The sequence below is a fragment of the Heterodontus francisci genome, chromosome 13 (genome assembly GCF_036365525.1).
Source record: "Heterodontus francisci isolate sHetFra1 chromosome 13, sHetFra1.hap1, whole genome shotgun sequence".
Taxonomy (NCBI): Eukaryota; Metazoa; Chordata; class Chondrichthyes; order Heterodontiformes; family Heterodontidae; genus Heterodontus; species Heterodontus francisci.
In genome coordinates, this window is record NC_090383.1 from 38,658,783 (window position 1) to 38,797,186 (window position 138,404).

General features: G+C 46.3%; 1 non-coding gene and 1 pseudogene across 1 annotated transcript; one reads left to right on the plus strand and one right to left on the minus strand.

The window, feature by feature from the left end:
- Nucleotides 1-81,202: 81,202 nt before the first annotated feature.
- LOC137376822 (U2 spliceosomal RNA) lies at nucleotides 81,203-81,311 on the plus strand (annotated as a pseudogene).
- Nucleotides 81,312-101,197: 19,886 nt separating this feature from the next.
- On the minus strand, nucleotides 101,198-101,269 carry trnav-cac (transfer RNA valine (anticodon CAC)). Its single transcript has one exon. It is a non-coding gene; the product is annotated as a tRNA-Val (tRNA).
- Nucleotides 101,270-138,404: the final 37,135 nt, after the last annotated feature.

Below are 138,404 nucleotides of genomic sequence, written 5' to 3' on the forward strand. Positions count from 1 at the left end.
TTAGAAAATTAATTTTTAAGCTCTTCAAGGCTTTTATTTTGACCAGAATTTCTCAATCGTCGGCACTATGACTCACCTGATTGATTGCTTTGCATTCAGCTATGCTTCCGTTCTATGGGGCTTCTCTCCACCTTCTAAGGTAAGTAGATTTTTTTTTCTTTTTGCCAGCTACTTATTTTAAGTTGTCTCTTCTGGCTGAAGGATGTTAGTTGTTCACCATATTATATGTTTGGATTCTGTATGCTTGCCACCATATTGACTCTACCAGAGAGGTTCTTAGAGTGTAGATTTAGGTTTAGATTTAGAGATACAGCACTGAAACAGGCCCTTCGGCCCACCGAGTCTGTGCCGACCATTAACCACCCATATTATACTAATCCTACACTAATCCCATATTCCTACCACATCCCCACCTGTCCCTATATTCCCCTACCACCTACCTATACTAGGGGCAATTTATAATGGCCAATTTACCTATCAACCTGCAAGTCTTTTGTCTGTGGGAGGAAACCGGAGCACCCGGAGGAAACCCACGCAGACACAAGGAGAACTTGCAAACTCCACACAGGCAGTACCCAGAATTGAACCCGGGTCGCTGCGGTGCTAACCACTGCGCCACTGTGCCGCCCTGTAGTATTTTATACATTAATATTTATTTCATTACAAATATATACACTCCACACTAGCCTGTGTGTCTCCTTCAAAGGTCACACTGTAACTATTCTTCAGGCTCTGCCACATGATCTCTTACCTCATCGTGGTGGGCGGTAATCTTTACAGTCTCTCAAGATTAACCTTTTGATACCCTTATACTTACAATATGGGCACCTTCTCAGCTTTGTACATACACTTGGTGAGTGTGATAGGAAAGAGGCAACACGTGGAATACTGTGAGGTGAGTCTTTATTGAGTTCCCTTGGAATGGGCATCATGGTGGCAGAAACTGGATCTGTGTGAGATTGTCCCGAGCCTCCCTTGCACGCTTCTCAATGGCCCTTTCCTCTGGTACAAGGGCTTCAGCATCCTGTGCTGTCTGCTTGGCATTCTCCACCACATCCTCCTTCTCGGATGAGAAATGCCGATTTCATGTCCTTTCGATGCAAGGCTTCCCCCTCTCTGCAATGCTAGATTGTGCAGAGCAGAGCAGACCACCAGGATCGGAGAGACCCTTGTTGGGACATACTGCAGCGCTTCACCAGATTGCTCCAGGCACCAGAGTCTCATCTTCAGCAGCTCAATGGCCTGCTCAATGGTCACTTGGATGGACCCGTGTCAGGTGTTGTATCTCTCCTCTGCTGCAGTGCAGGGGTTCCTCACAGGCATCAGTAGCCATGTCTTCAATGGGTAGCCCTTGTCCCTGAGAATCCATTCCTGAAGGCAAGCTGAGGGCTGGAAAAACTGTGGCAACTGGGACTACCGACATGAAGAAAGCACATACCTGCAGGAAATGCTTTCAGTGGTCGCAAACCAGTTGAACGTGAATTGAATGGAAGCCCTTCCTGTCGATGAAGATGGCTAGCTGCTCCATAGGAGCCTTGATGGCCACACCCGTCCACCAGGGGAATCCAGCGATGGTCCCGAACCCGATGGCCCACTCCACCTGACTATCAGGTTGGTCCGGTACTGCACATAGTCGACAGCCCTCTTGAACAAGGCACTGGTCACCTCCTTGATGCAGTGATGGGCTGTTGTCTGGGACACCTCACACATGTCCCCATTGGATCCCTGGAAAGAGCCAGAGGTGTAGAAGTTCAGTGTCACGGTGATCTTCAGGTGCAGGGGCATAGGAAGTCCTCCAAAGCCCATGGGTTGCAGCTCGTCCTGCAGCATGGCGCATAAGTCGCTGACAGACTCCCCGGAGAGCTGCAGTCTTTGCTGACACTGCTGATCAGACATCTCTAGGTAACTGAGGTGAGTCCAGTACACGATCTGTCACGGATATGTCTTCTTGGCACGGCCAGCTGCTTGGATGTCCGAGTCGATCTTCATCAGCTTGCCCAGCTGCCACCTGGCCCTGCTTCCCTCTGAGTCTCTGCTGTGCACCGCAGGGATCTACAGCGGGATTTAATGGAGGCAACAGAGGTCTCAGCTGCTGACTGAAGAGCCAGCACGAGACCCGTGATGCCTCTCTGTGGGAAGGCCCACTGCATTACATGCCAATCAGGCACTTAACTGGATTAAGGACCCCGAGTTCAGAAATCCCACCTGCTGCCAGCCAATCAGAGGCCAACAGTTCTTTTACTCAACAGTGCCACAATGGAGGCGGTGGCTGCTGTCAGTAATGCACACACCCAAGGCCCAAGATCATCGATGGACCCAGGCCATAGGTGAGTGATGTTGCGAGAGGTTTTGCAGGTGAGGGTTCATGGGCAGTGGGGTGTAGACAGGGGGTGGCTCTCAGCAGGTCCCACCTCCCTGATGTCAGGTTCCTCGCCACCATCCAACCCGATTAAATGCCCTCCCCACCTCCAAACTCGCCACGAGAGCATAAACTACCGCCAGGAGTATGTGACCATGCCAGCTGGTCACTCCCCTCCTATGCACTGTGATTGGAGAGATAATCTTGCTTTCCCATTGCCACTCCTCTCAGATCACAGGCTAATTCCCTTCTGTGCTCATTCTTGCCTCAAGTGCTGCACCCCCTCCACACCCACCCTTGCCTCGAGGGCTGCACCGCATTAGGGAAATGGCCGCTTTACCCCCACCTCCCCAGTTCCCCTTCCTGGATTCATCTAACAGTCCCCATAGCTCACCTCAGTGCCACCACCTTTAAAGGGCTGGGGATCTCAAGGCATACAATCCCTGTGTATCGTTCACTAAATAGGAACCCCCCCCCCCCATTAAATCTGAGTCAAGCCAATGCACATTTCAAGCAATTATAATTGCAGTTCCACTGCGTTGTAGCAGCAACGCCACCTTGGACATTTCCTGCTACTGATAAAATCTGGAACTGACGTCACGTGCTTGAGTTTCTGGGCTAGCGCCTCCCCTCCCAATTTTTAAGCCCCTCACGCCTCCACTTGCTGGCCAGATAAAATTCAGCCCCAGATTACTGACCAAGGTGATTCTCTAATTTTTCATAGATATTGTACTTCATGCTTTGATAAGTTGCAAAGACTTCAACCATTGAATTCAATCATGTTTTCCAAATATTGCCTGCAGCTAGTGACTTAACACCGTGTTTGGATGCCAGCATTACCTCACTGACATAGCCATGGACAGTGAGAGTTGGCAGGCTACGGTGACAGTCGAGCCAGATTACAGAATTGTCAAATCCAGAGTCAGGATCAAAATCAGGGAGTACACTTGGAAGGCTAGCTTTGCTCTTTATTGGCAATTCAGACTGGTGCTCTACCAAGGCCATCTGAAGACAACTATTATCTACAGATTGAGATATGCATGCACACATTCTGACAGGGAGTTTTCTTAAACAGCTCTCTTGGATGAACCAACATCAACAGAGAAAGAATTCCAGGAGCTGCTTCTCCTTCTCTGTAGTGGCATTACAAAACTTCTCAGGCGGGACTGAATTTTCCTTTGATTGACAGCCCATGTTGGGGAAGATTAATGGTGCAAAACTGGGTCAAACAGGACAGTATTGGCTACTGCCTCAAGTTTACCCCTGAAGCACAGCACCCAAATTGTCCTCTGAAAAACTTGCCATCTCGCTATTGCAACTACTGATAGCCCATTCTGACCAATTTAAATGGGGTTCATTTGGCATGCCTACTGCGCTGTTCCATTTTTCCAAGCATCGGCCCCAAATTATTACCACCACAATCTATGGCCATTATGAGCTGGCACCTGTTATCTTTCTCAATGGAAGCAATGAAATAAAGAGAGAAATCTGCAGACTGGCAGAGTTCCCACAGGCACAAAAAAAACGACAGAATGCATGTGGTTCTCATTGCCCCACCCCCTCATTTTATGAAGGCTTTCCTTTGATTAATGTGTAGCTAGTATGTGATGCTTATCCTAACATCAGTTGCAGATACCCAGGAAGCTTTCATCATAGGACAAACCACCAGTAGCCCTCATGACTCTGAGCTGTGCTTCTGGATGATTGATTGGTGAAAAACAGTTTTGCTGCAGTCATGACTGATGCCTCCAGTAAGGCATCCCCATACAAATGGTGACAACAGACACAAAACAAGGCCCATGGAACTACAAAAAACGTCACAAATAGATAAGAGCAAGTCTCAAGTACTGTTTTATGGGTCTGGCTAAATCTGATTGGAACCCTTGTAATACAGCCCACCAAGAGTCTCAAAATCTATTGTAGATTTCTGAGTTCCACATAATATCGCGATGAAGAAAGATTTGCTGCTTTCGGGAGTTGACAGCATTGATGATCAAGTTGGAAGTGAAGGATCTTCCCCACTTCTGCACAGAGACATGGAATAGGTCAGCAAGCAATCAGAGAAGGGAAGATGCAATTGATAGCCCACTGCTTTGAATGAATTCAGTTGATACTCCAAATAAAGTCCCTCACACCTGTCTATTCTCGGTTCCACAGCCTCACAAAGTTTCTCCCTGTTCAAGACTTCTGCCTATTTCATTCATACGGCAGAAGTTAACATTTCCCCTGCCATCATTTAAAGGTTTGCAGACATATATGGAAATGAATTGAGAACTTTATATGATCACAGAAGAATATTCACCCAAAGATGCCAAACAACCCATTCTTCTTTTCTACAATGCTACGAAATACACTTCACCCTGTATGCCAGCTCACTTATGTGTTCGAGCACCAGATCTACTATGCCTGAGTGGGTTGAGGATGGTTGGCATGATTTCCCAAGAATCTTAGAGGCCTGAGATGACTCCAAAGATATCATCTTCCTTTTGTAGAAGCCTTTTTTTTGTAAGGGGTCAGGTCCATGCCTGAAACTCCATTATGTGCAGGCATTGCAGAGTTCATTGTCACCTTCCAAAGAGATAGTGACATTGGTGCCCTTCCTTACGGCACTAGTGCAGGGCATAACCTCAGATGTATCATCACAGTCCAAGTAGTGGCAATCAGTTACTAGAAGTCCTGTTGAGCTGCCTGATCTGGGCAATCATTGAAGCAGTGGTAACAGGAAGTCATCACTGTCCTTACAACCTCCTTCCTGACATCTTGTTGCTGCAGAAGACTGTCTCTCAAGGATGTTCAGCCTTTCATGAAGGATCATCCTGTGGCATATTGCAATTTCATGTAGTAGTCTGATCTCACTTCTCCATCATAGGTATGGAAACCATCTTCACTGCCTGCACGTGACAGCGAAGCTCCCTACTCAGTGCTCCTTACAAGACTGGGCTTTGAGATCTGTGGCCTAGAAATTCAGTCATGCTGCACCCATTTTATAGGCATAAAACAAGCATCTAAATGTCCAACATGTTGGGCAATCTGTGCATGCACATTCTGCAACAGACGTGCAGCACCCAACATATTGGATCGGGCTCTTCCATATGAGTTCAGGAATGGCCCCAAAGTATTAAAAGGCCTCATTAAAATATTTAAATAAAGGTGCTACATTTGCTGTATTTTGTGATATTGGGTTGCCCCAGATTCTGACTCACCATGTGATAAACACACTTGTAACCCATGGTGCAAACAATCAGAAAGGACCCTTCAGTGGCTACTTAAAGGGCTTATCCACTACATAGAAGTGAACTTTGGTTTGTCCTTTAAGGCCGCTGGTTATCTCTTCAGTGTTTTCTTTGCCCATTTTCTGCATTCTACAATGGATATCTGAATTTTGCTAACAACATTTTGCTGGTGCCGGACTGATTTTGTTTGGCTTCACAGAAGTTGTATTTCAGTCATGGGTGGTTTGGTAGATCTAGCTTTGGGGCTTGAGTATTAAGGGTGGCACAGTGGCGCAGTGGTTAGCTCCGCAGCCTCACAGCTCCAGCGACCCAGGTTCAATTCTGGGTACTGCCTGTGTGGGGTTTGCAAGTTCTCCCTGTGTCTGCGTGGGTTTTCTCCGGGTGCTCCGGTTTCCTCCCACAAGCCTAAAGACTTGCAGGTTGGTAGGTAAGTTGGCCATTATAAATTGCCCCTGTTATAGGTAGGTGGTAGGGAAATATATAGGGACAGGTGGGGATGTGGTAGGAATATGGGATTAGTGTAGGATTAGTACAAATGGGTGGTTGATGGTCGGCATAGACTCGGTGGGCCGAAGGGCCTGTTTCAGTGCTGTATCTCTAAAACTAAAGCCAAAAAAACTAAAACTATTCTGGGGAACAGTCTACAAGGCAAGAGAAAGCAGGAGAAGAAGCTCAAGGAACAGCACCTCATCTATTGATGAGGCAATTTACAACCTTCCAGACTCAACACCGAGTTCAACAATTTCAGACCATAACTACCACTCCCATTTTTTTTTGTTTTTTTATGAAGGACATCTTTAGTTTTTTTAGTTTTAGAGATACAGCACTGAAACAGGCCCTTTGGCCCACCGAGTCTGTGCCGACCATCAACCACCCATTTATACTAATCCTATACTAATCCCATATTCCTACCACATCCCCACCTGTCCCTATATTTCCCTACCACCTACCTATACTAGGGGCAATTTACCTACCAACCTGCAAGTCTTTTGGCTTGTGGGAGGAAACCGGAGCACCCGGAGAAAACCCACGCAGACACAGGGAGAACTTGCAAACTCCACACAGGCATCTGCATCTATTGGTGATGATTCTGCTTTTCACGTTTACACCTCCTCAGACTCATTTTTTGCTTCTTGTCCCATTGCCATCTCCTTTCGCCTTGCACAATCATTCCTTTTCTGTGTGAACTTGTCCTGTCTTTCACCCTATCACAATGTTCCCCTTTTTTCTTCCCTCCCCTGCTGCCTCTGTACTTGCTTAAAACCTGTTATATCTCTAACTTTTTTCTAGTTCTGATGAAAGGTCATCACCTAAAATGCTAACTCTATTTCTCTCTCCACAAGATGCTGCCAGACCTGATGAATATTTCCAGAATTTTCTGCTTTTATTTCAGATTTCCAGAAGATTTCAGGAAGTCTGCCAATTGGTTTGTCCCATAGCATCAGTATTCTCTCTATATATTTAGGTGAATGGAATAGTCTCAGTGATACAAGGCTTGTGCATACGCGATTAATTCAGGTTCTTACTGTTGGACACCATTTGTACGTTGCATAAGTCCCTTTGAGGGTCACTGACTTCTACAGCAGTATTTATCTCAATCATTTTTTTTTTATCCAGTTCTATATTCTTCCCAATTCCTAAGCTGATGTTCATCAAAATCCCAAGGGTTACCATTGATCAGAAACTTAACTGGACCAGCCATATAAATACTGTGGCTACAAGAGCAGCTCAGAGGATGGGAATTCTGTGGCACTTAACTCACCTCCTGACTCCTCAATGTCTATCCACCATCTACAAGGCACAAGTCAGGAGTATGACGGAATACTCTCCACTGCCTGGATGAGCGCAGCTCCACCAATATTCAAGAAGTTTGATATCATCCAGGATAAAGCAGCCCACTTAATTGTCACCCCATGCACAACCTTCACCATTCATTCCCTTCACAACCGACACACAGTGGCAGCAGTGTGTACCATCTACAAGATGCGCTGCAGCAACTCACAAAGCCTTCTTTGGTTTGGGAGGTGCTGTCAATGACCTCAACCTCCTAGAAGAACAAGGGCAGCAGGCACACCAACAACTGCAAGTACTCCTCCAAGTCACAACTATATCGCCGTCCCTTCACTATCACTAGGTCAAAATCCTGGACTCTCTTCCTAACAGTACTGTGGGTGTATCTACGGTCCAAGGACTGCAGTGGTTCAAGAAGGCAGCTCATCACCACCTTCTCAAGGGCAATTAGGGATGGGGAATAAATGCTGGCCTTGCCAGCAATGCTTATATCCCATGAATGAATTAAAAAAAAAACTCTTACTGCTCTTAAATATTGAATAAGATATTGGAAGTTATAACTTCTTTTTTAGGGATTAAAACATGAGCTGGGGACAGGGAAACTCATGGGTTAGTCCAGCATTGTGTAGGCTGAGGACGCGCTAGCCCTCCTTTCAGCCCTTTTCTTTCCCCTCATGCAGAGACACCCTGTGACGGTAAAAAGCCTCTTGCGTGTTTCAGAAGAGACCATGTTTTTCCTGATTAAACTGGGCGTTTGAGACAGGGAGGGAGCGCCATCAATGGAGAAAGTGGACATGCTATGTGGTCTTGGAAGGGGGAAACTGAGGCAGAAAGAAACAGTCTATCCAAGGCGGTAATAATTGAGATCCGGTGTGGCTCTCTCCTTCAATGTTTTCAGTCTGAGTTAACAAAATAACTGAAGCTCGTACCACAATTTTCCTCGGACCATGTCCACATGCTTCTCTGACAAACAGATAGGCCTATTCAAGATGCTTGTGTTCTTTGAGATATTATCAGCTATTTATGAAGGGGTTGGGGAGGAGGAAAAGTTTTACTTGCTTTCTCAAAAAAAGGAAGCAAGAAAATCTATCAAGAAGGGCGGCACAGTGGTGCAGTGGTTAGCACCGCAGCCTCACAGCTCCAGGGACCTGGGTTCGATTCCGGGTACTGCCTGTGTGGAGTTTGCAAGTTCTCCCTGTGTCTGCGTGGGTTTTCTCCGGGTGCTCCGGTTTCCTCCCACAAGCCAAAAGACTTGCAGGTTGATAGGTAAATTGGCCATTATAAATTGTCACTAGTGTAGGTAGGTGGTAGGGAAATATAGGGACAGGTGGGGATGTTTGGTAGGAATATGGAATTAGTGTAGGATTAGTATAAATGGGTGGTTGATGTTCGGCACAGACTCGGTGGGCCGAAGGGCCTGTTTCAGTGCTGTATCTCTAATCTAATCTTTGTCACTGAAGGAATTACGGTGGGTAAAGTCACTCAGAGCCCTATTTTGTTTCTGTATTTCTCCTATGTGCCATCCGCCTCTGCTGTTAATATGAGTCGATGGCTTTAACTATCGTGATGGGGTTTGGTATTGAAAGAAAGTGGTTGTTCTGTTTTCAACATGGATAGCATGTACCTGGAATTTTAATCCAGTCCGACTCAGTATGCAAAACAAACCTGTAGTTAGCATTTCGCTTGTTTCTCCTATTCATTTCCTGTTAAGCAAATGATTGATGGGACGGAGCAGACCTTGGGCAGAAAATGTGCACTTCATGTAAATTTAGCATTTAATAAATTCTTCCTTACATAAACTGTAATAGAGCTATTTCAGTGGGAATAAGAAAAATAGAAAGAATGGGAAAGATTGTTGGAAACACAATAAATACCAGATATGGATACATTTTTAATGTGAGCATCATTAAGGAAATATGAAGACTCGAATTTCGGTTTTATCTCTTCTGGAAGTGGGGATATACCTCAACCACAGCGTGTAATTTGTTCACAAGTACTGTCTAATGTTTGAAAACTCCAACTTACAGAGACTGTTACGACTGACTGCTCCAGTCAAAGCCCCCAATCAAAATATACGTCCCTGATTGTGGTGGGAGAAACGCACTGTTAACTCAATCTCATCACTCCACAGATCGCCGAACATATGATTTAAAACTTTCCAAATTAAAGAAAGACCCAACCAAATTGTGCCATCTATTAACTCTCAAATGAGGCTAACCAAACCAGGTTTCTTAAATCAACAAATTAGCTCTGTAATTAGAAAAACTAAATTCTTAAACACTATGAAGATATAAACAACAATTAAAATAGAAAAAATTAGAGTCCTTGCAAATTTACAGTCCAATGTTGCTTGAGGTCCTTACAGATGTTGCTTGAAGTACTCACAGTCATCTGATGTGGGAAAAAAGGTTCTTCCACAGTAGAACAGTCCGTAGTCTAACTTCGGAGGTGGAAGGGCGACATGATAGAGGTTGACAAAGTTATGAGCGGCATGGACAGAGTGGATAGTCAGAAGCTTTTTCCCAGGGTGAAAGAGTCAGTTACTAGGGGACATAGGTTTAAGGTGAGAGGGGCAAAGTTTAGAGCGATGTGCGAGGCAAGTTCTTTACACAGAGGGTGATGAGTGCCTAGAACTTGCTGCCAGGGGAGGTGGTGGAAGCAGGTACAATAGCGACGTTTCAGAGACATCTTGACAAATACATGAATAGGAAGGGAATAGAGGGATACGGTCCCCAGAAGTGCAGAAGGTTTTAGTTTAGGCAGTCATCAAGATCGGCGCAGGCTTGGAGGGCCGAATGGCCTGTTCCTGTGCTGTACTGTTCTTTGTTCAGCAGTAAGTGATTCAATAGAATCAATCTGATTTTAGAGGGATAAAAGACTGTCACAGTCTAACTTCTCTTCCTTCAGTTCAAATTACCAGAGATCTCTGTTTTGGCTTGACTTTTTTTTAGAATTTTGAGAGATATAATAAACAGACTAAAATCCTGTTCCTTCAGTTTAAATAATTGAGGGCTCTTTTTCCAGGTGCTGTCACCACAGCTGTCTGTCTGTGTGTTTCTGTGTCTGTTCTGTTAGAACACACTGTCTTCAACTAAAAAGTCAGTTCAAAATTGAACTGTAACAAATATATCACTTGATACTCACTCCCTGTGGCTGTATCTATGGTAACAAGAATGCACCCTTCGAATCACAGTCTCCAAATGGCTGTTTCTAAGGCAACAAAAATGCACCTTCATACAACTCCTGAGGCTTGCTGGTTCTTAAAACAATACTGATCCTTTACAAGCCATAAAGGCAAACCCCATCTTCCCGGAAAAAAAAACTACAGGACCATGACAAGACATTTAATTACCAAGCATGGAATACATAAAGGTCAACAATGTTCATTTTTTTTGAAGTGAAAGCGTAAGGAACTGGTCGGTACAAAAGCAGTAATGAAATCCACAACTAACACTGATTAAAAAGCTTATAGACCCATCTTACTGAGTGGCACAGAACATTGCTAAAGCAAAAATATTGCATGGAGGAGCTGATGTATTGAAATCATAAGGGAAATATTTGGTTGTGGAATGACAAGGAACTGGAACAAATACCATTGTCAAATGACAATGTCAGTCATAGAGAGATACAGCACTGAAACAGGCCCTTTGGCCCATCGAGTCTGTGCTGACCAACAATCACCCATTTATATTAATCCCATATTCTTTACCACATCCCCACCATTCTCCTACCACCTACCTACACTAGGGGAAATCTACAATGGCCAATTTACCTATCAACCAGCAAGTCTTTGGCTGTGGGAGGAAACTGGAGCACCCTGGTAGAAACCCACACAGTCACAGGGAGAACTTGCAAACTCTGCACAGGCTGTACCCAGAATCGAACCCAGGTCACTGGAGCTGTGGTGCTAACCACTGCACCACTGTGCCGTCCCAGATTGACTGAATGCCAGAAGACATAGTTCTGCAGTACATTGATTGGCTACGTGACAGGGACGTTGCTGTCTATCTTGCTGAATCCACAGATATTTCTATCATGTCCCATTTACTCAACTATGTTCAGCATAAGGAAAGAGCTTAAGGCAACAATAAAGACAGATGGTATTTAAGAATTATTGGATTATTTCATGGCTTCAGCAGAAATCAGCTGGACAAATTGCATTGGAGTCCCGTTCTGGTGGTGTTACAGCAATGTCCAAAAAGCATTCTGATGCATTTCAAGAAGCAAAAGCTGCTGCAATTCACAGTATTCGGATACATTGTTTTTTTACACCAACTCTGCTGCTGCTTCAGCTCATCTGCTGCTGAAACCCTCATCCATGCCTTGTTAAGTCTGTACAAAATAATAAAATCTTTTATTTCCTTATTCTACATGTGCCGAACATAGCCAATTAAATGGGGCATTATGGAAATATCTGTGTATTCAGCAAGTTGTATAGCAAAGTCCTTGTCACGTAGCCAATCGACGCAATGCAAAACTATGCCTTCTAGCATTAAATCAATCCATTGTTTGATAGTGTCATTTGTTAATTTTTTTTTCCAGTTCCTTGTTCACTACAAACATTTCCCTTATGATTTCAATGCATCAATCCACAGCAATTGGATGAAAGATTTTTGCTTTAGCAATTTTTTGTACCACTAAATATGAGTCTACAAGCTATCAGCATTAGTTGTGGATTTCATTACTGCTTTCGTACTAACTCCTTAGACTTTCACTGAAAAGAATGAACATTCTCGTCCTTAAATATTCCATGCTTGATATAATTAAGTATCTCATTAAGTTGGGGTTTTCAAAGATTCATTAGGCAATGCTTGTGCACAAATTACACACTGCGGTTAAGGTTTATCTCCACATCCAGCCCAAAAAAAAACAAAATTCAAGTCTTCATATTTCTTTAATTTTGCTGGGTTAATTGCGATTTTATATTATTTCCTCTCACCACACCTCCACAGTGTTCTTCAGCCCTTATGGTTGAACTTCATGAAGGAAGTTCTGTATCCCACTCTGTGGGTGTTGTTGCTTTGAGGCTGATGTTATCTGTAGACTTGATTATTCCAATGCACTCCTGAATGGTTTCCCATGTTCCACCCTTCATAAACTTGAGTTAATCCAAAACTCAGCTGCTCGAGTCCTAACTCGTATCAAGTCCCGTTGAACTATCACCCCTGTGCTCGCTAGCCTACATTGGCTCTTGGTTAAGCAATGTCTCTATTTTAAAATTCTTATCCTTGTTTTCAAATCCTTCCATGCCTACCTGCTGCCTATCTCTGTAATCTCCTCCAGCTCCACAACACTCCAATAAGTCTGCACTCCTCTAATTCTGGCATCCCCAATTTAAATCACCATTCTTAAGCATCCCCAATTTAAATCGCTCCACCATTACTGACTATGCTTTCAGCTGCCAAGGCCCTAAGCTCTGGAATTCCTTCGCTAAACCTTTCCGTCTCTCTGCCTCTCTTTCCTCATTTAAGAAGCTTCTTAAGGCCTACCTCTTTGACCAAGCTTTTGGTCATGTTACGAGCAGATTTGACTACAACAGGTTTATTTCTTTTTGAAGGGGATGTACTTGCCAATTCAGTGAGTGTTTAACTGTTTATGCTCTGTGATCATAAAAAGAACCAATTGGAAAGCTTTTCTTGAGATTTGCAAATAAATTAGCTTTATTGTACTTAAACCCATCTAAGTAAAATAATAAAATACACTCCAGCTTTCACAGACGCAGATACAAATAGATTACAGAATGGGGAAGGATAGATTGGTCGAATTGGAGTCCAGAGAAATAAAAGGGGTATGCAATCTGTGGAGGTTGGTGACTCAGCTGGCTTCTGGCTGAATTCACTGGTTCTTCGGCTTTTGGTTTGAAGATGTGGACAGCTGATTCGTTGGTTCTCTGGGAGGTAGCAATGCAGATGATTTCCTTCAAGGGGGTCTCTGGCTGTTCTTTTTGGAACTTCCTCACCTCACTACGCCATCCTCAGGCTTAAGTAATTAAGTGCAGTGAACATCAATTAGTGAACAGACTAACACAATCAAACACAGAACAATTAAACCATTGACCACTACATTCTGCAGCAGAGGATCTGCCTTAGTGGTCATGGTCAGCAGGCAGAGTTCGAAGCTTTCAAGGTTCAAGTGGTTCGTTTCCACCAGTTTAATATTCAGGTTTCCAGCCAGTGGGTAAAATAAGTCACCATTTGACATAACACGTTTTCGTGAAGACATCCACCCTAATATCTCCTTATGTGGCTCTGTATCAAATGTTGTTTTATAATCTCCTGTGAAGCGCATTGGGATGTTTTATTATGTAAAATGTGCTATATAAATACATTTTGTTATTGTTGGTGAAAGGTGCTTGCTGTGAAAGATATATAACCAGGTCCTCACTGTATTTTTAATTTTATTATGTCCAAAGTAACAAATTCCACAGGGGTAAAATTGGATTACGCACATTAGCAGGCACAGGATCACAATGCAGCGCCAGCGCCTGGTCCCGTTGAGGCAGACAACATGCAAGCTTCATGCTGCATGCTCCTCAATGTGATTGTAGCGCGGAGCCCAGTGCAAAAAACACTGCTGACTGGCTGTACACTCAGCACTGGGGGCCAGCTGCATTTGTGGCTAACACAATATACAGCAAACCTTACTTCTTCAAGGCTGCCTGCTCCCCTTAAAGAAGAGGTGCAGTCAGGCTACTGCAACTGGTGGAACAGTCTCAGAAAGACCTTGCTGGAAAGAAGAAAACTGCTAATGGAGCAACAGGCCAGAAAATGGGCTCTCACGTTTTCTGATGTAGATTTGGTGGCCTTAGCCCAGGAAGCTGAAAGGAAGAGAGTGGCAATGTTTCCACAGAGGGTCAGGAGGCCTTCAAGGCATACCCTGGGAATGGGATGGGGGTAAGTGACCAGTGAGGTCAACTCCTGGTCTGGCCCTGAGGACCTGGCTGCAGTGCCAGAAAAAGTTCAATAACCTCACAAGCATAGTCAAGGTCAGTGAATGCATCATCAAATAACAAATCCTACCCACCACAATACAAACCTCTCACACTACTCAATGCACTACACTCCATCATACACCCATCAGCAATCAGGGCTCATGCCTAACATTCAGATGCTCCACCTCACCCTCACAGACTTACCAATGCTGCCAGTCTCACACCCGCCTATCACAGCTTCCACATGCTTCCAGCTGTTCAGCTATGGTAGGCACATCACCCAAACACACTGCAGCACAATAACTGACATGCGTCCCTCTCTCTTTCAGGACAAAGTCATAAAAAACCACAGAGAGTAGCAGAGAACTGTAAGGAGACAGGCACGTCTGCATCTCCTGAGCCCTTTTAGAGGAGGCGGTGCACCACATTGTGATGCCGGCAGTGACTGAGGCTGTTGCATCTGGCATCACCAAGAACGTTCAGGATGATGATATGTTCCTGCCAAATGCACCTTCTCAAATCTCAACCTCACCTTCATCCTGATATCTGGCATGAGTGCAAGCTGCAGATAGTGTGATCATGGATCTCTTGCTTTCCACCCCATCCCCCTTCCCTCACCACAACCCTTCCCTTCTGCATTTCTGTTTTCAGGATTCCAGGAGTTGATACTTGGCTAGCCAGTGCAGCCTCACCATGAAGGGTGCAAGACCTCTGAAGAAGCAGCGTCGCTTGATCTGACTGTTGCAGCCACCAGCTCAGGTGCTGGCACTGCGAACATTAGAATGTAATGTAGATTCAGGATCAGCCCATGGTGAGTCCCCCGGCATGAGTGGGCTTCAGCCAGAACAGGGGGAAGGGTAGTGCATGTGCAAGCTCAACAGAGGACAATGTCACAGACAGGTTCTGCTGCAGAGAACTCAGGTGAAGAATTCAAATGGGCAGTATACAGGAGAATGTTGATGGTCATGCTCAGAGAGATGCTTGGCGCATTGGTAGGCCTGCCACATAGCCCTTTGTCACTGTTAAGGAGCATGGAGAAGTCCAGTTCCCATTTGGCACAGGTCTTCGCACAGAGTTTGGAGCCCATCCTTTCCAGCATGGAAGTGGTGGCCATCACCATAGCACAACTTGCAGTATCACCTGTGACGCAGTGTCTGGCGGTCAATGTCCCAGTCTCCAATGCAGCACAGGAAGAAGCTGCCCAATGTCTGAATGTTGCAGTGGAAGCTCAGACTGAGGTCATGAGAACCAGCTTGGTGCCATGCAAGCTCAGACTGCTGACATCATGACTGCAGATACCAGTGCTCCAAGAGGCATGTAGGCTCACTCAACAGTCCAGCAATCTGCTCAGGCAGATTATTGAGGCTCCACCTCGGGGGAGTGGCAGTGGCTCTGTGGCGCACAGGACGACAGCATTCATGCTCCCACCACTAGGCCAGTGCCCTTTCTGTTGTCTTTCAGCCCGTCAGCCCATTCTGCTCCTACACTTGCCAGGATGGTGTAGTCTGAAGCTGGGCACACAAGGCCCAGAGCTGCTCGCAGATGTCCTGCCATCTCTGTTCCACTGCGGTGAGCAGCCTGCCACCAGCCATGTTACAGTCACAGGAGTAGCACCGCATCAGAGCACTAGGCCAGGCAATTGCACCCTGTACAACAGAACAGTGTGAAAGAAGATGGAAAGGGAATGAAAGAAAATGAAAAAAATTTACGATCTTCCCCCAGAAAAACATGTAAACATCGCAACCTTCACCTCAATAAAGACTTGCAGCACTTATCCAATGGAATTATTTTTAGTATCTGATCAATCAGTTTAAGAATCAGAGAGCTGAGACGGAGTGCAAATATCAAGCGAGAGACACACTCAAAATGACATTAACACAAGCTGATTTGTGAGTGGCTGGTGAGTGCTTTTTTTTCCAGATCAGATCAAGAACAAGTCTTAAGTTTTCTTCTGGTAAGTTTTGATAGTCTAATAAATAGAAGCAGTTAAAATTTTTCCAGTGTTTACTGTTGTGGTGCTCAGTGCAAGTTAATGTGTGGAAAAAGAAAAACACTACAACAAACTGAAAAGGAGATAGGAATAATAATAATATAGTAGTAAGTTAGCCTATGATATGGCAGAGCAGGTTGTGTGTCTGGACTGCAGCATGTAACATTCGCACCACACAAGTGCCAGGCAAGGACCATCTCCAACAAGAGAGAATCTAACGATCTCCCCGTGACATTCAATGGCATTACCATCGCTGAATCCCCCACTATCAACATCCTAGGGGCTACCATTGACCAGAAACTGAATTGGACTAGCCATATAAATACCGTGGCTACAAGAGCAGGTCAGACGCTAGGAATCCTGTGGTGAGTAACTCACCTCCTGACTCCCCAAAGCCTGTCCACCATCTACAAGGCACAAGTCAGGAGTGTGATGAAATACTCTCCACTTGCCTGAATGTGTGCAGCTCCAACAACACTCAAGAAGCTTGACATCATCCAGGACAATGCAGCCCGCTTGATTGGCACACCATCCACAAACCTTCACTCCCTCCATCACCGACGCACAGTGACAGCAGTGTGTACCATCTACAAGATGCACTGCAGCAATGCACCAAGGCTACTTAGACAGCACCTTCCAAACCCGTGAACTCTACCACCTCGAAGGACATGAGCAGCAGATGCATGGGAACACCACCACCTTCAAGTTCCCATCCAAGCCACACACCACCCTGACTTGGAACTATATCGCCGTTCCTTCACTGTCACTGGGTTAAAATCCTGGAACTCCCTTCCTAACAGCACTGTGGGTGTACCTACCTCACATGGACTGCAGCGGTACAAGAAGGCACCTCAACTCCACCTTCTCAAGGGCAATTAGGGATGGGCAATAAATGCTGGCATAGCCAGCGACGCCCAGATCCCATGAATGAATAAAAAAAATTGTGGGAGTGCACAGGAGAGGGGTGAACAGGAGAAAGGTCCAGAGGAGAGGGATGCACAGCAGAAGGGGTCTATAGGATAGGGGTGCACAGGAGAGAGTTGCACAGGAGAGAGTTGCACAGGAGAGAGTTGCACAGGAGAGGGGTGCACAGGAGAGACGTGCACAGGGGAGGGGTGCACAAGAGAGGGGTGCACAGGACAGGGGTGCACAGGACAGGGGTGCACAGGAGAGGGTTGCAAAAGAAAGAGGTGCACAGGAGGGAGGTGCACAGGAGAGGGGTGCACAGGAGAGAGTTGCACAGGACAGGGGAGCACAGGACAGGGGTGCACAGCAGAGAGGTGCACAGGAAAGGGTTGCAAAAGAAAGAGGTGCACAGGAAGGGGTGCGCAGGAGAGGGGTGAACAGGAGGGAGGTGCACAGGAGGGAGGTGCACAGGAGGGAGGTGCACAGGAGAGGGGTGCACAGGAGAGGGGTGCACAGGAGAGGGGTGCACAGGAGAGAGGTGCACAGGAGAGAAGTGCACAGGAGAGGGTTTCACAGGAGAGAGTTGCACAGGAGAGGGGTGCACAGGAGAGAGTTGCACAGGAGAGAGTTGCACAGGAGAGGGGTGCACAGGAGAGGGGTGCACAGGAGAGGGGTGCACAGGAGAGGGGTGCACAGGAGAGAGGTGCACAGGAGAGAGGTGCACAGGAGAGAGGTGCACAGGAGAGAGGTGCACAGGAGAGAGGTGCACAGGAGAGGGTTGCACAGGAGAGGGTTGCACAGGAGAGGGTTGCACAGCAGAGGTGTGCACAGCAGAGGTGTGCACAGGAGAGAGGTGCACAGGAGAGAGGTGCACAGGAGAGAGGTGCACAGGAGAGGGGTGCACAGGAGAGGGGTGCACAGGAGAGGGGTGCACAGGAGAGGGGTGCACAGGAGAGGGGTGCACAGGAGATGGGCGCACAGGAGAGGGGTTCACAGGAGAGGGGTGCACAGGAGAGGGTTGCAAAAGAAAGAGGTGCACAGGAGGGGGGTGCACAGGAGGGGGGTGCACAGGAGAGGGGTGCACAGGAGAGGGGTGCACAGGAGAGAGGTCCACAGGAGAGAGTTGCACAGGACAGGGGAGCACAGGACAGGGGTGCACAGGAAGGGGTGCGCAGGAAGGGGTGCGCAGGAGAGGGGTGAACAGGAGGGAGGTGCACAGGAGAAGGGTGCACAGGAGAAGGGTGCACAGGAGAGGGGTGCACAGGAGAGGGGTGCACAGGAGAGGGTTGCACAGGAGAGGGTTGCACAGGAGAGAGTTGCACAGGAGAGAAGTGCACAGGAGAGAAGTGCACAGGAGAGAAGTGCACAGGAGAGAAGTGCACAGGAGAGAAGTGCACAGGAGAGAAGTGCACAGGAGAGAAGTGCACAGGAGAGAGGTGCACAGGAGAGAGGTGCACAGGAGAGAGGTGCACAGGAGAGAGGTGCACAGGAGAGAGGTGCACAGGAGAGAGGTGCACAGGAGAGAGGTGCACAGGAGAGGGGTGCACAGGAGAGGGGTGCACAGGAGAGGGGTGCACAGGAGAGGGGTGCACAGGAGAGGGGTGCACAGGAGAGGGGTGCACAGGAGAGGGGTGCACAGGAGAGGGGTGCACAGGAGAGGGGTGCACAGGAGAGGGGTGCACAGGAGAGAAGTGCACAGGAGAGAAGTGCACAGGAGAGAAGTGCACAGGAGAGAAGTGCACAGGAGAGAAGTGCACAGGAGAGGGTTGCACAGGAGAGGGTTGCACAGGAGAGGGTTGCACAGGAGAGGGTTGCACAGGAGAGGGTTGCACAGGAGAGGGGTTCACAGGAGAGGGGTGCACAGGAGATGGGCGCACAGGAGAGGGGTTCACAGGAGAGGGGTGCACAGGAGAGGGTTGCAAAAGAAAGAGGTGCACAGGAGGGGGGTGCACAGGAGAGGGGTGCACAGGAGAGAGGTCCACAGGAGAGAGGTCCACAGGAGAGAGGTCCACAGGAGAGAGGTCCACAGGAGAGAGTTGCACAGGACAGGGGAGCACAGGACAGGGGTGCACAGCAGAGAGGTGCACAGGAGAGGGTTGCACAGGAGAGGGTTGCACAGGAGAGGGGTTCACAGGAGAGGGGTTCACAGGAGAGGGGTGCACAGGAGATGGGCGCACAGGAGAGGGGTTCACAGGAGAGGGGTGCACAGGAGAGGGTTGCAAAAGAAAGAGGTGCACAGGAGGGGGGTGCACAGGAGGGGGGTGCACAGGAGAGGGGTGCACAGGAGAGGGGTGCACAGGAGAGAGGTCCACAGGAGAGAGTTGCACAGGACAGGGGAGCACAGGACAGGGGTGCACAGCAGAGAGGTGCACAGGAAGGGGTGCGCAGGAAGGGGTGCGCAGGAGAGGGGTGAACAGGAGGGAGGTGCACAGGAGAAGGGTGCACAGGAGAAGGGTGCACAGGAGAGGGGTGCACAGGAGAGGGTTGCACAGGAGAGGGTTGCACAGGAGAGAGGTGCACAGGAGAGAAGTGCACAGGAGAGAAGTGCACAGGAGAGAAGTGCACAGGAGAGAAGTGCACAGGAGAGAAGTGCACAGGAGAGAAGTGCACAGGAGAGAAGTGCACAGGAGAGAGGTGCACAGGAGAGAGGTGCACAGGAGAGAGGTGCACAGGAGAGAGGTGCACAGGAGAGAGGTGCACAGGAGAGAGGTGCACAGGAGAGAGGTGCACAGGAGAGAGGTGCACAGGAGAGGGGTGCACAGGAGAGGGGTGCACAGGAGAGGGGTGCACAGGAGAGGGGTGCACAGGAGAGGGGTGCACAGGAGAGAAGTGCACAGGAGAGAAGTGCACAGGAGAGAAGTGCACAGGAGAGAAGTGCACAGGAGAGGGGTGCACAGGAGAGGGGTGCACAGGAGAGGGGTGCACAGGAGAGGGGTGCACAGGAGAGGGGTGCACAGGAGAGGGGTGCACAGGAGAGAGGTGCACAGGAGAGAGGTGCACAGGAGAGGGTTGCACAGGAGAGGTGTGCACAGGAGAAGGGTGCACAGGAGAAGGGTGCACAGGAGAAGGGTGCACAGGAGAGGGGTGCACAGGAGAGGGGTGCACAGGAGAGGGGTGCACAGGAGAGAGAGGAGCACAGGAGAGGGGTGCACAGAAGAGAGAGGTACTGGAGAATGGTGCACAGGAGAGTGGTGCACAGGAGAGGAGTTGCTATGCGGTTGCTATGGCAGACCGTAGCAGACATCTTCAGCCTCCTAGAAGAAGATGTGCTCCTGTTGAACCCAGTGCACAAGTTGGAGATGTGAAACCTGGAAGTCATTGTTTCGCTTCACCTCTTCCTTGCAGGTCTTTCTGCCAGACTTGGAGGCCTATTATCTCTCTCTCCCCTTTCTTCATTTTCTTTTGCTCGTCTCTGCTCTAATTACTTGCTCTGCCTGTTCCCTCTCATCCCTAAACATTTTCCTAAAAGGCAACATTCTTGCATGCTCTTCAATCAGGTAATTACACCATCAACATTTCATGGCAGTGATCTTTCGTCCTGGCTCCCAGGGCACCAATTTGCCAGTTTCCATGCAGAAATGGCTTCAAACAATGTCTTGTGAATTGATGCACTATGAAGTCCTAAAGACTTCTGTTGCAAAGCAGAGGAAGAAAGAAGTGATTGCCTTCAGATAGTACCTTTCACATCTTTAGGATGGCACAAATTAATAGGGAATAATCTAGTATATCTCTCTTACATGTAGGAAGACTTAGGTGATATACATGTGTGTGTAGCACTGAACCGATTTAACAGGAACGCAAGAGAGTTACACATAGTTGTATTGTCTTTGGGTTCAGTGTCAGCCTTGGCTCGCTGCAGCATTCTCACTTCCGAATCAGAAGGTTGTAGGTTTGAGCACAAAATATAGGCTGACAAGCCATTGCAGTATGTGGGAAAGTTACACCGATAGAGATGTCACCTTTTGGATGAGACATTAAAGCAAGGCCCTCTCTCAGGCTGTACTGGTTCTACGGCAGTATTTCGAACGCGAGCAGAGGAGCTCTTCTCTGATTTTTCTCTGAAGTCCAGCAAGCGTGTTTCCAATGCAGCATCAAAACAGCAGTTGCCAGAATCGAATTGAACGTGCTAATATGGCATGTTAGCATATATAACAATATATATAACAGGCGAACGCAACACTGGTGCTTGATAAATAATCTTACCATATGCGCTGAGATATTTGGAAGGCTCACGCCCTGGTCAATATTTATCTCCAACCAACATCAGAGAAAAATATCATCTGTTCATTACCACATTGTTTCTTTGGGAATTTTCTGCAACAAAATGTGTTTCCTGCATAACAGTGACTATACTTCGAAAGTACTTGACCAGCTGTCAATAAGTTTGGGACATCCTGAAGTTGTGAAAGGTGCTATGGAAATTGAAGTATTTCTTCTAAATTTTGGCTTCCTGCACATTCTTATTAGAAAAAAATAAGCTGCATGTTCCTTTTAAGTTGCAGCCATTCTAAACGTATCAAACCTTAAAAAGCGCTCCAAAAGTTAACTCTTTTTCTATATGCTATGTCTGACTGTTGATGTCTGACAATTGATGTCTGTCTCTGAATTCCATTAAGTGTGTTTCCAATGTGAATTTGCAGCATCTAACCAGCAGTTGCCAGAAATGAATTTAACATGTTACTGGGTTAAAAAAAGTAATCTCATCATTTGCACTAAGACATTTGAAAAGAACATACCCTTTGTACAATGCCGAATAAAAGTAGAGTATTTGGAAAATGTTGATACAAAGAACAGTACAGCACAGGAACAGGCCATTCGGCCCTCCAACCCTGCGCCGATCTTGATGCCTGCCGAAACTAAAACCTTCTGCACTTCCGGGATCCGTATCCCTCTATTCCCATCCTATTGATGTATTTGTCAAGATGCCTCTTAAACGTCTCTATGGTACCTGTTTCCACCACCTCCCCCGGCAGCAGGTTCCAGGCACCCACCGCCTTCTGTGTAAATGAACTTGCCTCGCACATCCCCTCTAAACTTTGCCCCGCTCACCTTAAACCCATGTCCCCTAGTAACTGACTCTTCCACTCTGGGAAAAAGCATCTGACTATCCACTCTCTCCATGCCGCTTATAACTTTGTAAACCTCTATCATATCGCCCCTCCACCTCCGTCGTTCCAGTGAAAACAATCCGAGTTTATCCAACCTCTCCTCATAGCTAATGCCCTCCAGACCAGGCAACATCCTGGTAAACCTCTTCTGTACCCTCTCCAAAGCCTCCACGTCCTTCTGGTAGTGTGGCAACCAGAATTGCACACAATATTCGAAGTGTGGCCTAACTAAAGTTCTGTACAGCTGCAGCATGACTTGCCAATTTTTATACTCTATGCCCCGACCGATGAAGGCAAGCATGCCGTATGCCTTCTTGACTACCTTATCCACCTGCGTTGCCACTTTCAGTGACCTGTGGACCTGTACGCCCAGATCTCTCTGCCTGTCAATACTCCTAAGGGTTCTGCCATTTACTGTATACCTTCCACCTGCATTAGACCTTCCAAAATGCATTACCTCACATTTGTCCGGATTAAACTCCATCTGCCATTTCTCCGCCCAAGTCTCCAACCGATCTATATCCTGCTGTATCCTCTGACAATCCTCATCATTATCCGCAACTCCACCAACCTTTGTGTCGTCTGCAAACTTACTAATCAGACCAGCTACATTTTCCTCCAAATCATTTATATATACTACAAACAGCAAAGATCCCAGCACTGATCCCTGCGGAACACCACTGGTCACATCCCTCCATTCAGAAAAACACCCATCCACTGTTACCCTCTGTCTTCTGTGACTGAGCCAGTTCTGTATCCATCTTGCCAGCTCACCTCTGATCCCGTGTGACTTCACCTGTTGTTCCAGTCTGCCATGAGGGACCTTGTCAAAGGCTTTACTGAAGTCCATATAGACAACATCCACTGCCCTTCCTTCATCAATCATCTTCATCACTTCCTCAAAAAAACTCAATCAAATTAGTGCGACACGACCTCCCCTTCACAAAACCATGCTGCCTCTTGCTAATAAGTCCATTTGTTTCCAAATGGGAGTAAATCCTGTCCTGAAGAATCCTCTCTAATAATTTCCCTACCACTGATGTAAGGCTCACCGGCCTATACTTTCCTGGATTATCCTTGCTACCCTTCTTAAACAAAGAAACAACATTGGCTATTCTCCAGTCCTCTGGGACCTCACCTGTAGCCAATGAGGATGCAAAGATTTCTGTCAAGGCCCCAGCAATTTCTTCCCTTGCCTCCCTCAGTATTCTGGGGTAGATCCCATCAGGCCCTGGGGACTTATCTACATTAATGCTTTGCAAGACACCCAACACCTCCTCCTTTTTGATAATGACATGATTGAGACGATCTACACTTCCTTCACTAGGCTCATCATCCACCAAGTCCTTCTCCTTGGTGAATACTGATGCAAAGTACTCATTTAGTACCTCGCCCATTTCCTCTGGCTCCACACATAGATTCCCTCCTCTGTCCTTGAGTGGGCCAACCCTTTACCTGGTTACCCTCTTGCTCTTTATATACGTATAAAAAGCCTTGGGATTTTCCTTAATCCTGTTTGCCAATGACTTCTCATAACCCCTTTTAGCCCTCCTGACTCCTTGCTTAAGTTCCTTCCTACTGTCTTTATATTCCTCAAGGGATTCGTCTGTTCCTCGCCTTCCAGCCCTTACGAATGCTTCCTTTTTCTTTTTGACCAGGCTCACAATATCCCGTGTTATCCAAGGTTCCCGAAACTTGCCAAAGTTATCCTTCTTCCTCACAGGAACATGCCGGTCCTTGATACTAATCAACTGACGTTTGAAAGACTCCCACATGTCAAATGTTGATTTACCCTCAAATAGCCGCCCCCAATCTAAATTCTTCAGTTCCTGCCTAATATTGTTATAATTAGCCTTCCCCCAATTTAGCACCTTCACCCGAGGACTACTCTTATCCTTATCCACAAGTACCTTAAAACTTATGGAATTATGGTAACTGTTCCCGAAATGCTCCCCAATTGAAAGTTCGACCACCTGGCCGGGCTCAATCCCCAGGTCCAGGTCCAACACGGCCCCATCCCTAGTTGGACTATCAACGTATTGTTTCAAGAAGCCCTCCTGGATGCTCCTTACAAATTCTGCCCCATCGAAGCCACTAGCACTAAGTGAGTCCCAGTCAATATAGGAGAAGTTAAAATCACCCACCACTACAACCCTGTTACCTTTACATCTTTCCAAAATCTGTCTACATATCTGCTCCTCTACCTGCCGCTGGCTGTTGGGAGGCCTGCAGTAAACCCCCAACATCGTGACTGCACCTATTCCTGAGCTCCACCCATATTGCCTCGCTGCATGACCCCTCTGAGGTGTCCTCCCGCTGTACAGCTGTGATATTCTCCTTAACCAGTAATGCAACTCCCCCACCCCTTTTACATCCCCCTCTATCCCGCCTGGAGCTTCTAAATCCTGGAACATTTAGCTGCCAATCCTGTCCTTCCCTCAACCAAGTCTCTGTAATAGCAACAATATCATAGTTCCAAGTACTAATCCAAGCTCGAAGTTCATCTGCCTTACCTGTAATACTTCTCGCATTGAAACAAATGCACTTCAGACCACCAGTCCTGCTGTGCTCCACAACATTTCCCTGCCTGCTCTTCGTCTTAGTCTTACTGGCCTTATTTACTAGTTCCCCCTCATTTATTTCACTTGCTGTCCTACTGCTCTGGTTCCCACCGCCCTGCCACACTAGTTTAAACCTTCCCGAGTGACGCTAGCAAACCTCGCAGCCAGGATATTTGTGCCCCTCCAGTTTAGATGCAACCCGTCCTTCTTGTCCAGGTCCCATCTGTCCCTGAAGAGATCCCAATGGTCCAGATATCTGAATAATATATATTATTTATATATATATATATATATATTTATAGTTATCTACTACCTTGAATATTCTAAATAACATAACTTTCGGAGCTAAAATTATGCAAATTAATGCAGTGAGTCAGCCAGCAAGTAAATGATACAAAGTGTTAACGTTATTCTCTAGCCTTTGGCAGTTCCCATAACCAGTTGGCACTCTCCTCTCCAGGATTCATTATCTCAGCTTTGATTGATGAGTCAATTCCATTACTTTATAAGGTTACAGATATTCATTCACATGATGCGGATGCATTTTTTTGCTATTACATCCCCCAAAAATGGATTTGTGTCTGTGTTTAATTTTTAACATACAATACTTTATATTATTAAAAGCATATAACAGCCAACATCACACAAAGGTCATGAAATTTGTTTGCATAGCTGCAGAGCTGAAGCGTAGGAAGTGCTGCTGGCCGCTAGCTGGTTGATGTGAGCTGGCTGGAGTGACGCAAGCAGGTTTGCCCCCTCATCTCCTCAGGCCAGAAAGGAAGATTCTGAGGGTGGAAGTGAGTCCGCAAGGTGGGACAAGGTGGGAGAATGCTGGAAGTTACAAGGTAACCCATTGGACTTATTGGGGTACACAAGGTCAATGCAGAGAAAGGGGCCCTGACCTACAGATCAGAGTGTAGCTCTGACTGTAGCTGTAAGACCAAGTATGAAAACTGCTGTGAGTGTGTGGGACGTGAATATGATACCTGAGAGTTATAGGGAATTCTTGTCAGAAGGAAAAGTAACTCCTTATCCCTCAAGTGAGGCAGGTAAACCTATAGTTATACTTAGGGATACAGGAGTCACCCAAACTTTTTTGCTGGGGAATGCCATTACTTTTCCACCAGAGATTGCATTGAATGTTTTGGTGAATGGTATTGGCGAGGACTATACACCTATACCTTTGTATTGTGTGCACCTGGAGTGTGACCTAACATCTGGAACGGTAACTGTAGGAGTTGTCCATACTTTGCCTGTAGATAGAGTTGACCTACTCCTGGGGAATGACTTGGCCGGAGCGAAGGTAGTAGCTTCTCCAGTAGTCACGGAAAAACCAAGTGAAGTCAAGGAGACAGAACAGTTGCAGAAAAAGGTTCCAGGAATATTTCTTTCATGTGCAGTGACCCCAGTAATTGCCAAACAAGTTCCATTGTCGGAGCTAAAATTGGCACCACAGTCAGATAATCATATATCTGGAACTTTCTTTGGGGATTTGGATAATCCAAAGGCAATGTTCAGTCAGTTTTCTCTGATCAAGACTCAGCAAGCCGATCCAGAGATAAATAAAGTGGCACAATCAGCACTAACAGAAGCTGAGGCAAAGGGAGTTCCAGAAGTTTACAGTATTAACAATGGGATTCTGATGAGGAAGTGTAGACCTCCTCACAGCCCCTCGGACGAAGAATGGACGGTTGTTCATCAGATAGTGGTACCGCCCAAGTATCACCAGGAAATATGAAGGATAGCGCATGAAATTCCCATAGCGGGCATGTGGGGATCCAAAAGACCCAATCGACATTCTTACTGGCTAGGTCTTTCCAAGGATGTGATGCAGTTTTGTAAAACGTGCCATATATGCAGGATTATGGGAAAACCGGCACCTCAATTTCCCATAAGCATTTTTTGGGAAACCATTTAGTAGGGTGTTGGTAGACTGTGTAGGACCAAAAGCAAAAGCAAGGCAACAATATATACTCACTATCATGGATATGGCTACTCATTTCCCAGAGGCCATTCCCTTTTGGGCGGCACAGTGGCGCAGTGGTTAGCACCGCAGCCTCACAGCTCCAGCGACCCGGGTTCAATTCTGGGTACAGCCTGTGTGGAGTTTGCAAGTTCTCCCTGTGTCTGCATGGGTTTCCTCCGGGTGCTCCGGTTTCCTCCCACTTGCCAAAGACTTGCAGGTTGATAGGTTAATTGGCCATTATAAATTGCCCCTAGTATAGGTAGGTGGTAGGGAAATATAGGGACAGGTGGGGATGCGGTAGGAATATGGGATTAGTGTAGGATTAGTATAAATGGGTGGTTGATGGTCGGCACAGACTCGATGGGCCGAAGGGCCTGTTTCAGTGCTGTATCTCTAAACTAAACTAAAAACTAATTTCTGCTAAAGTAGTGAGAAGTTAACTCAGTTCTTCATGAAATATGGAGTACCGATTGAGATTCAGTCGGATCAAGGTTCCAATTTTTAGTTTAAAATATTTCAATAAGTTATGGTTAATTTTGATATATCACAGTTAAACTCTTCAGAATAATACCCACAGACACAAAGGGCTTTAGAAAGGCACCATCAGACCCTCAAAATGAAGAACAGGACATACTGCCATGAATATCCCCATGATTGGGATAAAGGGCTCGAATCTCTTTTGTTTACCACTCGGGATTCACCTAATCAGTCTACCAGTTTTAGTCCTTTTGAATTAGTTCATGGACATGAGATAAGAGGTCCTCAAAAACTAATTAAAGAAAGGTTTCTTTGGGAATTTGGATAATCCAAGGGAATTGTTCAGTAAGTCTTCGCTTTTCGAGCCTCAGTAAGCCAATCCAGAGTCAAGTAAAGTGGCATAATTGACTCAAACCGAAGCAGAGGCAGAGGGAGTTCCGAAATGTTACTATATTAAAAATGGGATTCTGATGAGGAAGTGGAGGTCTCCTTACAGACTTACGGATGAAAAACAGATGGTCGTTCACCAGATAGTGGTACTGCCCAAGTATCGCCAGGAAATATTAAGGATAGCCTGTGAAATTCCTATGGTGTGACATGTAGGGATCTGGAAGACCCAAGCACATATAAATCGACATTTTTACTGGCCAGGTCTTCACAAAGGCATGGTGCAGTTTTGTAAAAATGTGCCAGACTGTGGGACAGCCACAACCTGCAAAAGAAAAATGTCACCTCGAATTCCCAAACCAGCTTTTGGGGAACCATTTAGTAGGGTGTTGGTAGATTGTATGGGACCTTCACCGAAAACAAAACTGGGACACCAATGGTGAGTATATATTATGGAAGTGGCTACTCAGTTCCCAGAGGCCACTCCCTTCAGAACAGTTTATGCTATGGTAGTGGTAGAGAGGTTAACACAGTTCTTCACTCGATGTGGATTACCGATTGAGATCCAGGGTTCCAACATTTTGTGTAAAAGTTTTCAGGCTGTTATGAGTAATTTGGGTATAACACAGTTACAGTCCTCAGCATACCCACCCACAGATACAAGGGGCATTAGGACAGTGCCATCAGACACTCAAAACTCTGATCAGGGCATATTTTCTGAATATCCCCATGATTGGGACAAAGGACTGGAATTTCTTTTATTTGTCACAAGGAATTCACCTAATGAGTTTACTGGTTTTAGTCCTTTTGAATTATTTATGGACATGAGATAAGAGGTCCTCTAAAACTAATCAAGGAAAGATTTAGAATAGAGGGATGAAACTTCTGTGCTAGATTAAGTATCAGTGCTCATGAGAGCCTGCAAAGTGGCTCAGGAATACATTAAAGCTTCCCAAAAAACCATGAAGAAATGGGCAGACAAGCAGTCCAAGACCCAAACATTTCAACCAGGGGATGAGGTGTTCGAATCACTGCCTTTACGGCATGAACTGCTGAAAGCACGGTTCAGTGAACCATACAGAGTAGTCAAAAGGTTTGGTAAAGTAAATGATTTGATTGACACCCCAGATCGCTGGAGAAAAAATTGGCTGTGTCACATCAATTTGTTGAAACAATATCATCACTGGGAGGAGGCTAAGCAAGTACAGATATGTCAGGTAGTAGGGACAGTGAAGTACTAAAGGGAGGATGAGGCAAGAAGGATGCCTACCCAATTCCCAAATTGAACCTCCTACAATGCGGTTAGCTGACACTGTTTTTAGAACATTACAGCGCAGTACAGGCCCTTCGGCCCTCGATGTTGCGCCGACCTGTGAAACCATCTGACCTAAACTATTCCATTTTCATCCATATGTCTATCCAATGACCACTTAAATGCCCTTAAAGTTGGCGAGTCTACTACTGTTGCAGGCAGGGCGTTCCACGCCCCTACTACTCTCTGAGTAAAGAAACTACCTCTAACATCTGTCCTATATCTATCACCCCTCAACTTAAAGCTATGTCCCCTCGTGTTTGCCATCACCATCCGAGGAAAAAGACTCTCACTAACCACCCTATCTAACCCTCTGATTATCTTATATGTCTCTATTAAGTCACCTCTCCTCCTCCTTCTCTCCAACGAAAACAACCTCAAGTCCCTCAGCCTTTCCTCGGAAGACCTTCCCTCCATACCAGGCAACATCCTAGTAAATCTCCTCTGCACCCTTTCCAAAGCTTCCACATCCTTCCTATAATGCGGTGACCAGAACTGCACGCAATACTCCAGGTGCGGCCTCACCAGAGTTTGTACAGCTGCAGCATGACCTCGTGGCTCCGAAACTCGATCCCCCTACTAATAAAAGCTAACACACCACATGCCTTCTTTCTTTCTTCTTTTGGGCCTCCTTATCTCGAGAGACAATGGATACGCGCCTGGAGGTGGTCAGTGGAGTGACCTCTCCATGGCGCATGCCTGGATTCCCCTGGCTCTTTAAATCAGTTCATTTTAGCCCTATCTAAAAGTTAACAGTTAGTTTAGTGTATGTTACCTGGGCCCACTGCCCTCCCCCAGCCACACCTGCTCTTTGTTTTCTCAATGAAATTGATCCGGATGAAACTGACGAGAACAGCTGCCGATACTTTAATCTCCGATCCTGCTGTCTTCACAGTCCAGAGTGTCTGCAGCCACGGCATGCGGTAAGTCCATTGAGGTGAAGAAGGAGCTGCGGGACCCGAGAGAAGTCCTGTGAAAAGGTGCCCCGAACACCCAAAACATCCACGAACGGCCCCCCCGGCCGCAACTTCAAAGCGCCCGCGGGAGATGCCTTCTTAACAGCCCTATTAACCTGGGTAGCAACTTTCAGGGATTTATGTACCTGGACACCAAGATCTCTCTGTTCATCTACACTACCAAGAATCTTCCCATTAGCCCAGTACTCTGCATTCCTGTTGCTCCTTCCAAAGTGAATCACCTCACACTTTTCCGCATTAAACTCCATTTGCCATCTCTCAGCCCAGCTCTGCAGCCTATCTATGTCCCTCTGTACCCTACAACATCCTTCGGCACTATCCACTACTCCACCAACCTTCGTGTCATCCACAAATTTACAAACCCATCCTTCTACACCCTCATCCAGGTCATTTATGAAAATGACAAACAGCAGTGGCCCCAAAACAGATCCTTGCGGTACACCACTAGTAACTAAACTCCAGGATGAACATTTGCCATCAACCACCACCCTCTGTCTTCTTTCAGCTAGCCAATTTCTGATCCAAAGCACTAATTCACCTTCAATCCCATACTTCTGTATTTTCTGCAATAGCCTACCGTGGGGAACCTTATCAAACGCCGTACTGAAATCCATATACACCACATCCACTGCTTTACCCTCATCCACCTGTTTGGTCACCTTCTCGAAAAACTCAATAAGGTTTGTGAGGCACGACCTACCCTTCACAAAACCGTGCTGACTATCGCTAATGAACTTATTCTTTTCAAGATGATTATAAATCCTGTTTCTTATAACCTTTTCCAACATTTTACCCACAACCGAAGTAAGGCTCACAGGTCTATAATTACCAGGGCTGTCTCTACTCCCCTTCTTGAACAAGAGGACAACATTTGCTATCCTCCAGTCTTCCGGCACTATTCCTGTCGACAATGACGACATAAAGATCAAGGACAAAGGCTCTGCAATCTCCTCCCTGGCTTCCCAGAGAATCCTAGGATAAATCCCATCTGGCCCAGGGGACTTATCTATTTTCACACTTTCCAAAATTGCTAACACCTCCTCCTTGTGAACCTCAATCCCATCTAGCCTAGTAGTCTGAATCTCAGTATTCTCCTCGACAACATTTTCTTTCTCTACTGTAAATACGGACGAAAAATATTCATTTAACGCTTCCCCTATCTCCTCTGATTCCACACACAACTTCCCACTACTATCCTTGATTGGCCCTAATCTAACTCTGGTCATTCTTTTATTCCTGATATACCTATAGAAAGCCTTAGGGTTTTCCTTGATCCTATCCGCCAATGACTTCTCGTGTCCTCTCCTTGCTCTTCTTAGCTCTCCCTTTAGATCCTTCCTGGCTAGCTTGTAACTCTCAAGCGCCCTAACTGAGCCTTCACGTCTCATCCTAACATAAGCCTTCTTCTTCCTCTTGACAAGCGCTTCAACTTCTTTAGTAAACCATGGCTCTCTCGCTCGACAACTTCCTCCCTGCCTCACAGGTACATACTTATCAAGGACACGCAGTAGCTGCTCCTTGAATAAGCTCCACATTTCGTTTGTGCCCATCCCCTGCAGTTTCCTTCCCCATCCTACGCATCCTAAATCTTGCCTAATTGCATCATAATTTCCTTTCCCCCAGCTATAATTCTTGCCCTGCTGTATATACCTGTCCCTGCCCATCGCTAAGGTAAACCTAACCGAATTGTGATCACTATCACCAAAGTGCTCACCTACATCTAAATCTAACACCTGGCCGGGTTCATTACCCAGTACCAAATCCAATGTGGCATCGCCTCTGGTTGGCCTGTCTACATACTGTGTCAGAAAACCCTCCTGCACACACTGGACAAAAACTGACCCATCTAAAGTACTCGAACTATAGTATTTCCAGTCAATATTTGGAAAGTTAAAGTCCCCCATAACAACTTCCCTGTTACTCTCGCTCCTGTCGAGAATCATCTTCGCTATCCTTTCCTCTACATCTCTGGAACTATTCGGAGGTCTATAGAAGACTCCCAACAGGGTGACCTCTCCTCTCCTGTTTCTAACCTCGGCCCATACTACCTCAGTAGACGAGTCCTCAAACGTCCTTTCTGCCGCTGTAATACCCTCCTTGATTAACAAAGCCACATCCCCCCCTCTTTTACCATCTTCTCTGTTCTTCCTGAAACATCTAAATCCTGGAACCTGCAACATCCATTCCTGCCCCTGCTCTACCCATGTCTCCGAAATGGCCACAACATCGAGATCCCAGGTACCAACCCATGCTGCAAGCTTACCCACCTTATTCCGGATGCTCCTGGCGTTGAAGTAGACACACTTTAAACTAAGTTCTTGCTTGCCAGTGCCCTCTTGCGTCCTTGTCACCTTATCCCTGACCTCACTACTCTCAACATCCTGTCCACTGGAACTACAATTTAGGTTCCCATTCCCCTGATGAATTAGTTTAAACCCCCCCCCCCCCGAAGAGCACTAGCAAATTTCCCCCCCAGGATATTGGTACCCCTCTGGTTCAGGTGAAGACCATCCTGTTTGTAGAGGTCCCACCTACCCCAGAAAGAGCCCCAATTATCCAGGAAACCAAAACCCTCCCTCCTACACCATCCCTGCAGTCACGTGTTCAACTCCTCTGTCTCCCTATTCCTCGTGTTAGGAAGATTAGACACTATGCTTTCATATTTGGATGCAGAACAACAAGGAGATCTAACAAGGCTACTCATAGCATTTAAAGGAGTCTGTAGGGACAAACCAGGGACAAACCTTAGCCATACATGCTGTGGATGTAGGAAAATCATTTTCTATCAAATAGTATCCTTATTGCTTAGGTCCAGAGAAACAGGTTCAGGTGAAAGCAGAAATCCAGTACATGTTGGAAAACCATCTAAATTGAACTCAGTCAAAGCAACTGAAGTTCCCCAGTCATGTTAAGCCTAAACCTGATGGTTTAGCAAGATTTTGCATCGACTACAGAAAGGTTAATGCAGTAACAAAGGCAGATGCCTACCCAATACCTCACTTGGAAGACTGTATTGACAGAGTTGGCAGTGCCACATTTCTTACCGTAACAGATTTGTTAAAGGGATACTGGCCCGGTCCTTTAACACCATGAGCTAAAGAAATATCAACCTTTATCACTTCAGATGGTCTTTTCCAATTCTGAGTGATGCCATTCAGGCTAAAAATTGTTCCAGCAACTTTCCAAAGCCGAATTAACCAAGTGTTAGCCAATGTTCCTAACTGTGTGGTTTACTTTGATGATGTGCTGGTATACAGTGACACCTGAAAGGATCACTTGGAACAACAGAAAACTCTGTTTAGAAAATTATAGTCAGCTGATTTGGTGATAAACCTCACCAAAAGTAAATTTACAAAAGTGTGGGTAACCTACCAAGGGCATATAGTAGGGCAAGGACAAGTGTTACCAATGTTATGACCAGGTGTGAAAGATGTATAGGGGCCTTTCACTGTCTTCTCATCAATTGTAAAATTGTTTAATTTTAAACACAGAGTTTTGAATCCTTGTTCACCACTTTCTAATTATAAGGCAAAGAAATGAGCATAAACAGGCTTTCTTAGTTTTAAAGAAAAGTGAAATTTATTAAACTTTAAACTTAAACTGTAATTCAGTTAATGCCTACGGGTTCACACTACGCCCCACGCTAGCATACATAAGCAAAACGCACATGCACACAGAGACAGAAAAAAGAAGAAAAGTAAAATGGAGAGGTTTGAGGCAATATCTGAAGAGTTTCTTGTGACTGTGCTTCGAGCTCACTGTAGTCCTTTTGTAAGTAGTCTTGCTTTTTATTGGGGCCCAGTATTCTTCTTAAACCTTGTTCATTGTAGGAGACTTTTCTCTCTTGGGGTTCATATTTCTTCAATGGTTTCTGAAGCTGGTGAGAGTGAGATGAGAGCAGACAGGAGAGGGGGGCTCTCAGTCCAGGAGAAAATGGCTTTCTGAGTTCAAATTCCCTGTTGGAAGTTCAAATTCAAAAAACTACAACAATCAATCAGTCATGAGACCAAACTGGTCCGACCACATCTGTTTGTGTATTCGGCCATCTCAGCAGTTAACCTGGAATGCCTCAACATCTCGTCATCAAAAGTCCATTGTGGATTAAATTGGAGCAGGGATTAGCTCCTTTGTCCTTTGAAGTACTGTCTGTTGATATGGTAATGTTTTCTCCAGCCAAAGTCTCCAATTGTTTTTTTAAAGCAAGTTCTTTCTTCAGCAACAACTATTTAAAATCAATGTTCATGTGCGAAATTAATTTTCCTCATTCTTGGCAGGTGGGGTGCTTGCCTGACACCTTCACACCCAGGGGAATGAAATGTGATTGGAAGAAAAAATGGCACATTACATTACAGGGTTTGAGAGAAATATAAGGTACAGAAAGAAAAACCATGCATTTCTCTCATTCATTTCGATTCATTCACCAATCTTAAAGCTTATAAAAATGGTACCAGGGCTGCTTTAAATTTTTCCTTTTTTTTAATCAGGAGAGTTAGTAGTGGGCAGGCTTATTTCTGAAGTCTTTGAGTCATGCAAAGGCTTCTGACTTCAGAGAATGGGTGGTTCCCTTTTCCTCTGACTGTGGGGGAGGATTGTTTGTTACTCTCCCCTTTGTTCTCTGTGACACTCCTGCCTGCAGGTATTTGTGCAGACTCTACTGCACTCTCCTGCAGCACTTCGAAGAGGTGAGGCATCTTTTCTGCGCCCCCTGCACCCCCCCCCGAGGTCTCTCTTCTTGGATAGGCGGTGGCGTAGTGATATTATCACTGGCCTAGTAACCCAGAGACCCAGGGTATTCTTCTGGGGACATGGGTTCGAATCCCACCACAGCAGAAGATGGAATTTGAACTTAATTAATAAAAAATCTGGAATTAAAACTGGTCTAACGATGGCCATGAAACAATTGTCGATTGTTGTAAAAACCCATCTGGTTCACTAATGTCCTTTAGGGAAGGAAATCTGCTGTCCTTACTGGTCTGGACTACATGTGACTCCAGACCCACAGCAATGTGGTTAACTCTTACATGCCCTCTGAAGTGGCCTAGCAAGCCACTCAGTTGTACCTAACCGCTACAAAGTCTATAAAAAGAGATGAAACAGGACGGACCACCCGGCATCGACCTAGTCACCGGAAACGACAACGGCAAACCTAGCCCTGTCGACCCTGCAAAGTCCTCCTTACTAATATCTGGGGGCTTGTGCCAAAGTTGGGAGAGCTGTCCCACAGACTAGTCAAGTAACAGCCTGACATAGTCATACTCACGGAATCATACCTTACAGACAATGTCCCAGACATTGCCATCACCATCCCCGGGTACGTCCTGTCCCACCGGCAGGACAGCCCCAGCAGAGGTGGTGGCACAGTGGTATACAGTAGGGAGGGAGTTGCCCTGGGAGTCCTCAACATCGACTCCAAACGCCATGAAGTCTCATGGCATCAGGTCAAACATGGGCAAGGTAACCTCCTACTGATTACCACCTACCGTCCTCCCTCAGCTGATGACTCAGTACTCCTCCATGTTGAACACCACTTGGAGGAAGCACTGAGGGTGGCAAGGGTACAAAATGTACTCTGGGTGGGGGACTTTAATGTCCATCACCATGAGTGGCTTGGTAGCACCACTACTGACCGAGCTGGCCGAGTCCGAAAGGACATGGCTGCTAGACTGGGTCTGTGGCAGGTGGTGTGAGAACCAACACAAGGGAAGAACATACCCGACCTCGCCCTCACCAATCTGCCTGCCGCAGATGCATCTGTCCATGACAGTCTTGGTAGGGGTGACCATCGCACAGTGCTTGTGGAGACGAAGTCCTGCCTTCACATTGAGGAGACCATGTTGTGTGGCACTATCACCGTGCTGAATGGGATAGATTTCAAACAAATCTAGCAATGCAAAACTGGGCATCCATGAGGCGCTGTGGGCAATCAGCAGCAGCAGAATTGTACTCAAACACAATCTGTAACCTTATGGCCCGGCATATCCCCCACTCTACCATTACCATCAAGCCAGGAGGCCAACCCTGGTTCAATGAAGAGTGCAGGAGGGCATGCCAGGAGCAGCACCAGGCATACCTCAAAATGAGGTGTCAACCTGGTGAAGCTACAACACAGGACTACTTGCATGCCAAACTGCGTAAGCAGCATGCGATAGACAGAGCTAAGCAATCCCATAACCAATGGATCAGATCTAAGCTCTGCAGTCCTGCCACATCCAGCCGTGAATGGTGGGGGACAATTAAACAACTAACTGGAGGAGGTGGCTCCACAAATATCTCCATCCTCAATGATGGGGGAGCCCAGCACATCAGTGCGAAAGATAAGGCTGAAGCATTTGCAACAATCTTCAGCCAGAAGTGCCGAGTTGATGATCCATCTCGGCCTCCTCCTGAGGTCCCCAGCATCACAGATGCCAGACTTCAGCCAATTCGATTCACTCCGCGTGATATCAAGAAACGACTGAAGGCACTGGATACTGCAAAAGCTATGAGCCCTGACAATATTCCGGCAATAGTACTGAAGACCTGTGCTCCAGAACTTGCCGCGCCCCTCGCCAAGCTGTTCCAGTACAGCTACAACACTGGCATTTGCCCTGCAATGTGGAAAATTGCCCAGGTATATCCTGTCCACAAAAAGCAGGACAATTGCAACCCAGCCAACTACCGCCCTATTAGCCTACTCTCAATCGTCAGTAAAGTGATGGAAGGTGTCATCAACAATGCCATCAAGTGGCACATGCTTCGCAACAACCTGCTCAGTGACGCTCAGTTTGGGTTCCGCCAGGGTTACTCAGCTCCTGACCTCCTAACAGCCTTGGTTCAAACATGGACAAAAGAGCTGAACTCAAGAGGTGAGGTGAGAGTGACTGCCCTTGACATCAAGGCAGCATTTGACCGTGAATGGCATCAAGGAGCCCGAGAAAAACTGAGGTCAATGGGAATCAGGGGGAAAACCCTCCGCTGGCTGGAGTCATACCTAGCGCAAAGGAAGGTGGTTGTGATTGTTGGAGGTCAATCATCTCAGCTCCAGGACATCACTGCAGGAGTTCCTCAGGGTAGTGTCCTAGGCCCAACCATCTTCAGCTGCTTCATCAATGACCTTGCTTCAATCATTAGGTCAGAAGTAGGGATGTTCGCTGATGATTGCACAATGTTCAGCACCATTCGCGACCCCTCAGATACTGAAGCAGTCCGTGTAGAAATACAGCAAGACCTGGACAATATCCAGGCTTGGGCTGATAAGTGGCAAGTAACATTCACGCCACACAAATGCCAGGCAATGACCATCTCCAACAAGAGAGAATCTAACCACCTCCACTTGTTATTCAATGGCATTACCATCACTGAATCCCCCACTATCAACATCCTAGGGGCTACCATTGACCAGAAACTGAACTGGAGTAGCCATATAAATACCGTGGCTACAAGAGCAGGTCAGAGGCTAGGAATCCTGAGGCGAGTAACTCACCTCCTGACTCCCCAAAGCCTGTCCACCATCTACAAGGCACAAGTCAGGAGTGTAATGGAATACTCTCCACTTGCCTGGATGGGTACAGCTCCAACAACACTCAAGAAGCTCGACACCATCCAGGACAAAGCAGTCCGCTTGATTGGCACTCCATCTACAATCATTCACTCCCTCCACCACCGACGCACAGTGGCAGCAGTGTGTACCATCTACAAGATGCACTGCAGCAATGCACCAAGGCTCCTTCGACAGCACCTTCCAAACCCGCGACCTCTACCAACTAGAAGGACAAGGGCAGCAAATGCATGGGAACACCACCACCTGCAAGTTCCCCTCCTAGTCACACACCATCCTGACTTGGAACTATATTGCCGTTCCTTCACTGTCGCTGGGTCAAAATCCTGGAACTCCCTTCCTAACAGCACTGTGGGTGTACCTATTCCACATGGACTGCAGTGGTTCAAGAAGGCAGCTCACCACCACCTTCTCAAGGGCAATTAGGGATGGGCAATAAATGCTGGCCTGGTCAGCGACGCCCACATCCCATGAATGAATAAGTTTGTCTCTGCAGGTTCCTATCAATGCTGTTAGCAACTCTGGTGGGGCGCTTCTGGAGTCTGCATTTAAATAGGAGGATGTGGGGTCTAACTTTTCACACTTTTTGGGATTGGTTGACCGGACAGTAGGGTTTTCATCTCGGATTCCTCCCAGACTTCTTTTAACCTGCCCTCCTAGTCACTCTTTCCCCTTCCCTGTCTAACCTTTTGCCAGCCTTGTGCCTGCCTGTCCCCTTTTATTCTCGGTGGGGGTCCCTTTCCAGTTCACCAGCCTGCTCCTGGAGAGTCCTCCTAACACCAGTACAGGACTTAGAGGTGCAGGTTTCACTGTAGGTTGGGGTTTCCCATCAACCTGGCACATGTGTTAACTCCTGCAGGACTCCACCACATCTTTGTGGCGTTTTGGCCAGTCAAACTGCTGTCTGAAGCGGGCTTTCATCTGTATACCGGCATGTACAGCCACTGTAGTCTCGTGGGCCCTTCTTAATATTTCTCTCCGGTACCTCTGTGGCACCACTAACTGGTGAACTACTGTCCACTCCTTGCTCTCAGGTCTACGAGAAGAACTCCATTTCCTCATCAGTACGTCATTCTTTAAATAGTAGCAATCAGGGACTCCCTTTGCTTCACTTTCAGACTGGGCAACCTTTGTTAACTCTTGCAATACTGGGTCAGATCGCTGAACCTCAGCTGGGGAAAATCCATTTAATTCATTCCCTGGATCTCCTAACTTTCCGAAGAAAGTCTCAGACAGGCAGACCTCATGGTCATTTTCCTGCAGTGCCAATGCAGTCTCCTCTGGGGAGCTGGTTTGATCATGGCCTGATCCACAACACATTCAGCGAAACTGCAGGAGACCATCTCCTGCCATTGCCCTGTCTCTACTGGGGAGGCTACCACCTTCAGCCCAGCCAGATCATTACCTAGGAGGGTACCGAATAGGGGAGGCGGTGGCGTCGTGGTATTGTCACTGGACTAATAACCCAGAAACCCAGGGTATTGCTCTGGGAACATGGGTTCAAATCCCACCACAGCAGAAGGTAGAATTTGAATTCAATTAATAAATCTGGAATTAAAAAAGGGCAGCGCAGTGGTTGGCACCGCAGCCTCACAGCTTATGGGACCCGGGTTCGATTCTGGGTACTGCCTGTGCGGAGTTTGCAAGTTCTCCTTGTGACCGCGTGGGTTTTCGTCGGGTGCTCCGGTTTCCTCCCACAGCCAAAGACTTTCAGGTGATAGGTAAATTGGCCATTGTAAATTGCCCCTAGTGTCGGTAGGTGGTAGTGAATATGGGATTACTGTAGGGTTAGTATAAATGGGTGGTTGTTGGTCGGCACAGATTCAGTGCCGTATCTCTAAATATAAAAATAAATAAAGGAGCAAGTCAACCCCGTCCACAGGCAAACTAGGGGCAATCCCTACAATCACCGGTCCTGAAACTAGGTCACACTCCAGGTGCACCCGGTGTACAGGTATAGACATACACTGCCCTCCAATATCATTCACCACCATTCTGGTGTTCACTGCACTCTCTGGCGGAAAGGTCAAGCCTTTTTCCAGAAAAAGGGATCTAGTGGCTCCAGTGTCCCTGAGAATTACTATGGGCTTGCTTGCCCCACTTGAGGGGTATGGGGTTACTTTCTCTTCAGACACAAAACCCTGATAACCCTCAGCAATCCTATTAACTTTTCCTGGACTTGCAGCCATAAGTTTTCTGGGTCTCACTCTTACTGCAGTTAATGCCAAAGCTTGTTCTGCTGTGCTTTGCATCAAGTTCCCTTCTTCACTGAGCTGGTGTGCCTTGATTAACCCTACCGGTTTTCCCTTTAGTTTCCAGCAGTCAGCTTTTAAATTCCCTGCTTTATTACAATGGAAGCACACAGGTCTCTGCATCTCACTCTTGCTCACAGCACCTTCCTTTTTGGCTGGAGGAGGGCCCCCTGTGTCTCCTGCTTTGCTTTCTCTCCCAGGACTGCCTGGGCATAGATCACCTTCCCACCCTTTGTCCTTTTTGGATTTGTGGGGGTGATTAGGAAAGGTTCTCCCCTGGGAAACCGACTTATAAATTAAAACAAACTCATCGGCCAGAACAGCCGCTTGCCAGGCTCCTGAACCCATTGCACCTCTACATGGATATTTATTGAGTGGGAGAGAGTTTTTAAACTCCTCGAACAGGACTACTTCTCTGAGAGTCTCATCGCTGAGCTGTATTTTAAGAGCCCTCAGCCACTGGTCAAAAGTCAGTTGCTTACTTCTTTCAAACTCCAGATAAGTTTGATTAGCTTGCCTCTTGAGGGTTCTGAACTTTTAGGGGTAAACTTCAGATACCAATTCATATGCCCTGAGGATAGTATTATTGATCATTTCATAATTTGATGAACTCTCATCTGGCAACAAGGAATAAACCTCATGGGCTTTTCCAGTTAGTTTGCTTTGTATTAAAAGGGACCAGGTCTCTGCTGGCCATTTTAGCTGTCTTGCCAATTTTTCAAAAGACACAAAAAATTCTTCCACATCTTCCTCATTCAATTTTGGAATTAATTGAGCAAATTTTAGTAATTTTGTACCCAGCCCTGAATTATGCTCCTCCATATTGGCCATGCTTTCACTGGGGTTACTCTGTTGCCCCCTAGTTAACTTAAGCCGCTTCAGCTCTCTCTCTTAGGATTCTTTCTGGAATATTCTTTCTCTTTCTCTCTCCTCTTTCACTTCCTCTCTCTCCTCTCTCTATTTTTCCTTTTCCTGTCTTTCATTTTCTTCACGTTCCTTCTGGAAGGCTCTCTCTCTTTCTCTTTCCTCAAATTCAAGTTTCCTTTGTTCCATTTGTATCTCTGCTAACAATATCCTGTCGGAGTCTGCTTCTAACTCTGTTTCTGCTTCTTCAGATTCAAGGGAGAAATGGTCGGCAACTAGTCTGAGGAGTTCAGACTTCCTAGCCTTGCCACGTACAGTGATCCCACACTGCTCAGCTATTTTCCTCAACTCCTCCATAGACAGTGCTTTTAACTTATCTCAAATTACTTCAGCCTGGCTTGGAGAGCTACTAGCTTCAGTTGCATACATATTAGTATTTAAGCACACATAAGCACAAGAAATCCTGTATTGAAAACTTGCACTTTGTTTTTCTTTTTGATCGGGAACAATTTGGCTTCCCACGTCCAATTTCTCTTGTTTGTCTGTGGGTCAATTCCGGATGCTAGCACCCAAATTTCTGTTACGACCAGGTAAGAAAGTTTGTTTAGGGCACAATTTCAGCCTTCACCTGGTCTTACTGTAACAGGGTCTAATTTTAAACGCACCGTGTTTTTAGTTCCCCCTTGGTGAATCCTTGTTCACTGCTTTCCAATTATAAGGCAAAGAAACCAGCATAAACAGGTTTTCTCAGGTTTAAAAAAGAAAAGTGAAATTTATTAAATTTAAACTCTAATTCGGTTAACACGACACGCCCATGCTAGCATGCATACGTGATACACACATGCAGATAGGGACAGAAAGAGCAGAAGAAAAATAAAGTGGAAAGGTTTGAGGCACTCTCTGAAGAGGGGTTTTTGTTACTGTGCTTCGAGCTCGCTGTAGAGTCCTTGATTGTAGGTTGATCTTACTTTTCGTTGGGCCCAGTATTGTCCTTAAATCTTGTTCACTGTCAGAGACTTTTCTGTCTTGGGGTTCATGTGTCGTCATTGGGATTTGGAGTTCCATGAGAAAGAGATGGGAGCAGACAGGAAAGGCTGTGGTGAGCCACACAGGAGAGGTTTTTTCAATTCAGGAGCAAACAGCTTTCTGCCAGTTCAAACACTCTCTCTACAATTCAGAAAAATACCCAGACTGCCAAGCAGGTGAGTCATCTGACTAACTGGTTTGACCATGTCTGTTTGTGGATTGTATTAGAGCAGGAGATAGCTCCTTTGTTCTACACTGTCTGTTAATGTGCAAAAATGTCTTTCCAGCCAGGGGCCTGGCAACCCCTTGTCACAGGTCTTTTCTTCTTCCCAGCAACAATTTGATATCTAATGTCCATGTGTCGAAATTAATGTGCCTCATTCTTGGCAGGTGGGGGCCTGTATGACACTTCCCAAACACCAGCTCAGAGAAAGGCACCCTGGCTGGTATTGGTGCTGAGTTAGAGAGATCTGTACCGGATGATGCAATCAACACTCATGAGCAGGAGCAGGTACATGTGGAAAAGACAGGACAGAAAAGGACTAGACAGAAGGCAAGCTTAGGTTCAAACTCTGCTCAAGTCAACAATGATACAGTGCTGGATTTTCATAACAGAATGGGGAACCAGACGCCCGGAACATTTCTGGGTCCTGATCCCGTGCTGCAACACGACGTTATTTTTAAATGGAAATAAGTTAATTGGCCTGGGAGTGAGTCCAGTGCCCAATTAGAGGCTCCGGCAGTGTCCTGGAGGTGGGATCAGTTCATGGAGGACAATTTTAAAAGGCAAGCAGAAGCCATGATTAGGGTTGCCGATGCCTTCAGTGATGCAGCATCAGGGAGATTGGGGGTCTGTGTTGCCATGGGCATCCATTCCCGGGCGGCAGCCTGTTTCTCTGATGCCTCCCTGGAGGCACTCATTGATGCAGTAGTACAGAGGAGAGAGCTGTACTTCGCAGCCTCAGGAAGGAGAAATCTGCCCAGTGAGACCTAGAAGGCTTGGATGGAGGTGGCCATGGTGGGCAGCAGCCACGAGAAGGACCTGGGTCCAATGTAGCAAAAGATTCAATGACCTCTTGTGGTCTCGTAAGGTGAGTGGCCAATGACACCCGGTTCATTGGGCACCAACTCTCTAAGCATCAGAATGCAAGTGAGCTGACCTCACAGAATGTCCATAGTTCTCCCTCACATTGTCAGAGTAATTCAACCGTCGCTGCACTGAGACGCAGCCATCCTCACATATGGGGTGACATTCAGATGGGGACATCACTGAGGGGAACATCAGCCCATGTGTAAGTCATGCTGGAAGAGATGAGGGAGGGCAGCCTACTCATGAATCATTCTCCTCTCATCCCGCAGGAGAAGAGAGCCCATCATGCGCAGGAGATGGCCAGAACGGGAGGTGAAGTGGTCCAGGTCCACACTCTGACAGCAGTGGAGGAGGCAGCACTAGAGATCGCCAGGGTGCCCTCAAGGCATTCTGTGTGGGATGGTGAGATGGGAGGCCGTGAGCAACAGGGTCATTGGATGGCTCTTTCATGTGGTGAAGGGTATGGAGGATTACTCCCTGCCCAATGTGAGCTATGGATCTGAGACTACTGGCATCTGAGGGGTTGGTTATGCTGGGGCACTTGTTCAGTAGGACAAGTTCTCATTACCATTTTCTTGTGTTTCCCACAAGGCCAGTAGCAGTGCGGCTCCACCATTCTCGGCAGGGGGAGATTCCACAGAACCGTCACCGTCACATTCCACCTCGGCACCTTCCACCAGCACAGAGAGACTCACCTTGTTTGGGCCACAAATCAGTGTAGAAAAGGGAGCATTTGGTGATCCTTATAGCACACGCAAGAAGGAGGAGGAAGGTAGGCATTCCTCCTCGGAGGATGGAGACAGACACAACGATGCTTTGCTGGGTGTCACAGATAAGGATGGCCTTCCTTGAGAACCAGAGGCTGATAAGTTCCTGTTCATCGGACTTTCTTGAGTCCTAGGGGAGCCGTGGGCAGGAAATGGAGGAGTCCATGCAGCACATGTGCTCTGTCATGACTCAGGGATTTGATCACATGAGCTCCCCCATTGAGAGTTTGGGCAATTTGTTGGAGAGCCAAATACAGCATCACTCTGAGTGGGTGCAGGAGCAGCGTGCTGTTATGCACCAAAAGAGTGAAACTCTCTGTAGCATTGACCACTCAATGTCGCTGATGGTGCGAAGGTGCTCAGAGTGGATGCCAGCCGCATTCCAGTCGGTGGCCACATCCAGCATCCACGGGTGCCAGGAATGGATTGAGATGGTCCTAGCAGCAAATGAAGGGGCCATCCCTCAGGAGGCACCAGCATCACCCTTGGGCCCCTTTCCCCCTCTAACTCAGGAGCCATCTGTGTGCCAGGGCTCTGTGACAGAGGCTGCCCATGCCATGGTACAGTGACAGCAGCCTGTGGAGGAGCTTCCAAGGGCACCTCCAAGACAAGGACTGAATCCACAGACATCTCAGCTAAAGGCAGAGAGTAGGGAGCAGGCTGCCTCCACCTCATCCTCTGCAACAGGGGGAAGCACCCTGTCAAATTGTGAGAGGATGGTGCCCCAACATTGAAGTCATTCACTGGGTCATCTCGGTGCTATTGTCTACATCTGTCTGTTATTTTGTTTGCATCACAATATAACTTCTTTATGTCATCACTCTGACAAGTGTATTTTTAATCCCTCAACTCAGAAGGGGGATGTAGCATTGTGGGACAGGTGATGGGGATGTGGGGTTCCTGGGAATGCTACATCCTGGGAGAAGACTCGGAGGGCGGAGTTCCGGACTGGTAAGTATAAAAACCTTATCTCGGGGATTCGCAGCCTACATCCAGGGAGAAGACTCAGAGGGCGGAGTTCCGGACCGGTAAGTTACCTCGGGTGGAAAAAAACTGAAAAAAAAAACCTGAAAAAGTGATGTCACAGGAAAGCTGTGAACTGATTGGCTGGTAGAGAATCTGAATTTGAAAATAAAACATTGATTAAAATTGATTAAAACCCTAATTAACTAATTAATTAATAAGTAGAGGAGTAAATAAACCGGAGGGAGGAGATTACTATATTTAACAATTCATATCTATAGCAAAAACGAGCACTAGAGACCTTATAGTTAATTGTAACTTAATTTGGTAAGGATTTAATAAGTATTTAAGTATTTATTTTAAATTAATTTATTAATTAGTGCTAGAAATGTCAGTTAGAGCGTTAAAGTGCTTCACCTGTGAGATGTGGGAGGTCGGTGACGCTTCCAGCGTTCCGGACGACTACATCTGCAGGAAGTGTACCCAGTTGCAACGCCTCACAGACCGCATGGATCAGTTGGAACAGCAATTGGATGCACTTTGGAGCATGCAGGTGGCAGAAAGCGTCACAGACAGGAGTTTTAGAGACGTGGTTACACCCAAGGTGCAGGCAGATAGATGGGTGACCGCTAGAAGGGGCAGGCAGTCAGTGCAGGAATCTCCTGTGACTATCCCCCTCTCTAACAAGTATACTGTTTTGGATACTGTTGGTGGGGTGGGGGGGGTGGGTGGGGGGTGGATTTACCAGAATGGTTCCATGGATGAGGGATTTCAACTGCAAGGTTAGGTTGGAGAAGCTGGGGTTATTCTCCTTGGAGCAAAGGAGATTGAGGGAGATGTGATAGAGGTGTACAAGATTATGACAGGTTTAGATAAGGTAGACAAAGAAAAGCCGCACCCATTAGCTGATTTGACAAGGACTAGGAGATACAGATTGAAGAATTTGGGCAAGAGATGCAGTGGGGATGTGAGGAAGATCTTTTTTATGCAGCGAGTGGGAAAGACCTGGAACTCGCTGCCTACGAGCGTGATGGAAACAGAGACGATGAATGATTTCATAAGGAAGTTGGATGGAAACTTGAGGGCAATAAACTTGCAGGACTATAGGGATAGAGTGGGGAAATGGGGCTGACTGGATTATTGTACAAAGCGCTTGGCATGGACTCGATGGGCCAAATGGCCTCCTTCTGTGCCATAATGACTCTATGACTATGAGATCATGCTAGAACTTTATAAATCACTGGCTAGGCCTCAGCTGGAGTATTGCGGACAGTTCTGGGCACCCCACTTCAAAAAGATGTGAAGGCCTTAGAAAGGGTGCAGAGGAGGTTTACTTGGATGTTACAAGGGATTTGGGGCTTCAGTTATGAGGAGAGGTTGGAAAGGTTATTACTGTTCTCCTTGGAACAGAGAAGATTAAGAGGTGACCTAATAGAGGTTTTCAAGAAGAGGAGAGGTCTTGATAGGGAAAAAATATTCCCTCTCGCAAGTGGGCAATAACTGGAAATCATGGATTAAAAATCATTGAGAAAAGATCTAGAGAGAAGCGAAATGTTTCACTCAGAGTTGTGGGAATCTGTACATGAAAGGATGGTGGAAGCTGATTCCATAAATAATTTTAAAAGAGAACTGGACAGGTACTGGAGGATAAAGTACTTACAGGGTTACGGTGAGTATGTGGGACGAAGCACAACTGCTCTTTCAAACTGCAAGCACAGTCACAGTGAGATGAATGGCCGACGAACATACATATGAACATACGAATTAGGAGCAGAAGTAGGCCATTCGGCCTCTGGAGCCTGCTCCACCATTCAAAATAAGATCATGGCTGATCTGTTTGTGTCTTGAATTCCACACTCCCATCTACCCCTGATAGATTACCATGCCTAGCAATAATCGATCTACAACAAAAACAAAAAGTGCTGAAAATACTCAGCAGGTCGAGCAGCATTTGTGCAGAGAGAAGCAAAGTTAACGTTTCAGGTCTGTGACCTTTCATCAGAACTGGCAAAGGTTAGAAAATAATTAGGTTTTAAGCAAGTGAAGGGGAGGAGGGTGGGGGAGAGAACAAAGGGGAAGGTGTTGGATAGAGCAGATGAAATAACAAAGCGGCCCTGGGAAAAAGGCAAAGTGTGTGTTAATGCTTGTTGTGAAAGACAAAGCATTAGTCCAGAAAGACTGTTAGTAGCGGAAAAATGAGGAGCTCTGATTACATGAAAATCAGGCACATGGTTAAAAAATAAAATATTAAAAAAAGGCATGTCATGCTCTGAAGTTATTGAACTCAATGTTCAGTTCACAAGGCTGTAGAGTGCCTATTTGAAAGATCAGGTGCTGCTCCTCGAGCTTGTGTTGATGTTCACTGAAACACTGGAGCAGGCCAAAGACAGAAATTTTGGCATAAGAGCAGGAGGGTGTGTTGCAATGGCCAGCAACCGGAAGCTCGGAATCATGCTTTCGGACTCAGTGGAGGTGTTCTGCAAAGCGGTCACCCAATATGCGTTTGGTCTCCCCAATGCAGAGGAGACCACATTGTGAGCAGCGAATACAGTATACTAAATTGAAAGGAATACAAGTAAATCACTGCTTTACCTGAAAGGAGCGTTTGGGGCCTTGGATAGTGAGGAGAGAGGAGGTAAAAGGGCAGGTATTACACCTCCTGTGATTGCATGGGAAGGTGCTGTGGGAAGGGGACGAGATGTCGGGGGTAATGGAGGAGTGGACCAGGTGTCGTGGAGGGAATGATCCCTTTGGAATGCTGACAGGGAAGGGGAAGGGAAGATACATTTTGTGGTGGCATCATGCTCGAGGTGGCGGAAATGGCAGAGGATGATTCTTTGGATGTGGAGGCTGTTAAGGTGGAAAGTGAGGACAAGGGGAACCCTGTTGCAGTTCTGGGAGGGAGGGCAAGGGGTGAGGGCAGAAGTGCGGGAAATGGGACGAACACGGTTGAAGGCCCTGTCAACCATAGTTGGGGGTGGGGGGAGCTCCTCGGGTTGAGGAAAAAGGAAGACATATCAGAGGCACTGTTGTGGAAGGTTGCATCATCAGGGCAGATGCATCGGAGATGGAGAAACTGGGAGAATGGAATGGAACCCTTACAGGAGGCAGGGTGTGAAGAAGTGTAGTCGGGGTACCTGTGGAAGTCTTATAATGAATATTATTGGACATTCTTCCCCAGAGATGGAGACAGAGAAGTCAAGAAAGGGAAGGTGGACCATGTAAAGTTGAGAGAAGGGTGGAAAATGGAAGCAAAGTTGATGAAGTTTTCCAGTTCAGGGCGGGAGCAGGAAATGGCATTGATACAGTCATCAATGTACCCAAAAAACAGTAGGGGAAGGGTGCCTCAGTAGGACTGGAACAAGGAATGTTCGACATATCCCACAAAAAGACAGGCATGACTAGGACCCATGTGGGTACCCATAGCAACACCTTTTACTTGAAGGAAGTAAGGGGAATTGAAGGACAAATAGTTCAATGTGAGAACAAGTTCAGCCAGTCAGAGGAGAGTCATAGGGCTATCAAGCACCTAACTATTCTCATCCCATTTTCCAGCACTTGGCCCATAGCCGTGTATGCTGTGGCATTTCACGTGCTCATCTAAAAACGTCTTAAATGTTGTGAGGGTTCCTGCCTCTACCACCTCTTCAGGCAGTGCATTCCAGATTCCAACCACCCTCTGGGTGAAAACATTTTTCCCCAAATCCCCTCTAAACCTCCTGTCCCTTACCTTAAATCTATGCCCCTATTGATCCCTCCACTAAGGGAAAAAGTTTCTTCCTATCTAACCTATCAATGCCCCTCATAATTTTGTATACCTCAAACATCTCCCCCCTCAGCCTTCTCTGCTCTGAGGAAAACAACCCTAGCCTTTTCAGTCTCTCTTCATAGCTGAAATGCTCCAGCCCAGGCAACATCTTGGTGAATCTCCTCTGCACCCTCTCCAGTGTAATCACATCCTTCCTATAGTGTGGTGCACAGAACTGTAGACAGTACTCCAGCTGAGGTCTAACTAGTGTTTTATACAGCTCCATCATAACCTCCCTGCTCTTATATTCTATGTCTCGGCTAATAAAGGCAAGTATCCCATATGCCTTCTGAACCACCTTATCTACCTGTGATGCTGCCTTCAGTGATCTATGGACAAGTATACCAAGGTCCCTCTGACCTTCTGTACTTCCTAGTGTCCTACCATCCATTGTATATTCCCTTGCCTTGTTAGTCTTCCCAAAATGCACCACATCATACTTCTCAGGATTAAATTCCATTTGCCACTGCTCTGCCCATCTTACTAACCCATCTATATCGTCCTGCAATCTAAGGCTTTCCTCCTCAGTATTTACGACACCACCAATTTTCGTGTCATCTGCGAACTTACTTATCATGCCTCCGATATTCATGTGTAAATCATTAATGTACACTACAAACAGCAAGAGTCCCAGTACCAATCCCTGCGGTACATCATTGGTCACAGGCTTCCACTCACAAAAATAACTCTCGACCATCACCCTCTGCCTCCTGCCACTAAGCCAATTTTGGATCCACTTTGCCAAATTGCCCTGGATCCCATGGGCTCGTACCTTGTTAACCAATCTTCCATGCGCGACCTTATCAAAAGCCTTAGAGTCATAGAGAGATACAGCACTGAAACAGGCCCTTCAGCCCACCGTCTGTGCCGACCAACAATCACCCATTTATACTAATCCTACATTAATCCCATATTCCCAACCACAGCCCCACCATTCTCCTACCACCTACCTACACAATGGCCAATTTACCTATCAACTTGCAAGTCTTTGGCTGTGGGAAGAAACCGGAACACCCAGCGGAAACCCACGCGGTCACAGGGAGAACTTGCAAACTCCGCACAAGCAGCACCCAGAAATGAACCCGGGTCTCTGGAGCTTGATGCTAACCACTGCGCCACTGTGCTGCCTGTTACTGAAGTCCATGTAGACTACATCAACTGCTTTACCCTCATCTACACATCTAGTCACCATCTCGAAAAATTCGATCAAGTTAGTTAGACACGATCTCCCGCTGACGAAGCCATGCTGACTATTCCTGATTAATCCCTGCCTCTCCAAGTGGAGATTAATCCTATCCCTCAGAATGTTTTCCAATAGTTTACCTACCACTGATGCTAGACTCACTGGCCTGTAATTACCTGGTTTATCCCTGCTACCATTCTTGAATAATGGTACCACATTTGCTGTCTTCCAGTCCTCTGGTACCTCTCCTGTGGCCAGAGAGGATTTGAAAATTTGTGGCAGAGCCCCTGCTATCTCCTCCCTTGCCTCGCATAACAGCCTGGGATACATCTCATCTGGGCCTGGGGATTTATCCACTTTTAAGCCCGCTAATACCTCCTCCCTTTCAATGCTAATATATTCAAGTATATCACAATCCCCCTCCCTGATCTCTACACCTACATCGTCCTTCTCCATAGTGAACACAGATGCAAAATAATCATTTAAAACGTCACCTATGTCCTCCAGCAAGACACACAGATTGCCACTTTGGTCCATTATGGGCCCCACTCTTTCCCTGGTTATCCTCTTGCCCTTAATATACTTTAAAACGCCTTAGGATTTTCCTTTATCTTGCCCACCAGTGTTTTTTCATGTCCCCTCTTCGCTCTCCTAATTACTTTTTTTAGTACCCCTTTACACTTTCTATACTCCTCTCGTGCCTCCGCTGTTTTCAGCACTCCAAATCTGTCATAAGCCTCCTTTCTTTTCCTGATCCAATCCTCTATATCCCTTGACATCCAGGGTTCCCTGGGCTTATTGGTCCTACCCTTCACCTTAACGGGTACACGTTGGTTCTAAACCCTCACTATTTCCTCTTTGAATGACTCCCACTGGTCTGATGTAGACTTTCCTACAAGTAGCTGCTCCCAGTCCACTTTGGCCAGATCCTGTTTTATCATATTGAAATCAGCCTTCCCCCAATTCAGCACCTTTATTTCCAGCCTATCTTTGTCCTTTTCCATAACTACCTTAAATCTTATAGAGTTATGGTCACTATCCCCGAAATGGTCCCCCACTGACACTTCTACCACTTGTCCAGCTTCATTCCCTAGGATTAGTGTGGTGCTGGATGGGGATTGGTTGGGCCTCTGTTCAAGGAAGAAGCGGAGAGCCCTCAAACCACCCTGGTGGGGGATGGAGGTGTAGAGATATTGGATGTACATCGTGAAGAGGAGGCGGTTAGGGTCAGGAAACTGGAAATTGTCAAAATGATGTAGGGCATCAGAAGAATCACGGATGGAGGTGAGAAGAGACTGGACCAGCGGAGAAAGGATAGAGTCAAGATAGGAAGTTATAATTTCAGTGGGGCAGGAACAGGCTGAAATGATGGGTCTGCCAGGACAGCCCTGTTTGTGGATTTTAGGAAGGAGGTAGAAGCAGGCTGTCCGGGGTTGCGGGACTATGATGTTGGAAGCTGTAGAGGGAAGATGTCCAGAGGAAATGAGGTCAGTGACAGTCCTGTGGACGAGATTGATGTTTGATGGTGAAGTCATGGTCCGGGGGAGGCAGGAAGAAGTGTCTGAGAGTTGGCGCTCAGCCTCTGCAAGGTAGAGGTCGGTTCGCCAGACAACAACAGCACCGCCCTTGTCTGCAGGTTTGATCACAATGTCGGGGTTAGACCTGAGAGAATGGAGTGTAGCAAGTTCAGAGGGAGACAGGTTAGCTTGAGTGAGGGGGGCAGAGAAATTTAGACGGCCGATGTCTAGCTGACAGTTCTCAATGAAAAGATCAAGAGTAGGTAAGAGGCCGGGGGAGGGGTCCAGGTGGAGGGAGAACGCTGGAGGTGGGTGAATGGGTCTGTTGATTGGGGGTAGGACTTCTGGTAAAAGAAGTGAGCTCGGAGGCAGAGGCAACGGAAAAAGAGCTCAATGTCATGCTGAGTGCAAAATTCATTGAGGTGGGGGTGCAAGGGGTTAACTCTGAGTCCTTTGCTGAGTACAGGTCGTTCAGCATCAGACAGCGGAAGATCAGAGGGTATAGTGAATACACGGCAAGGGGTCAGATCAGAAGGGGTGGGGTCAGAGGGAAGTGAAGGGGAAGAAGGATCTGGAGGGACATTAGTCTCCATCAGCTCCTGGAGCTTGCGTTCCTTACCACCTGAAAGGAAGAAAAAAAGCTTTTTGTTAATACGTTGGATAAGGCAAAGGATAAAATGAAACTGCGAAGTGGAACAGCTTTGAGATAAGGTGAGACAGTGCTTCTGGAGAGAGAGGTCGAATGTGTACATATGGCAGCGCATGGCACTGAGTGTGATCTCAGGAGGTGGCGAGGGCAGCAGTCCGAGGAACGTTATATTTCTCGGAGATTCCTGTAAACCTGAGTGGATTCAAAACATGAAGGATGAAACTTCAGTTGGAATCCACATGGACAGTCACTGAGGAAGAAGATGTGGCTATGAAAACGAGTTTTAGTGGACACTTTATCAAACACCAGGAGGGAAATAGAAAGCAATGAAGGTGAACGAGGTAAAAGAGACAAACGAAAATCCTGTCGGAGAGAAGAGCAGAACTTCTTCAAGGTAGGCATTCCTACCTTGGAAGAGAAGTGGCAGTGAATTTAACACTAAAATAAAAGCAAAATACTGCAGATGCTGGAAATCTGAAACAAAAACAAAAAGTGCTCGAAATACTCAGCAGCCTCTGGATGTGGAGGCTGGTGGTGTGCAAAGTGAGGACAAGGGGAACCCTGTCACGGTTCTGGGAGGGAGGGAAAGGCATGAGGGCAGAAGTGCGGGAAATGGGCCGGACAAGAATCTATCTACCTGTCCCTTAAAAATATTCAATGACCCCGCCTACACCACCTTCTGAGAGAGCGAGTTCCAAAGTCGCACAACCATCTTGAGAGAAAAAGGTTCTCCTCATTTCTGTCCTGAGAGGGCGACCCCTACTTTTAAAACACAGCCCATAGTTCTGGACATGCCCACAAGAGGAAACATCCTTTCCACATTCACCTTGTCAAGACTGTTCAGGATCATATATGCTTCAATCAAGTCTCCCCTCACTCTTCTAAACTCCAGTGAAAACAAGCCCAGTCTGTCCAATCTTTCCTCATAAGACAACCCACTCATTCCAGGTATCAATCTAGTAAACCTTCCCTGAACCGCCTTCAACACATTTACATCCTTCTTTAAATAAAGAGACCAAAACTGCACACTGTATTTGAGATGTGGTCTCACCAATGCCATGTATAACTGAAGCATAATGTCGTTACTTTTATTTTGAATTCTTCTCGTAATAAAGGATAGCATTCCATTAGCTTTCTTTATTACCTGCTGTACCTGCATACCAACTTTTTATGACTCATGCACTAGAACACCTTGACCCCTCTGCACCTTGGAATTCTGCAGCCATTCTCCATTTAAGTAATACTCTGCTTTTTATTCTTCCTGCCAAAGTGAACAACTTCACATTTTCCCACATTATACTCCATCTGCCAGATTTTTGCCCATTCATTCAACCTATCTATATCAGTCTGCAACCTCCTTATGTCCTCTTCACAACATACTTTCCTACCTGTCTTTGTGTCATCTGCAAATTTAGTTACTATGCCATCGCTCCCCTCATCTAAGTCATTGATATAAATTGTAAAATGTTGAGGCCCCAGCACAGACCCCTGCGGAACTCCACTCATCACATCCTGCCAATCAGAAAAGGACCCATTTGTGCACGCTGTCTGTTTTCTGCCAGCCAGCCAATCTTCTATCCATGCTAATATGTTACCCCCTACACCACGAGCTCCTACTTTGCAGAATAACCTTTTATGTGGCACCTTGTCAAATGCCTTCTGGAAATACAAGTACAGTACATTAAAGGGCTTCCCTTTATCCACAGTGCATGTAATTCCTTCAAAGAACTCCAACAAATTGGTTAAACATGATTTCCCTTTCACAAAACCATGCTGACTATTCCCAATTACCTTGAGTTTTTCTAAGTGCCCAGCTATAACCTCCTTAATGATCAATTCTAACATCTTCCCCACGACAGATGTCAAGCTAACTGGCCTATAGTTACCTGTTTTCTGCCTTCCGCTCCCCTTCTTGAATAGAGAAGTTTACTTTCCAGTCTGATGGAACCTTTCCAGAATCTAGTGAATTTTGAAAAATTAACACCAATGCATATACTACCTCATTAGGCACTTCTTTTAAGACTCTAGGATGAAGTCCTTTAGACTTATCAGCCTGCAGGTTCATCGGTTTGCTCAGTACCGCTTCCCTGGTGATTGTAATTTCATCAAGTTCCTCTCTTCCTTCCACATCCTGATTTACAGCTATTACTGGAATTTTTTGTATCCTCTATAGTGAAGACAGAAGCAAAATATTTGTTCATTTCATCTGCCATTTCCTTATTATCGACTATTAGCTCCCCCATTCTCATTCTCTAGTGGACCAACACTCACTTTACTTCTCTTTTCCTTGTTAAATACCTGTAGAAACTCTTGGTATCGGTTTTTACATTTCTAGCTAGCTTCCTCTCATACTCTAATTTCTTTCTCCTGATTAACCTTTTAGTAATTCTCTGCCATTTGTGATATTCTGACCAATCATCTGACCTGCCACTCATCTTTGTGCAATTATATGTTTTTTCGTTAAGTTTGATGTTTTCTTTAACTTCTTTATTTAACCATGGATGTTGGGTCCTCCCCTTAGAATTATTTTTTAGAGTAGGAATATACTTATTCTGAGTATTCTGAAATATCCCCTTAAATGTCTGCCACTGCTTCTCTATTGATCTATCTCCTAGCCTAGTAACCCAGTTCACTTCAGTTAGCCTAGCTTTCATGCCCACATAGTTTAAAATAATTTAATTTTAAAATAATAGTCTTAGACCCACTCCTCTCTTTCAAACTGGAAGTAAAATTCAATCATATTGTGTTCGCTGCTATCTAGGCTCTACCTTTACTACCTTTATTCTGAGGTCATTAATTATTCCAATCACATTACACAATACCAAGTCTAATATAAGCTGTTCTTTGGTTGGTTCTGCTCTGAGAAACTATTCCAAAACCACTTTATGATCTCCTCATCCATGCCACTATTGTCAATTTGATTTTTCTAGTTTTTATGTAGATTAAAATCACACTTTATCACAAGCACTCAATATTTCTTCTTGTATACTTCATCCTACATTGTGGTTACTGTTCGGGGGCCTGTAGACCACGCTCACTGGAGACTTCTTTTCCCTACTATTCCTCATCTCCACCCAATCCGATTCTACATCCTGATTTCCTGAACCAAGGTCATCGCTAACTACTGCACCAATGCCATCCTTGATTAACAGTGCTACCCCTCCACCTTTACCTAGCTTCCTATTCTTCTTGAATATCATATACCCCTCAATATTCAGGACCCAATCCTTGTTATCCTGCAGCCACGTCTCCGTAATGGCAGCAGATTATAATTATTTACTTCAATGTGCACTATCAATTCGTCTACTTTGTTATGAATGCTACGTGCATACAGATACAGAGCCTTTAGTTTTGTCTTTTTGTTATCTTTGTAACATCTAGTCTCGACTGTTGGTGTATTCTTAGGTTTTTTTCTCTCTGTCCCTTCCTGCCACTCTCTGACCTTCATTTCCCATATTACTATTCTGCTGTCCTGCCTTGACTCTACCCCTTGACTTGCTACATCTACTCAAGCTTGATCCCTCACCACCAACCCCCCCCCCCACCCCCACCCCTCATTTAGTTTAAAGCCCTCTCTACTTTCCCTAGTTATACGGTTTGCTAGAACACTGGTCCCAGCAGAGTTCAGGTGCAGACCGTCCCAACGGTACAGCTCCCACTTTCCCCAGTACTGGTGCCAGTACCCCACAAACCGAAATCCACTTCACCCACACCATGTATTTATTTCACTAATCTTATGTGCCGTCTGCCAATTGGCACGTGGTTCAGGTAATAATCCAGAGATTATTACTCTTGAGGTTCTGCTCTTAAATTTAGTGCCTAGCTCCTCATACTGTCGAAGCAGAACCTCTTTCCTCATCCTACCTATGTTGTTGGTACCTATATGGACCATGACAACTGGATCCTCCCCCTCCCACTCCAAGTTCCTGTCCAGCCCTGAGCAGACGTCCCGAACCCTGGCACTGCAGGCAACACAGCCTTCTGGACTCACACTCTCGGCTATACAGAACAGTGTCAATTTTCCTCACTATACTATCCCCTACTACCACTACATTTCTTTTTGCTCCCCCAACTTGAATGGCTTCCTGTACCACGGTGCCATGGCCAGTCTAGTCATCCACCTTGCAGACCTTGCCTTCATCCCCACAGGTTGAGAGCACCTCAAACCTTTTTGACAATTGCAAAGTCTGAGGCTCCTCCCCTACTGTCTGCTCGGTCCCTTTACCTGCCTCACTCACGGTCACATCCTCCTGTCCCTCACTGCTGACCACTGCCTCCTTCTGTGTTGCTAGTTTCTATGATTCTGATGATGATATCTATAATTCTGCAATTAAGTATATCCCTGCCATATCCACCCATTCGCACTCTGATCACTCTGTTCTGGTAAAGCTCAACAGACGCTCAAAGAACAGCACCTCATCTTCTGATTAGACACTTTACAACCTTCCAGATGCAACATCGACTTCAACAATTTCAGATCATATTCACTGCTCCCATTTTTTCAGACAGCAGGTACTCTAAATAGTTCTGTAGCCATTTAGACCTCCTTTGAACCCATCTTTTGTTTCTTTACTTGTCCCATTCCCATCCCTTTTGCCTTGCATCATCATCCTTCCAGCCTATCACAGGCCTTTACTTTAGTTTTTTCTACACCTCCCCTCCCTTTCCTGTCTCTGCACTTGTTTACAAACTGTTACTACTCCAATTTTAACAGTTCCGATGAAAGGTCATTGATGTGAAACGTTGGGCTGGATTTTCCAGTGTCTGTCAGGTCTATATGAGGGTCCCGAGCCCACCCATATCATCAGCACACCACCAGCACAACCTTCTGGTGGCGGCCTCCTAATTGGCTGTCTCTGAACGCGCCGTCAGTGGGCTCCCAAGGATGCACGCCCAATCAGTGGGCCCACAGCAATGTCAGGCAGGTAACCCACTGGGAGAGTATCTTGAGTGATCACCAGATGCCTTCAACTTCCCAGTCCTCCAGCCCACTGCAAGCAGACCTCAGCACTTTCCCCACTGAAACATTGGGGGAATTTTCCCAGGTAGTCTGAGTCTGTCCCTGCACAGGCATAGCTGGAGCAGTCTTTGGCAGGGCCATCACAGGCTCCAAAATCTACAGAACATCCACCATAGGCATAGGGAGGCAGGCTTCAGTGCGTGCGGGAAGTTAACTCCCCTGAAATTGTCATTAGGTTGGGATACTGACATCATCCTGCCCTCTTCCAGCTTTCCCCAGGGCAGGTTCTGAGGCCAATGGGGAACCTCCTTAACTAGCAGGAAGGTAATTGAGCCAAATAAATAAGCAATTAAGAGACTTCTTAAATCTAGATTTCTTCTTTCCCACCCAGCACATGGGTTCCACTCTGTGTCTGCACCTTGTCAGGTTGGCAAAGACGAGTGCAAGAGGGAACACAGGAGAGGTATAACAGGAGCCATGTCAGCATCAGAGCAACAATACCATTGGCTTGCTCAAGATGGGGATCCAGTGCTTTGACAGATCTAGAGGTGCCCTTCAATATGCCCCAGCAAGAGTCTCCAGGGTTGTTGTGGTCTGCTGTGCACTTCACAACATGTACTGCAGCGAGAGGACTAGAACTGCGCAAGAGAAAGGTGGAAGACATCCAGCATCCTCAGAGGATGAGAATGAGGGGGAGTCTTATGTTATGTTGGTACTTGCAGGTGCAGACCTGGCTGCCAGAGAAGCCCATGATGCCCTCATGTAAGCACGTTTCACTTGAAAAGTGTACTTGCAGCATTCTATGCTTTCTATCAAGACCCCTGCGTAACCCCCACCACCCCACCCTCAATGATCCTCCTTCCTATAGTCACCCAGACAACCATTACAGTCACATCCCTTCCTCCTCTTCAAGGCTGCTAATTCCATTCACTGGACTGACCAGGGTCAATGGGAGATGCAACAAAGTAGAGGCCACACCAATAAGGAGTTTACTTAAATTCATGTTTTCATTCAAATTAAGAGCATTAATGAAACAGTAACACTGTTATAAGTGATTCCCTTTGTGCAACTAACAGTGGCGTAGTGGTTAGCACCACAGCCTCACAGCTCCAGGGACCCGGGTTCGATTCCGGGTACTGCCTGTGTGGAGTTTGCAAGTTCTCCCTGTGTCTGTGTGGGTTTTCTCCGGGTGCTCCGGTTTCCTCCCACAAGCCAAAAGACTTGCAGGTTGATAGGTAAATTGGCCATTATAAATTGTCACTAGTATAGGTAGGTGGTAGGGAAATATAGGGACAGGTGGGGATGTTTGGTAGGAATATGGGATTAGTGTAGGATTAGTATAAATGGGTGGTTGATGTTCGGCACAGACTCGGTGGGCCGAAGGGCCTGTTTCAGTGCTGTATCTCTAATCTAAAATCCTCATACGTTTTCTATTACCTATATGTGGTGCTACCCCTGTGGCTTCTGCTAAGGTAGAGGCAGGCAGATCATTGCCCTGCTCTGAGACATGAGATGCCCATGGTGGATGTCGTCTGGATTGTGGAGCCTGTGACGGCCCTGCCAAAGACTGCCCCAGGTGTGCCTGTGCAGGGACAGACTCAGACACCATGGCAGGTGGCAGCATGTGCAGCTCTATATGACGAGGGGAAGAGCAAGGATGGAGATGCCCTGAGAAGAGCTCCCACTGCACTGAGCCTTTTCTCCACCTCCCCTCTCATGGCCCACCAGCACTTTCCTGCTCCAGTGAGCAGGAGAGCACTTGGTTGCAAGCCAGTGTGGCATTCTGACACCAAGGCGTTGTTTTGCTCGATCCTGTGTAAACTGGCAGCCAAAGTGCAGGCCATTGGTGTTGGCCAGCATACAATCAGTGGCCTGCCACCTTTGATTCTCCATGAGGTTGGCCACTCTCTCATTGGAGATGGTCTTCAGCACAAATGCCTGAGGCATCACAACAATCATGCTTAAGATGGACTCCTCCATTTTCTAAGGGTGTGCACTGCCTCTGGAAATGCTGACAGCAGCACACACATTTCCCCTTGCAGTCCCACAAGTTCCCTTTTCATGGACGACCCCTCAGGATCATCGTCTGTGTTCAGCTGAGCAGAGCTTGGAGTGTCTGGCGTACTCTGACAGGGACTCTTCATGCTGTCCCTGTCTCCAGCTCCAGCTCGCATATAGAAACATAGAAACATTGAAAATCGGAGCAGGAGTAGGCCATTCATTATGGTCATGGCTGATCATCCAACTCAGTAACCTGTTCCCACTTTCCCCCCATATCCTTTGATCCTTTTCGACCCAAGAGCTATATCTAACTCCTTCTTGAAAACATACAATGTTTTGGCCTCAACTGTTTTCTGTGGTAGCCAATTCCATAGGTTCACCACTCTCTGGGTGAAGAAATTTCTCCTCATCTCAGTCCTGAAAGGTTTACCCCGTATCCTTAAACTATGGCCCCTGGTTCTGGACTCCCCACCATCAGGAACATCCTTCCTGCATCTACCCTGTTATGTCCTGTTAGAATTTTATAGGTTTCTATGAGATCCCCCTTCACTCTTCTGAACTCCAATGAATATAATTCTAACCAACTCAATCTCTCCTCACATGTCAGTCCCGCCATCCCAGGAATCAGTCTGGTAAACCTTGGCTGCACTCCCTCTATAGCAAGAACATCCTTCCTCAGATAAGGGGACCAAAACTGCGCACATTATTCCAGGTGTGGCCTCACCAAGACCTTGTATAATTGCAGCAAGACATCCCTGCTCCTGTACTCGAATCCTCGCGCTATGAAGGCCAACATACCATTTGCCTTTTTTACCGCCTGTTGCACCTGCATGCTTACCTTCAGCGACTGGTGTACGAGAATACCAAGGTCTCGTTGCATATTCCCCTCTCTCAGTTCAGATAATAATCTGCCTCCCTATTTTTGCTACCAAAGTGGATAACCTCACATTTATCCACATTATATTGCATCTGTCATGCATTTGCCCATTCACTCAACTTGTACAAATCACCCTGAAGCCTCTCTGCATCCTCCTCACAACTCACCCTCCAACCCAGTTTTGTGTCATCTGCAAACTTGGAGATATTACATTTAGTTCCCTCATCTAAATCATTAGTATATATTGTGAATAGTTGGGGTCCTAGCACCGATCCCTGTGGTACCCCACGAGTCACTGCCTGCCATTCAGAAAAAGACCCGTTTATTGCTATGATTTATTTATATGAAGTGCTTCTCACCATGCGCCACCCTATCTATCTGTCAAGCTGGTCCCACTGAGGTGTGCATATTTTCATTGGTGGAGAGTGCGCAGGAGTCATGCGATGGTGCATTCTCAGAATGCTTGTCCTCCTCTGGGGACTCTTCAGGCTCCTCCCTCATCTCCTGCACTGCCACTGGCAATACACCTGTGGGAAATGAAAGATGTGAATTAGTGCTGAAAGTAGGTGAAATTGGGTTGCAAGTTAGCATAGTGCAGATAATGACATTTAATGTATTGGTGACATGGATTCAATATGAGTGACAGTTAAGTGCCAAGTGGCAGTGCTTCATCTAATGCTGTTACCAGGTCTCTGGGTCACCCCCATATCTCCATCGCCAACAGCCAGTACTGGTGTAACCCTGCTGATCCCAAAGGCTTCCTCTTCCATCGTGATCAGCATGGCCATGGCAACAGATCCATCCCCAGTTCTCTGCCTCTCCCTGGAGTTGTGGAATCTCTTCTCCTGCAATGTGAAAAGGCAGAGAGTTATGAGTGTGAGAGTGCTGAGGATGAATAGTGAACGTTTGAGGAGGGTGACTGTGAGGAATGGCTGCGAGAGGGCAATAGGATAATGTTGAGTGTAATTATTGTCTGTTGAGATGGAGGTTTGAGGAGGAGACTGGAGAGAAAGGAATGTGTGTGACTGTAAGGTGTGTTAGTCAGACGAGTGCTATGCAGGAGATCCTACTCTCTGTCCCCCCACCCCCCTGCCCCCAACCCCCGCCATATGCTTCGAAGACAAGCACTGGAGAAGTACCACCAGAGGTGCTTCCACAAGATCCTCCAAATCTGGTGACAAGAAAGGCGGTCCTACAGCAGCGCCCTCTCCTAAGCCAACCTACCCAGTATTGGGGCGCTAATCACCCAAAACCAGCTCTGCTGGGTGGGACATGTTCACATGCCTGACACTAGACTGCTGAAGCAGCTGTTCTATTCAGAGTTTGATCGTGGCAGCAGACTCGCAGGAGGTCAGCGGAAACGCTTTAGGGATGTCCTCAAAGCATCCCTGAAGAGATCAAACATCCCCATCAACTTGTGGGAGATCCTGGCTCTTGACCATCCTAGGTGGAGAAAGCTCATTAGGGAAGGCATCGTACACCTCGAGGGTCTTCTCTGGGAACATGTGGAGGCAAACCCAAGGCATTGGAGGGAGTGCTCAAACCTCCAAGCTACGCATCTACCTGTCCCTTCAAACACCACCTGCCCCTTATGTGACAGAGTCTGCAGGTCATGCATTGGACTTATCAGCCATCTCAGAACACATCAAACCAGGGTGGAAGCCAGCCATCCTCGATCCCGGGGGATTGCCTAAGAAGTGCAGGAGAATGCTAAGGAGGTCACCTTGCCAGGCCTCATGCAGCCATTAAATCTTTTCTGGCACTGGATCCAGGTCCTTAGCACCACACTTCAGCTGTTGACAGCCTCTGCGAATTGCAGCCACATCTGCTCAGTGAGACTGGCTGACTTCCTCCTGCTGTCCTCAGGGAAGAGAACTTCTCTTCACGCTGTCACTGCATCAATCAACACCTCCAGGGATGAGTCGGTGAACCAGGCAGCAGTCTTTCCATGTATTCCATCCATTCTGCAGGCCTTTGCTCCTTCCCACTGGATTGTCTGCTGCAATCACTTTTGCCATTGTGAGTCCTGCCGCTGTCCCTTTGACTTGAGATCCTTCATTGCTTGTTTCGGCATGTCATACCACCCGCCCTCCCTGATTGGTTAAGGAACCGAAGCGGGATGATAATCATGTTGTTCTGGGAAAGAACAATGGCAAGCTGCACAAATTAGCTAATCGGGTTCCTGAACTGAAAATCGTCTCACCGTTCCAGCAGGACTAGGTTCACAAGATTCCTTTCGTTCTTTTAAGAATGGTAAGAGAGGGAATTGGGTCATTTGCCTAACCCTTTCCTCCATGTTATTATTTGCATGAGGAGATGACAGGCAGGTGAGGTGGGCTGGGGGGAAGGTGGTGGTGACGGTGGTGGATGTGGGCAAAGGAGTTCACTCCCACCAGAGAAAAAGGAAAATTCCGCAGGTTGCTTTTTGGTGTGGGATTTGGCAGTAGGCCGCACTGCTTCCTTCCCTCCAGTTAGCCATTCACCATTGCTCTCTGCGTCCTTTTCCTTAGGCAATTTCATACCCAAGGTACCATGTGCTTCTATTTTCTGGATAAGTCTGTTATGTAGTACTTTATCAAATGCCTTTTGAAAGTCCATCTAGTGCACTACCTTCATCAACCCTCTCTGTACTTCATCAAAGAATTCAATCACATTAGGCACAATTTGCCCATGCTTCTCCAAGTGAGAATTAATTTTGTCCTTAACCCACAGTCTCTAGTAGTATTCCCACATTTGACGTTCGGCTGACTGACTTGTAGTTACCAGGTTTATGCCTCTACCTTTGGGTGTAACGTTTGCAATCCTCAAGTCCTCTGGTTGTCTAAGGTTACAACAGGATATAGATCAACTGGGAAATTGGGCAAGGGAGTGGCAAATGGAATTTAACGCAGACAAGTGTGAAGTGATGCAGTGAAGTGATGCATTTCGGGAAGTTAAACCAGGGCAGGACATATACAGTGAATGGCAGGGCCTTGGGGAGTGTTGTTGAGCAGAGAGACCTTGGGGTGCAAATACATAGTTCCCTGAAAGTGACAACACAGGTAGACAGGGTGGTGAAGAAGGCATTCGGCATGCTTGCCTTCATCGGCCGAGGCATTGAGTACAAGAGTTGGGATGTCATGTTACAGTTGTACATAACGTTGGTTAGGCCGCATTTGGAGTACTGTGTGCAGTTCTGGTCGCCGCACTACAGGAAAGATGTGATTAAGCTAGAGAGGGTGCAGAAAAGATTCACAAGGATGTTGCCAGGTTTGCAGGGCTTGAGTTATAAAGAGAGATTGGATAGGCTGGGTCTGTTTTCCCTGGAGCGAAGGAGGCTGAGAGGGGACATGTTAGAGGTATATAACATTATGAGAGGCATAGATAGGGTAGAAAGCCAGAGTCTGTTTCCCATGGTAGGGGTGACTAAAACTAGAGGGCATAGATTTATGGTGAGAGGGAGGAGGTTTAAAGGGGATTAAAGGGGTAAATTTTTAATACGAAGAATAGTGGGTATCTGGAATGAGCTGCCAGAGGAGGTGGTGGAGGCAGGAACAGTAGCGACATTTAAGAGGCATCTGGACAGGTACTTGAATGAGCAAGGCATAGAGGGATATGGAATTAATGCAGGTAGGTGGGATTAGTATAGATAGGCATTATGGTCGGCATGGACGCGGTAGGCCAAAGGGCCTGTTTCTATGCTGCACAACTCTATGACTCTATGATTCCTGACTTGTGCCTTGTAGATGGTGGACAGGCATTAGGAAGACAGGAGCTGGGTTTTCTACGAACATACGAACTAGGAGCAGGAGTAAGCCACTCGGCCCCTATATCCTGTTCTGCCATTGAACAACATCATGGCTGATCTGATTGTAACCTTGATTCCACATTTCTGCCTACCCCCGATAACCTTTCACACCCTTGCTTATCAAGAATCTATCTACCTCTGCCTTAAAAATATTTCAAGACTCTGCTTCCACTGCCTTTTGAGGAAGAACATTCCAAAGACTCACCGAGAGAAAAAGTTTCTCCTCATCTCTATCTTAAATGGGCGACCCCTTATTTTTAAATAGTCACCCCTAGTTCTAGATTCTCCCACAAAGGAGAACATCCCTTCCACATCCACCCTGTCAAGACCTCTCAGGATCTTATATGTTTCAATCTTCTGAATTTCAGTGGATACAAACCTAGTCTGTCCAACTTATCCTCATATGACAACCCGCCCATTCCAGGTATTAGTCTAGTAAACCTTCTCTGAACTGCTTCCGATGTATTTACATCCTTCCTTAAATAAGGAGACCAGTACTGTACACAGTACTCCAGATGTGGTCTCACCAATGCCCTGTATAACTGAAGCATAACCTACCAACTTTTGCATTCAATTTCCCTTGCAATAAAAAATAACATTCTATTAGCTTTCCTAATTACTTGCTGAACTTGCAAAATAACCTTTTGCCATTCATGCACTCGGACACCCAGATCCCTCTGCATCTCAGAGCTCTGCAATCTCTCACCATTTAGATAATATGCTTCTTTTTTATTCTTCCTAACAAAATGGACAAAATCACATTTTCCCACATGATACTCCATTTGCCATATCTTTGCCCACACACTTAACCTATCTATATCCCTTTGTAGCCTTGTTATATCCTCTTCACAACTTACTTTCCTACCTACCTTTGTATCATCAGCAAATTTACCAACCATACCTTCGGTCCCTTCATCCAAATCATTTATATAAATTGTAAAAAGTTGAGGCCCCATCCATGCTGCCTGCAGGACACCACTTGTTACATCTTGCCAACCAGAAAATGAACCATTTATGCCTACTCTATGTTTCCTGTTGGCTAGCCAATCTTCCATCCATGCCAATATGTTACCCGCTACACCATGAGCTTTTATTTTCTGCAATAACCTTTGGTGTGGCACCTCATCAAATGCCTTCTGGAAATCTAAGTACAGTACATCCACCGTTCCCCTTTATCCACAGCACATGTTACCTTTTCAAAATATTTCAATAAATTGGTTAAACATGATTTCCTTTTCACAAAACTGTGTTGACTCTTGTTGATACTTTGAATTTTTCTAAGTGCCCTGCTATAACATTTTTAATAATAGCTTCTAACATCTTCCCTAGGAGAAATGTAAACTAACTGGCCTGTAGTTTCATAGAAACATAGAAAATAGGTGCAGGAGTAGGCCATTCAGCCCTTCGAGCCTGCTCTGCCATTCATTATGATCATGGCTGATCATCCAACTCAGTAACCTGTTCCCGCTTTCGCCCCATACCTTTTGATCCCTTTAGACCCAAGAGCTATATCTAACTCCTTCTTGAAAACATACAATGTTTTGGCCTCAACTGCTTTCTGTGGTAGCGAATTCCACAGGCTCACCACTCTCTGGGTGAAGAAATTTCTCCTCATCTCAGTCCTGAAAGGTTTACCCCATATCCTTAGACTATGACCCCTGGTTCTGGACTCCCCCAGCATCGGGAACATCCTTCCTGCATCTACCCTGTCAAGTCCTGTTAGAATTTTATCGGTTTCTATGAGATCCCCCCTCACTCTTCTGAACTCCAGCCAATATAATCCTAACCAACTCAATCTCTCCTAACACATCAGTCAATCTCTCCTCATACGTCTCCCTCCCTTTTTGAATAAAGGAGTTACATTTGCTATTTTCCAATCTAATGCAACCTACCTGAATCCAGGGAATTTTGGAAAATTAAAACCAACGCATCAATTATCTCACTAGCCACTTCCTTTAGGATCCGAGGATGAAGTCCATCAGGACTTGTCAGGATTTGTCAGCCCACAGCTCCAATTTGCTCAGTACCACTTCCCTGGTGATTGTAATTTCCATGGCAATGCCTCTACCAATCAGAGTCCACTTGCCAACTAATCAGCACTTTCTTCTCGTACAGTAAAAATTTGGTGCTTCCCTTACATTGGTATTCTTGCGAATTGTCATGATGAGTGAAAGACAAAAAACTTCAACAAAATGTCTCTGTTTTTAGCAATACTCAAGTTCTGTACTACCAAACAACTGATTGTAATTTTCTTGAGCTCCCTCCTCCCTTCCATTTCCTGACTTACGGCTGTTTCAGGGATGTTACTTGTATCCTCTATGGGTGGCACAGTGGCGCAGTGGTTAGCACCGCAGCCTCACAGCTCCAGGGACCTGGGTTCAATTCTGGGTACTGCCTGTGCGCAGTTTGCAAGTTTTCCTTGTGACCACGTGGGTTTTCGTCGAGTGCTCCGGTTTCCTCCCACTGCCAAAGACTTGCAGGTGATAGGTAAATTGGCCATTGTAAATTGCCCCTAGTGTAGGTAGGTGGTAGGGAATATGGGATCACTGTAGGGTGAGTATAAATGGGTGGTTCTTGGTCGGCACAGACTCGGTGGGCCGAAGGGCCTGTTTCAGTATTGTATCTCTAAATAAATAAATAAAAATAAAGACCCATGCAAAATACCTGTTCAATTCCTCTGCCATTCCTTATTAATTCCCCAGACTCGCTTTCCATAGGACCAATGCTCACTTTGTTAACTCTTTTTTAAGTATCTATAGAAACTCTTACTATCTGTTTTTATATTTCTAGCTAGCTTTCTCTCATACACTAATTTTTCCCTCCTTATTAATCCTTTAGTTGCTCTTTGCTGTTTTTTTATATTCTGTCCAATTTTCTGAACTGCCACCTATCTTTGCACAATGATATGCTTTTTCCTTAAGTTTAATACTATCTTTAACCATTTTAATTAACCACGGATTGTGGGTCATCCCCTTGGAATTTTTCTTTCTCGTCGGAATGTATCTATTCTGTGTATACTGAAATATCCCCTTAAATGTCTGCCAATGCATCTCCATTAACCTATCCCTGAACCCAATTTGCCAGTTCATTTTAGCTAGCTCTGTTTTCATGCCCTCATAATTATCCTTATTTAAATTTAAAATACTAGTCATGGATCATTCTTCTCTCCCTCAAACTGAATGTAAAATTCAATCATATTATGATTGCTGCTACCTTGGGGTGCCTTCACTATGAGGTCCTCAATTAATCCTATACCATTGCATAATACCAGGTCTAATATAGCCTGCTTTTCGGTTGGCTCCAGAACATGCTGTTCTAAGAAACTATCGCAAAAACATTCTGTGAACTCTTCATGTAGGCTACCTTTGAACATCTGATTTTTCCAGTCTATATGTAGATTAAAATCCCCCATGATTATCGCCATACCTTTCAGACAAGCTCCCATTATTTCTTCCTTTATTCTCTGTCCTACCATGTGGTTACTGTTAGGGAGCTTGCACACCATTTCCACAAATGACTTCTTGCCTTTATTATTTCTCATCTCGACCCAAACTGCTTCCACATCCTGGTTTCCTGAACTTAGGTCATCCCTCTCTATTGCGCTAATACCATCATTTATTAACAGAGCCACCCCTCCACCTTTTTCTCACTTCCTGTCCTTCCTAAATGTCATGTATCCTTCAATATTCAGGTCCCAAACTATGTCATCCTGCAGCCATGTCTCTGTAATGGTGATCAGATTGTACTTATTTATTTCTATTTGTGCTATCAGTTCATCTGTTTTGTTTCAAATGCTACATGCATTCGGATACAGAGCCCTTAGTTTTGTCCTTTTATTATTTTTGTAAAATCTAGCCTGGACTGCTGATTTACTCTTAGATTTGTGCTCTCTGTCTCTTCCTGTCACGGTCTGTTTATATTTTCCCATATTAATACCTTTCTCTCTTGCCTTGTCGCTACTCTTTGATTTATCACATCTTCCCAAATTTGATCCCTTGCCCCTACTATTTAGTTTAAAATCCTCTCTACTTCTCTAGTTATGCGGCTCGTTCGAACACCAGCCCCAGCATAGTTCAGGTGTAGACCATCCCAACGGTACAGCCTCCACTTTTCCCAGTACTGGTGCCACTGCCCCATGAACCGGAACCCACTTCTACCACACCAGTCTTTGAGCCACGCATTAATTTCTCTAATCTTATTTTCCCTATGCCAATTTTCACATGAAGTTCTGCTTCTTAATTTGGTGCTTTGCTCCTCATACTGGCTATGCAGAACCTCCTTCCTTCCTGGTATCTACATGGACCACAACAATTGGATCCTCCCCTTCTCACTGTAAGTTCCTCTCCAGGCCTGAGCAGATGTCCCGAACCCTGGCACTGGACAGGTAACACAGCCTTCTGGACTCTTGCTCTTTGCTGCAGAGAACAGTGTCAATCCCCTCACTGTACTGTCCCCTACTACCACGACATTCCTTTTTCCTCACCCCACTTAAATAGCTTGCTTTACCATGGTGCCATGGTCAGTTTGCACATCCACACTGCAGCCCCAACTCTCATCTAAGCACGCTGAAAGAACCTCAGACCTCTGGAACAATTGCAAAGTTCTGAGGCTCTTGCACTCCAGGCCTCTGGGTCCGCTTACCTGCCTCAGCTGCAGCCACACTCTCCTGTCCCTGACCACTGGCCAAATCAGAAGACCCTATTCTATTGGGGTGTGGCTGCCTTCTGGAACAAAGCGTCCAGATAACTTCCCTCCGCCCTCCACCTGATGCATCGCAGTGTCTGTAGCTTGGCCTCCAGCTCACTGAGTCTGAGCTGAAGTTCCTCGAACTGCAGACACTTACTGCAGACGTGTTTGCACTGGATCACAGTAGTTTCCACGAGCTCCCACATACTGCAGCTGCAACACATTACCTGCCCTGCCATCTTTACAGTTTTTAAAATTTTTAATTATTTATTTATTTAATTAATAGGAAATAATCAGCCATCTATTAAGCTATACTATTAGTAAATAGAATCTAACTACTACAATTGCCTGAGTTTTTGAAAGATAAATGAGAAAAACTCTCACCAACCAATCAACTACCTGTTTTCCTGTGACCTGTTACAGAATTCCTAGCCTCTGACCTGCTCTTGCAGCCACAGCATCTTTGTGGTTGGTCCAGTTCGTTTTCTGGTCAATGGTAACACCCAGGATGTTATTAGTCGGGGATTCAGCGATGGTAATAGAACATAGAACATTACAGCGCAGTACAGGCCCTTCAGCCCTCGATGTTGCGCCAACCTGTGAAACCATCTGACCTACACTATAGAACATAGAACATTACAGCGCAGTACAGGTCCTTCAGCCCTCGAAATGTCATTGAACATCACGGGGAGATGGTTAGATTCTCTTTTGTTTGAGAGGGTCATTGCCTGGCACTTGTGTGGCACGAATGTTACTTGCCACTTATCAGCCCAAGGCTGGATGCTGTCCAGGTCTTGCTGCATCTGAACACAGGCTGCTTCAGTATCTAAGGGATCGTGACTGGTGTTGAATATTGTGCAATGATCAGCAAACATCCCCACTGCTGACCTTATGATGGAGGGGAGGTCATTGATAAAGCAGCTGAAGATGGTTGGGCCTAAGACACTACTCTGAGGAACTCCTGCAGTGAGGTCCTGGGACAGTATACTAAGTTGAAAGAAGTACACATAAATCGCTGTTTCACCTGAAAGAAGTGTTTGGGGCTTTGATGGTGAGGAGAGACTAAGTAAAAGCACAGGTATTGCACCTCCGGCGATTGCATGGGAAAGTGCAGTGAGAAGGGGATGAGTTTTAGGGGATGATGGAGGCATGGACTAAGGTGTCGTAGAGGTCCCTTCAGAATGTTGACAGGGGAGAAGAGGGGAAGATGTGTTGGGTGGTAGCATCATGCTGGAGGTGGTGGAAATGGTGGAGGATGATCTTTTGGATGTGGAGTCTGGTGGCATGGAAAGTGAGGAAGAGTGGAACCCGGTCGCAGTTCTGGAAGGGAGGGGAAGGGGTGAGGGAAGAAGTGTGGGAAATGGGTCAAACACAGTTGAGGGCCCTGTCAATCACATGGGGGGCATCCTTGGTTGAGGAAAAAGGAAGACATATCAGAAGTTCTGTTGTGAAAAGTTGCATCATCAGAACAGATGTGACGGATCCAGAGAAACTAGGTGAATGGTATGGAATCCTTCAAGGAGACAGGGTGTGAGGAAGTGTAGTCGAGGTAGCTGTCGGAGTTGGTGGGATTATAATTAATATTAGTGGATAGCCTATTCCCAGAAATGGAGACAAGAGAAGTCGAGAAAGGGAAGAGAAATGTCAAAGAGGGACCATATGAAGGTGAGGGTCGTAAATCAATTCAGGGAAAGGAGGATGTGACTGTGAGTCTAACAGGTGTGGGGATCCACGGTGTAGTGATGGAGGAGCTTCCGCCCTTGATCAACAGGTATCAGGTACTTGCTACCTGTATGGATGAGAACAAGGATTGCAGTTTGGATGGGCAAACTGACCATGGCACCATGGTGCAGGAATCCATTCAAGTGGGAGGAGTGAAAAGGAATGTGGTAGCGATAGGGGACAGTATATTCAAGGGGATAGATACCATTCTCTGCAGCTCCAGCCAGAAGTTCCAAATGTTGTGTTGCCTGCCTGTTGCCAGAATTAAAGAGATTTGCTAGCAGCTAGAGATTTACTTGAAGTGGGAGCGGAAGGATTCAGTTGGTATAGTCCAAATAGAAACCAAGGACATGGATAGAATGAGGAATGATGTTCTGTTAAGAGATTTTGAGGAGTTAGAATCCAAATTAAAATGCAGGACCTCAAAGGTAATAATCTCTGAATTGTTAACTGAGCTACATGCTAATTGCGATTGGGCTAAGCAGATTTAAGTATTAAATATGTGGCTCAAAGAATAATGTGGAAAGAAGGGGTTTCAATTCATGCGGCACCGGTATCAGTACTGGGGTAAGAAGGTACTGATCCATTGGGATGGACTCCACCAGAACCGAGCTGGAATCAGCTTCCTGGGTCATCGTATCTCTAGGACTGTGGATAAGGCTTTAAACTAAAAGAGTGGTGGGAGGGGTCTGGTGAAGGGAGATTTAGAAATCTATAGCAAAAACTTGAGGCAATACAGCAGTGTAGTGAAATAAAAGCAAAATACTGCGGATGCTGGAAATCTGAAATAAAAACAAGAAATGCTGGAACCACTCAGCTGGTCATTGACCCGAAATGTTAACTCTGCTTTTCTTTTCACAGATGCTGCCAGAACTGTTGAGTGGTTCCAGCATTTCTTGTTTTTATTACAGCAGTGTAGTGGTTTGGGTAAAAGAGAAGTAGAGTAGGAAAGAAAGGGACAGAGAGTTTAACGGTGATAGTGCATCAGCGAATAAGGTCCATGCAAAGAATAGTGGTAAAAAAAATAAAATTAAAGGCTTTTTATCTGAATGCACAAAGCGTTTGCAATAACATAGATGAACTGACAGCATAAATAGAGATAAATAGGTTTGATATAATCGCCATTACAGAGACATGGTTGCAAGGTGACCAAGGTTGTGAAATAAATATTCCAGCATACACAGCATTTCAAAAGATGGGCAGGATGGAAAAGGAGGAGTAGCCCTGATAGTAAAGGATGACATAAGGACAGTAGTAAGAAAAAATCTTGTCATAGAAGATCAGGAAGTAGAATCAGTATGGGTGGATATTAGGGAGAGAAAACTCTGTTGGAAGTAATTTATAGGGCCCCTAACAGTTGTTATACCATTGGACAGAGCTTTAAGTAAGAAATAATTAGAGCTTGCAACAAATCATGGGGGACTTTAATCTGCATATCGACCAGACAAATAAAATGGACAAGGGTCGTTTAGAAGATGAATTTGTAGAATGCTTTGAAGTGGCTAGAAAGAGCAAGAACAGTGCAGCTGTAAAGAGTTCAGGAGAGCGTGAGACTTCACTTCAGAGCAGCGGGAAAAAGCAAGAGCCGAGTGGGGTATAAAGAACGAGAACAGAGCCAGGCATAAAGAAAGCAGGACAGAGCGAGACTTCACTTCAGAGCAGCGGGAAGGAGCGAGAGCAAAGCAGAGCATAAAGAGCAAGAACGGAGAGGGGTATAAAAAGTGAGGGCAGAGCAGAGCTCAGCAGAGAGTGAGTCTTCACTTCAGAGCAGCAAGAAGGAGTGAGAGCGGAGAGGAGCATAAAGAGTGAGAGTGGATCAGGGCATAACGAGTGAGAGCGGAGCAGGGCATAAAGAGCATGAGTGGAGCGGGACATGAAGAGCGAGAGTGGAGCAGGGTATAAATAGCGAGAGTGGAGTGGGGTATAAAGAGCAAGAGTGGAGCGGGACATGAAGAGCAAGGCAAACCAGGAGCCAGGCTGCAGGTTCAGAGCCCATGTTCAGAAAGAAAAATCAAGGTGTGACGTCACAGGGAAGCAGGTAGGTGATTGGCTGATGAATATTTCTGATTTATCTTATCTAAACAAGGGAATTTCAAGTGGGGTAAGTAGAATGTTAATAAAAATAAGAAGAATATCAGCACAGCAGGACTCGTGGCATTAATTAAAATACAATTAAGAAAATAATTAAATAATTAGTTAATTAAAACATAATAACGATGGCTGGTCAGGTGATGTGTTGCAGCTGTAGGATGTGGGAGCTGTTGGACGCCAGTGTGATCCAAGACAAACATATCTGCAGTAAGTGTCTGTGGCTCGAGGAACTTTGGCTCAGAGTCAATGAGCTACGGACACTGCGATGCATCAGGGAAGGGGAAAGTTACCTGGAAACTTTGTTCCAGAAGGCAGTCACACTCCTGAGGCTAGGACCTTCTGATTTGGTCAGTGGCCAGGGACAGGATGGTGTGACTGCGAGTGAAGCAGGTAAGGGGATCGAGAAGGTAGAAATGGAGAGCCTCAGCCCTTCTAATTATCTAATAGGTTTGAGGTTCTTTCAGCATATGTGCATGAGCACAGGGGCTGCAGGATGGATGAGTGAACTGGTCATGGACCGTGGTACAGGAGGCCATTCAAGCGGGGGGAGTAAATAGGAATGTAGTGGGAGTAGGGGATAGTATAGTCAGGGGGATAGACACTGCCCCCGTAGCCGACAGCGAGAGTCAAGAAGGCTATGTCAACTGCCCAATACCAGGGTTCAAAACATCTGCTTGGGGCTGGAGAGGAACTTGCAGTGGGAGGGGAAGGATCCAGTTGTGGTGGTGCATGTAGGTACCAACAACATAGATAGGACTAGGAAAGAGGTTCTGCTTCAAGAGCATTAGTAACCAGGCACTAAATTAAAAAGCAGAACCTCAAAGGTAATTATCCTTGGATTATTACCTGAGCCATGAGCAAATAGGGCATAGGCTAAATAAAATTAGCAATTTAAATGCGTAGCTCAAAGATTGGTGTGAGGGAAATGGGTTTCGATTCAAGGGGCACTGGTACCAGTACAGGAGAAAGTGGGAGCAGTACCATTGGGATGGTCTTCACCTGTACCATGCTGGGACCAGTGTTCTGGCGAGTCATATCACGAGGGTGGTAGAGAGGGCTTTAAACTAAATAGTGGGGGTGACAGATCCTGTGAGGTAAGATGTGGGAAAGGACAAGGCAAGAAAGCAAGGCAGCAACAAGTGTAATGATAATCAGAGTGTGGCAGGAAGGGACAGAACAAACAAACTTAACAGTGCACCAGCAGATTCAGGCCAGAGTTCGCAAAAATAGTAAAAAGACAGAACTAAAGGCTCTGGTTGGAATTTTATGTTCTCCTCTGCGGTGGGATTGGAGGCAGAGAGTGCATAAAATTGGGTGGGATTGTGGGGATGGGGTGGTTCCCATCACCATCACGCCTCCACCAAAATTTAGTCCAGGCCTGTGAACAGTCTTCCCACCCCACTGCCAAATGAGGCCCTTAACTGGACAATTAACCCCTAATTAAGGGCCTTTTCCCGCTGCAGCCACAATTAATCATGTGACAGGCGGCCCTATTGCCACAGGGGAAGCACAGCATGGACAACCGTGTGGGCTGCTCTCCAGCTCCGGGGGGGTCCCTCATTAAAAGACACTTAGTGCCTGAACAAGAGACCAGGAAGTGGGTGGGGCCCATTGAGGGCCAGCCCTCCTGCCCTTGCTGCTGACCCCCTACCACCTCCCGCGTGAACCCCACCCCATGAGACCCCTCCTGCCCTGAAATACCTGGGGCCTATTTCCAGCGATGCTTCTCAACCTCTGGTAGGTGCAGCTGTGGTAGCAGCCACTGCCTGCACAGTGGTGCTGCAACTGCCAGCCTCTGATTGGCTGGCAGCTCTGCAAGGGCGAGACTTCTGGCAACAGGGTCTTTGATCCCGTGGAAGGCCCGCCACTGTCCACCTAAGTGCCTGATTGGCACCTAAATTCAGCAGGCCTTCCATAGAAGAGGCAATGCAGGGATCCCAATGTCAGTTTCTCTGGACATCAAGACCCCCGCCGCCAGAATAAAATTCCCCCCTCTACATCTGAATTCTGTAATATTCATAACAAAATGGATGAATTAACAGCTCAAATAAAAATAAATATACATGATACGGGTGGTGCAGTGGTTAACACTGCCGCCTCACAGCTCCAGTGACCCGGGTTCAATTCTGGGTACCGCTTGTGTGGAGTTTGCAATATCTCCCTGTGACTGTGTGGGTTTCTGCCAGGTGCTCCAGTTTCCTCCCACAGCCAAAGACTGGCAGGTTGATAGGTAAATTGGCCATGGTAAATTGCCCCTAGTGTAGGTAGGTGGTAGGAGAATTGAGGGAAGGTGGGGATGTGGGAGACAATATGGGATTAATGTAGGATTAGTATAAATGGGTGGTTGTGGCTCGGCACAGACTCGGTGGGCCGAACGGTCTGTTACAGTGCTGTATCTCTCTATGACTATGACTCGATGACTATGATCTGATAACGGCTACAGGGGCATGGCTGCAAGGTGATCAAGGCTGGGACCTGAATATTCAAGGGTAATTAACAACAAAGAACAAAGAAAATTACAGCACAGGAACAGGCCCTTCGGCCCTCCAAGCCTGCGCCGATCCAGATCCTCTATCTAAACATGTCGCCTATTTTCTAAGGGTCTGTATCTCTTTGCTTCCTGCCCATTCATGTATCTGTCTAGATACATCTTAAAAGACGCTATCGTGCCCGCGTCTACCACCTCCGCTGGCAACGCGTTCCAGGCACCCACCACCCTCTGCGTAAAGAACTTTCCACGCATATCCCCCCTAAACTTTTCCCCTCTCACTTTGAACTCGTGACCCCGAGTAATTGAATCCCCCACTCTGGGAAAAAGCTTCTTGCTATCTACCCTGTCTATACCTCTCATGAATTTGTACACCTCAATCAGGTCCCCCCTCAACGTCCGTCTTTCTAATGAAAATAATCCTAATCTACTCAACCTCTCTTCATAGCTAGCGCCCTCCATACCAGGCAACATCCTGGTGAACCTCCTCTGCACCCTCTCCAAAGCATCTACATCCTTTTGGTAATGTGGCGACCAGAACTGCACGCAGTATTCCAAATGTGGCCGAACCAAAGTCCTATACAACTGTAACATGACCTGCCAACTCTTGTACTCAATACCCCGTCCGATGAAGGAAAGCATGCCGTATGCCTTCTTGACCACTCTATTGATCTGCGTTGCAACCTTCAGGGAACAATGGACCTGAACACCCAAATCTCTCTGTACATCAATTTTCCCCAGGACTTTTCCATTTACTGTGTAGTTCACTCTTGAATTGGATCTTCCAAAATGCATCACCTCGCAGACTGAACTCCATCTGCCGTGTCTCTGCCCAACTCTCCAATCTATCTATATTCTGCTGTATTCTCTGACAGTCCCCTTCACTATCTGCTACTCCACCAATCTTAGTGTCATCTGCAAACTTGCTAATCAGACCACCTATACTTTCCTCCAAATCATTTATGTATATCACAAACAACAGTGGTCCCAGCACGGATCCCTGTGGAACACCACTGGTCACACGTCTCCACTTTGAGAAACTCCCTTCCACTACTACTCTCTGTCTCCTGTTGCCCAGCCAATTCTTTATCCATCTAGCTAGTACACCCTGGACCCCATGCGACTTCACTTTCTCCATCAGCCTACCATGGGGAACCTTATCAAACGCCTTACTGAAGTCCATGTATGTGACATCTACAGCCCTCCCCTCATCAATCAACTTTGCACTTCCTCAAAGAATTCTATTAAGTTGGTAAGACATGACCTTCCCTGCACAAAACCATGTTGCCTATCACTGATAAGCTCATTTTCTTCCAAATGGGAATAGATCCTATCCCTCAGTATCTTCTCCAGCAGCTTCCCTACCACTGACGTCAGGCTCACCGGTCTATAATTACCTGAATTTTCCCTGCTACCCTTCTTAAACAAGGGGACAACATTAGCAATTCTCCAGTCCTCCGGGACCTCACCCGTGTTTAAGGATGCTGCAAAGATATCTGTTAAGGCCCCAGCTATTTCCTCTCTCGCTTCCCACAGCAACCTGGGATAGATCCCATCCGGACCTGGGGACTTGTCCACCTTAATGCCTTTTAGAATACCCAACACTTCCTCCCTCCTTATGCCGACTTGACCTAGAGTAATCAAACATCTGTCCCTAACCTCAACTTCCGTCATGTCCCTCTCCTCGGTGAATACCGATGCAAAGTACTCGTTTAAAATCTCACCCATTTTCTCTGACTCCACGCATAACTTTCCTCCTTTGTCCTTGAGTGGGCCAATCCTTTCTCTAGTTACCCTCTTGCTCCTTATATATGAATAAAAGGCTTTGGGATTTTCCTTAACCCTGTTTGCTAAAGATATTTCATGACCCCTTTTAGCCCTCTTAATTCCTCGTTTCAGATTGGTCCTACATTCCCGATATTCTTTCAAAGCTTCGTCTTTCTTCAGCCGCCTAGACCTTATGTATGCTTCCTTTTTCCTCTTAGCTAGTCTCACAATTTCACCTGTCATCCATGGTTCCCTAATCTTGCCATTTCTATCCCTCATTTTCACAGGAACATGTCTCTCCTGCATGCTAATCAACCTCTCTTTAAAAGCCTCCCACATATCAAATGTGGATTTACCTTCAAACAGCTGCTCCCAATCTACATTCCCCAGCTCCTGCCGAATTTTGGTATAGTTGGCCTTCCCCCAATTTAGCACTCTTCCTTTAGGACCACTCTCATCTTTGTCCATGAGTATTCTAAAACTTACGGAATTGTGATCACTATTCCCAAAGTAGTCCCCTACTGAAACTTCAACCACCTGGCCGGGCTCATTCCCCAACACCAGGTCCAGTATGGCCCCTTCCCGAGTTGGACTATTTACATACTGCTCTATAAAACCCTCCTGGATGCTCCTTACAAATTCTGCTCCATCTAGACCTCTAACACTATGTGAATCCCAGTCAATGTTGGGAAAATTAAAATCTCCTATCACCACCACCCTGTTGCTCCTACATCTTTCCATAATCTGTTTACATATTTGTACCTCTATCTCACGCTCGCTGTTGGGAGGCCTGCAGGACAGCCCCAACATTCTTACCGCACCCTTCCTATTTCTGAGTTCTGCCCATATTGCCTCACAGCTCGAGTCCTCCATAGTGCCAAAACATGGTTTTGTGCAGGGAAGATCATGTCTTACCAATTTAATAGAATTCTTTGAGGAAGTGACAAAGTTGATTGATGAGGGAAGGGCTGTAGATGTCATATACATGGACTTCAGTAAGGCGTTTGATAAGGTTCCCCATGGTAGGCTGATGGAGAAAGTGAAGGCGTATGGGGTCCAAGGTGTACTAGCTAGATGGATAAAGAACTGGCTGGGCAACAGGAGACAGAGAATAGCAGTGGAAGGGAGTTTCTCAAAATGGAGACGTGTGACCAGTGGTGTTCCACGGGGATCCGTGCTGGGACCACTGTTGTTTGTGATGTACATAAATGATTTGGAGGAAAGTATAGGTGGTCTGATTAGCAAGTTTGCAGATGACACTAAGATTGGTGGAGTAGCAGATAGCGAAGGGGACTGTCAGAGAATACAGCAGAATATAGATAGACTGGAGAGTTGGGCAGAGAAATGGCAGATGGAGTTCAATCAGGGCAAATGCGAGGTGATGCATTTTGTAAGATCCAATTCAAGAGTGAACTGCACAATTAATGGAAAAGTCCTGGGGAAAATTGATGTACAGAGAGATTTGGGTGTTCAGGTCCATTGTTCCCTGAAGGTGGCAACGCAGGTCAATAGAGTGGTCAAGAAGGCATACGGCATGCTTTCCTTCATCGGATGGGGTATTGAGTACAAGAGTTGGCAGGTCATGTTACAGTTGTATAGGACTTTGGTTCGGCCACATTTGGAATACTGCGTGCAGTTCTGGTCGCCACATTACCAAAAGGATGTGGATGTTTTGGAGAGGGTGCAGAGGAGGTTCACCAGGATGTTGCCTGGTATGCAGGGTGCTAGCTATGAAGAGAGGTTGAGTAGATTAGGATTATTTTCATTAGAAAGAAGGAGGTTGAGGGGGGACCTGATTGAGGTGTACAAAATCATGAGAGGTATAGACAGGTTGGATAGCAAGAAGCTTTTTCCCAGAGTGGGGGATTCAATTACTAGGGGACACGAGTTCAAAGTGAAAGGGGAAAGGTTTAGGGGGGATATACGTGGAAAGTTCTTTACGCAGAGGGTGGTGTGTGCCTGGAACGCGTTGCCAGCGGAGGTGGTAGAAGCGGGCACGATAGCGTCTTTTAAGATGTGTCTGGACAGATACATGAATGGGCAGGAAGTAAAGAGATACAGACCCTTAGAAAATAGGCGACAGGTTTAGATAGAGGATCTGGATCGGCGTAGACTTGGAGGGCCGAAGGGCCTGTTCCTGTGCTGTAATTTTCTTTGTTCTTTGTTCTATATATTCTCTAATACTCAAGCCCTCACATACAATCGTGACAGGCACCATTTTTAAAGGGCTGCCAGACCTGCCTTCAATCTTGCTGTCTGCAGTGATAGGAGTGGCAGAGTTCAGAGATGCTGCAGAGTGATGGTGGATTGTAGACCCCGGGTGGCCCCATACTTCAGTGATGCCTCCCTCCAGGTGCTCCTACAGGCTGCGAGGGAAAGGAGGCATATACTATTCCTCAGGGACAGGAGGAGGAGATCCAGCAGACTGACCAATCAAGCCTTACTGCAGATGGCGGAGGTCTGCAGCCGTGGGATCACACTAAGAACATGGATACAGTGCCGCAAGCAGCTCAATGACCTCATCTGGACAGCAAAAGTGAGCACCTCTTAAAGCCTTCATCTCTTGGGCCTTGCATCTGACAAAGCAGGAGGGTGCATTGGGTGGATGGGGAGTACCCACCCAGATGTGGGCAAAGGTTCAGGGAATGCAAACTGCCTGAGGCATGGCAAAATGGCCCTGAAAGGTCTTTGTACAACCTCGTGAGGTCCCTGGAAATCTGTGTGCCCCCATTAGTAACAGCTGGACTACCAACATCCTTGGTCTTGTGATTGTTCTCGCTGGGAGACCAATAGCTTCCATCCCTTTGCCTGCAGGAGAAGATTGCACATAATTGGAGAGAGTGGGCCAAGAGCGGGTAGTGGGCTGCTGATTCTCCATGTCTTGACCCCGATGGAAGAAGAGGAGGCCTTGAAGCTGACTGGACTGCAGGATAGAAGAAGCATTGCAGACAGAGAGGTAGTGGCATCTTCCCTGGACCATGAGTAAGGTCATCATGTGGCTCAAGGGTACATCTGCAGCGATGGAGCTTTATTGCTCATTAGGCATGTGGTGCCTCCAGGGACCTCCAGCGTAGGGGTGTGTGATATGACGAGAGGAGAGGTCCTTGATCCTTACATAACACTGTTCTCTCATGCAGGTCATGCGGTGCCTACTCAAAGAGCCTCCAAAATTGTGGGATATCTTGCCACCTCTGAGAGGAAGGACGGAGCCTCAGAGGGTCCATCGTCACTTCATACCCCTGCATCTTCCACCAGCTCAGATACTTGCACTTTGGTGGGTATGTTCTCGGTTTATTTCTGGGAACATAGACTGGTGGGCACAGCACACAAGCACCCGAGCAGGCGATAGAGGCTGTGACAGCCTAGGCCTCTGACAATCGAAGGACTGAGGAGGCCAGGTCCATGCTGAGCCTCAGGCTCATGACATGTATCATGGGAAATATTGCAGCTGTAGCGAGAGGTCAGGCAACATCTGGCAGAGATGCCAGAGGCTATTTGTGCCCAAGCACGGATGATGGAGAGGTCCATCCAGGCCTTGAGCTCAACATTGTCTCTGACTGGTGCACGAGTGCTACCTCCATTGAGAGATTGGTGGCTCTAATCGAGAGCCACATCCAGCAGAGCACTCAGTGTCTGCGTTTGCGCAGACCTGCATACCCCCGTCTTGACCTTAGCTGCAAGGCAGCAGTGGCAAGGCAAGAGGGGGTTGGGAGACTTGGAGTCACCACCAGGTCCTCAACCCTCTCATATCATCTGGGAGCCACAAGTGTGCCTTTTAAGGGGCCTTTTAAGGGAGGAGGAGCGGCTGCCCCCCAACAGCTGGGGCTCCTCCCAGGATGCTCCTGGTGCGAGCAGCAGTTCTTCTGCCCCTCTGCCAGTGACGCCAGAGACCCCATTATCCCTGATGACTAAGGGTGCTACTGCTTCTGTGCAGGAGGCCTCTCGCATGCTGGGGCCCATTACGGCATCAGGCAACCAGCAAACAACTGCCAAGGTCATCCCTAGCCAAAGGGCAGCAAGGTCGGCAGCCTGCCTCCACATCAGCTGGCAGCGCAGTGGGAACACCTCGTACAATTGCATGCAAAAGAATGAATAAGAGCACCTAGAAACATGGGGTATTCACAGGTGATTGTGTATCATAGATGGGAAGGGTACCATTTGCTGTCACGGTCATTAAAGTTTTTTTTCCAACCAATAAGTTCTCCTTCCTCTTCCTTTGCCTTTGGCACTTTGTTTTAACCCTGCCTCTGTGAAGAGGCTTGAGGAGAGGTATCATAGTGTGAGGGCTCCAGTCTGGAGCCTTGCCGGCTGAGTGCTGTGCAACTGATCAACGAGCAATAGTTTCCTAAAGGAAAGAAGGCAACATCAGGGCTGCATAAAGGTAAGTCTGTATTGGTCAACAATAACAACAACTTATATTTATCTAGCACCTTTAACACAAAAAACCTTCCAAGGTGCTTTACAGGAGCATTATAAATCATTGTATGATACCGGAACACAAAAGGAGATATTAGGTTAGATGACCAAAAGCTTGGTCAAAGAGGCAGGTTTAAGGAGTGTCTTAAAAAAGGAAAGTGAGGTGGAGAGGTGGAGAGGTGTAGGGAGGGTATTCCAGAGCCTGCGGCCTAGGCAACTGGAGGCCTGGACACCAGTGGTGGAGCGATTAAAATCAGGGATGCACAAGAGGCCAGAATTAGAGGAGTTCAGATATCTCAGAGGGCTGTGGGACTGGAGGAGATTACAGAGCTAGGGAGAGGCAAGGCCATGGCGGGATTTGAAAACAAGGATGAGGATTTTAGAATCATGGCGTTGCGTGACTGGGAGCCAATGTAGGTCAGCAAGCTCAGGGGTGATAGAGGAACAGGACATGGTACGAGTTAAGATATAGGCAGAGTTTTGGATGACCTCAAGTTTATGGAGATAAGGATTTGGGAGACCAGCCAGGAGTATGTTAAAATAGTCAAGTCTCGAGTTAACGAAGGCATAATTGAGGTTGTCAGCAGCATATGAGCTGAGGCAGGGTGAAGTTGGGTGATGTTACAGAGGTGAAAATAGGTTGTCTTAATGATGGCACGACTCTGAGGTCGGAAGCTCATCTCGGGGTCAAATGTGACACCAAGGTTGTGAACAGACTGGCTTAATCTCACACTGTTGCCAAGGAGAGTTATGATCGCTTCTCGGCCTTTTGGCTAAGATCAAGTGTAGTATCTGTTCTTATCAGTGCTTATTTGATTGAGAAGAGACCATGATCATTGCCTTTTGATCCTGGGGAAGCTTTGAGTAAAATGGCTATAACCAATCTTCGAGCTTCGGGCCAGGGAGTGCGCAACACCGTTCGGGTGGTCGTGAAGGACAAGGAAGGAGATGCACCGGTCGATCGCACCTTCTTCATCAAGAAAATTCTCTTCGATTGCTGCGGATTTCAAGCGACGGACGTCTTCTGCCTGCAGGATTTCCCCAGCAGTGGATACTTCGACGTGACGTTCCGGAACGTGGCGGGATGCATCAAGTTCCTGAAGGCGTTCAAGGAGAAAGGGGACCGGGCGCCACTGTCGATCCTCACAGCGGAGCCGCTCTTCACGCTTCCGTCACAACGGGACCGGGTGGTGACGATTCACCTCTACAACCCCCATGTTCTGGTGGTGGATGTACTCACCTTTCTCGCTAGGTACATCGAGGTGGCCGGCAGCAGCACTGATGTCAAGGACCCCTTTGGAATCTGGACCAGCAAGCGGCAGGTCAAGGTGACCTTGAAGGTAGATCCCAGTGGAGCCATCATCCACCCTCCCTCCAGCTTCGCTATCGGGGGAAGTCGAGGCTTCTTGGTCTACGCTGGGCAGCCCAGAGTTTGCCGCACCTGTGGCAAATCTGGTCACATGGCAGCCAACTGCAGCACAGTTGTTTGCAAGAACTGCAAGGAGGAAGGTCATCAGACCAAGGACTGTAAGCAGACTAAGTGTTGCAACTTGTGCGGTGCGGCAGGCCATCTCTACAAGACCTGCCCCAAACGTTGCCTCAGCTATGCTCAGGCGGCAAGGTCCAAGGATAGGCCGGGAAAAGGTTCGACGAAGGCGTCCGCTGTTCGAAAGGAGACCAGCAACCTTCTCCGCAGTGAGGAACTTCAACCTGAGAAGGAAGAGGAGGCAGCTGAAACCAACGACCCAGCACCTACCCAGCGCCCGGAAACCCCTCCTCCACAGACAGAATCAATGGAGGAGGAGGCAGCAGATGGACAAACAGGTCAGTGGCAAGTGGTCCAGAGGAAAACCACAAAGGAAAAACATCCCAAAGCCACCATCCAAACCAGTGGCAAGAGGAGGCTCTCTTCTGAATCAGACTGCAACAACTCCTCTTCACTGGACGGGGAAATGCTGGAACGACAGCCCCTTCAAAAGAGGCGGCAGAACTCCGAGATGGATGATAAAGCATCCCAGCCCCCGGGCACTGGAAGCTGTGATGGGCCCGGCGTGGCCCAACCCCAATGCCCCACACGTAACGACGTGGCCAACGCATCTCAGCTCCGGGACACCGGGAGCAAAGACACGTCTGGCGCACCTGAGCTCCGGGAGACCGGGAGCTGTGATGTTTTCGAGGAGGAACAGATGGAAGCAGCTGAGGACAACCCAATCCTCTCTGCCTACAAGACCCCCCCGATGTCACCCGAGCGGCACAAACCCTGCATGAAAAATCAGGAGGGGTTTCTGAGCCCAACCAACGTGAAACTGCTTGCGCACACGATGGGTATGCAGGAACATCCCGAAAGACTGGGACTAGCGAAGACAAATGGTATGGGAAGCAACAACTAATTTTTAGTAAAAGATGGGTGTAAGAATTGCTTCCATAAATGTGCGTAGCATTAAATCTACTACGCGATGTGTTTCAACCTTGGATTACCTTGCCAAGGTCAAAGCTGACCTACTGTTTCTGCAGGAGTGTGGAATACCACACCTCAGCACCTACAGGCAGTGGTCGCGATGGTGGTCCCACGGGCCATCGATCTGGTCGGGGGGTAATGACTGCCGTTCCTCCGGCCTGGGTATTCTGCTGCGGGGAGGTAACTTCACCATCTCCGAAGTTAAGGAGGTGGTGGGCGGCCGCCTCCTCGTAGCAGACGTGATGTACAACAACGCTCCGCTCCGGTTGATCAACGTGTACGCCCCGGTACAACGCAGCGAGCAGCTGACCGTCTTCCAGCAGCTCCCACTGCTGCTGGCGACGTCCAGGCCGGTCATCCTAGGCGGTGACTTCAACTGCATCATCGATGCGGCTGGACGATCCGGCAGTGACGACAGCAAACTGGACGCTACGTCCAGATTCCTAATAGAAACAGTTAAGGATGCCAAACTGCACGACGTCTTCAGCAAACCTGCAGACGGAGCGCAGCGCAAATACACATGGTCAAGATCGGACGGGTCTGCCCGTTCCAGGATTGACTTCCTGTTTGTGTCCCGTGCTGTCACGGTCGGATCCACCGACGTCAAGCCGGTGTTCTTCTCCGACCACTGCCTCTTACTGGCCGACTGTCACTTACAGGACGACCAGCGGGCTGGCAGAGGGACGTGGAAGCTCAATGCGACACTGCTGACCCCAGAGAACGTTGAGGAACTCAAAAGGGATTACAAAGGTTGGAGGACCGTGAAACCCCTCTTTGAGTCTCCAGTTCACTGGTGGGAAGCGATTAAGGAGAACATCAAGAGGTTCTTCATCCACAAAGGTGTTCAGAAGGTGAGAGAGAGACAGAGGGAACTGTCCCGACTCCAGAAAATTATGCAAAATCTACTCTGGTTGCAGTCAATGGGGGTCGAGGTCAAGGAGGACCTCCAAGAGGTGAAGAGCCAGCAGGCCTCGCTCTTTGCCAAGGAGGCCTCCAAGATCATCTTCCGGTCCAGAGTCCGCTCCATCGAGCAGGATGAGACGTGCTCGCGTTACTTCTTCCAAAAGGTACACAGAGAGAGCTCTGTTATCAGCAGCCTGAAGGAAGAAGATGGCTCGGTAACGTCTTCGCAGTCCGACATACTAAGGATCAGCAAATCCTTTTATGCTGGGTTGTATGACGCGAAGCCCACAGACAGCAGAGCCTCCCAGTCCTTCCTGTCATCTATCACAGAGGTCTTAGATGACAGCAGGAGGGAGAGACTGGACAAGCCGCTAACTCTGGACGAGCTGACAAAGGCCGTCGAGTCTTTCCAGACGAGTAAAACTCCCGGGAGCGACGGCTTACCGGTCGAGTTGTACTCGGCCCTGTGGGACTGGGTCGGCCCGGACCTGCTGGAAGTATACGAGAGTATGCTCCTGGCCGGCAGCATGTCAGAATCCATGAGAAAAGGCATCACCACCCTCATTTACAAGCAGAAGGAGGAGAGGGCAGAAATCAGAAATTGGCGGCCCATCTCACTGCTTAATGTTGATTACAAGATTCTGTCCAAAGTCATAGCCAGTCGAGTCAAGTCTGCTCTGGAGCTGGTGACTCACCCCGATCAGACCTGTACTGTACCCGGCAGGAAGATCTCTGATAGTCTCGCGCTACTCAGGGATACGATCGCCTACGTACGGGACAGGAGGGTGGACACCTGCCTCATCAGCCTGGACCAGGAGAAGGCTTTTGACAGGATATCGCACACCTACATGATGGACGTGCTTTCCAAAATGGGGTTTGGGGAGGGAATCTGCAATTGGATCCAACTGCTCGACACAAACATCAGTAGCGCAGTCTCAATCAACGGGTGGGAATCTGAAAGTTTCCCGATCAAATCTGGAGTCAGACAGAGCTGTCCTCTGTCCCCGGTCTTGTTTGTTTGCTGTATTGAACCCTTTGCTGAGTCTATTAGGAAGGATGCGAGCATAAGAGGGGTGACAATCCCAGGCAGCGGAGGCACTCAGGTCAAAACCTCGCTGTACATGGATGACGTCGCCGTCTTCTGCTCGGATCCGCTGTCCGTGCGCAGACTGATGAGCATCTGCAACCAGTTCGAACTGGCCTCGGGAGCCAAAGTTAACCACGGAAAGAGCGAGGCCATGTTCTTTCGCAACTGGGCTGACCGATCCTTTGTCCCCTTCACCGTCAGGTCAGATTACCTGAAGGTGCTGGGGATATGGTTCGGAAGGGCCGGGGCGTGCACCAAAACATGGGAAGAGCGAGTAGCCAAGGTACGACAAAAGTTGGGCATGTGGGGGCAGCGATCTCTCTCCATTGTGGGTAAGAACCTGGTCATCAGGTGCGAGGCGCTCACGTTGTTGCTCTACGTGGCGCAGGTCTGGCCCATACCCCACTCCTGCGCCGTGGCAGTCACCCGAGCCATTTTCCGCTTCGTCTGGGGATCTAAAATGGACCGGGTCCGGAGGGACACGATGTTCAAATCTCTGGACAAGGGCGGGAAAAATGTACCCAACGTGGCCCTCATCCTGATGACCACCTTCGTGTGCGGCTGCATCAAGCTGTGTGTAGATCCCCAGTACGCAAACTCCAAGTGTCACTACGTGCTGAGGTTCTATCTGTCCCCGGTGTTGCGAAGGATGGGCCTGGTCACATTGCCGCAGAACGCTCCGTGCAGTTGGGCGGTGCCGTACCACCTATCCTTCGTGGAGCAGTTTCTGCGGGAAAACACCTTTGACCACCGGTCCATCAGGCAGTGGTCTGCACGGAGTGTCCTCAGGGCCCTACGGGAAAAGGAAACGGTGGATCCTGTCGGATGGTTCCCCGAGCAGACCGTCAAAGTCATTTGGCGGAATGCCTCATCACCAGAACTTTCAAACAAGCACCAAGACGTAGCTTGGCTGGTGGTGAGAAGGGCCCTCCCCATCAGATCCTTCATGCACACCCGAAGTCTTGCCCCCTCCGCACAATGCCCCCGCGTTGGCTGTGGTGGGGAAGAGACGGTCGCCCACCTCCTCCTGGAATGTGCCTTTGCAAAGCAGGTGTGGAAAGAAATGCAGTGGTTTTTGTCAAGGTTCATCCCAAGCAGCTCTGTAACACAGGAGTCTGTGCTCTACGGGCTGTTCCCAGGGACGCACACCGAGACAAACATCAACTGCTGCTGGAGGACTATCAATTCGGTGAAAGACGCCCTTTGGTCTGCCCGAAACTTGCTGGTCTTCCAGCGCAAAGACTTGTCCACCACCGAATGTTGCAGACTGGCACATTCCAAGGTGCAGGACTACATGCTGAGGGACGCACTAAAGCTTGGGGCAGCCGCAGCAAAGGCTCAATGGGGAAAGACCACAGTGTAAGGTTCCCCCACCAAGCTGGACTGAGGGGCTGAATCCATGGGAAACCCCTCGAACTGTATCGTTAATATTCTCAATTGCTGTAAATGTAAAACTGTAATTGACATGACAATTGTGAAACGGAAGGGTTGGGAAGAAACTCATGACAGTATTGAAGGAAACTGATCTCCCTTGCAATGTTTGTATTTTTTGGTGCTGTTTGGAAACTGTTTGGCAATGTAATTTTTACAGATTTTTATGAATAAAGTATATTTTGGAAATAAAAATAAAAAAAATAAAAAAATAAAGTTATGGAGTCAGTAGCTAGGAAACTGATTTTGTAGCACGCACTGAAAACAATGGCTTCAGTCTTCCCAATATTTAATTGGAGGAAATTTCTGCTCATCCAATACTGGATGTTGGATAAGCAGTCTGATAATTTCGCAACAGTGGAAGAGTTGAGAGAAGTGCTGGTGAGGTAGAGCTGAGTGTCATCAGCATACATGTGAAAACTAACGCTGTGCTTTCAGATGATGTCACTGAGGGCCAGCATGTAGACAAGAAATAGGAGGGTGCAAGGATAGATCCTTCATGTCCCCAGCAGTAATGGTGTAGGAGCAGGAAGCTCAATGCACAACTGGCAGTAAGGATGGAAGAAAACACAAATGTATAAGGACATCTCAAGCCTCCCTCTCACTTATCATATGGTGTTTCTCCTGTTGTTCCTGTGGTCCTTCATCCGGCGATGCTTCGTCAGCTTTCAACTCTGCATCCTCATCGTCCGAGGAGACGTTGCTCACCACACATTCCTCATTATTCAATGCCTCCACTCTGTTGTGCCAGATTGTGCAGTACACAGCAGACCACCACAATACTTGAGACCCTCTCCAGGGCATGCTGAAGGGCTCCACTGGACCAATCAAGGCACCTGAATCGCATCTTCAGCAGACCAATGAACTACTTGATGGTCGCACGCATTATCCCATGTCAGGTGCTGTACCTCTCCTCTACATCTGTGTGTAGGTTCATCACTGGCGTCAGTAGCCATGTCCTCAGTGGGTAGCTCTTTTCCCAAGGATCCATCCATGAAGGCATGAGGGAGGCCAGAAAAGTTCTGGCACCTGGGACCCTCTCGAAATGTAGGCATCATGGCAACTTCTCAGGCCGCATGCACAGACCTGCAGGATCCATTTACGGTGGTCGCACTTGTACACTGAGGGAGTAGAACTCCTTCCTGTTGATGAAGGCCACTGGCTGGTGTTCAGGAACCTTGATGGACACCTGTGTGCTGTTGATGGCATACTGCAGCTGGTGGAATCCAGCAATGGCCCCAAACCCAATGGCCCTGTCAACCTGAGAGTGGGGATCCACATGGAAGCGCATATAGGCCGGAATTTAATGGTGGAGCGGTGGACCCACCCAGTAGCTGAAAAGTCGGAGGAGTGCCTGCCTCTGCTGGGCCTGGAAGCCATGCTGCTATTTTGCATGACCCAGATCAATTTCTTTTAGTTTTGGTTGCAGCAGCTTGGACAGAAGCGGAGGTACGGAGCGAACTTGCAGCTGGGAGGTCAATTTCAGTGTAAGTTAAAAGTTAATTCCCTTTTGTTTTCGGAGGACCAGGGGACTGCTGGGTAAGTGAAAACTATATATTTGGGCGGTTTAAAATCAATTTCTTTTGGTTTTGGTTGCAGCAGCTTGGACTGAAGCGGAGGTACGGAGCGAACTTGCAGCTGGGAGGTCATTTTCAGGGTAAGTTAAAAGTTAATTCCCTTTTGTTTTCGGAGGACCAGGGGACTGCTGGGTAAGTGAAAACTAAATATTTGGGCGGTGGCTGTACTGTGGTTCTGACGAAGGGTCACTGACCTGAAACATTAACTCTGTTTCTCTCTCCACAGATGTTGCCAGACCTGCTGAGTATTTCCGGCATTTCTGGTTTTTAATACAAGTCCATGCTGCCTCTCTCTGATCAGCTGAAAACTGTTAAGATGTTCAGTCACCCGATCTTTAAATATAAATTCTAATAATTTCCTAACAAACAGATGTTAGGCTATCTGGTGTATATTCCCACGATTTCCCTCTCTAACCTTCTTAAATAGCGAGTGACATGCACATTTTTCCAATCTAAAGGAATGATTCCTGAATTGAGAGAACTTTGGAGGATTATAGTTAGGACATCTGCAAAGTTCTCACCTACTTCCTATAGAAACTTGGGATGGAAACCTTTTGGTCCTGGGGATTGTCATTCTTTAGTGCCATCTTTTTCTTTTCTCCGCAGGATCATTAGAGCAATTTGTGAAACCCCAAGAGGAACTTGTACCGTATGGCACTCAGATCAGTCAAAATATTTTTATTTTTTTACTTAGATATACAGCACTGAAACAAGCCCTTCGGCCCACCGAGTCTGTGCCGACCATCAACCACCCATTTTATACTAATCCTATATTCCTACCACATCCCCACCTGTCCCTATATTCTCCTACCACCTACCTATACCAGGGGCAATTTATAATGGCCAATTTACCTATCAACCTGAAAGTCTTTTGGTGGTGGGAGGAAACCGGACTACCCAGCAAAAACCCACACAGACACAGGGAGAACTTGCAAACTCCACGCAGGCAGTACCCAGAATTGAACCCAGGTCGCTGGAGCTGTGAGGCTGCAGTGCTAACCACTGCGCCATTGTGCCACCCTATGTGAAAAGTTGCTTTAATACCCCAGTGACATGTCCAATTCTAGTTGTATGATGGGCATTGTTGTACTTTCTGTCTGATACTGAATCAAAGGGTATCATGTGCCACGCTGAAGAGACCAACTTTGGTCACCCAGGAACCATCCTTGCACCTTTCCATTCATTTCAACCAATGATGCCTTAAAGTGAAAACAACCAGGAGAGCTTTCAGTTCTGTATGTATTATTCTGTGTGGGTGATTACATATCAAATGAACATTGAGAGAATAAAATGGCTTCCATTTCATAAGGGACACACTTTAGCATAGGCATCAAGTTGCAACTTAAAAAAAAATTGTTCTTAGGATGTGTGTGATGCTGGCAAGTCTACATTCCATTTTCCCCCGAGGTGGTGGTGGTATGGACCACCTTCTTCTCCTGGGCACCTTGTGACGATGGTACAGCCACAATGGTTTTACGTAGGGAACTTAGAGATTTTGATCCTGTACTAATGAAGGAAAGTGTGTCGAAGTCAAGTGATTTGGAGATAGAATTTGGAGATGATGGTGTTCAAATGATATTTCTGCTTTTGCCAATGAGACAAAGCGAGGACCTGAGCAGAGACAGCAGGAGTATAAATAGAGAGGGAGAGAAAGCTGAGGATAGAGCATGGACCTGAGTGGAGGTGGCAAGAGTATAAATAGAGTGGGAGAGAAGGCCCAGGATAGAGCATGGACCTGAGCGGAGGCGATAGTGTATATTCAGCAACTACAAAGGGAACAAAAAAAAAGAACTAATGTCACAAGACAGCAGGTTGGCAATTGGTTGGTGAGTATTACTGATGTCTGTTTCTTTTTCTCTCTAATTTAAGGCAGTGGATTAAACTAAGAAATTTAGTTAGTAGTCTAATAAATAGAAGAATGCTAGGGCACAGCAGTTCCATTGAATGCACATCCTGTGCCATGTGGGAATTCCCGGATGGTTCTCAGTTCCTGGACAATCAAATATTCAGGAAGTGTGGTCAGCTGGAGGAACTTGAGTGCAGGATTTCTATGCTTAGTATTTCTGGTTACAGGTTTTTCAGACAGTATAGCAAAGGGAATAAAAAAGGAGGGGGTGTTGTAATATTGGTTAAAGAAACAATCCTCTGAATAGCTTTGGGAATTCAGCCCTGAAATCTCTTGGCTGCTTCTCTTGTCCCTTAATTTCTTCTACCCTACATAGGTAGGTCGATGCAAGCCTTCCTCTGAGTGATGAACAACTCTGATACTTAATAACATACAGCGTTTCGGGAATCTCTTTATTCTGGAATCTTAAAGTCATTCTCAGTTCCCCTACGACTTTCAGCTCTGTGCCTCAGGCCATATAACTTCTTGTATGTTGTTCTAAAGCTTCCCTTCTTTAGCCATGGTTCCTTATCCAATAGAACAGAAACTGCTTCTCCCTTTTCTAACTTAAAGCTGGTTTTATTTTCTCCAACAAATCTGCTGTCCAGCAATTTTCATTTGCTTCTTGTATTTCTCCTAAGAAAGGAATTTCAGTCATTTGCTCATCTTGTACCTCGTTTATTCTCTTGTTTACACGATTTGTCCCTTTGCTGATCTGCAGCATTTGCTTCTTGCTGCAACACATAGAAAATATTCCGCCTCCCTGCCTGGGCAATTTTCCCGCTGTTGCCTCTCTCAGCCATTCCTACTGCAATTCAGTGCTGCTGCCTCCAGATGCCTTTCTGGCTTTTTAGCATAATTCCTTCCCATTTTTTTCACAAATTCCACTGAGTCTAATGCCTTCGAGATCGGACTCTCCCAGTCCCCTTGAACCACGGGTCGGTTGAATTTTCTAACCTCTGCCTCTCTGCTCAACTGAATGCTTTTTGTAAACTTAAGTCTTCCCTCGACTGTCGTTGATCCGGCAGCGCATCATCTTTAACCCTGACTACGATTCCATCTCGAATGAACTCCTCACATAAGCTTCCATGCTCACAATCTTCTGCGATCTTGTATAGGTCATTAATAAACGAATCAATGCTTTCCTCTTTTCTCTGTGTGCACTTATTAAACTTTGCCCATTCAATGATAATGTTTTTCCTGATTTTGAAATACTCTGCTGAAGCTTCTTTAACTTCAGCATAAGTAGTCTGCTTCTCTTCAATTCCTTGGGTTCTGAGAATGTCATCTGCACACTCCCCCATGGCATACAACAATGTACTGATCTGTCCTTGCCTGGTCTCTGTGCTAAACCCGACACAGAACGGTACCTCTTGAACCTCCGGACACTTTCCGGCCATGCCTCGGCTTGGTTCAGACCTGCTACCCGCTCAAAGGCCTCTGGCAAGGGTAATGACTTCTTCTGTTTTTCGATGTTTTTGTTTCTTTTCTTCTATGATTGCTTTTCTACTGCCACCATATAATATCCAGATTATTATACCCTTTGTACCGAATAAAGATATTAGTCTGTAGGTTAAGGTAACTGGAATTTATTTACAAATGTCTAGCATCTATGGCTTCCACTACAATACTCCTCCACGAGGTTCTGTACAATCCATGACATCACATCCTGTAATGAGGCTTCCAGTTTATTTACATAGTCTACCTAGCACCAACCTATATCACATTATTCTACACCCTCCAGCAAACTCACCACCTGAGGAGTCTCAGGGCATTGCTCCTGAAAATGGGAGGGGTGTGTGCCCAGGGATCTTCCTGATCCCTCAGAATGGCTCACGTCCATTGAGCAGCTGAGGAACTGTCACCACTGAGATATGCGGCACTTAATGGATAGGGGCAGATGATATTGGCCACAGAGGACAGCAGTGCCTTATCTCGCTCCCTTTTGTCCTTGCAGGAGAAACAGGCACACAATGTCCAGGAAAGGACCCAGACAAGAGGAGGGTTTGGTTCTTCTACTGCATCCCCCAATGGAGCAGGCAGTGATAGAGAGAGCCAGGATAGTGGAAGAGGAGACAGTCGGGTCTGGTGAAACGGAAGCTTGTGGTGATGCTGATGATTACAGAGGTCAATGTGGTCATTAAGGGAGTGCAGTGCACTCCACCCTCTCCAATAGCATGTAACGTACTGAGTAACATTGAGTTGCCTCAGCACAGCAGCAATTTCTACTCACCTATGTTAGCTGTCATCATCTCTTCTTGTGTCTTCCAAAATAAAGGGTACAATTCTAAAGCAGGAGCAGAAGGACCTGGGTGTATATGTGCGTAAGCCATTTAAGGTGGCAGGACAGGTTGAGAGAGCAGTTAATAAAGCATACAGTATCCTGTGTTTTATTAATAGGGGCATAGAGTACAAGAGCAAGGAGGTTATGTTGAAATAAAAACAAGAAATGCTGGAACCACTCAGCAGGTCTGGCAGCATCTGTGAAAAGAGAAGCAGAGTTGGTGATATCGTAAATAGTGAGGAGGAAAGCTTTAGATTACAGGACAATATAGATGGGCTGGTAAGATGGGCGGAGGAGTGGCAAATGGAATTTAATCCTGAGAAGTGTGAGGTGATGCATTTTGGGAGGACTAACAAGGCAAGGGAATATACAATGGATGGTACGACCCTAGGAAGTACAGAAGGTCAGAGGGACCTTAGTGTACTTGTCCATAGATCACTGAAGGCAACAGCACAGGTAGATAAGGTGGTTAGAAAGGCATATGGGATACTTGCCTTTATTAGCCGAGACATAGAATATAAGAGCAGGGAGGTTATGAAGGAGCTATATAAAATGCTAGTTAGGCCACAGCTGGAGTACTGTGTACAGTTCTGGGCACCACACTATAGGAAGGATTTGTTTGCACTGGAGAGGGTGCAGAAGAGATTCACCAGGTTGTTGCCTGGGCTGGAGCATTTCAACTATGAAGAGAGACTGAAAAGGCTAGGGTTGTTTTCCTTAGAGCAGAGAAGGATGAGGGGGGACATGATTGAGGTGTACAAAATTATGAGGGGTATTGATAGGTTAGATAGGAAGAGACTTTTTCCCTGAGTGGAGGGGTCATTAACCAGGGGGCATAGATTTAAGGTAAGGGGCAGGAGGTTTAGAGGGGATTTGAGGAAACATTTTTTCACCTAGAAGGTGGTTGGAATCTGGAATACAATGCTTAAAAGGGTGGTAGAGGCAGGAACCCTCACAACATTTAAGAAGTATTTAGATGAGCACTTGAAACGCCATAGCATACAAGGCTACGGGCCAAGTGCTGGAAAATGGGACTAGACTAGTTAAGTGCTTGATGGCCGGCACAGACCTGTTTCTGTGCTGTATAACTCTATAACTCGAAGATAAGATGAGTGAGCAGCCTGCTTCCACCTCCTCCGAGACCACAAGAGGGAGCACAGAGTAGGAGGGGCTGAGCATGGAGGCCACAGTGATGCTGTGAGCATGGAGTGGCTGAGGTCTACACCTTCACTTCTTACTGTCTCTGTCTACTGATTTCCTCTCGTTGTACAGTAAAAATGATGACACTTTAAGCCACACGTCTGGGACTCCTTTTATTGCTGCCGTGACAGGAAAAATGGTATGAAGTGGTGAAAGAGATAACGGGATCCTCCACGGTGAGGCAAAGCCTCTGGGTAGATGTGCTTCCTTCATTGGTGATAAGTGATTAGGTGTTCCAGGCCCTATCTTCCATGCATATGTTTACTCAGACTCACTTCCATGCCCCACAACCTGCTTACTCATCTTGTCTTGCGGCTGAGATGCAAGTAGCAGATGTCCTCAACATGGAGATACCCGTGGGGGAAGAGGGTGCTCAGTTGAAACGTTCCTGAATCAGGAGATCCCTGACATTTATGGCATCCTTATGGGCCCTTCCTGCCCCGAGCCGTGCCCAACCACCTTGTTGTGCAGCCAGGGAATCTCTCTTTCAGTGTCATCATCCTCCATCTCCACTTCCTCCGCCTCCTCTGATGAGCTGTCTGCTTCCAGCGCCTCCCTGTCCTCAAGTTCCACACTTCTCAAGAGGGCCATATTATGGAGAACTGCAAGACCATGGTTACTCCATGGTTCGGACATGAGAATTACAAGAAATATGGAGACAACACTCAAAGTTCAAATTAATCACTAACAATTTTACTAGGTTTTGTAGGAATACTAGTTAACAATACAATACACCTGTTTGCCACAAATACTTTACAAGGAATCATACATACATGATCACTCAGTGAGCAGTCACCTCCCAGTCAATTGTTCTCTTCTGTAGCTGGCCAAGCTACCTGAATTGAGCACTGAATCACTCTTTGCAATGATTTTTATACCTTTCTTTCCAAGGTGGGCAGGATGTCTCATTGACAAGATCGTACTGTCCAATCAAAATTCACCTTAAGCTACAATTGTCCAATGGAGCGTCTAATTCTTTGTTCAAACTATGATATCAGAAACTGCTTTGACGATGAACATATGTTTACATTTCACTCAGTAATTTTACCATCTCTGGTGAATGTTACAGATGCCTTCAAGATCTTTATAAGTAAACACGATAGCAGCTTCCTGTTCACACATACATTTTAAAACCAGAGGACAATTAAACAGTCACAGTCCCTTAAATTACTGACTTCTTACTGACTTCTTGGAGAATTTCTAGTTTCTCAGCATTTCGAAAAAAGGCAAATTCTGATGTCATCAATCAGCGACAGTGTGTCACTCTCTCGCAACTTTTCAAAACACTTTGGACCATTTAGGCCAGCTGAATTGTCATTTTTGAAACACGATCAGTCTCTATTTTTATGTTTTCAAATACCATCACTCCATGTTTTTGTGTACGAGAATCTTCTCCAACTTTCTAACTCAGCACCAAAGCAAAACATAACTTTGAAGTATGTCCATTTATTGGTTTTGACTCAATTCTTACGACTTCTCTGCTTTTTGCTAAACATTCCATTAGCGTTAAAGTGTTTTTCACCAGTAACTGTGTTTATCTGTATTGAAAACCGGTTTGCAGCTGTTAACAGATGCATTCTGGTCAGATTCGGTCAGTTTTCTGTACACCATTTATACAGCATAGCTTCCTGTATTTCATTTAAACTGTCAATGCTCCTGGGTTGGATTTCCTCACAAGTCCCCTAGGATCCATCCATGCACTTTGGAGGTTGGAGTGTAGAGCTGCAGCAGCCTGGACTGGTGGAGGATAAAAGTCATGGCAGCTGCCAGTGAGTGCACACATGAAGAAAGCTCTTGTTGTGGTCACAGACCAGTTGGACGTTAAGAAAGTAGAAGCCCTTCCTGTTGATGCATCATATTGGGCGGACACTGGGTGCCTTAATGGCCACGTGGCTGCAATTGATGATGCCCTGCACCTGGGGAAATCCAGCAATGGTTCTGAAACCCATTGCCCTCTGTGGCTGCAAGGCCACATCTGTCGTGAAGTGAAAGTACTGTCCAACTGTCCAGCTCTGGCAAAGAGGTCATCAGTGACCTGTGAGATGCAATGGTGTGCTGCCATTTGCAAGATCTAAGATCTGCAACTGATCCTTGGAAGGATCCAGAAGTGGAGAATTTCAAAGCCACAGTGATTTTGATGGCTACTGACAGGGCATGGTGACCAGTGTTGCGAGATGTGAGGTCTTTGGCAACAAAGTTACAGAAATCTGTGACCATCTGCCTGGAGAGTCGCAGTCTCCTGTGGCATTAGGTCTCAGTCATTTCCAGGTAGCTTCATCTTTGGCACTAGATCCTGTATTGAGGGTCAGCCCTCCGATGCCTTCCTGCCCCTCTTTCCTCTCCTGTCACCTGCTGCTCGCATTGTACATTGAAAAAGGGTGGAACCCCCAAATATAAACCCCACCTGGATGTCAAAGAGCTTACAGGGGAAGATAAGAGAGGGAGCTGGTGATGTCGGGGTAATGTTAGTGGACTAGTAATTCAAAGCTCAGGTTAATGCTCTATGGTCATGGGTTTGAATCCCACCACGGCAGAAGGTGAAATTTGAATTCAATTCATAGAATTTGGAATTAAAAGCTGGTCTAGTGGTGACCATAAAATCATTGTCGATTGTTGTAAAAACCCATCTGGCTCAGTAATGTCCTTTTCCTTTATGAAGGAAAATCTGCCATCCTAACCTGGCCTGGCCGACATGTAACTCCAAACCCACAGCAATGTGGTTGGCTCTCTGAAATGACCTTGCAAGCCACTCAGTTGTATCAAACTGCTACGAAGTCTAAGAAAAGGAATGAAACAGGACAGACCACCCGGCATCAACCTAGACACTGGAAACGACAATGGCAAACCAAACCCTGTCATCCCTGCAAAGTCCTTCTTACTAACATCTGGGGACTTGTGCCAAATTGGGAGAGCTGTCCCACAGACTAGTCAAGCAACAACCTGGCATAGTCATACTCACGGAATCATACCTTACAGACAATGTCCCAGACACCACTATCACCATTTTTGGGTATGTCCTGTCCCACTAGCAGGACAAATCCAGCAGAGGTGGAGGCACAGTGGTATACAATCCGAGGGTGTTGCCCTGGGAGCCCTCAACATTGACTCTGGACCCCATGAAGTCTCACAGCATCAGACCAAACATGGGCAAGGAAACCTCCTGCCGATTAACACCTACTGCCCCCCACCACCTTGGCTGATAGAACCATAGAAAAGTTACAGCACTGAGCAATGTCATTTAGCCCATCGTGTCTGCACCAGCTGAAAAAACTAGCCGCCCATTCAATCCCACCTTCCAGCACCAAATCCGTAACCTTTCAGGTTACAGCACTTCAGGTGCCGGTCCAGGTACCTTTTAAATGTTAGTTAGTTAGTTAGAGATCTTTTGGGCCTCCTTATCTCGAGAGACAATGGATACGCGCCTGGAGGTGGTCAGTGGTTTGTGAAGCAGCGCCTGGAGTGGCTATAAAGGCCAATTCTGGAGTGACAGTCTCTTCCACAGGTGCTGCAGAGAAATTTGTTTGTTGGGGCTGTTGCACAGTTGGCTCTCCCCTTGCGCCTCTGTCTTTTTAGTTAGAGATACAGCACTGAAACAGGCCCTTCGGCTCACCAAGTCTGTGCCGACCATCAACCACCCATTTATACTAATCCTACACTAATCCCATACTCCTACCACATCCCCGCCTGTCCCTATATTTCCCTACCACCTACCTATATGAGGGGCAATTTATAATGGCCAATTTACCTATCAACCTGCAAGTCTTTTGGCATGTGGGAGGAAACCGGAGCACCCGGAGGAAACCCACGCAGACACAGGGAGAACTTGCAAATTCCACACAGGCAGTACCCAGAATTGAACCCGGGTCGCTGAAGCTGTGAGGCTGCAGTGCTAACCACTGCGCCACTGTGCCGCCCTGTGTTGAGGGTTTCTTCCTCCACCACCAATCTGGACAGTGAATTCCAGACAACCACCACCCTCTGGGTGAAAAAGTTTTTCCTCATGTCCCCTCTAATCTTTCTACCAATCACCTTAAATCGGTGGCTCGTATGAATCAGTGCTTCTCCATGTTGAGCACCATTTGGAGGAAGCACTGAGGGTGGCACGAGCACAGAATGTACTCTGGGTGGGGGAATTCAATGTCCATCACCAAGAGTGGCTCGGTCACACTACTGCTGACTGAGCTGGCCGAGTCCTTAACAACATAGCTGCTAGACTGGGTCTGCAGCAGGTGGTGAGGGAACCAACAAGAGGGAAAAACATACTTGACCTCGTCCTCACCAATCTGCCTGCCGCAGATGCATCTATCCATGGTAGTATTGGTAGGAGTGACCATCGCACAGTCCTTGTGGAGATGAAGTGCCGCCTTCACATTGAGGATACCCTCCATCGTGTTATGTGGCACTATCACCATGCTAAATGGGATAGATTTCGAACAGATCTAGCAATGCAAAACTGGGCATCCATGAGGCACTGTGGGCCATCTGAACTGTATTCAACCACAATCTGTAACCTCATGGCCCAGCATACCCCCCACTCTACCATTACCATCAAGCCGGGGGACCAACTCTGGTTCAATGAAGAGCGCAAAGGGACATGCCAGGAGCAGCAGCAGGCATACCTCAAAATGAGATGTCAACCTGGTGAAGCTACAACACAGAACTACTTGTATGACAAACAGCAGAAGCAGCATGCAATAGACAGAGCTAAGCATTCCCACAACCAACAGATCAGATCTAAGCTCTGCAGTCCTGCCACATCCATTCATGAATGGTGATGGACAATTGAACAACTAACAGGAGGAGGAGCCTCCATAAATATCTCCACCCTCAACAATGGGGAAGCCCATCACTTCAGTGCAAAAGACAAGGCTGAAGCATTTGCATCGATCTTCAGCCAAAGGTGCTGAGCGGATGATCCATCTCGGCCTTCTCCTGAGGTCCCCAGCATCACAGATGCCCATCTTCAGCAATCCGATTCACTCCGCATAATATCGAGAAATGGCTGAATGCACTAAATACTGCATAGGCTATGGGCCCTGACAACATTCTGGCAATAGTACTGAAGACTTGTGCTCCAAGTATGCTGCGCACCTAGCCAAGCTGTTCCAGTACAGCTGCAACACTGACATCTACTTGGCAATGTGGAAAATTGCCCAGGTATGTCCTGTCCACAAAAAGCAGGATAAATCCAACCCGGCCAATTACTGCCCAATCAGTCTATTCTTGATCATCAGCAAAATGATTGAAGGAGTTGTCAAGCAGCATTTGCTCATCAACAACCGGCTCACTGATGCTCAGTTTGGGTTCCACCAGGGCCACTTAGCTCCTGACCTCATTACAGCCTTGGTCCAAACATGGACAAAAGAGCTGAACTTTAGAGGTGAGGTGCGAGTGACTGCTCTTGACATCAAGACAGCATTTGACCAAATATGGCATCAAGGAACCCAAGCAAATCTGGAGTCAATGTGAATCAGGGGAAAACTCTCCACTGGTTGGAGTCAAACCTAACACAAGGGAAGATTGTTGGAGGTCAATCATCTCAGTCTCAGGACATCACTGCAGGTGTTCCTCAGGGTAGTGTCCGAGGCCCAACCATTTTCAGCTGCCTCATTAATGACATTCCCTCCATCATAACATCAGAAGTGGGGATGTTCGCTGATAATTGCATAATGTTCAGCACCATTCGCCACTCCTCAGATACTGAAGCAGTCCACTTCCAGATGTAGCAAGACCTGGACAACATCCAAACTTGGGCTGATAGGTGGCGAGTGCCAGGCAATGACCATCTCAAACAAGAGAGAATCTAACTATCTCCCCATGATGTTAAATGGCATTACCATCGCTGAATTCCCCCACTATCAAAATCTGGGGGCTACCATTGACCAAAAACTGAACTGGACCAGCCACATAAATGCTGTGGCTACAAGAGCAAGTTAGAGGCTGGGAACTCTGTGGCGAGTAACTCACCTGTCTCCCCAATGTCTGTCCACCATGTACAAGGCCCAAATCAGGAGTATGATGAAATACTTTCCACTTGCCTGGATGGGTGTAGCTCCAACAATACTCCAGAAACTCGACACCATCCAGGACAAAGCAGTCCGCTTGATTGGCACCCCATCCACCATCTTAAACTCCCTTCACCCCTGCTGCACAGTGGAATACCACCCCTCCAAGCCACACACCATCCTGACTTGGAACTATATCGCCGTTCCTTCACTGTCGCTGGGTCAAAATCCTGGAACACCCTTCCTAACATCACTGTTGGCGTATCTACATCTTAAGGACTGCAGCAGTTCAAGAAGGTAGCTCACCATCACCTTCTCAATTACTTACCATTCATTGTAGCCAGCTGCTTCCCTGAAACAGAAAGGCATCTGATTGGCCCTCCAGCTTCAACAGCCTGTCAGCTAACCTTAATTGGACATGGAACCCACCTCCATGCCAACCAAAATTCCAAAAAGTGACTGTTTCCCACAGGGGTGGGTTCGGGACCCGGAAGTAATCCTGGCTCCTGTTTCCCGTCCTCAAAGCAAAAATTCAGTTTAATACTGCAGCAAGCTTAGAGGAGTATAGAAAGGGCAGGGGTGAAATGCAAAGGAGATTAGGAATGCAAAAAGAGGGCATGAAAAAATATTGACAAGTAAAATCAAGGAAATCCCAAAGATGCTTCATAAATCCATAAATAGCAAGAGTAGGTTTTATTCAACATGAAAGAGGTAACCTGTGGGTGGAGGCAGAAGGCATGGACATGGTTCTTCATGAATCCTGAATACTTTGAAAATTTAGTAGTTAAGAAGGAGGAGTGTGAAATATTGGATGGGATAAATGTAGTAAGAGAGGAAATATTAAGGGGTTTAGCATCTTTGAAAGTAGATAAATTGCCAGGTCTGATAAGTGCCAATGTAGCTCAGGCTGTTAAGAGAAGCAAGGCAGAGGATAGTGGAGGCTCTGACTATCATTTACCAATCCTCTCTGGCTACACGTGTAGTGCCGGAAGACTGCTAATATTTTACCATTGTTTAAAAAGGGAGAAAGTGATGCACAAGTAATTACAGGCCAGTTAACCTAACGTCAGTGGTGAGCAAATTGTTGGAAGAATTCTGAGAAACAGTATAAATCGTCATTCAGAAAGGCATGGATTAATCAAAGGCAGTTAGCATGAATTTGTTAAGAGAAGTGTGAGGTACTGCAATTGGGGAGGTACTGCAAACAAGGACAGGGAATACACAATAAATGGTAGTATAAATGAGGAACAGAGGGACCTTGGAGTGCATGTTCACAGATTCTTGAAGGTGGTTGAGAAGGCATATGGGATACTTTACTTTATTAGCTGAGGCATAGAATATAAGAGCAGGGAGATTATGCTTGAACTATATAAAACACGAGTAAGGTCATAGCTAGAGTACTGCATACAGTTCTAGTCACTGCATTACAGGATGTGATACAGTGGGTACAGAGGAGATTTATGAAGATGTTGCCAGAACTGGAAATTTTTGCTATGAGGAAAGATTGGATAGGCTAGAGTTATACAGAGATCCAGCACTGAAACAGGCCCTTCGGCCCACCAAGTCTGTGCCGACCAACAACCACCCATTTATACTAATCCTACATTAATCCCATATTCCCTCCCACATCCCCACCATTCTCCTACCATCTACCTACACTAGGGGCAATTTACAATGGCCAATTTACCTATCAGCCTGCAAGTCTTTGGCTGTGGGAGGAAACCGGAGCACCCGGAGGAAACCCACACGGTCACAGGGAGAACTTGCAAACTGGTAGTACCCAGAACCGAACCCGGGTCACTGGAGCTGTGAGGCTGTGGAGCCGCCCTTTTTTTTATTGCTGCGAGTTGTGGACTTAAACATAAAGCTTATTAGCACTGCGTGGCCTTTGCTGGGTAACATACCCCTCAAAACAGCTTAGAGATGCTGGGGATTGAATCCAGGACCTCATACGTGTGAAGCATATGCTCTACCACTGAGCTACATCCCCAGTTGTTTGCTTTGGAATGGAGGAGGCTGAGGGGAGATTTAATTGAGGTGTATGAAATTATGAGCTGCCTAAATAGAGTGGATAGGAAGAAGATACAGAAAATCTCCCAGAAAAAACTAGACAACCAGGGTCTTGTGAAACTGAGGAAATGAAAGAAATTAGTATCTGGACCAGATGAGCTACATCCCAGAATGTTGAAGGAGGTGACTATAGAGATAGTGGATGCATCTTTCAAAATTCTATAGATTCTGGAAAGATCCTGCAGACTAGAAAGTAGCAATTGTAACCTCACTATTTAAGAAGGGAGGGAGAGAGAAAACGGGGAACTACAGACCTGTTAGTCTGATGGCAGTAGAAAGAAAAATGTTAGAATCTATTATAAAGGATATGATAACTGGACACTTTGAAACTAATGATAAAATTGGGCGGAGTCAACATGGATTTATGAAAGGGAAATCATATGACAAACCTGTTGGAGTTTTTTGAGGATGTTACTTGTAGCATAGATAAAGGAGAACCAGTGGATGTGGTGTATTTGGATTTTCAGAAGGCTTTTGTTAAGGTCCCACACAGGAGGTTAGTAAACAAAATTAGAGCGCTGGAGATTGGGGGTAATATGCTAGTATGGATTAAGAATTGGTTACAGACAGAAAGCAGAGAGTAGGAATAAACAGGTCATCCTCACGATGGGAGGCTGTTTCTAGTGGGGTACCACAAGGAGCAGTGCTAGGGTCACAGTTGTTCACAATCTAGATAAATGATTCGGATGTGGGGACCAATTGTAATATTTCCAAATTTGCTGACGACACAAAACTAGATGAGAATGTAAGTTGTGAGGAGGATGCAAAGAGGCTTCAAGCAGACTTGGACAGGCTAAGTGAATGGGTAAGAACATGGCAGATGGAATATAATGTGAATAAGTGTGAAGTGATCCACTTTGGTAGAAAAAACAGAAAGACAGAGGTGGGGAAGTGTTGATGTCCAAAGGGACTTGGGTGTCCTTGTTCATGAGACACTAAAAGCTAGCATGCAGGTGCAACAATCATTAAGGAAGGCAAATGGTATGTTGGCCTTCATCGTAAGGGGATTTGAGTTCAGAAGTAAAAATGTCTTGCTGTAATTGTATACAGCCTTGGTGAGACCGCACCTGGAGTATTGTGTACAGTTTTGGTCTCCTTATCTAAGGAAGGATATACTTGCCATAGAGGGAGTGCAACTGAGGTTCACCAAACTAATCCCTGGGAAGACAGGATTGTCTTACGAGGAGCAATTAAAGAAACTGGCCTGTATTCTCAAGAGTTTTGAAGAATGAGAGGTGATCTCATTGAAATTTACATAATTCTTACAGGGCGTGACAAGGTGAATGTTGATAGGATGTTTCCCCTGGCTTTAGACTGACCAGCCAGAGGACATAATCTCAGAATAAGGGGCAGGCCGGTTAAGACTGAGATGAGGGTGGTGAATCTGTGGAATTCTTTATCCCAGAGGCTTGAACATGTTCAAGACAGAAAACGAAAGATATCTGGAGACTAATGACATCAAGGGATATGGAGGTAGTGCAGGAAAGTGGCGTTGAGGTAGATGATCAGCCATGATCTAATTGAATGGCAGGGCAAGCTCAATGGGCTGAATGGCCTTCTCCTGCTCCTATGTTCCTTCTTATCAAGTAGGTCATGCTCAAGTTTTGGATCATCCCTCGCTGGGATCATGTGATCTACACGAACACTTCTCACTTTTCCACCAATTTCAATTCAGTATCCCTTAGTACCACAAACCTCTACATTTCCCACGCCCCACTTGTTTGAGTTGTGACTCTCAGAACACGAACACGTTCATTTCTACTGAAACGGCATTCTCTTTTGTCTGTGTCATACTGACATTTCTGACTGAACTGTTTTCGTTTAACTTCAGCAGTCAAATTTGTTGGAACTAGACTCAAACACATTCTTAATCTTTGTTTCATTAAGAGCTCAACAGATGTATACTGTGTAGTTGAGTGTGGAGTTCTTCTATACTTCAGCAGAAAATTAGCTAACTCTACCCGTGCATTCAGTATGAAGTTCTGCCAGAATCTTGTCTCTTATAGAACTAGGTACTACCACTCTGTGACCCCACTTAATGTATCCCTGATCACATGACTCACTACGTCAATTGTGGAATGGTTTCAGTTCCTCATCTGTACACTATTTAAATTCTGTCCAACCAAAGTCTGTTCAAAGATTCTTTTTAAAACTAGATCTTTCTGAGTTTCAGTTGCAGTTTCAGTTGCAGTGATTGGAAAGTCCTCATCCACAATTCCTATTGTGAAGATTGCACCTTAACAGCCTACTTCTGAGTTTTCATGCAGCAAATACGACAATGCGTCAGGGACAGCATTCTGCTTCTAAATGCAATATTTAGTGTTGTAGTTGTACTGTGAGAGTAGTACAGTCCACCGCTGCATCCTTTATACTGTCATTGCCAGGATTGCAAACTATGGACCCAGAATAGCTACTAGGATTTTATGGTCTATAATGAGGGTAAAAACTGGTGAAACGTTTTGATTCCAAAGATGATTCCAAGCACTTCCATTTCTATCTGCGCGTAATTACGTTCACTCTTGGTCAAGGTCCATGATGCAAACGCTATGGGCTTCTCTTGACCATCATCCATGAGATGACTAATCACTGCTTCAACTCCATAGTTTGACGCATCAGATGCTAGCTTCAGGTCACAATTTGTGTCGTAATGAACGAGTAGTGCATCACTGGTGAAGCTACTCTTATGTGCATCATCAGCATCTTGTTCAGTATTAAACCATTCCAATTTCACATCTTTCTGCAGCAACTCATGTAGTGGAGCTAACACCCCATTGAATATTTAGGCAGAAATCGCGAGTAGTATTGGGCCAAGCCTAGAAAAGATCTAAGCTCAGACACAACTTTTGGCTTTGCGGCATTGACTATTGCCTCTATCTTCTCTTTCAATGGCTGTAGTCCATTTTTGTTGATTTTCAAGCCAAGGTACACTACCTCAGATTGCACAAAAGCACACCTGCTCTTTTTCAACTTCACATTGTGGTCATTGAGTCTTTTTAACACTTCGTGCAACACTTGCAGATTCTCTTCCTCTATTGCGGGGTTGCGATCAACACATCCTCCTAATTACACAAGCGATGCGGCACACATTATAGCTTAGAAGATTCTTGGAGAAGACTTCACACCATAGGGCCACTTCATGTAGGAGTATAACCCCATGTGTGTGTTTATCATGAGATATTGCTGACTCTCTCGATCCACATTGAGCTGAGCATAAGCCTGGGACAAATGTAATTTTATGAATATCTTGGATCCTGCTAACTCCACATACCAATCTTGAGAAGTTGGCAGTGGATACTGCTCATTATCCATTGCCTGGTTTATTGTAACTTTGTAGTCCCTGCATAGTCTTACAGTTTTGTCTGACTTGGGCTCTACAATTAGGTTGCCCAATTACTGTGATCAGTTTTCACTAGCACACTGTTCCTCTCTAGCTTCTTTAGTTCCTCTTCAGCCTGAGTTTTGAGAGCATATGGAACTGGCCTCGACTTGCATTATACTGGTTTTGCATCAGGCCTAATTTGGATGTGCGCTTTCACACTGATTATACCGCTATAGCTATTCTCAAAAATGTTCCTGTAACTATTCAATATCTGATCATGTTTCTTGGTCATCTCAACTTGGAAGACATGTTTCCAGTCTAACTTCAGCTTACGAATTCAGTCTTTGCCCATTAACATTGGTTTGTTGACATATTTCGCTACAAAAATGGGTAACTTGAGGGACTTGCCCTTATATTAGACATTGAACACCTCTTGTTCACACATTTCTAACACCTCAGCAGAGTAAGTTTTCAACTGAACTGTGCTTTCAGTTGGAGGTACATCACTGAATTTGCTCCCATATGTGTCTGTACTCATAATGGAGCAATTTGCAGCTGTATCGATGTGCATGTTGATGCACTGTTGATTTGCCAACACCTTTGTCCAAAAGTCTCTGTCATTTGAGTGATTGCTAGTGGCATAAATGCTGTAAACCCTAGCTCCTCTTTGCTTAAGCACTCTGGATTCACTTAAAGATTGTGAACTCCACCCTTATGATGCCGCAGCTTTCCATTACTACTAGAGTTCTTTTTCCTGCTTTGGCCTTTGCTCAGTAAACAGATGCAATATGACCTTTCTTTCTCAATTAAAACATCTGGTATTTCTGTACTGACATGTGGTTGCCATTACAGGGCACTAAACAAGGCACTAAACATTTCTCAACAGCACTCTTCTGATCGGGCCTCCCTGCTTTAGACTTGGCAGGAGCTTTCTGACAGTGGACAGAAGCTGTACTAGTCACTTGCATAGGACAAAATTCCCGAGCATTTGTTGATGCCATCTCCATGGCAGAAGCAATCTTGCACACTAGCTTAAACGTAAGATTTTGTATGTTTCATAACTTCAACTGGATTCTTTCACCCACCAAACCACATACCAATCTGTCTGATAATGTATGGCCTAAGAATGTACCAAAGTTGCAATATAATGATAAATTCTTCAGTTCAACAATGTTGAATGGTGAACACAGTTCACCAACTGTTTCACTACTTTTCTGTTTTCTGGCTCCAAATTTGCAGCTTTCTGCTATCTTCAGTGGCTTACGTTTAAAATGTTTCTCCAACTTGGTGATAATTATTTTGAATGGCACATGGGCTCAAAAGAGGTCTCTGTGCAAGGGATGAGGGGGTGGTGGGCAATAGGTGTACCTATTAAAACAAGAAATGCTGGAAATACTCAGCATCTGTGGAGAGAGAAACAGAATTAATGTTTCAGGTCAGTGACCCTTCATCAGAACTGGCAGAGGCTAGAAATGTTCTCCAGCAGCATAGGACAGATGGACATGAATCCTGGGTGACCACACGCTTCCTCCAAATGAGGTTCGTGCCCATTGATGGAGGGCATTGGTGAGCAGGATCCTGTCATCATCACAGGGAATGGGGCCCGCAAATTGTCTCTGCTTTTCCAAATTCCGACATTTGTATCCACTTCAAAGAAAAGGCCTCATGTAAATGGAGGGGAGTAAATGGCGGCCTGAGGGCAACTTGACAATTTTCATCCTGAAGCCATCAAGGGATTGAGGGAGAGCTCGAGGTTAGAACCAGCCTTTATTATTCTCTGCACCCCCACCCCCTACACCATACACTGACTCACTCAATCCAACAATGACACGGGGACATGCACTGCACCACAGCAGCGGTCACAGAATAGGGAAGGATTCAGTTCTGGTCTCCATGTTACAGAAAGGCTATATAGAAGCATGTTCTGAATTTTTTTTTTACCTATTAGGCTCAGAGAGGATTTTTGTTTAATTAATTATAGGGAGGATGAGGGTTGCCAAACCTTCAAGATACTCCTGGGAGCAAAGCCAGGAGAAAAGTTATCTGGACTTTAAAAATAATTGTTTCTTTAATTTTACTTTGATCACTTTTGTTTATTGGCTATAAAAATATTGGAGATGGGCAAAAGGTTGTTTGACTGGCACGGATGTTGGAGGCAGGAAGTCTTGTGATTAAACCTCCAGGAATTGGTGCAACCAGAGGTGGCAATCCTAAGTAGGAGGAGAGAGCGAGGCAGATGGGAGAGTGAAGGAAGGTAAAGAGGGGAGGTGGAGGAGATAGAGAGTAGAGAGGAAGAGAAGTGGAAGAGTGGGAGTGGAGAGGGGAGAAGAGGGGTGTTGAACAATTAGAGAAGGAGGAGCAGGGAGGGAGGTGGAGGAGAGGAAGAGGAGTAGAGGAGGGGAGGTAATGGAAAGGAGGAGGAGGAGTGGGGCAGAAAGATAGAGAAGTGGAGGAAGTGGAGCAAGGAGGGAAGGTGGGGAAGGGGAGGAGGTGGAGTGGGGAGAGGAGGCGGGGAAATGGAGGAGGTGGATTGCGGAGAAGTGGGGAGGGGATGTGGGGAAGTGGAAGAGATGGGGAAAGAAGTTGGAGTGGAGGGGAGGTGGAGCAGAGGGATGGAGAATTGGAGGAGCCGAGGAGGAAGAGTTAGGTGGGGAGATGGTGGAGGTGGGAAGGAGGAGTGGGAAGGGAGGGGATTTGGAAGGAGAAGGGTTATGGAGGAGGAGAAGTGGGACAGGAGAAGGAAGAGGAGCAGGGAGGTGTAGGCAAAAGGAAGGATTTGGTACGATACTCGTGATATCTGATAACGTTCCCATGTAGTGCCTTGTGACATTTTATTATGTTAGAGGTGTTATATTAATGTAAGTTGTCAATGTTCCAACTTACCACAATGATGCAATTGTTTGCATGAGTCACGGAGTTTGTTCAAATAAGCCCACAGCAGTCTGTAATAGCTCTCTCCTGTACTCCATTGACATGTCACACTGAACACAGTATATATATATTGATGGAGTATGCTGTCAGACCTTAAAAGGCTTTACAGGGTTCTGTATGCATCTAGTTGGCATTTTACCTTTGCTCAGTGTCCTAAGTATTAGAAGTGGAGTATTTGTGGGAGACAGTCAATCTTCAACTTCAATACTCCAATTAGTGAAACAAAGAATGAATGAAACAAACAAATAAAGAAACAAGGGAAGAAAGAACTTGCATGTATATAGCACTTTTTCACAACTTCAAGACATCCCTAAGCATTTTACAGTCAAAGAAGTACTTTTAAAGTGTAGTCATTGTTTTATTGTGGGAATTTTGTGCACAACAAGGTCCCATAAACAGCAATGTAATAATGACCAGTTAATCTGTTTTAATGCTGTTGGTTGAGGGATAGATATAAGCCAGGACATCAGGAAGAACTCCCCTCTCTTCCTTGAATTGGTATCAGGGGATCTTTTACATCCGCATGAGAAGACAGACGGGCATTGGTTTAATATCTCATTGAAGAAGCCGACTCACCTTCGTTAAAATTGTAAGTGGGCAGGTTAAAGACAGCTTGGGGTCGAGTTTGAGATTTTAAAAGTTTTAATCTCCCACCCAACCCACCAACCCATCCTTTTTATTATTATTACCTTATTGAATGGCGAAGCAGGCTCGAGGAGCTGTATGGCCTACTCCTGCTCCTATCTCTTATGTTCTTATGTTCATCCTTGGGGTTTAAAATCCTGCCCTACATTTTGTTATATCTTGGCATTTCTTCGCGGACGAAGATTTTGGGAAGGTTGTAGTCATCAGTTGCAGGCCTGCTGGTCAGGCCTATCCGTGACTGGCAGATTCTCCCACAACGAGTACAAGTGAAGGTGTAGTCACTGCTGAGGGCAATTGGATCGATCCTTCTCCTCCTTTTCACTTTCATGCTGGTTCTTCACTCAGTCTCAAAGGTGTCTGTAGCCCTCCTGATGTAGCATCTCCAGGCATCACAATCTATGGCCTGCGCTTCCCACTGGCGATAGTTGATATGGCACACAGAGAGGGACTTCTTCAGGAAGTCCTTGAAACGCTAGCATGGGGTCCCTCTGTTTCTTTTACCCGTGGTCAGCTCTCTATACAACACGATCTCGGGCAGTCCTCCATCCGGGCAACGTGACCCACCTAATGCAGTTGGCTTTGCAGGAGGTTGGCCTCGATGCTGGTGATGTTGGCTGTTTCCAGGACTTCAATGTTTGTGATGTGGTCCTGCCAGCGGATCTTGAGGATGCTGTGGAGGCAGCACTGATGGAAGCGCTCTAGAAGGTGTACATGATGGCGGTATAGGACCCATGACTCGGTGCCATACAGAAGGGTGGTGAGGACTATGGCTTTGTACACTTTGAGTTTGGTCTGTGCTCTGAGGCTGTGGTTGCTCCACACACCCGGATTGATGGAGGCCTTTTCAACCTCCGGCATCTTCAGGCTCACACAAAGACTCAAGAAAAACTCATCCGAGGAATTCTTTTTGCCGATGACTGCACTCTCCTGGCCCACAATCAGTCAGATCTGCAACGTATAACAGCACATTTTTCCAAGGTGGCACAACTCTTCGGACTAAAACTAAGTTTAAAGAAAATTGAAGTCCTGCATCAGCCTGCACCCCAAGAAGAATATAGACCACCAAGCATTGTCTTTGAGGGAACTGAGCTGAATATCTTCAAACAATTTACTTATTTGGGGAGCGTCATCTTGCTTGATGGCACTATAAATAAGGAAGTGGACAATAGGCTCTCACAAGCAAACAGTACATTTGGCAGAAACAAGAAATGCTGGAATCACTCAGCAGGTCTGGCAGCATCTGTGGAAAGAGAAGCAGAGTTAACGTTTCGGGTCAGTGACCCTTCTTCGGAACTGACAAATATTAGAAAAGTCACAGATTATAAACAAGTGAGGTGGGGGTGGAGCAAGAGATAACAAAGGAGAAGGTGCAGATTGGACCAGGCCACATAGCTGACCAAAAGGTCACGGAGCAAAGGCAAACAATATGTTAATGGTGTGTTGAAAGACAAAGCATTAGTAAAGATTAGGTGTGAATACACTGAATATTGAACAGCAGCAAGTGCAAACCTGAAGAAAAACAACCTGAAAAAAACAGTGGGTAAGCAAACTGAACAAACTAAGATGAAATGAAATAAATGCAAAAAAAGATTGTAAAAAATGTAAAAAGGAATGTAAAAAAAAAAGGAAGAAAAAATAACTAAAAATGAAAGTAAAATGGGGGTCTGTCATGCTCTGAAATTATTGAACTCAATGTTCAGTCTGGCAGGCTGTAGTGTGCCTAATCGGTAGATGAGATGCTGTTCCTCGAGCTTGCGTTGATGTTCACTGGAACACTGCAGCAATCCCAGGACAGAGATGTGAGCATGAGAGCAGGGGGGAGTGTTGAAATGGCAAGCAACCGGAAGCTCAGGGTCCTGCTTGCGGACTGAGCGGAGATGTTCCGCAAAGCGGTCACCCAGTCTGCGCTGGGTCTCCCCAATGTAGGGGAGACCACACTGTGAGCAGCGAATACAGTATACTACATTGAAAGATGTACAAGTACATTTGGCAGACTCTGCAAACATTTTATTATGAAGCAAGAGAAAGAGTAGACAAGGGTAATGTAATAGGATCTTGGATTTCCATAAGGCCTTCGATAAGGAACTGCATAATAGACTCATGCCTAAGGTCGGAATATGCGGAGTCAGGGGACAAGTAGCCGAATGGATATCAAGCTGGCTAGAAAGCAGAGAGTGGGGGTTAAAAGCAGTTACTCAGACTAGCCAAAGTGGGAAGTGTTGTTCTGTAGGTATCGATGCTGTTCATTTACATTTACATACATACATTTACATAAACAATTTGGCGTCGGGAATCGGAGTACAATTTCAAAATTTGTGGAAGACTTCAAATTGAGAGGTGTGGTTTTTTTCAAAAGAAAGCCTGCAACAAAGTACAGAAGACATTACTAAACTTGCAGAATAGGCATGTAAGTGGCAAATGAACTCCAATATTAAGTATGAGATGGTGCATTTTGGTAAGAGGAATAAGGAGGCCACATTTTCCTTGGATAATAGGAGTCTAAATACAGTAGAAGAGCAAAGGGATCTAGGGGTGGGCATTTACCAATTATTAAAAGTAGCCTAACAAGTTAACAAAATTGCAAATAAAGCAATTTCTAGAGGAATAGAATTGAAAAGCAGGGAATTTATGTTGAACTTGACTGGAACCATGCTTAGACTGCACTTTGAGTACTGTGCAAAAAATGTAAAAGGATGATACTAGAACTGAGAGGTTATAACTATCAGAAAAGACTGAACAGGCTGGCATGCTTTTCTCTAGAAAAGAGAAGGTAGAGGAATGACCAAATTGAGATCTTTAAAACTATGAAAGGGTTTGATAGGGTGAACGTATAGAAGAGGTTTACACTTGTGGGGAGTCCAAAAGGAGGGCCCATAAATGTAAGATAGTCACAAATTTATCCAATAAGAATTCAGAAGAAACGTCTTAACCCAGAGAGTGCTAAAAATATGGAAGTTGCTACTGCTTGGAGTTGTTGAGGTGAATAGTATCGATGTATTTAAGGGGAAGCTAAATAAGCTCATGTGAGAGCAAGGAATGGAAGATTAAGAAGATATGGTTAGATGAAGAGGAATGGGAGAAGAATGTGTGGACCATAAACACTGGCTAAAACCATTTGGTCAAATTGGCCTATTTCTGTGCTGTTAACTCAATGTAATTCTATGTCATAGTATGTGACTTTGCAAATAGAAGCTGCTGACAGGAAATATGGAGATAAGATTTGCTTTTTTGACTCCAGTTACGTCATTAATGTAAACACCACATTCAGCCACAGCACTTAAAGAAATAAAATGTGAAAATATAATTAAGACATTCTTGCAGATGTGCATTACCAGAAAATCATTCTCGATTCAGAAATCCGCTATAATAACACTGCAAGCAGCATTCCGTGATTATCGAGCAAGGGTATGCTACAGAGCTATGAGTCTTGCAGCCATTTCAATCCAAAGCTGATATAGAGACTGCATAATGGGCCGTACACAGATTGTACAATATCAGTCCATGAGGCATGGATAATATAATTATGATAATATATAATTATGATTAATGACAGGAAAGCAAGGTGGCGTTCTTCTCCCCTGCAAGTACAGGGCATCTCTCCTCCTCTATATCTCCTCCATCAGGACCTCCAGTGCCACATCTGAGAACCTATGTGCCCTCACCCTTGGACCCTGAGCCATCCTGCAACATGCTGCTGTATGCCAGCCATAGCACTGGGTGTGAGGAGCCCGCAAATACCGCTCCAGGAAAGTTGCATCTAATCAGCACTTGAATGTTAAACCTGCAGGTGTCTGTGTTAGCATCTCCAGCAAAGTTCAAATTATGCTCATCAATAATTACGACCAAAGTTGTTTGCTAAAGCCAGTCTTTCAAACAGCCTAGTCTTATTAACACTGCATCCACTTAGCGCCTGTTTTCACCCAGTAAGAAATGGTAATATTACTTTAAGCAGAATTTGTGGTCGAGATTTGCGAGACTATCCAACCCAGGAGCATCGATAGTGTAAATAGAATACAGGAAGTTATGCTGTTCACAGGTGTACAGAAAACTGACCGAATCTGACCAGCATGCATTGCAATGGTCAAAAGGGCTTTTTGAGCAAATGTAACCTGCTTTCCTTACATATAAACAAAGTCACTGGTGGGAAAAAAAGTTAAGGCTATGGAATGTTTAGCAAAAAGCATAGAAGTCATAAAAATTGAGTCAAAATCAATAAACAGACATACTTCAAAGCTATGTTTCTCTTTGATGCTGAACTTTGGAGAAGCTTCACATACACAAAAACATGGAGCCATGGGGCTGAATTTTATGAGCCCTCCGGCGTTGGGAGTAGTGGCAGCAGGGCCCGGAATATTCCAGCAGGAGAGGCCCACCATGACCCCCCACGTCGAGAATGGCCCGCCCCATTTTACACCGGCAGCAGGACCTCGGTACTGCCCTCCCACTGCTTGGTGGCGGCACCCCTCCTTACATATGCTAGTCGATACTTACCTTGCCCGATTATGCATCCCGCTGCTCACCGATCCTCAGTTCCACATTTTTCGCTGAACGGGCAGCTGCAACGTGCTGTCCCCTTCACGAATGAGAGGAGCCGGCGGGACAGCAGAAGACGCAGCAATCAGAGTCAGTGCAGCTAAGTCTCTGTACATCGGGGTCTGCACTCTATATATTAGAAGGGAGGCGGGAGGGGGGCTGTCCTTACAGGGGGAACTTCTCTGCAGGCATCAAGGGAGGTACTGCGTAACCCCCTTCCGTAAATGGTGGCCACTCTGCACCATTGTTTGTTTGTGTGTGTGAAAGATCAATTGCACTCCATTCACCCTGTGCATGGGAAAGGTGCCATAAATGGTAGGCATGTAAAGGCTTCCTGGCTGGTGGGGCAATCGATACATGCTGTGCCATTCTTACTGGGAGCTAAGACGGGCAATGCCATGTCAAGCCACATAGATGATCCATGAAAGCACCTGATGTACCTGTCAACAACAATGCCTGCCCTGTTAGGAACCTCTGAAAAAGCGAAGGGCACAGCTTTATCTGGCACGTGGAGATGGATATGGCTCATCCTACATGGTCTGATCCACTTCGCCTGAGGATCCATATGCGCCGCAGAAAAAACCAACAGGCAGGTGCAACCCACATAGAAGCCCCCAGTCATGAGTAGCAGCCGCCAAGGGGAGCTTGCCACTGTAGAATGCCATGCATCTACAGGTCCTGCATGACATACCAGCGGATGTCATAGTGCCAGTGTCAGAGGCGAGTGCAGATAGAGAGAAAGGTGGTGACACATCTCTGTGCCCTACTCAACAATGACCTGCAGCCATGGGTTTTGGTGGACATCCAATGCCTGTGGTCCTCATAGTGACAGCGGCTCTTAACCTTTACACCTCTGCATCATTCCAGGGTTTCACCAGAGACCTTTGTGGGTCACACAGTCAACAGTGCACCACTGCATCAGGCCTCAACTGCTTTCTGTGGCAGTAAATTCCACAGGCTCATCACTCTTTGGGTGAAGAAATTTCTCAGTTCTGAAAGGTTTACCCCGTATCCTTAGATTATGACCCCTAGTTCTCGACTCCCCCACCATCGGGAACATCCTTCCTGCATCTACCCTGTCAAGTCCTGTTAAAATTTTATAGGTTTCTATGAGATCACCCCTCACTCTTCTGAACTCCAGTGAATATAATCCTAACCGACTCAACCTCTCCTCATACGTCAGTCCCACCATCCCAGGAATCAGTCTGGTAAACCTTCACTGCACTCCCTCGATAGCAAGAACATCCTTCCTCAGATAAGGAGACCAAAACTGCACACAATATTCCAGGTGTGGCCTCACCAAGGCCCTGTATAATTGTAGCAAGACATCCCTGCTCCTGTACTCGAATCCTCTCACTATGAAGGCCAACATACCATTTTCCTTTTTTACTGCCTGTTGCACCTGCATGCTTACCTTCAGCGACTTGTGTACGAGAACACCCAGGTCTCACTGCATATTCCCCTCTCTCAGTTCATAGCCATTCAGATAATAATCTGCCCCCCTGTTTTTGCTACCAAAGTGGATAACCTCACATTTATCCACATTATATTGCATCTGCCATGCATTTGCCCACTCACTTAACTTGTCCAAATCACTCTGAAGCCTCTCTGCATCCTCCTCACAACTCACCCTCCCACCCAGTTTTGTGTCATCTGCAGATCTGGAGATATTACATTTAGTTCCCTCATCTAAATCATTAATATATATTGTGAATAGCTGGGGTCCTAGCACCGATCCCTGCGGTACCCCACCAGTCACTGCCTGTCATTCGGAAGAAGACCCATTTATCCCTACTCTTTGTTTCCTGTCTGCCAACCAATTTTCTATCCATCGCAATACACCACCCCCAATCCCATGTGCTTTAATTTTACATGCTAATCTCTTATGTGGGACTTTATCGAAAGCCTTCTGAAAGTCCAAATAAACCACATCCACTGGCTCCCCCTCATCAACTCTACTAGTTACATCCTCGAAGAATTCTAGTAGATTTGTCAAGCATGATTTCCCTTTCGTAAATCCATGCTGACTGCTCGATTCTACCACTGTTCTCTAAGAGCTCTGCTATAAAATCTTTGATAATGGACTCCAGAATTTTCCCCGCTACCGACGTCAGGCTGACTGGTCTATAATTCCCTGCTTTCTCTCTACCTCCCTTTTTAAATAGTGGGGTTAAATTAGCTACCCTCCAATCTGTAGGAACTGTTCCAGAGTCTATAGAATCTTGGAAGATGACCACCAATGCATCCACTATTTCTAGGGCCACTTCCTTAAGACGTTACCATTAGGGGTTTGCTCTCAATCTAGGTGAAGCTGGTATGTGATCACCGGAGATGCTTCATGTAAATCTGTGCCTGCTTCTCAGGCAGTTACCATGACACCTGGAATCTGCAGCAGTCCCAGCTGCCGCTGCTGTTCACTGAACTGGCTCAGATGGAGGGGTGGCTTCTTGGAGACAAGTCTCCTGACACCACTGAGACACCCCACCACAGCTGCAGAGGAGAGATACAACGCCAGCCACGGAGCTACAGGAGTCACCATTGAGTAGGTGATCGGCATGCTGAAAATGCGCTCCCACTCCTGGATAGATCGGGTAGTGCCCTGTACCATGAGAAGCAAAGGGCAGCTCCTTTCTTTGCTGTTCACTGTGCTCTGCACTACTACGCACCCAATAGGGGGCAGGCCTGACATGATGAGGAGAGACATCAGCAGGAATCCTCCTCGGATAATGAGGAAACTGAAGACTTACAACAGGAAAGGCACATTGGAGGGCAGAGGGCACCCAGGCTCTGCTTGCAGGGCGAACAGCGAGCTAGGGATGCATGGCAGTGGCTTATCAGACAACGGGTCTCCACTCCATGGGAACTGACATGAGCCCTGCAAGCCACACATCACCCTCGCTCATCTGCTGTGCAACAGTCTGCTTCTGCAACATCTTTATCTAAACCATTAGAGACAGCAGCAGACTGAGACATTGTCAATGTCACTGCATTCGTGGAGATGCACACAAGTAACGGTGGCATGGCAATGATGGTATTGCATACATTGGCATTCCTGAATGGCCAACGATGAATGGTGATGAAACATTAGCGGTAAATGCTGGCACACATCACTCACACAGAAAAAAGGACACACGTTAGTGAAGAACATTTATTGAAATACGTAGTTACATTGCAGTGACACCCATGCATTCCCATTTGTGTCAGTGTGTTTTCTTTAAACGCTTGCAAGTGCCCCTTCTCAGTGCAACCTCAGCGCAAGATGCCCGACTAGAGGAAGGCTGCTGATCTGATTGCCCTTTGGATGTGGATGACTTCGGCGGTCGTCCTCTGTGCGCATGAGGCCTGGAGGACCCCAGCTGGCTGGGGGAATCCTGTGTCAGCACAGAACTCTCCTCAGCTGTCACAGCTGCTGGAATGTGACTCACAGGCGGAGGGGCTTTGGGGCTGGCGTCCACATTGGAATCACCTGGAGGGGAGACCCCAGATATGACACGCTGGCTCGCCTCCTCCATCTCAGGGCTCATTTGAACCCCTCTGCTCTCCCGGGAAGGACCGGGGCAGGGACAGTCTCCATGTCCCTGGTCCCTCTCTCGTCTAGCCACTGATTGAGGATCTGAGAGCCTCGACGAGGGATTGCAGGTGAGCACAGATTAATGAAATCTGGCTCTCCAGGAGGACCACTGTCCTCTCCCTGGATGATGCCAGGTACTCATACTCCTGGAACATGGCAGCTGTCATTGCCTGGATGGACTCCCCCATCGTCCACTCACAGCTGTACACGACCTGTAGCATATCCGCCTGATGTTGCCAGTACTTATTCACCAGCTCCAGCATGCCCTGTGCTGCCGACAGCAGAGGGTCATCAGTAGCATGTGGCTCAGCTTGGGCCTGGACACTCACAGCTCTCCGACTGTCAAGGACCTCGGCTGTCTCAGCCTCAGTCAGCTGCTTGGTGCGTGTGCAGTGCTCTCACCAGATTGTGACCCAGACTCTAAGGCCAAACGGATACCCACTGAGGTGACTGTATCTGCGCTGGTGAAAGGTGTGTTAGTGTCATAGGACGCTGCTTCCTTGGAGACTGGCTCTTCCTCCACGGTGTGGAAGGTCACCCGTGCAGCCGGGGTCGGCTCTGAGCTTTCACCTGGAAGACACAATGGAAAGAGAACTTTGTCGGTCTTGATGTAGAACATTTCACCATTAGAACAGCATTGCATCACAGAACTGAAATTCAACATTGATCAAAGTACATATCAATTGGAAGTTTGTTCACCACGGACCCCGATGTCCAATTGACCAAATGATCGTGGCAACTGACTTGCTGCTAACTCCAGAGCCTCCTTCTCAGCATCTGTGAGCCTTTGCATATCTGCTGTGCCTTCACCGGTGCGGGTAGCCTCCGTCTTTTGTGGGCCCTCTTCATCTGGAGGAGAAAGGAGGCAGATATTACGAATGGCATTTCAACAGCACGATACATGTCAAAAGAGGCGTGCTGGTCACAAAGGTGGGGGGTGCTCAGTGAGTGAGTGAGTGCTGAGTGAGCCACTCATGTAGGTGCGATTCTCTGAGCACCAGACAAGGGTAAGTTCTGTCATACAGTGCACCATTCTTGTCACTTCTTGCCTCCCTGCCCAACCTCCCTTTCTTTGGCATGGACGTGGCACACATATGCCACTCTGTGTAGGTACACCCAGTTTCAGTGGAGCACTGATGTGAATTACTGTCAGCAGGCAGTTCATCCTTTTTCGACACTGTACCCAGTCGCGGCGGATGGCCTCATGGCTACTGACCTCCTCTGCCACTTCCAGCCAGGCTGCCTTGGACAGGCGGGAGGGCCTCTTCCTACCATCGCTGGGGAAGAGGACCTCCTGCCGTGCCCTCACCGTAGAGCATGGCTACCCGACCCAAACCCAACGGGACCCAACGACATGTTTCGGATGCGGGTCGAGTTGGGTCTCTCTTCCAGGTCCAAAATTCAGGCTCGGTCAGGTCGGGCTGGACGTGGGCAGAGATCAGGACAAACAGAAATCAGAGGTGAGAAGAGTATGGGGGGGAGATGAGGGGAAAGAAACAGCTACAAGTTCCAACATAAAGCACCCAAGTGACATTAACCCAACCCCTTATACTCTGAAATCTATCGTCCGGGAGAAACTGACCAGCCCGGGGAAGATACCAGTAACTGCACTAAGTACAGAAACATCAACTGAGCTCTTGCCTTAATCTATACTTGGCCGAAGGATTTAAAATTATCTGGAAATAGGGAGATTAAACTTCCCAACCTGAGTTCTCCGTGGAGATTTTTTTTGTTAACGACATCGGGGGAACTTGATACAGTTCAAAAGCTTGTTTGTTACATTGCATGATTTCCTGAAGTGGATACTTTTTTTCCCGCGAGTGCTCAGGATCGTAGTGCCTTCGCCTGTTTGAAATCAGTGTTTGCTGTTTTTTTTAAAACTTTATGATGTTAATTGAACATGGGTACATCAACAACTGGCACCTGCACTCAATCACTGGTCTAAAGCCTGGCTACCCGACCAAACCCAAATACATGTGTTGGGTTCGGGTTGCGTCGGGCATTTAAAAAAATTAAAGGACTCAGGTCAGGTCGGGTCCGGGTTGGTTGTTGTCGGGTTGGGCCCGGGGCGGATTTTAATTTTATACCCGAGCCAGGCTTTATCTCACAGCCTGGAGGAGAGCGGTCTGGGAGGCATCATTGAACCATGGGATCAACCTGGAACGACCCTCTGTTGCCATGAATGTAAGCTTATGGTTCCCTTTCAGGATTCCCTCTGTGCTAACAAAAATGTTTTGCCCTTCACTGCTGTATAAGCAAAGGTCGGACAGATATGTGGCTGCCCCTTAAATAGGGCCCCAGCACATGACCATCGGGTTATTCGGGGGGGGGGGGGGCACATTGCAATTAGTAAACTGAGCCGCTGCACTAAATTTAACAAGTGCTCAGCAATCAGCAGCGCGCTTGTATAATTCAGCGCATGGTGTCTGAAAACACAGACATAGAGAACATGTTTTAAGAAGTGCTAATTCAGCTGCCTAAGTGATCCAAAATGTTTTGAAAAGCTGCAGAGTGTGACACACTGTCTCTGACTGATGATGTCAGAGCTTGCCTTCTTTTGAAATGCAGAGAAACTAGAAATTCTCCAATCAACGGTTTGTAAGAAATCAGTAATTTAAGGGACTCAAACAAGAAATGCTGGATTCACTCAGCAGGTCTGGCAGCATCTGTGGAAAGAGAAGCAGAGTTACCGTTTCGGGTCAGTGACCCTTCTTCGGAACTGACAAATATTAGAAAAGTCACAGATTATAAACAAGTGAGGTGGGGGTTGGGCAAGAGATAACAAAGGAGAAGGTGCAGATTGGACCAGGCCACATAGCTGACCAAAAGGTCACGGAGCAAAGGCAAACAATATGTTAATGGTGTGTTGAAAGACAAAGCATTAGTACAGATTAGGTGTGAATATACTGAATATTGAACATCAGCAAGTGCAAACCTGAAGAAAAACAACCTGAAAAAAACAGTGGGTAAGCAAACTGAACAAACTAAGATGAAATGAAATAAATGCAAAAAAAGATTGTAAAAAATGTAAAAAGGAATGCAAAAAAAAAGGAAGAAAAAATAACTAAAAATGACTAAAAATGAAAGTAAAGTGGGGGGCTGTCATGCTCTGAAATTATTGAACTCAATGTTCAGTCTGGCAGGCTGTAGTGTGCCTAATCGGTAGATGAGTTGCTGTTCCTCGAGCTTGCGTTGATGTTCACTGGAACACTGCAGCAATCCCAGGACAGAGATGTGAGCATGAGAGCAGGGGGGAGTGTTGAAATGGCAAGCAACCGGAAGCTCAGGGTCCTGCTTGCGGACTGAGCTTTGTCTTTCAACACACCATTAACATATTGTTTGCCTTTGCTCCGTGACCTTTTGGTCAGCTATGTGGCCTGGTCCAATCTGCACCTTCTCCTTTGTTATCTCTTGCCCAACCCCCACCTCACTTGTTTATAATCTGTGACTTTTCTAATATTTGTCAGTTCCGAAGAAGGGTCACTGACCCGAAACGTTAACTCTGCTTCTCTTTCCACAGATGCTGCCAGACCTGCTGAGTGAATCCAGCATTTCTTGTGTTTGTTTCAGATTTCCAGCATCCGCAGTATTTTGCTTTTATTTAAGGGACTCAGATTGTTTAATTGTCCTGTGGTTTTAAAATGTGTGTGTGAACAAGAAAGGAAGTTACTATCGCGTTTACTGCTAACGATCTTGAAGGCATCTGCAATGTTCACAAGAGGTGATGAAATTACTGAAGGAAATGTAAACATATGTTCATTGTCAAGGCAGTTTCTAATATCGTAGTTTGAACAAAGAATTAGATTCCCCATTGGTCAGTTGTAGCTATTTTGATAGGTCAGTATAATCTTGTCACTGAAACATCCTGCCCACCCTGCCCAAATCGTTGCAAAGAGTGATTCAGTGCTTAAGTCGGGAAGCTTGGTCAGCTGGTGAAGAGAACGATTGGCAGAGAGGCAACTAACAGCTCACAGGGTGATCGTATATGTATGATGCCTTATAACGTATTTGTGACTAATGGGTGTATTGCTAACAGGTGCATTGCTAACAGGTGTTTTGTATTGTTAACTTGTATTCCTACCAAACCTAGTAAAGACATAAGTATTTAACTTGGGCTTCGAGTGCTGTATTATTAAGCCTCGTAATCATATAGTGGAATAACCTGTCAAGGGGTAGATAAGTACTTCTTACAACATTTTGGCCAAAATAACCCTCCCAATAATCACAAAAATGGACACTGACCCAAAGAGTAAGGAATTAGGAGGGTCAGAAGCTGTGGTCCTTAAGTAGGGCAGTGGGGTTTAGGGAGCTAATTGCTGATCCTGGGTCCTAGGCAGCTGAAACCATGACCTCCAATGGGATGGCAATAGGAGAAGGCTACAAACAAGGTGCCAGAGTCAAAGGAATGGTCAGTTCAGGGGGTTGTATAGCTGGGCGAGGCTACAAAGATAGAGAGGGGCAAGGCCATGGAGAGATTTAAACATGGGTACGAGAATTTTAAAATTGAGGCTTTGGTGACTGGATGCCCATGTAGGTCATCAAGGTTCAGAATAATGGGTTGGTGGGACTTGGTGCTGGATACGATATGGGCAGCAGTGTTTGGCATGAACAAAAGTTTACAGAGCACGGAGGATTAGAAGTTGACCATGAAAGTACTGAAATAGTCGAGCCTGAATGTAATAAAGGCATGGATGGAGGTTTTAGCAGCAGATTGATTGAGACAGGAAAGGTGGCAGGTGATGTTATGGAAGTGGAAATAGGCAGTCTTTGTGATTGAGAGGATTTGGAATCAGAACCTCAGCTCCGGAATGAATCGGGTATCAACATTGCATATAGTCTGGTTTAGCCTGAGACTGTGGCCAGGAAGGGAGCTAGAGATGTTGGCAAGGGTACAGTTGGGGAATGAAGACAATAGTAGCAGTTTTTCCAATGTTTAATGGAGGAAATTGTGGCTCATCCAATACAGGCTGTCACAGCAACTGTCTGGAAATACAGAAGCCAAGGAGGGGTCGGGAGATGTGGTGGAGAATAGGGTGCCGGAAGAGAGGGAAGCATTTAAAATGTTAGCTAACATGGACGGAAGTTGGTGTTCTGCAGTTTCGTGGGGTTGGGGTCAAGTGAGGAAGAGGTGGGTCTCATGGACAAGATGAACCTAAAGAGGGCATGGGGAAGATGGGAAAGAAACTAGAGCAAGAGGATTCAGGGTTAGAGCAATGGGGATCACACAGGCAAGGGGAAGGAGGGAAGAAGCAGAGGTTGAATGAATGATCTCTGTCTTAGGGGTAAACCAATCTATGAGGCTCTTTACACCAGCCACAGGATCAGAGATGTGCCATAGAAGAACATCAAGTGGCTATGGTTTCAAGTGAAGTAGGACTGACTGGAATAGGGAACCACAATTAGGTTGATAAAAAGACAAGCTGAGGTATATTGACCAGAGCCAGCTGTATCCTCATTAGACAGAGGGGAGTAATTTTGACTTATATGCTGGTGTAAAATGAGGAATATTGAATAGGCAACTCATTTTACGTCCCCAGTTATTTATTTCAATTGACTTCAATGTAAAATGGCCGATTCACTGTCATCTGTTTTACATTATCACACAAAGTCAAAGTTAATGCCAGAAGAGTTTGGAATAATGTTTGAATTAGGAAAGGTTCTTTTCCAAATGAGAGACTAGCCAAGGAAAGTTATTCCAAGAAATAAAGTTAAAAAGGAAATCAAGTTAAAATAACTGAGTAAGGGATACTTTGTAACTGAAAGTAAGATTGATTAGGTGTAACGTAGGCAACAGATCTGATCTCATCGGTCTCCTGCCAGGCAAGTTAAATTGGAATAAACCATAAATTTGATGATCTTGCAGAGTTTCACAACCTCAGGTGATGTCAGTACATATCAGAGGTTTGGGTTGGGGAACAGCGCGGTCGATTGGCCATCCGATCGATTTTGTTTTGTCCTTGATGGAAAATCATGCAGGCGGTGGATAAGGCCATGACATTCCAAGCTCTGGAATTTCCCCCCTATACGTCTTTGCCTCTCTCACTCTCTCAACAACAACAACTTATATTTATATAGCACCTTTAATACAGTAAAACATCCCAAGAAGCTATATCAAATCAAAACCCTGGTCGAAGAGGCAGGTTTTAAAGAGAGGATTAAAGGAGGAAAGAAAGGTAGAGGTTTAGTAAGGGAATTCCAGAGCTTAGGGCCTAGGCAGCTGAAAGCACATCCACCAATGGTGGAGCAGTAAAAATCAGGGATGCTCAAGAGGCCTGAATTGGTGAAGCACAGAGATCCAAGGGTTGTAGGGCTGGAAGAGATGATAAGAACATAAGAAAAAGGAGCACGAGTAGACCATACAGCCTCTCAAGCCTGCTTTGCCATTCAATATGATCATGGTTGGTCTTCTGCCTCAACTCCACTTTTACGCCTGCTCCCCATATCCCTTGATTCCTTCAGAGACCAAATATTTGTCTGTCTCAGCCCTAAATATACTCAAGGATGGAGCATCCACAACGTTGTAAGGTAGACAATTCTAAAGATTCACAAACCTTTAAGTGAAGAAGTTTCTCTTCATATCAGTCCTAAAAGATCGGCCCCTTATCCTGAGACTGTGCCCTGTGTTGTAGGTTCCCCAACCAGGAGAAACAATCTTAGTGTCTACCCTGTCAAGCCCCTTCAGAATCTTGTATGTTTCAATGAGATCACCTCTCATTCTTCTAAACTTGGGAGAATTTAGGCCCAATTTACTCAGCCTCTCACCATAGGACAACTCCTCTCATCCCAGGAACCAATCGCTGTTCTGCCTCTAATGCAAGTATATCCTTCCTTAAATATGGAGATCAAAACTGCAAATAGGACTCCAGGTGTGGTCTCACCAAAGCCTTGTACAATTGTAGTAAGACTTCCTTATTCTTGTACTCCAACCCCCTTGCAATAAAGGCCAACATGCCATTTGCCTTCCTAATTGCTTGCTTTACCTGCATGCTAACTTTCTGTGTTCCTTATATGAGTACCCAAGTCTCCCTGAACATCAACATTTATACGATTCAAGCCTTTTAAAAAAATTCTGTTTTTCTATTCTTATTACCAAAGTGACTAACTTCACATTTCCCCACATTATACTCTATCTGCCACCTCATTGCCCACTGTCTATATGTCTTTGCAGGCTCTTTGTGTCCTCCTCATAGTTTACATTCCCACTCAGCATTGTATCATCAGCAAACTTAGGTACATTACTCTTGGTGTCTTTGTCTAACTCATTAATATAAATTGTAATATAAATAGCTGAAGCACTTATTCTTGTGGCACTCCACTAGTTACAGCCTGTCAACTTGAAAATGTCCCCTCTCTGTGTCTTGTCCATTAACCAATCCTCTATCCATGGTAATATATTACTCCCAACTTCATGAGCCCTTCCTTATCTTGCACAGTGGCCTTTCAGTGGCACCTTATTGAATGCCTTTTGGAAATCCAAGTATACCACATCTACTGGTTCCCCTTTATCTACGCAGTAGTTACATCCTCAAAAGCTAAAAAATTTGTCAAACACGATTTCCCTTTCATAAAACCATGTTGACTCTGCCTGATCATATTATGATTTTCTAAGTGCATTGGAAAGACTTCCTTAATAATAGATTCCACCATTTTCATGGTGACTGATGTCAGGCTAACTGGCCTGTAGATCCCTGTTTTCGTTCCTTCCTTTCTTGAATAGTGGTGTTACATTTGCCAACTTCCAATCAGCTTGGACTGTTCTAGAAGCTAGGGAATTTTGGAAAATCATAACCACTTACAGGGCTAGGATGTAGGCCATCACATCCTGGGATTTTCTAGTTTTTAGTCCCTTAAGTTTCTCCAATACTTTTTTGCTGCTGATATCAATTACTGTAAGTTCCTCACTCTTATTAGCCCCTTGGTTACCCTCTACTTCTGGTCTGTAATTTGTGTCTTCTACATTCTGGAACCAATGTGGCAACAGGCTGTTTTAGACCTGGTAATATGTAATGAGACAAAGTTAATTAATGATGTCAGAATAAAGGATCCTCCAGACAAGAGTGATCATAACATGATAGAATTTCACATTTAGTTTGAAGATGAGAAACATGGGTTTGAAACTAGTATCTAAAACTTAAATAAAGGCAATTACAAAGTTATGAAGACAGAGTTGGCTACAGTGGGCTGGGAAACTAAGTTAAAAGATAGCACGGTAGATAAACAGTGGCAGATATTTAAGGAGATATTTCATCAGAACAAAGATGATATATAGCATTGAGAAATAAGGACTCTAACTAAGCAAGTTAAGAATTGTATCAAATTGAAAGAAAAGGCGTACAATACTGCAAAGACTAGAGGTAGGCCAGAAGATGGGAAAATTTTAGAAACCAGCAAAGGATGACCAAAAAAAAAGACGGAGGAATTAGAATATGAGAGAAAACTAGCAAGAAATATAATAACAGACAGCAAATATTTCTACACGTATATAAAAGGAAAAGTGTAGCTAAAGTAAACATTGGTGCCTTAGAGGATGAGACGTGGGAATTAATAATGGGAAACAAGAAAATGGAAGCGACTTTGAACAAGTATTTTGTATCTGTCTTCATGGAAGAAGACACAAAAAATATCCCAAGAACTGTCGAAAATCAAGGAGTGAAAGGGTGGGAGGAAATCAATACAATCACTATCACGAGAGAAAAAGTAGCAGGAAAACTATTGGACCTAAAGGCTGAATAGTCCCCTGGGCCTGATGGCCTACATCCTAGGGTCTTAAAAGAAGTGGCTATAGAGATAGTGGATGCATTGATTGTAATCTTCCAAAATTCCCTAAATTCTGGAAATGTACCAGCAGATGGAAAACCACAAATATAACACCTCTATTCAAGAAAGAAGAGGTACAGAAGCAGGAAACTATAGGCCAGTTAGCCTAACATCATTGGGAAAATGCTGGAATTCATTACTAAGGAAGTAGTGGCAGGACATTTTGAAAATCATAACACAATCAAGCAGAGTCAGCATGGTTTTGTGAAAAGAAAATCATGTTTGACAAATTTATGAGAGTTCTTTAAGGTTGTAACAAGTAGTGTGGGGAACTATAACATGCAGTGTATTTGGATTTCCAAAAGGCATTCTAGAAGGTGCCACATAAAAGGCTGCTACACATGGTGTTGGGGATAATATATTAGCATGGATAGAGGATCGGCTAACTAACAGGAAACAGAGAGTCAGGATGCAGGTACAGCAAGTAATTAGGAAGGCAAATAGAATATTGGCCTTTATTGCAGGGGTAAAGGAATACAAAAGTAGGGAAGTATTGCTACAACTGTACGGGGCATTGGCGAGACCAATGGCATACAGCTTTGGTCTCCTTATTTAAGGAGGGATATAATTGGATTGGAGGCGATTCAGAGAAGGTTCACTAGGTTGGTTCCTGGGATGAAGTTGTTGCGTCTTGAGGAAAGGTTGAGCAGATTGGGCCTATACTCTTGGAGTTAGAAGATAGAGAGGTGATCTTATTGAAACATATAAGATTCTGAGGGGACTTGACAGGGTAGATGCTGAGAGGATGTTTCCTTTTCTGGGGAACCTAGAACAAGGGGGCACAGTTTCAAAATAAGGGGTCTCCCAGTTAAGACAGAGATGAGGAGGAATTTCTTCTCTCAGAGGGTCTCTAATCGTTGGAATACTCTTCCCCACAGAGTAATGGAGACTGGATCATTCTATAACTTGGCCTTGAATAGATACCGGCTTTTGATCTACAAGGGTGTAAAGGGACATGGGGACAGGCAGGAAAATGGAGTTAAGGCCACAACCAGATCAGCCATGCTCTTATTGAATGGCAGTGCAGGCTCGAGGGGCCACGGAGCTCTGCAGTCAGTCTCACTCCCTGACTCGATCCCAATAGCACCTTCACAAGTCTATTTCTCACAGGTGGCCATCCAACTTCCTCTTGATGTCATTGATTGACTCCGCTTCCACCACCTTGTGGGCAGCAAGATCCAAGTCATTACCACCTGCTGCATAAAAAAGTGCTTCTTCACAATCCCCCTGCATCTCTTGCCCAAAACTTTCAATTTGTGTCCCCTAGTCCTTGTACCATTTGTTAATGGGAACAGTTTTTCCTTGTCTAACTTATCTAAGCCTGTCATAATCGTGTACACATCTATTAAATCTCCCCTCAATCTCCTTTGTTCCAAGGAGAACAAACCTAGCTTTTCCAACATTCTCCAGTCTGAAAAGCTACTAGTTATTATGACTCGCTGTTTTCTGTCTTTAAGCCATTTTTTAATTCAATTGGACACTGACCCTCCTATTCCATGAGCCTCAATTTTGTTAACCAGCCTTTTATGTGGCATCTTATCAAATCTTATTAACATCCACCGGATTCCGTTGATCAACCTTCTCTGTTACTTCATCAAAAAATTCAATTAGATCCTTCGGTGAAGACAGATACAAAGGCTGGAATTTTATGCCACCCCCCACAGGAGCGGGCTGGAGGTGGGAGGGGCATAAAATTGAGTGGGAGGCAATTTTATGAGAGGTGACGGCAACAAGAAACAGCCCACTTGCCCCAGGCCAATTAGGCCTTTATGTGGCCAATTAACTGCCACGCAAGGGCCTCCTGGCGGGCAAGTGACTCAGGACACCCAGGAGGTTCCCCGTTAAATCTGGGTGGTCTCCCTGCGGGCTGGGGAGTGCCTCTTAATTGGGCACCCTGCGCCCCACAGAGGGCTCACCCACGGCACAAGCTGCCCGCAACTGCACTACATTTCTCCCCCCCCCAACCACCCCCCATGGCCTCGCCGGGGCACAGCCGATTAACCCCAGCGAGGCCCTACTCACTTACCTTCATTCCGAGGCTGGCATCCCTCTTGCTCTTCTGGCTGGGTGCAGCTCCAGCAGCGGCCACCGCGCCCCGAGCGCTGCTGGGACTGAGAGTTGCCAGTCTATCCAGGTCAATCAAATTTTTGTACATTTCAATCAGATGTCCCCTCAGCCTTCTCTATTCCAAGGAGAACAACCCCAGCCAATCCAATCTTTCCTCATTGCTGCATTTTTCCAGTCCCGGCAGTGGAAATACATTGAGTGCAATTACATCCTTTCTGTAATGAGGTGACCAGAACTGCACACAGTACTCAAGTTGTGGCCTAACCAACTTATACAGTTCCAGCATAATCTCTCTGCTCCTTTATTCTATACCTCAGCTAATAAAGGAAAGGATTCCATCTGCCTTCTTAACCACCTTATTGACCTGAGCTGTTACCTTCAGGGATCTGTGGACATTCACTGCAAGGTCCCTCACTTCCTCTACACTTCTCAGTTTTTCCCATTGATCGTGTATTTCTTTGCCTTGTTTGACTTCCCCAAACGCATCACCTAACACTTCTCTGGGTTGAATTCCACTTGCCGCATTTCTGCCCATCAGACCAGACCATCAATATCTTCCTGCAGCCCACAGCTATCCTCCTCGCTATCCACCACACATTTACTCTCATTCTATTTTTTCCCTTTTTATCAACTTTTTGGCTGTCCTTTGCTGGTTTCTAAAACACCCCAATCCTCAAGTTTACAACCTCAACCGAGGATTCCCCCCCACTGTGGTTGACAGGGCCCTCAACCGTGTCCGGTCCATTTCCCGCACCTCTACCCTCACCGATTCCCCTCCCCCACCCTCCCACAACCGCAACAGGGTTCCCCTTGTCCTCACTTTCCACCCCATCAGCCTCCATATCCAAAGGATCATCCTCCACCATTTCCGCCACCTCCAGCGTGATGCCACTACCAAACGCATCTTCCCCTCCCTTCCCCTGTCAGCATTCCAAAGGGATTGTTCCCTCCGTGACACCCTGGTCCACTCCTCCATTACCCCGACCACCTCGTCCTGTTCCCATGGCACCTTCCACTGCAATCGCAGGAGGTGTAATACCTGCCCATTTATCTCCACTCTCCTCACTATCCCAGGCCCCAAACGCTCCTTTCAGGTGAAGCAGCCATTTACTTGTACTTCTTTCAATTTAGTATACGGTATTCGCTGCTCACAATGTGTTCTCCTCTACATTGGGGAGACCAAACGCAGACTGAGCGACCGCTTTGCGGAACACATCTGCTCAGGCCACAAGCAGGACCCAGAGCTTCCGGTTGCTTGCCATTTCAAAAATATATTAAAAAAAGGAAAAAGCAAAAAACAACTGAAAATAAAAGTAAAATGGAGCCTGTCATGCTCTGAGTTATTGAACTCTTGCTCTCACGCTCACATCTCTGTCCTGGGATTGCTGCAGTGTTCCAGTGAACATCAACGCAAGCTCGAGGAACAGCATCTCATTTACTGATTAGGCACACTACAGCCTGCCGGACTGAACATTGAGTTCAATAACTTCAGAGCATGACAATCTCCTTTTTACTTTTATTTTCAGTTGTTTTTTGCTTTTTCCTTTTTTTAATATATTTTTTTGTGTTTATTTTATTTTATTTCATCTTAGTTTGTTCAGTTTGCTTACCCGCTGTTTTTTTTTTCATTTCTGTACTTGCAGCTGTTCAATTTCCAGTCTGTTAAGACCCTATCTGTACTAATGCTTTGTCTTTCAACGCACCATTAACATATTGTTTGCCTTTGCTCCACAACCTTCTGTTCAGTTATTTATTTATTTACAGATACAGCACTGAAACAGGCCCTTCGGCCCACCGGGTCTGTGCCGACCAAGAACCACCGATTTATAATAACTCGACAGTAATCCCCTATTCCCGACCTATACAAGGGGCGATATATCATGGTGAATTTACCTATCACCTGCAAGTCTTTGGCGGTGGGAGGAAACCGGAGCACCCTGCAAAAACCCACGCGGTCACAGGGAGAACTTGCAAACTCCGCACAGGCAGTTCCCAGAATTGAACCCGGGTCCCTGGAGCTGTGAGGCTGCGGTGCTAACCACTGCGCCACTGTGCCGCCCACAAAAAAATATATATATATATTCTGTGACCTTGTCATATTTACACCTTCTCCTTTGTTATCTCTTGCCCCACCCCCGCTTTACTTGCTTATAACCTTTTACAATTCGAATATCTGCTAGTTCTGAAGGTCACGGACCTGAAACGTTAACTCTGCTTCTCTCCCCACAGATGCTGCCAGACCTGCTGAGTATTTCCAGCATTTCCTGTTTTTATCTCAAGTTTACGACCATTGTTTGTAACATTATAAGCCTCGTCTTTTCATCTCATAGTCTCCTTAACTTCCTCAGTAAGCCAAAGATGGGTCTTTCTTGCTGAGTTTTTGTTTTTTAATGGAATGTATTTTTGTTGAACATTTTGAATTGTTTCTTTAAATATTTCCCACTGTTTATTTACGACTATACCTTCCAGTCAATTTACCCCATCAACTTAAGACAGCTCTTCTCTCATACCTGTGTAATTAGCTTTGTTTAAGTTCACAATTCTTGTTTGGGACTGCAGTACGTCGCTTTCAAACTAAATATGGAATTCAATTGTATTCTGATGACTTTATCCCCAGGCAATCTTTTACCATAAGATTGTTAATTAAACATGTTTCATTGCACAATACTAGATCTAACATAGCTTTATCCCTGGTTGGTTCTACAATGTATTGTTCTAGGAAAATGGCACAAAAGCATTCTGCAAGCTCATCTTCCAGTCCACCTTTGCCAATTTGATTTGTCCAGTCATATGAAGATTAAAGTTCCTCATGAGTATTACATTGCCTTTGTTACAACCTCCAATAATTTATTGCTTAATGCTCTGTCCAACAGTATAACTACTGTTGTGAGGCCTATAAACTACTGCCACCAGCGTTTTCTGACCCTTGTTATTCCTAATCTCCACCCATACTGATTCTAATTCCTGATCTTCTAAGCCAAGATCCTTTCTCACTAATGTCTTTGAGTTGTCTATTACTATCAGGGCTATTCCTCCTCTATTCTCTTTGTCTTTTCGAAATGTTGTGTACCCTGGAATATTTATTTCCCAACCTTGGTCACCTTGTAACCATGAGCAGGAGTTTCCCCATGGGCTTCAGGCCCCCGCCATCATGCTCAAGTGGGGGCCAGAAGCCCACACTGTATGGGGAGCAGTAACCTGGCTTTGATTTTCCCCACATTGGCCAATTAGTGGCCAGAAGGTGGGTCTGCTGTCCAATTAAGATGGTAGACGGGCTCTTGAAGCTGGAAGGCCAATAGGAGGCCCTCCAACATGAAGACACAGCAGGCTGCCATTCTGAGGTAAGTGACGGGGAGGGCGCCCCAAGATGGAAGTGCCCTCTCTCCAACTTTTTTAACTTTAAAATAAAAAATCCCTCATCAGCCGGACCACCATTGTGGAGGAGAAAGCCAAGTAGGCCGAGAGGGCCTCTAAGTCTGCCTGCAGTGCTGGTCCCCCAGTCTGCTACCAGGAGGCCACCTCCAGGCAGCTACACTGTTCCTCGACAACTCTGGGAATCTAGAAACCAACTGGAAAATTCCAGTCAGCCCCCAACAATAGGCATTAATAGGCCTTTAACTAAAGTAATTAGCTACCTGCTGCCTGCAGTCAAGTAGCCCTGCCACCATCCCCACTCCACACCCGCCCACCATTCCACCTCCAGGAAAATGGCCTGGATGCAGGATGGAGGTGGCAAATTGGCACCCTGTCTGGCAGCATATATTTATGCACCTGCCCGTCTGCCTGCTCGACCATATTGAGGCCTAACGTTTCGGTCCCATGTCTCTGTAATGGCCATTAGATCTAAACTTTATTTGCACCACTTGTTCATCTATCTTATTAAAAATGCTTCATGTATTTAGATGAGGAGCCTTTATTTTTTATTACTATTCTTTGCATGGTCCTTATTTACTGATGCACGATTAGCGTTAAACTCTCTGTCCCTTCCTGTCCCACTCTGCTCGTCTTTACCCAAATTTCTACACAAATGCCTTGTGTTACGGCCATGTGGTGTGTTGTGTATGTTCCTACTGTTCAGCTCCCCACCGAACTGCAGCAACTGTAGTTGTATTGGAGCTTCACCCTTGGTGTTGTATTTTCAAATAACCAGGTGGTGACAGGTTTCCTTTTAGGTTTTAAAAATAGGAAGTCAATTGTTTATTCATCAGGCCTGAAATGAATGTAGATTTCTCCCTCGATTGAAGGTTCTGTTGAAGATGCTGGGTCACTTCCAGCCCTCTCTGCTGTATAATGTCGATGTTGGATTTTTCAGCAGGACATGTGCTTTCTGGCTTGTTGGAATGCCACCTGTTACAAGTAGCTTCACCTTGACAAATACATGAATAGGATGGGAATAGAGGGATACGGTCCCTGGAAGTGCAGAAGGTTTTAGTTTCGGCAGACATCAAGATGGGCGCAGGCTTGGAGGGCGAATGGCCTGTTCCTGTGCTGTATTGTTCTTTGTTCTTTGTTCTGGATCAGTCTCTCTATCTCTGGCTGTCTTTTTTGTAAGGTGTCACTTCTCACCTCCTGTTAGGACATAGAATCATAGAAACGTTAAGGAACAGAAAGAGGCCACTTTGCCCATCGTGTCTGTGCCAGCCGGAAAACGATCCACCTGTTCTAATCCCAAATTCCAGCATTTGGTCCTTAGCCCTGCAGCTTACGGCACTTGAAGTGCATATCCAGAATCCTTTTGAATGAGTTGAGGGTCACTGCCTCAACTACCCTTTCAGGCAGTGAGTTCCAGACCATCACCACCCTCTAGGTGAGAAAGATTTTCCTCATCTCCCCTCTAATTTTTCGACCAATCACTTTAAATATTTGCCCGCTTGTCACTGAACTCTCTGCTAAGGTGAATAGACGCTTCATTTCCACTCTATGCAGGCCCCTCAAATTTTTGTACATTTCAATCAGATCTCCCCTCAGCCTTCTCTGTTCCATGGAGAACAACCTTACAGAGGGCTCACCCACAGCACAAGCTGCCCCCCACTGCACTACATTTCTCCCCCCCAACCGCCCTCCCTTGCCTCGCCGGGGCACAGCCGATTATCCCCAGCGAGGCCCTACTCACTTACCTTCATTCCGAGGCTGACATCCCTCTTGCTCTTCTGGCTGGGTGCAGCTCTAGCAGTGGCCACCGCGCCTCGAGCGCTGCTGGGACTGAGAGTTGCCAGCCTGCTGATTGGCCGGCAGCACTTGGAGGCGGGACTTCCTGCCTCAGAGGGGTGGAGGTCCTGCCCGAGGCCAATTAATGGCCTAGGCCTTGTTAAATCATAGCATGGTTTCTAGGCCCAGCAGAGCTGGGCTCGGCTCCAACTTTTTGGCTAGAGGCCAAATTCCGGCCAAAATATTTGTCATTTCCTCATTCCCCTTGATAATTTCTCCTGTTTTTCTTCTAAGTGACCAAAGTTTATTTGAACTACTCTTTTCCTTTTTATATACTTGTCAAAGCTCTTAAAAATCCCCTTTTATATTCCTGGATAGAATCATAGAAAGTTTGCAGCACAGAAAGAGGCCACTTGGCCCATCGCATCTGTGCCAGCTGAAAAACTGGCTGATCTACCCAGTCTAATCCCACCTGCCAGCATTTGGTCCGTAGCCCGGCAGATTACAGCAGTTGAGGTGCATACCCAGACACCTTTTAAATGAGTTGAGGGTTTCTGCCTCAACTACCTTTTCAGTCAGTGGCTTTCAGACTCCCACCACCCTCTGGGTGAAAAGAGTTTTTCCTCATCTTCCCTCTAATCTTTCTACCAATCACTTTAAATATATGCCCACTAGTCACTGACATCTCTGCTGAGCTAAATAGGCCCTTCCCCTCCACTCTATCCAGGTCCATCAAATTTTTGTACATTTCAATCAGATGTCCCCTCAGCCTTCTCTGTTCCAAGGAGAACAACCCCAGCCAATCCAATCTTTCCTCATTGCTGCATTTTTCCAGTCCCGGCAGTGGAAATACATTGAGTGCAATTACATCCTTTCTGTAATGAGGTGACCAGAACTGCACACAGTACTCAAGTTGTGGCCTAACCAACTTATACAGTTCCAGCATAATCTCCCTGCTCTTTTATTCTATACCTCGGCTAATAAAGGAAAGGATTCCATCTGCCTTCTTAACCACCTATTGACCTGAGCTGCTACCTTCAGGAATCTGTGGACATTCACTGCAAGGTCCCTCACTTCCTCCTCACTTCTCAGTTATTCCCATTAATCGTGTATTTCTTTGCCTTGTTTTGACTTCCCCAAACGCATCACCTAACACTTCTCTGGGTTGAATTCCACTTGCCACATTTCTGCCCATCAGACCAGACCATCAATATCTTCCTGCAGCACACAGCTATCCTCCTCGCTATCGACCACACATTTACTCTCATTCTATTTTTTCCCTTTTTATCAACTTTTTGGCTGCCCTTTGCTGGTTTCTAAAACACCCCAATCCTTACGTTTACTACCTCAACCGAGGATTCCCCCCCACTGTGGTTGACAGGGCCCTCAACCGTGTCCGGTCCATTTCCCACACCTCTACCCTCACCCCTTCCCCTCCCCCTCCCTCCCACAACCGCAACAGGGTTCCCCTTGTCCTCACTTTCCACCCCATCAGCCTCCATATCCAAAGGATCATCCTCCACCATTTCCGCCACCTCCAGCGTGAAGCCACTCCCAAACGCATCTCAGCGTGAAGCCACTACCAAACGCATCTTCCCCTCCCTTCCCCTGTCAGCATTCCAAAGGGATCGTTCCCTCCGTGACACCCTGGTCCGCTCCTCCATTACCCCGACCACCTCGTCCCCTTCCCATGGCACCTTCCCCTGCAATCGCAGGAGGTGTAATACCTGCCCATTTATCTCCTCTCTCCTCACTATCCCAGGCCCCAAACACTCCTTTCAGGTGAAGCAGCGATTTACTTGTACTTCTTTCAATTTGGTATACTCTATTCGCTGCTCACAATGTGTTCTCCTCTACATTGGGGAGACCAAACGCAGACTGAGTGACCGCTTTGCGGAACACCTCCGCTCAGGCCACAAACAGGACCCAGAGCTTCCGGTTGCTTGCCATTTCAACACTCCCCCTTGCTCTCACGCTCACATCTCTGTCCTGGGATTGCTGCAGTGTTCCAGTGAACATCAACGCAAGCTCGAGGAACAGCATCTCATTTACCGATTTGGCACACTGCAGCCTGCCGGACTGAACATTGAGTTCAATAACTTCAGAGCATGACAATCTCCTTTTTACTTTTATTTTCAGTTGTTTTTTGCTTTTTCCAGTATATTTTTTTGTGTTTATTTTATTTTATTTCATCTTGGTTTGTTCAGTTTGCTTCCCCGCTGTTTTTTTTTTCATTTCTGTACTTGCAGCTGTTCAATTTTCAGTCTGTTAACACCCTATCTGTACTAATGCTTTGTCTTTCAACACACCATTAACATATTGTTTGCCTTTGCTCCACAACCTTCTGTTCAGTTATTTATTTATTTACAGATACAGCACTGAAACAGGCCCTTCGGCCCACCGAGTCTGTGCCGACCAAGAACCACCGATTTATAATAACCCGACAGTAATCCCCTATTCCCTACCAATACGAGGGGCGATTTATAATGGCGAGTTTACCTATCACCTGCAAGTCTTTGGCGGTGGGAGGAAACCGGAGCACCCTGCGAAAACGCACACGGTCACAGGGAGAACTTGCAAACTCCGCACAGGCAGTTCCCAGAATTGAACCCGGGTCCCTGGAGCTGTGAGGCTGCGGTGCTAACCACTGCGCCACTGTGCCGCCCACAAAAAAAAATATAGATATAGTCTGTGACCCTGTCATATTTACACCTTCTCCTTTGTTATCTCTTGCCCCACCCCCGCTTTACTTGCTTATAACCTTTTACAATTCGAATATCTGCTAGTTCTGAAGGTCACGGACCTGAAACGTTAACTCTGCTTCTCTCTCCACAGATGCTGCCAGACCTGCTGAGTATTTCCAGCATTTCTTGTTTTTATCTCAAGTTTACGACTATTGTTTGTAACATTATAAGCCTCGTCTTTTCATCTCATAGTCTCCTTAACTTCCTCAGTAAGCCAAAGATGGGTCTTTCTTGCTGAGTTTTTGTTTTTTAATGGAATGTATTTTTGTTGAACATTTTGAATTGTTTCTTTAAATATTTCCCACTGTTTATTTACGACTATACCTTCCAGTCAATTTACCCCATCAACTTAAGACAGCTCTTCTCTCATACCTGTGTAATTAGCTTTGTTTAAGTTTACAATTCTTGTTTGGGACTGCAGTACGTCGCTTTCAAACTTAATATGGAATTCAATTGTATTCTGATGACTTTATCCCCAGGCAATCTTTTACCATAAGATTGTTAATTAAACATGTTTCATTGCACTATACTAGATCTAACATAGCTTTATCCCTGGTTGGTTCTACAATGTATTGTTCGAGGAAACTGGCACAAAAGCATTCTGCAAGCTCATCTTCCAATCCACCTTTGCCAATTTGATTTGTCCAGTCATATGAAGATTAAAGTTCCTCATGAGTATTACATTGCCTTTGTTACAACCTCCAATAATTTATTGCTTAATGCTCTGTCCAACAGTATAACTACTGTTGTGAGGCCTATAAACTACTGCCACCAGCGTTCTCTGACCCTTGTTATTCCTAATCTCCACCCATACTGATTCTAATTCCTGATCTTCTAAGCCAAGATCCTTTCTCACTAATGTCTTTGAGTTGTCTATTACTATCAGGGCTATTCCTCCTCTATTCTCTTTGTCTTTTCGAAATGTTGTGTACCCTGGAATATTTATTTCCCAACCTTGGTCACCTTGTAACCATGAGCAGGAGTTTCCCCATGGGCTTCAGGCCCCCGCCATCATGCTCAAGTGGGGGCCAGAAGCCCACACTGTATGGGGAGCAGTCACCTGGCTTTGATTTTCCCCACATTGGCCAATTAGTGGCCAGCAGGTGGGTCTGCTGTCCAATTAAGATGGTAGACGGGCTCTTGAAGCTGGAAGGCCAATAGGAGGCCCTCCAACATGAAGACACAGCAGGCTGCCATTCTGAGGTAAGTGACGGGGAGGGCGCCCCAAGAAGGAAGTGCCCTCTCTCCAACCTTTTTAACTTTAAAATAAAAAATCCCTCATCAGCCGGATCACCATTGTGGAGGAGAAAGCCATGTAGGCCGAGAGGGCCTCTAAGTCTGCCTGCAGTGCTGATCCCCCAGTCTGCTACCAGGAGGCCACCTCCAGGCAGCTACACTGTTCCTCGACACCTCTGGGAATCCAGAAACCAACTGGAAAATTCCAGTCAGCCCCCAACAATAGGCATTAATAGGCCTTTAACTAAATTAATTAGCTACCTGCTGCCTGCAGTCAAGTAGCCCTGCCACCACCCCCACTCCACACCCGCCCACCATTCCACCTCCAGGGAAATGGCCTGGATGCAGGATGGAGGTGGCAAATTGGCACCCTGTCTGGCAGCATATATTTATGCACCTGCCCGTCTGCATGCTCGACCATATTGAGGCCTAAAGCTTCGGTCCCATGTCTCTGTAATGGCCATTAGATCTAAACTTTATTTGCACCACTTGTTCATCTATCTTATTAAAAATGCTTCACGTATTTAGATGAGGAGCCTTTATTTTTTATTACTGTTCTTTGCATGGTTCTTATTTACTGATGCACGATTAGCGTTAAACTCTCTGTCCCTTCCTGTCCCACTCTGCTCGTCTTTACCCAAATTTCTACACGAACGCCTTGTGTTACAGCCATGTGGTGTGTTGTGGATGTTTCTACTGTTCAGCTCTCCACCCAACTGCAGCAACTGTAGTTGTATTGGAGCTTCACACTTGGTGTTGTATTTTCAAATAACCAGGTGGCGACAGGTTTCCTTTTAGGTTTTAAAAATAGGAAGTCAATTGTTTATTCATCAGGCCTGAAATGAATGTAGATTTCTCCCTCGATTGAAGGTTCTGTTGAAGATGCTGGGTCACTTCCAGCCCTCTCTGCTGTATAATGTAGATGTTGGATTTTTCAGCAGGACATGTGCTTTCTGGCTTGTTGGAATGCCACCTGTTACAAGTAGCTTCACCTTGACAAATACATGAATAGGATGGGAATAGAGGGATACGGTCCCTGGAAGTGCAGAAGGTTTTAGTTTCGGCAGACATCAAGATCGGCGCAGGCTTGGAGGGCGAATGGCCTGTTCCTGTGCTGTATTGTTCTTTGTTCTTTGTTCTGGATCAGTCTCTCTATCTCTGGCTGTCTTTTTTGTAAGGTGTCACTTCTCACCTCCTGTTAGGACATAGAATCATAGAAGCGTTAAGGAACAGAAAGCGGCCACTTGGTCCATCGTGTCTGTGCCAGCCGGAAAACGATCCACCTATTCTAATCCCAAATTCCAGCATTTGGTCCTTAGCCCTGCAGCTTACGGCACTTGAAGTGCATATCCAGAATCCTTTTGAATGAGTTGAGGGTCACTGCCTCAACTACCCTTTCAGGCAGTGAGTTCCAGACCATCACCACCCTCTAGGTGAGAAAGATTTTCCTCATCTCCCCTCTAATTTTTCTACCAATCACTTTAAATATTTGCCCGCTTGTCACTGAACTCTCTGCAAAGGTGAATAGACGCTTCATTTCCACTCTTTGCAGGCCCCTCAAATTTTTGTACATTTCAATCAGATCTCCCCTCAGTCTTCTCTGTTCCATGGAGAACAACCTTACAGAGGGCTCACCCACAGCACAAGCTGCCCCCCACTGCACTACATTTCTCCCCCCCAACCGCCCTCCCTTGCCTCGCCGGGGCACAGCCGATTATCCCCAGCGAGGCCCTACTCACTTACCTTCATTCCGAGGCTGACATCCCTCTTGCTCTTCTGGCTGGGTGCAGCTCCAGCAGTGGCCACCGCGCCCCGAGCTCTGATGGGACTGAGAGTTGCCAGCCTGCTGATTGGCCGGCAGCACTTGTAGGCGGGACTTCCTGCCTCAGAGTGGTGGAGGTCCTGCCCGAGGCCAATTAATGGCCTAGGCCTTGTTAAATCATAGCATGGTTTCTAGGCCCAGCAGAGCTGGGCTCGGCTCCAACTTTTTGGCTAGAGGCCAAATTCCGGCCAAAATATTTGCCATTTCCTCATTCCCCTTGAT